The 143,739-nt window shown below is 44.6% G+C and overlaps 3 protein-coding genes across 7 annotated transcripts; all 3 read left to right on the forward strand.

The window, feature by feature from the left end:
* Positions 1-347: 347 nt before the first annotated feature.
* MYO5C (myosin VC) lies at positions 348-50,789 on the forward strand. Of its 4 annotated transcripts, none has more exons than XM_053366083.1 (41): positions 349-587; positions 3,804-3,914; positions 4,735-4,900; positions 4,992-5,136; positions 5,647-5,803; positions 8,662-8,805; positions 10,080-10,161; positions 10,377-10,484; positions 12,268-12,374; positions 15,113-15,378; positions 16,876-16,957; positions 17,573-17,713; positions 19,472-19,597; positions 20,468-20,551; positions 20,806-20,940; positions 21,721-21,818; positions 22,193-22,279; positions 22,364-22,475; positions 22,684-22,895; positions 25,859-26,024; positions 27,060-27,206; positions 27,895-28,059; positions 29,360-29,453; positions 30,208-30,271; positions 32,199-32,379; positions 32,762-32,855; positions 33,318-33,381; positions 33,503-33,583; positions 34,579-34,759; positions 35,951-36,044; positions 37,087-37,150; positions 38,557-38,725; positions 40,137-40,224; positions 40,851-40,949; positions 42,119-42,273; positions 44,737-44,826; positions 45,314-45,464; positions 47,002-47,284; positions 48,884-49,058; positions 49,946-50,026; positions 50,559-50,789. In XM_053366083.1, the coding sequence occupies exons 1-41, from the start codon at positions 561-563 to the stop codon at positions 50,709-50,711; spliced, it is 5,229 nt and encodes a 1,742-aa protein (XP_053222058.1). In that variant the 5' UTR covers positions 349-560; the 3' UTR covers positions 50,712-50,789. The 4 variants fall into 4 exon arrangements, with proteins under 4 accessions (XP_053222061.1, XP_053222058.1, XP_053222060.1 ...); XM_053366085.1 differs by lacking the exon at positions 349-587 and adding an exon at positions 880-939; XM_053366084.1 differs by lacking the exons at positions 349-587; positions 3,804-3,914; positions 4,992-5,136 and having other exon boundaries at positions 4,819-4,900.
* A 5,507-nt stretch (positions 50,790-56,296) lies between these two features.
* Positions 56,297-89,202, forward strand: GNB5 (G protein subunit beta 5). 2 transcript variants are annotated; one of them, XM_053366089.1, is made up of 12 exons: positions 56,297-56,437; positions 58,253-58,364; positions 65,845-65,981; positions 67,483-67,524; positions 68,443-68,519; positions 69,869-70,001; positions 76,909-77,052; positions 79,294-79,385; positions 81,941-81,989; positions 83,258-83,354; positions 87,973-88,139; positions 88,918-89,202. In XM_053366089.1, exons 1-12 carry the CDS (start codon positions 56,312-56,314, stop codon positions 88,927-88,929), a joined length of 1,188 nt encoding a protein of 395 aa, XP_053222064.1. In that variant the 5' UTR covers positions 56,297-56,311; the 3' UTR covers positions 88,930-89,202. The 2 variants fall into 2 exon arrangements, with proteins under 2 accessions (XP_053222064.1, XP_053222063.1); XM_053366088.1 differs by lacking the exon at positions 56,297-56,437 and having other exon boundaries at positions 58,169-58,364.
* Positions 89,203-99,875: 10,673 nt separating this feature from the next.
* Positions 99,876-112,231, forward strand: BCL2L10 (BCL2 like 10). The gene is made up of 2 exons (XM_053366090.1): positions 99,876-100,444; positions 111,040-112,231. Exons 1-2 carry the CDS (start codon positions 100,016-100,018, stop codon positions 111,169-111,171), a joined length of 561 nt encoding a protein of 186 aa, XP_053222065.1. The 5' UTR covers positions 99,876-100,015; the 3' UTR covers positions 111,172-112,231.
* The last annotated feature ends 31,508 nt before the right edge of the window (positions 112,232-143,739 follow it).

Raw genomic sequence — 143,739 nt, forward strand, 5'->3', positions numbered from 1 at the left:
TGATATTTTAGGGAGCGGGCTAGCAGGCTGGGCCATGACTTACATCATAGGAGTCTACACAACACGAAACACTGTTGCTGTATGTAGATTTTATTTTAGTTTCTTATCTTATATTTTGGCAATGTACATCGTTTTTTTTTTCTTTAAATTTTTTGGGGGGCTACCCCAAGAGAGTGGGGCCCTAAGCTATAGCTTGTTTAGCTTATATGTAAATCCGGCAATAATAATAATAATAATAATAATAATAATAATAATAATAATAATAATAATAATAGCAGCAGCTGAGGGGGAAGCTCAACTCTCAGCCCTCCCTTAAGCGGAAAAGGCCGCCCGGCGGCGGGCAAGCCAACAAACGTGGCGCTCCTGCCGTGGGAGGCAGCGGCGCTTCCTCGCCCTCGGGCTCCACCTCTGCCCGGAGCCGCCCGCCGCGCGAGAGGAGCTGGGCTGAGGCAGCTCCGCCGACCGCCTCCGGGCCTCCTTCCTTCGGCGGGTCGGGGAGCCCCTTCTCCTTCCTTCCCCTCAGCCTTCCGCCCACAAGCGGGGCCACAAGCGGCGGCCAAATGGCGCTCAGCGACCTCTACACCCAGGTAAACGGGGGCGAGAAAAGCGGGAGGAATCGCGGCCGAGGCAGGTGCCGCTCCAAGCCCGCCCTTCGCTGGGGGGCGCGAAGGGCAGCCGCGGGAGGCGATTTCTTTTAATGGCCGCAAAGCTTTGCGGGTTGGTTGGCTGCAGAGCCCCCCGAGCGCCCCTCAGAAAGTCTCCTCCTGGGAACTGTAGTTTGCCCCTTCGAGGGAGCTACGGTTCCCACGAGACCCTTAGCAAACGGTAGTTCTCTACCTCCCCCTCTTTCTCCGTCGCCATATGGAGGGGAGGGAAAGGCAGAAGAAGCCCAGCACCCGCCTCTGCCCGTATTGTGTGGGAAAGGAATGCGGGTCACGGGTCAGCCGGGGACGAGGGAATCCTGTTGTCTCGGTTTTCCCCGAGGAGGGGGAGGAATCTGGTGCGGGTGAAGGGAGGGAGGCGAGAAAGGTAAAAGTAATCGTTGGCGGAAGGAGGAAGGGTTTCTCTCTTGCTCTCCCTCACACACGCAAAGGCGCGCACCGCGATCCTAAAAGCCATCCAAAGATATTGGACTACGACGCGATGGCGCAGCATAAGCAAACCCCAAACGGAAGGACCCCTGACGTGGTTGGATGGTTGCAGTCCTGCGCGCGTTTTGCTTGGGACTCTGCGCGCAGTTGTGCTTGACAGCGCTGTATCTGCGCGGGTACTTGCGCGGATGCGGGGAAGGGCCACTGAACTCAAGGGGATTGACTGCTGAGTAGCATGGATGTAGCTAGGGGGGGGCAGGAGGCAGCTGCCCCCCCCAAATCAATACAAATCAATACAAATCTGAGGTCGACCCCCCAGAACAAAAATCCTAAGGATGGTGAATGACGAAGGCTGCAAACTCAACTCTACTGGCAAGGAGGAATGGATTATGGATGGGTTGGCTGGATTGGTTTTACTTTTATGCCGCTTTCCCGCAACTGACCTGAGCCCTAAGCGGCATATTGCAAGCTTCGAAAATGTTAAAACAGTGAACACCAGGAATACAAATATGCAAAATACAGAGCATGTCCAGTAAATTGAAAATGGGACTGTGAGTGGGAGAGCACTGGGAGTAATTAAGGTGTCTATAATATTTGCTTGACTTGTGCACTGAGTGACTGAAGACTTCCTTGGTTTAATGGTAAACCATAATTTTAATTATCCAAGCTTACAGACAGAAGCTTCTAATCTCTGTGCCTGTGGAGTGCATGAGCTCAAGGAGTCTTATGCTTGTAAAGTTAACCGTGGTGTCTAAAATGTAGCCAGTCCAAGATGTTTTGCTGCCTGACACAGAACGTCAAATGCTCCATTCATCAGATGCATGGTACCCAAAACTAGTCACTTTATTTTGGTGCCTGAGGCAGAAAATACCACACACACACACACACACACACACACACCTTCCTATGAGTAAAAATGCAAAAATAAAAGACTTAACAATGTTCTGCTCTTTCATGATGCTCATGAACTTCATGAAATCCCTAATAGTAGGGCGAGCCCTGGGAAGAGTAGGTGGAATAGAAGAAACCTAACCCTTTCTGCACCCATTTGATAAAACTAAGCAAATCGTGCCCTTCCCAGCCTGTTTTCTGTCAGCTGGGTGTTCCTTCAGTTTCAGAGACTTAACTGGTGGGAAAAACAAAAAAATGCTAGATGGCTGTCTCTTCTATTCCACATGGTTGCGGGTGGAGAGACACTTCTTATGGGCACTGGACCTGTTTGTTTACTTTCTCACAGGTATGTGCTGTTCTCCGGTTTCTCTTGCAACCATGCTTTTATTATGTGCCAGTGCAGGTCCAAATCTAGATTTTTTAAAATTCATTTGTTTTCATTATTTTTCCTGAGTGGCTCAAGAAAATTCTCCAGCATAGGAAGGAGGAGGTTGGGTGTAACTCAACAGGAAAGTAAACTCCATGTTTACTTGTAAGGCAGGGTTCACTGGTATGTAGATAGATGGCTCATTACATTTACCAATGGAGGTACCTGGAATAGACTTTTTAATGATTAGATCTAGTTAGAATCTTTAGATATAAGAATCATGTGACAAAATGTGTATGTGTACATATTTAACATGCAGGGGACACACGCACACACACTCTTAGTTTGATTGCCCCACTCCAGCAGAGGCTCCTTTGGGGGGGGAGAGATAATTCTTGCTTATTTCAGTGTTGGCCACAGGTAAGCAGCAACATTTTTGGCTGGCATAGCGCTGAGATGCTTAAGGAATTTGATCTTAGCAAATTCCTGTACAGAATGCCTTGCTCTGCACCTCTTAGACCTCTAATTAGGCCTGCCAGACCTCCGCTTTTGGCTTGTGAGACCATTTTGGCCAAGCCACACGCACCTGCCCTACACCTGATGGCTCAGCCAAAAGCGGGTCTAAACATACCCCAACTCCCTCAACTGTTTCTCATAAGACTTGGTTTCCAGACCTTTGATCATCTTGGTAGCCTTCCTCTGCACCTGTTCCAGTTTGTCAATATCCTTTTTAAATTGTGGCATCCAGAACTGGACACAATATTTTAGGTGTGGTCTGACCAAGGCAGAACAGAGCGGTACTATTACTTCTCTTGAATTCCCTGTATAAGAAGTCATGTTTCCCAAAACAATGAATCTGAGTCTGCACAATTATTTGGTTTTAGCAGCTGAATAAGTAGGGATATTTGAACTTAACAGGGCCATTTCTTGCGCTGGAAATTGCAGCAGCTGCATTCACAAATTTAGAAATAAACTGTTGTAAGTTTTTCTGCGCCTGGTCCAAGCAAGCTACATCTTCCAGTGACTTTAACAGAAGACCAGAAGATGGGTAACACTCTTCTGTCTAAATAAATTGGATTTGAAGTGCTCAACTTTGACTAGATCATGGCCATAGTTAGTAGTAGAAAAACAACATTCTCTGAACACCTTGCAAAAGGGCCATACAATTTTTGCACCTTTCTAACCTTTGCAGCTTTGGAAGATATTTCCCTTTAGAAGCAAGGTTACTGATGTATTGACGTTTGAGTTTGGCTTTTTATGGGGACGGGGATATGCTATATCTGAATTGTTTGCTTGCATATTTTATTATATGGTGATTTCAATATATTTAAAAAACTCAATAAAACTGTTGGTAGCCAAAAAAAAAGAAAAAGAAAGAAAGAAAGAAAGAAAGAAAGAAAGAAAGAAAGAAGTGCTGCTTATTAAAGTGAATTGTTTTTGTTTTATTATTATAGTATAACAGAGTTTGGATTCCTGATCCTGAAGAAGTCTGGCAATCTGCTGAGATCACAAGAAACTATAAAAATGGAGAAGACCTACTTCATCTGCAGCTAGAAGATGGCACGGTGAGCAAAATAGGTCGTGTTATTAGCAGTACTGTGGTGTACGATACTTGCATGCATGTTGACACATAAACATTGACCTGCTGGATTCTCCATCTGGTCTCGCTTTGTGTCTGATAGACTCACCTTGGTTTTTACTCACATGCTAAGCTGGTGACTGGGCTATATTACCATCTACAGGTGGGACTCGAAAACAGAAACGGGAGTGGGAATTGCTTATTTGTCCCATGTCCAGAACAGAAATCAAGCCAGCAAATGTAACTAGCATATTCCGCTGTTACTTTCAGCCTGTAAATAGACCAGGTTTCCCCACACCCCACTCCCATTGAAATGAATGGAATAGCTGAATGGCCACTCAACCCTTCCCAGGTGGGTAGCGATTGCAGGCCTTGCCTCTGTCCATCATCCCCAGCAGCGAAGGCCCATGTGTTCTGCTGGCTGTTAGGGAAATTCCCCAGCCGGCAGAATCAAGGCACAGGGATTCCCCATCCAGGCACTGGCTTCAATTGGACCAATCAGAGGCCAGCTGGCTGGGCATTGGCTGCAGTCCATGTCTGGTCAGCCGGCAGCACATAAAAGAGCAAATTATGTAATTAACTACATAAATTACATAAGTTCCAACATTTCACCACAGTTCAAGACACATTTCACCACAGTGCAAGACAAATAATATAGGTTTTGGCAGAAGATGAACTTCAGTGGACAAGAAGCATTGCTGCATGTGAGGAATACAGGGCAGAACAGAGAATGATGCTTGCTTACATCCTTAGGCTCATGTAACATGCTAGCTTTCTATGTCTTCACCTCTCCCATTTACCAACAGGAATTGAAATATCCAGTTGATCCCAGAGCTTTACCTCCTTTGCGAAATCCAGACATACTTGTCGGTGAAAATGACCTCACCGCACTTAGCTATCTTCATGAGCCTGCCGTCCTACACAATCTGAAAGTTCGCTTTGTCGAGTCCAAGCTGATTTATACCTACAGCGGTAAGTGAACGTTCACGCTCCACATTTCTCGTATACAAAGCGTGTGTGACGCAACTCTTATTTCTATGTTGTGTGTTTTCCCCCCTTGCAGGGATAATTTTGGTTGCAATGAACCCCTACAAGCAGCTGCCGATATATGGAGATGCCATTATCCATGCCTATAGTGGTCAGAATATGGGGGATATGGATCCACATATATTTGCTGTGGCAGAAGAAGCTTACAAGCAAATGGCAAGGTAGAGTCTGGGGAGTTAATAGTATCTTAAGCTGTGGCCCTCCAGATGTTGTTGGACTCCAGCTCTCATCTTCCTAACCATTGGGCATGCTAGCCAGGGCTGATGGAATCCAATAACATCTGGAGGACCACAGGCCAGCCAGCCCTGCTTTAAAACCTCTGATTAAAAACCTGTTGCTTCCGTTTGTAAAATGTTGCTACATGCCAGTCCCTTTCAAAAACTTTGGACCCATGTAGGTAAGTTTCTTAGAAATAAAACAATAATAATCAAACAAGGGGCTTCATTGATTCATGAGGGATCCCCTGAAAAACTGTTCAGAGATTGCTGTGAATACTCTCTAAGCACCTACAAAGTTCCTGGAGGAATCAGGTGCCAACAGCAGAAAATGACTTCGTTCACAAGATCACAGTGGTGGGATACCTAAATAAAGCAGATCTTATCATCATACATGATTTTTTGACATTAAAAAATAATAATTTTATTTGATAATGCATTTTCTTCTCGCTTTAGGAACAACAAGAATCAATCTGTTATAGTCAGTGGAGAATCAGGAGCTGGGAAAACAGTTTCGGCTAAATATGCTATGCGATACTTTGCTACTGTCAGTAGATCTAGCAGCAACACGCAAGTAGAGGATAAAGTCCTGGCATCGAATCCGATAACAGAGGTAAATTATGGATGGCTCTGTAAAGGGATGAAATCACATATTTATTGAATCATCTCATTCTAACATACTGAGCACCTGCAGCAGAAATTATCATGTTTGACCTTCTGATTTTGAAAACCTATGAAATATCTAAATTAGTTATAGCTAACAGTTCTTTGGCATCCCAGATCTGGTTTTGGTGACTGAACTGCACGTTTGCTGTTTAATCTGCGCAGGTTATTCTGTTGTCATACTTGATTTTCTTAAATGCCAAATGTTCACAATGTTTATTTCCTATCTTAGTTGTTGCAGTAAAGCTTCCTCTTTTAGGCGTGGATAAATAACAGTTAGGCAATTCCACGATCTACTGTGGAAAATGGGGAAAAAACACCAAACTGGGTGTAATGATCGCTGCACCAAAGCAGCAATCGTAAGAACACAAGAAGAGCCTGCTGATCAGGCCGACTAAATGAGTCAGTGTGGTGTAGTGGTTAGAGTGTTGGACTAGGGCCTGGGAGTTGTTGTTGCTGTTTAGTCGTTTAGTCGTGTCCGACTCTTCGTGACCCCATGGACCAGAGCACGCCAGGCACTCCTGTCTTCCACTGCCTCCTGCAGTTTGGTCAAACTCATGCTGGTAGCTTCAAGAACACTGTCCAACCATCTTGTCCTCTGCCGTCCCCTTCTCCTTGTGCCCTTAATCTTTCCCAACATCAGGGTCTTTTCCAGGGAGTCTTCTCTTCTCATGAGGTGGCCAAAGTATTGGAGTCTCAGCTTCAGGATCTGTCCTTCCAGTGAGCACTCAGGGCTGATTTCCTTCAGAATGGAGAGGTTTGATCTTCTTGCAGTCCATGGGACTCTCAAGAGTCTCCTCCAGCACCATAATTCAAAAGCATCAATTCTTCGGCAATCAGCCTTCTTTATGGTCCAGCTCTCACTTCCATACATCACTACTGGGAAAACCATAGCTTTAACTATACGGACCTTTGTTGGCAAGGTGATGTCTCTACTTTTTAAGATGCTGTCTAGGTTAGGGCCTGGGAGACCAGGGTTCAAATCTTCACTCAGCTATGAAGCTCACTGGATGGTCTTGGGCCAGTCATTTCCTCTTTGCGTAACCTACCTCACACGGTTGTTGTGGGGATTAAGCTTGATCTCCTTGGAGAAAAAGGCAGGAGAGGAATGTTGCTGTATTGGCATTGCAAGCTAGCAAAATGGTGCTGGTGGCTGTAGACTCTAACCCAGTAGGTGAGGCACTTACCTGGCGTATATGTGGCGTCCATAGGAAGTGGTTCTTCAGCTCATGCTCCATCAAAGGAAGACTTTTTCCATCAATGAAGAAAAAGCCACAGCTTGATTCTCCAAAGCTTTGTTTTGTTTTCCAGGTATTTTGCCTCATGCTTTTGTAGCTTGGCAAGAGTCTGAGGTGGAGTAGTCAAAGAAACCATGGTTAAGCATAGCTGTTGAGTTTGGACATTAACACCTAACTATAGTTAAAATAAGGGATAATTCTTAAGCCAACAGCAAACCATTGTTTGTTGCCAGAAAACAAGCAATGATTGGTCTGCAGGGTTGAGTTTAGACATTTAAACAAACCATGGTTTAGCACAGGGCACAAACTAGGCCAAATATGTACATGTTCTTTAAGGGAGATGATTTTAGAGTCAATCTGTAAGTCCTGAAATAGCATATGGCGCAATCTTCCTCTGACAAGCATCATTTCGGAGCACAGGTGAGTGCATTCTCGAATATTATCACATGCTTTCCTCCTATCTCCCACCTTTTACTGCTGGGAGAAGTGAACAAGAAGGTTTAACCTTGCAGGGACTGGAATGGATAGGCATCCTTCCATGTCTTATTCAAAACGGATTTTTAAAAATTAAATCACTTCTGCCAAACACCTGAAATTAATCCATTTGTAAATGGATCTCTTTTGACTCAGTGAGGCCTCTTGACCCTGGTGGGCTGCAGAAGAGGTCATGAGGAGCAGCTCAAAGCCTCACATGTGTTTTTGCACCTCCCTACCTGAACAAGACTCTCCCCCCCTCCCACTGCTCTGCTGCACATTATTACTTGGAAGGGGACAAGGTCCTATTCACAATCCATTGTGCAACGAGTTTCCACCAGCAGCGTTGTGTAACATTAAAAACCACCCTCCAACTAGCAGAAGAGACCTGTTGGATATAGTCCATTGAAATTAACGGGCTTAAGTTAGTCGTGTACGTTATTTTCAGCAGTCTGTTCTTCAGCAGGAATAGCATTGGGCACCATTATCACCAGGGATGCGGGTGGCGCTGTGGTCTAAACCACTGAGCCTCTTGGGCTTGCCGATCAGAAGGTCGGTGGTTCGAATCCCCACAATGGGGTGAGCTCCTGTTGCTCTGTCCCAGCTCCTGTCAACCTATCAGTTCGAAAGCAATTGTATGTTATTTTCAGCAGGACTGTTCTTCAGTAGGAATACCATTGGGCACCATTATACAGTGGTACCTTGGGTTAAATATGGTTCAGGTTACAGACTCCACTAACCCAGAAATAGTACCTCGGGTTAAGCACTTTGCTTCACGATGAGAACAGAAATCGTGCTCCAGCGGCACGGCAGCAGTGGGAGGTCCCATTAGCTAAAGTGGTGCTTCAGGTTAAGAACAGTTTCAGGTTAAGAACAGACCTCTGGAACGAATTAAGTACTTAACCCGAGGTACCACTGTACAGCACCCAGCTCACAGATAGATAAATTCTGACCAAGTCTGAAAACAATTCCCCAAATCATTGTGTTGTAAATATTTCATTTATTTATAAGAGCATTTATAAGCGGCCAACTTATAAAATCGGTAACGTGCTAACAAATAGATGTATGTGCATTGAAATGATTCTCCATTTCATAGGCTGTCGGTAATGCTAAAACCACACGCAACGACAACAGCAGCCGCTTTGGAAAATACACAGAAATCAGTTTTGATAGGAGGTACCAGATCATTGGTGCAAATATGAGAACATACCTGCTTGAGAAATCCAGAGTTGTCTTCCAGGTTAGTAAGATTCGCCAGTGGAATTGCATTATATCTTTGTTAATAGACTGCCGTCAAGGCAAGATGGATTCTGTTGTGGACCAAGAACCAGCTGCTCAGTCCCATTTTTTTTTTTTTATCTCTGAGGGTCTTGGTGGGAGCTGTTGCTTGGGATGACACCGGGGAATACAAGGCTGAGGGCTGGACATCTGTGTAAATAATCCTGATTCTATATGGACATAATGTGCAGTTCCTGTTCCTGCAATAGTTTTAAGTGTTTGGGGTTTTTTGTAAACCGCTTGGCAGCCACTCACAGTTATAAAGCAGGATATAAGTATTCTAAATAAATAATGAATAAAATACAGATAATGGGTTGTATCCAATGCTAGATATACTAAGAGAAAACTTGAAATTAATGAACCTAAAGATGGTCATGTTCATTAATGTTAATGGGTCTTCTCTGAACAGGACTGACGTTGAATGCAGGCCAGTGCTCCACATATTAATCTTCTCATTAGTATGTCCTGTCACTTAGATCTTTGGGCTGGTATCCCCAAACTGTCCCAAGTTCTGGAGCAGTGAATTCTTGTGCTCCTTAACTGCAGGGTTGTTTCAGGTACAGGGTAAAAGTAAAGCTAACTTTTCAGGTAACAAAATAAGCTATTTCTGCAAGCTGATTTCCTAAAAAGGAGGTTTAGAGGAAACTTCTTCTGGGTTTCTGTGAGCAATTTTTCAATTAGTGCTTCCTGGAGACATCATTATTATTACTTGCCAGCTCTTGTCAGTTTTTAACTTAAGGCAATTATGAGAGCAACAGTTTTGGCAAGCGGCGTTCAGCATTGTCTGATTTGGAGATGTGCACTCAGTAATAAGCCAAAACTGCTGCATTGAAATTTACAAGTTGCCACCATCTCTGGGATTTAATTTTCCTAGAGCTGTGATCGACATGCTACCCCCAGTGCCAATTCTGCAATCAGTCACGAGGGCTGGTGAGCTGTGAGGCTTTCTTGATTCCCAAAATGAGAGGAAAAACCTTTATCTGATATGACTCACAGAATCGTAGAATTGTAGAGTTGGACGGGACCACAAGAGTCATCTAGTCCAACCCCCTGCAATGTAGGAATCTTTGGCCCAACATGAAGTAATGAAACCGTGACCCTGACATTAAGAGTCACTATTGTTATGTTAGTCAAGTGGCCAGCAGGCCAGAAGCTATGGCAGGTACGTCTCCTTCTACAAAATGAATAATTTTTCTTCGTTTCTCATTTTATCATCTTGTTTACTTTCATTGACAGTCGGAGAATGAAAGAAATTACCATATATTTTATCAGTTATGTGCATCAGCTCGGAGACCAGAATTTGAGCACCTTAAACTGGGTATGTCTTATTTCATATTTTCATTGTTGTATTTTAACACAGTTAAACAACCAAGCAGTATATACATTTTATTAAATAAATAAATAAGTTAATCTTACTAAAGGACTTTTGTTGCATCATTGACTGATGCAATGATCACTGATGACCTATTCACAGAAGTCTCTCAACTTAATATCCAATATATAACGTCAGTATGTTTTGCTTTTCACCTGCAGCAAACCCCGAAGAATTTAATTATACGAACATGGGTGGAAACGCTGTGATTGAAGGAGTGAATGACTATGCCAACATGATGGAGACTCAGAAGACATTCACCCTGCTAGGTAGATAAACTTTGCCTTTGATAAAGTAGCAAAATTATAACGATGGAAAATTTATTGGGATTACCGTTCTGAGAATAACTACTGATTAGACGTTACAGTATAACCATGTTCCTAATTTACTTCTTGAAATATGGCAACCGTATCATAGGGCAGAATTACTTGTACAGTGGTACCTCGGGTTAAGAACTTAATTCGTTCCGGAGGTCCGTTCTTAACCTGAAACTGTTCTTAACCTGAAGCACCACTTTAGCTAATGGGGCCTCCCACTGCCGCCGCGCCACTGCTGTGCAATTTCTGTTCTCATCCTGAAACAAAGTTCTTAACCCGAGGTACTATTTCTCGGTTAGCAGAGTCTGTAACCTGAAGCGTCTGTAGCCTGAGATAGAGGGGGACATTTGCATGGGAAAATGGGTGGCTGGGAAAGGGGAGCATACCACGTCAATCAATTCACTCCTGAAAATCAAGACTGCTAGCTTTACTCCTGGCCCTCAAAACTAGGTAAACCTCCCCTCTCCTGCTTGCTAGCTTCTTCCTGGAAATGCTCTTCTATATCCCTGTGTTCACACTGAGAAACACGGTTGCAAAAGGATTCCAATTGATGCTGCCACTCCCTGCTTGACTTGGCAGTTGAGCTGACACTTGGCTGAGGAGTGGGAGCCAGAACTGGTGTTTTGAGAAGGATATTGAGAGTGTCCTTTGAGAGATCAAAAGGCAGCACCTGAGAGTGCTTTTTCTGGGCTCTGGTAGGCAGAGGAGGAGGGGTGTGGAGCCACAGCAGAGATATGCAGGCAATGAAATGAGTACTGTTTGGGAGCCGAGTGGAGAGATTTGGCAGAAAAGAAAGAGGAGGGAGAGGGAAACGAGGCAAGTTGCAATATGAATTTGGGCTGCCTCAGCAAGAGCAGTGAGGAGGAGGAACAGGAAGAGGAATCGGACAGAAGGGTCTGGAGTTGTTATCTCTAGTGATAAGCCAGAAAGAGAGAGAAGGATGCCAAAGAAAGGAGAGGAAACTGTACAAGGCAAGTCAGGCGGAGAACTGTGCAGGAGAGAAAACATTGTATATAAAACTAATTTTATATAAAATTAGGGACACGGGTGGCGCTGTGGGTTAAACCACAGAGCCTAGGACTTGCCGATCAGAAGGTCGGCGGTTGGAATCCCCATGTCAGGGGTGAGCTCCTGTTGTTCGGTCCCTGTTCCTGCCAACCTAGCAGTTCGAAAGCACGTCAAAGTGCAAGTAGATAAATAGGTACCACTCTGGCAGGAAGGTAAACGGCGTTTCTGTGTGCTGCTCTGGTTCACCAGAAGCGGCTTAGTCATGCTGGCCACATGACCCGGAAGCTGTATGCTGGCTCCCTCGGCCACTAAAGCGAGATGAGCGCCGCAACCTCAGAGTCGGCCACAACTGGACCTAATGGTCAGGGATCCCTTTACCTATATGAAATTAATTGTGGAGTCCCTCAATTAAAGGGGCAAAAGAACTGTGAGCAAGTTCAGCTCTCTGAGAACAAGAGACCACCAGGAGTTCTGAAGACTCCTGGGACCAGAGGCAGAGACAGAGCTAACTCTTAGTTTGGGTGGTATAATAAATGTATGGTTTCACCCTGATATAACTAGTTCTGAATTATACAGGACTTCAGCATGGCCCTATGCTAAAATGCAATGCAAGAAAACGAGAGTTACTTCTAATTTATGTACTGTCACTTGCAGCACCTAATGCCTCCATTTCTTCCTGTTGTTGGCTGTGTAATGTTGAATCGAGATTTATTTGTTTTCCTTTTAGGTTTGAAGGAAGATTTCCAGATGGACGTTTTTAAAATATTGGCAGCCATTCTGCACTTAGGCAATGTGCAAATAGCTCCTGTTGGTGATGAAAGATCTTCTGTTAGTGTAAGAATTGCCAGCAAAATATTTTGGGACTTATTTTCCCTTGGTGAACAATGGAAGAAGCCCTTGCCATGTTTTTCCATTTAGCTAGGGCACACGCGTAATCATGCTGCACTTTAGTCTTGCTGCACATTTCCTTCTTTGAGGATGCAACCCTCAAAGCCAATCAAGTTACCGTATTTTTCGCTCTATAGGATGCACCAGATGATAGGACGCACCTAGTTTAGGGAGGAGGAAATAAGGGGGGAAAAAATCTGAATCCCAGAAGCGAGAACAGCAAGAGGGATCTGGCTTCTGGGATAGCCTCTTGCTGTTCTGGGACAGCCCGCGAAGCCTCCAGAGGGCAGCGGGATGAAGGCACCCCGCTGCCCTGCAGAGGCTTTGCGCCACTAACCCCGAGGCTAGAACAGCGAGACGGAGCGCTGCACAGTGCCCCCTCTCCCTGTTCTGGCTTCTGGCTTAGCCGCGCAGCCTGCATTCGCTCCATAAGACGCACACACATTTTCCCTTACTTTTTAGAAGGGAAAAAGTGCGTCTTATAGAGCGAAAAATACGGTACTATTTACTAAATGCATCTGTATCTTGCCCTTTCTCCAAGAAGCACTTTAGTTTTGCCAACTCCGGGGCTGAGGTTTGGGCTGCGACGTTCACCCAGTTTGCTTCATAGCTCACTTAGGTTTTGGACCTGGGTTCTTCATAGCCAAAGTCGACACTTCAGTGTCCCTTGCACCACAATGCTTTGTGTTGTGTAGTGCATTGGCTTTCCTGGTTTGACATACAAGAAGGCACTGCAGTTTCAGTTCTGTGCTGCAAGCCTTGTATTAAAGTTCTTCTTGTTCATGCATCCTCTGTGTGCCCTCCTTTTCATGATCCTTTTCAGTTTCTCAGTGGGGAGCAAATTGCCCCCTTAAAGATGCTTTCAGGTCGAGCCTTGCATGCTAGGGGGATGAGTTCTGGCACCGGAAATAGTATACGGGACTGATTGATTTCCAGGTTTCAAATCTAGTAAACCCTGGGACCTCTTGACATTGCAGTGGATTGCAAAATGGGTCTCTTCTTGGGTTCTGCTCCTGCTTCTGTCAGGGACTGAAACAAATAATGTAGTTTTAAATCTGGTCTTTTAAAATATGCGTTGGAATGTCTTGATACAATTGCGTGGAAATTTGTGGCTATGTTGCTGGCAAATGTAAAATGTCATGTGACTGAGTAAACTTTAGGTTCCCCGCCTGCCTACATTGATGGCATTGTGTCACAGAGAATACAGAGATGATACATACTCTTGTTAAATTCCCGTACCGCCTTTGTAGTGTTTATTTTTTAATAAATCTTATTTTTGCATTTTCTATTTTACATAAATGAATGAATTAAAAACATAAACATATAATCCCTTCTGACTTCCCTCCACCCCCCCCATTGTGGATATTAATGTAATGATTTTCCCCTCTGCATCTCTATCATAACTCTATTTTTATAAATCCTTTGTCAATCCATAGTTCAAATTTTTACTACAAGTTTTCTGTCAATCCTACCAACGTATGTAGTTGTTTAAAATAGCTTTTCAAATACATTATAAACTTCCCCCATTCTTTATTAAAGACCTCCTCTTCCTGGTTTCTACTGGGACGCGGGTGGCGCTGTGGGTTAAAGCCTCAGCACCTAGGACTTGCTGATCGAAAGGTCGGCGGTTCAAATCCCCGCGGCGGGGTGCGCTCCTGTCGTTCGGTCCCAGCGCCTGCCAACCTAGCAGTTCGAAAGCACCCTAGGGTGCAAGTAGATAAATAGGGACCGCTTACTGGCGGGAAGGTAAACGGCGTTCCGTGTGCTGCACTGGCTCGCCAGATGCAGCTTGTCACGCTTGCCACGTGACCCGGAAGTGTCTCCGGACAGCGCTGGCTCCCGGCCTCTAGAGTGAGATGAGCGCACAACCCTAGAGTCTGGCAAGACTGGCCCTTACGGGCAGGGATACCTTTACCTTTTACTTCCTGGTTTCTAATCCTTCCTGTAAACCACCTTTGTAATGTTTAGTTTAATTTATTACATATGCTGATAACATTGCAATGTGCACTTCTCTAACCAATTCTATGGGTGTGTTATATTACTCCTCATTAAAATAACACTAGGTTCTGGACTTAATAAAATGTGAGGATTTAGGCCAGGCATAGGCAAGCTCTGGCCCTCCAGATGTTTGGGACTACAATTCCCATCATCCCTGACCACTGGTCCTGTTAGCTAGGGATGATGGGAATTGTAGTCCCAAACATCTGGAGGGCAGGAGCTTGCCTATGCCTGATTTAGGCAGTGGAGGCTGGTCCATTAGGGCAAACGGGGCACTGATCCACTAACCTCAGCCAATCCCCAGCTGCCTGTTTTCTTACCCAGGGTGTGGCACTGCTTGTCCACTTCTTCCGCCTTATTCTCAGTGTTGCCTTTATAGCATTTAGCAAGGGGGAGGATGGGGACTGTACTAGAATTAGACGACTCTTCCTGCTATTGGCTCTAGCTCCACCTAGTGTTGGCCTCCCTGTCTTCTGCCCTACCAAATCTCATTAGGCACCAGCAACCACTGGGTTTAGATATCTGATGTGGAAATTTCATTGCTAGCCTATCCTCATTCTCCCCACCACACCCAGCTTGGATGTTGTCCTATTACTGTTACTAAAGTACGCAGCAATTTGAAGCATGACTACCTTATTATTGAAACCCTGGTTATTGATTCTTTCTTTATTTCTTCTTTTTCAAAGCTGGATGACAAACATCTCCACATATTCTGTGACCTCCTGGATTTAGAAAGCGACAAAGTGGCACGGTGGCTGTGCCACAGAAAAATTGTCACCACCTCTGAAACTGTAGTGAAACCCATGACAAAACTCCAAGCCCTTAATGCCCGTGATGCTTTGGCAAAAAAGATTTATGCCCACCTTTTTGATTTCATCGTGGAACGAATTAACAAGGCACTGGAGTTTTCTGGCAAACAGCACACTTTTATTGGTGTTTTGGACATCTATGGGTAAGATGGTTATTTCTGAGAGAGAGAGAAAACTGCACGTTTATTTACTACTCTGTCTTATTTCAGCAAATGATTGGAAACAATCTCTTGTAGAATGGAGGAATGAGATGCTAGAATACTTTGCTGGGAGGACCTATTGATAACTGAAGTTCTTAAATAATTTTTATTAACAGGCCAATCAAATCACATTAATTCCAAATCACATTAATTCCAAACTACACAGCCAAATTTTAAATTTTTTGTTGGGGGTACCCATACTTCGAGCTCCGAAAGGGATCCAAACATCTCTCTTGCTGCTGCTTTAATATACACAGTTCTGTCCAAATAATATTCACAGTTCTATTCCATCTTCTCTTTGTTGTTTTCCTCATCTTCTTGTTTTCTTTATGATCTCTGATAGTCTCCACAAGCGGGTTGAAAACAAACGTTGTTATATCCTGTGTGGATTTTACACTCATCCAAGAGCCATATCAAAATAGACAGACATCATTTCAACACCTCCGTACAAAACGTTTCCCACAGTCTGTCCTGATTTCCACAGGCCTGCCACTCTCATAAATTTTCTCAGGGGGCCCTGCCAGGCCGATCTCTCATTCTGATATAGTAACGAGCCATAGTCCTCCTCCCCCTCAGTCCTCCTGCGGGCAGGCCTGCCATAACAGTCTCTTTTTATGACTGTGTCACAAAGAACTTTCTTTGCTTTCTCGATGTTCCCATGCGCCATATCTTTGATTAGTAATTAATTTCCACACAGTTCTGACTCCTCCTGCTTGTGATCAGTAATCGCGACGATTCTTTCTTAGGGGGGAGGGTTATTGGGTACTCACATAAGACAAAAAAAGAAAAGTCCCCCCCCCCTTTTCAGTCTCGCTCCGACATACCAATCCTTTGATGAGCCATCTTCTTGATTTATTGTTGAATCCAGCCCGTTGCTCCACATCCCAGAGATCCCTTTAGTTAGCAGTCTTTACTCCCGATCTTTACTCGAAGTATGTGCATTTGCTTCTTTTCTCATTGTTTATTTCGAGCTGATGCAGCCAGCATGCGATCAGAGACAGTGTCCGGGAGAGCCGGACCCACACAAGGGCTTTGTGCCTAGTGCCCTCACCCCCTTCTTTCGAATCCGGGGGTGATTTATGGCCACAGCAGTCAAGGCAGTGTTCCCCATTCCCTTGGGCAACAAGGGAGGCTGCATACTCCCATATCAGCCTCTTAATTACCTCGTGTGAGCCGGAGAGATGTTATTGTCGGCCATCTTCCAATGCGCCCCTAGCGCCCCCCCCCCCGATAACTGAAGTTCTTGAGGCAGTATATAATTAATTTAGGCAATGGTGCACAATTTGCTAGCAAAAGTTCAGAAAAGTTTCTCCCCTAGTTCTCCTATGCTCAAACTGCCACCTGAATCTGCTGGCATGGAAGCAGCAGATATTAGTCCCTCACAGGCCAAGGCTTCATCAAATAAAGATTAATAATGACCTTTCCAACCATTTATTTCAGATTTGAAACTTTTGATATCAACAGCTTTGAACAGTTTTGCATCAATTATGCCAACGAAAAGCTGCAGCAGCAATTTAACCTGGTATGATATATCTTATGGATGTTAGTAATTAGAATTCTTAAAAAACAACCTGTTTACTTTGTGAGTAACTTCTAGGAACTTTAAAATTTTAAATTCTATTTCAGTCATGTGTTATCTTCTTATATCTAATATGCAACACCTCAAATAAACATGTAGCATGTTTTCTGTTTCTGAACAGCTATCATTATAGCGCAAGGTGGCCCAGCATGGTGCTCTTGAACTAACAGGAAATTTCTACCTAAATAATTCTCAGTGCATCTTTTCTAAGGGTTATTGTCTACAAGAAAGAAACTTCCAACTAGTATGCCCGGGATTGGCTCATGCTGCCACGGCTATTGATTTCTTATTTGCATACTGTATTAACCTTATGAAGTATTTTTGTTCATTTGTTTTACTTCTAAAAAACCTCTATCTTTCTTGAAGATAACTTGGTAGCTCCTTCAACACAGGTATTATATGTTGTCAATAGCCAATGCCTGATAGCAACCTGTCTGCAGAGTTCTGCACCAGCTCCAGCTTCTGAACCAAACATGTTACATACTGTAGAGTCTATCCTCAAGTTTGCCTTTGCTGCCCTGATTTTGTTGTGACCGTATCTGACAATGTCATTATTAGCATGTCTTTAAACTTGAGCAAGAAGAATATATGAAAGAAAATATCCCATGGACGCTCATTGACTTTTATGACAACCAACCAGTCATTGATCTTATTGAAGCTAAAATGGGCATTTTGGAGCTTCTGGATGAAGAGTGCCTGGTAAGTTTTTATTCTGTTTTTATTTTGCTGTTCTCAGTATAGTTGCTGTAGACCTACATCTTTGCTTTATTTTCTTCTTTTCTCCTCTTTACGCAACATTTATGCAGCCATGTCGGCAAGACGTCTCATTAATGTAAGAAAGAGTTCAAATATTTCTTTTTAATAAGCCTCTTTATAGTTGTGCTGGCATACTCTCAAGTAAAAGGCATACCCTCCAACATTTCTCTGATGTAAATAGGGATGTTCTATTCCATCATCATCATCATCATCATCATCATCATCATAATTTTATTATATATACCCTGCCTGGGTGGCCCCAGCCACTCTGGGTGGCTTCCAACATATAGAAAAACATAATTAAACATTTAAAAAACTTCCCTATACAGCTGTACCTTTGGAGTTGAATGGAATCCGTTCTGGAAGTCCATTCAACTTCCAACTTCCAAAATGTTGAAAAATCGAAGTGTGGCTTCTGATTGGCTGCAGGAAGCTCCTGCAGCCAATCGGAAGCCACGGAAGCCCCGTCGGACATTTGGCTTCCAAAAATAGTTCACAAACCGGAAAAGTCACTTCTGGGTTTGCAACGTTCGGGAGCCAAAACATTCAGGAACTAAGCTGTTTGACTTCCAAGGTGCAGTGCTGCCTTCTGATGTCTATTAAAGGTTGTGTAGTTACTTATATCCTTCGCTCAGGGGTCGCATAACTCCATACCCTCCAACGTTTCTCTGATGAAAATATAGATGTCCTAAGGAAAAGCAAGGGGCATGGGTGGCGCTGTGGGTTAAACCACAGAGCCTAGGACTTGCCGATCAGAAGGTCGGCGGTTCGAATCCCTGTGACAGGGGTGAGCTCCCGTTGCTCGGTCTCTGCTCCTGCCAACCTAGCAGTCCGAAAGCACATCAAAGGGCATGTAGATAAATAGGTACCGCTCCGGCGGGAAGGTAAACGGCGTTTCCGTGCGCTGCTCTGGTTCGCCAGAAATGGCTTAGTCATGCTGGCCACATGACTCAGAAGTTGTACACCGGCTCCCTCAGCCAATAAAGCGAGATGAGCGCTGCAACCCCAGAGTCGGCCACGACTGGACCTAATGGTCAGGGGTCCCTTTACCTTTAAGGAAAAGCAGGACATTCTGGATCAAATTAGAAACCAGGATGGCTTCTGTAAATCCAGGACTGTCCTTGGGAATACGGACACTTGGAGAGTCTTGTATAAGGTACTATATGCAGGCTAGCCTATAGGCCATGTCAGGGCCAGAAGTTTGGAAGTGAATTGGGAAAATAGCAGGCAATTCAAGTTTTCAGGGGTGGGCAATCTCAGGGTTCAGTCTGTTCCTGAGGTTGCTTGCACCAGTGTTTCCCAACCTTGGGCCTCCAGCTGTTTTTGGACTACAACTCCCATCATCCCTAGCTAGCAAGACCAGTGGTCAGGTATGATGGGAATTGTAGTTCAAAAACAGCTGGAGGCCCAAGGTTGGGAAACACTGGCTTACACTGAGAAGCCAGGCCAACGGTCACAGGTTTTGTAGGACAATGTGAAATCCTGTGACCCCTGTTGACCTGATAAGCTGACCATCTGCAGCAGTGGAGCTTAGCTCCTTCCTCTGGGAAGCTACCACAGTAGTTCAGAAAGTAAGATGCTTGGGTGCTGCTACTGGGGCACCCAGCTTGAAACCACTTTTGCCTTGCAAAACAGCAGCCCCGTTAATTGAATAATTGGCTAAAGTTATTTCGCACATCGCGTTTCACTTTTTTTTTCTAGTTACCTCAAGGAACTGATGAAAACTGGCTCCTTAAGTTATATAACAATTTTGGAAACAAAAACCCACTCTTTGAAGAGCCAAGAATGTCAAACTCTTCTTTTATAATCCAGCACTTTGCTGATAAGGTAAGGCATTCCTCTTGCCAAGGTGTTGCAACCTTCCCATATCTGGATATAATGTTTAGAGTGTAAAATGCCTTCTATAATCTAATGAATGTGTTTGCCTGTATAGTATGAAGTATACAGCAAACATTCTGGAAAATGAAGCAGTTTGCTTCAGTTACCTCCTGATTTACAAAGACAAAACAATTGACAATATGAATTATAGATGTAAATGTGGATGCGGTGCTCCCCAGCCTGTAACCATGTTTAAGATAACAGGTATGGCTTATGGTGGGATTGTGTTCTGACTCCCTCCTCCCTTCACCTGGAAGCAGGCTTTAATGTTATTTCTGGAAATGCTAACCCTGGTTAATGCTAATCAGGGCCTGCTTCTAACCCAGGATTTTAAACCAGGGTTTGAAGCGACATTAACGAATATGTAAAAGATGATGATACAGATGAAAATATATCTTGCTATTTTGCTTTGTGTATTGCTGGCTCAAAAACAGTTTAGTATTGATTTCATCTATGTAATGTTATATTAAGTAGGTTTGAATTCACTTCCCTTTACTGTAAATTGGTGTGTGAACTTCAGATGAAGGAAAGTATAATAAAATAAAATAAAATAAAATAAAAAACAAAACAGTATTCATGGTGGGTGAATGCACTGCTATATTAGGAACTTGGAATTGCTGGATCTGGCAATATTGCAACTTTCGTGGATGAAAATGGTTGGCAGTCAGAGCTAAGGCCTTTGTGTTATAGCTTAGGCAACTTCCTAAGTCTTATTTTCTGTTAATGAAACTATGGATGTGGATGTGGCCTTTTATCAGCTTGGGTTTCTATAGCTTTACATGTTTCTTAGCAATTGTTGATTTCACCTTTCTCACGCAGGTGGAGTATAAAAGTGATGGATTTTTGGAAAAAAATAGAGACACGGTATATGAAGTATTAATTGAAATCTTACGAAGCAGCAAGGTTTGTAAATAACCTGTTCTATTCCTTCCTACTAATGAAACCGGTACATCTGCTGTCATATAGTATTTAAAAAGATGCTCTCATCTATTACAGTATTACATTCTTGAAATTGATAAAATGGTAGCCGAGATGCAAGTTCTTGTTTCTGTTTAGATATTCTTTCTAAACATGTTTTCTATTTATAGTCACCTTTCCTATTAGTAACAAATGAATATAAGTAATAACCATCGCATGCAACTGTTGTTTCTCTTTAGTTTCGACTATGTGCAAACTTTTTCCAAGACAATCCAGTACCTGTCTCCCCATTCAGCTCGGTGATCAAAGTTAAGTCTGCAAAAACAGTGATCAAGCCACCTAATAAGCAGTTCCGTACAACAGTTGGCAATAAGGTATTTTTAGATTCCTCTTAATGGATGATGAGCTATTAGTGCATTTATACAGGCGGGAACCCTTTTGCATGGGGGTTCTGTTCCTGGCCCCTGTATGCGTTGGCAGAGCACGCATGAGCCCACTCTGCCCTGTTATGCCCCTGTTTCCCCAGCCCCCCTATTCTGCTCTCTTCCAGGTCCAAAAGCTGGTTGCACATCCAGCGGCGGAGGAAGCTGCTCAGGCGCCTGGGGTGGCGTGGCCAGGGGCGGGGCGAGCCTCCCATAGGGGCGGGGCGCACTTCCGGAGTCTGCCTGCCTCCTCCCACTCAGCCACCTTACAGCTTGGGGGGGGGGAGGAGGCAGCAGGTGGACCATTTGGGCAGCCACCGCTTCACTCCCAGGAGAGATGTGTGGCTTGGGGGCGCTACAGGCCCGTGATGAGTGCCGCCTGGCATTTTGTCACCCCCCTCAGTGGTGACACGCGGGGCGCATTGCACCCACCGCACCCCCCTTCCTCCGCCCCTGTGCACATTAGTGGGACAGGCCTGTGTTCCATCTTTCTTTCAAGAAGCTGAAGGCAGTATACATGGCACTGGGAGAGGCTGAAGCAAGGGGACGATAGAGAGAATACAAAAATGCCCCCCCACCTTTTCAATCAAGTTTACCAACTCTTTCCTAGTTTGTAAATATTCAGTGGAGTTTTGTGATCTATATTTTTGTCTGAAAGCCCCTTCTCAAGTTAGTATTGCATTGTTGTTTCGTTCTGAAGGTTAAAGCAGTCAATGTTTTAATATTTTCTAGTTTCGTACTTCCTTATATTTACTAATGGAGACACTTAATGCAACCACACCTCACTATGTGCGATGCATCAAGCCAAATGATCAGAAGCTAGCGTTTGAGTGAGTATATTTATTCAATTGAAATATACTCTTTGCTTTAACGGAGATGTGTTTCAGTATTACACTGAAGATGGATAGTGTTCTGCATGCCAGTTGTTTATTAGGCAACCCCCCCCCTTTTAATTGTCGCTTTTAAAGTGGTATGGGTAGGAAATCTACTTTCCATAAAATTTCAGGTTTATTTTTCATAACTTACCCCTTGCTGGAATGGGGCTTTAAAAAATAATCATTACCAAAATAAAAATAAAAATTTTTACATAGAAACTTCACTTCGTCTGTTAAAATAACCCACCATGATATATAGGCTATAGAATTAAAGGTCTTAATCATTCATAAAAATGGCAGAAAATAACTGTTTTATATGACTCCCATAGGTTTGATTCTAAAAGAGTGGTTCAGCAATTGCGAGCTTGTGGTGTTTTAGAAACAATTCGGATCAGTGCTCAAAGTTACCCATCTAGGTATGTAACAATTACTGCAGGTTTCAGTGATTTTGATTTATAACAATGTAATTCACTAGTCCACCTGCTATTTTTATTTTATAGGTGGACTTACATTGAGTTTTACAGCCGTTACAGGATTCTCATGTCTCAGCATGAACTCTCTCTTACTGACAAGAAACAAATTTGCAAGATTGTTTTGCAGCGGCTCATTCAGGTCAGAGATTTTGTAACAATCAGTTATCCAAGGTGACAGGCTTCCATTCATATTTAATCACCCAGAATTCATTTGTCATCTGTAAATGAAAATACATTCTTGGTCTCAATATTGTACTGTTCCTTCATGACGACTAGAATTAAACATTTGTATCATGTTGCAATAGATTTGAAATAAGTTTAACAAAGCCTTTTTTTGTTTCTCCCAGGATCCAACCCAATACCAGTTTGGTAGAACAAAAATTTTCTTCAGAGCAGGGCAGGTTGCTTATCTGGAAAAATTACGGTCAGATAAGTTGAGGCAAGCATGTATTGTGATTCAGAAGAATGCCAGAGGTTGGCTGCAGCGGAAGAAATTCCTCCATATCAGACAAGCAGCAGTTATAATACAGCAGTACTTCCGAGGACAACGGACTGTACGGTAATTTCAGGGACTATCCTAGTCAGGGGTTTGTTTAAATTTTTTTCCTGAAGAACGTAAATATGTGGAAGGACTGGGATAATGCCTGGGATTCATGTCCATCTATTTATAGGAGAAGTTCTAATTTTCATATCTACAGATATGAAATCTAACAGAATGCTTCTAGAATATGTTTCAGATGCCTTCGGCTAGCTCCAAAAGGGTGCCTTAGCATCTTCTACATGGGAAGTGGGAACCGCTGTCCTGTTGGTGTGCTGAAGCAATAAGAATAATTTATTATTTATACCCCGCTACTCTGGGCTGCGCCCAACAGAATAATAATAATAATAATAATAATAATAATAATAATAATAATGTGATAAAACATCAAACATTAAAAATTTCTCTAAGTAGGGCTGCCTTCAGATGTCTTCTAAAAGTCAGATAGTTGCTTATTTCCTTGACATCTGATGGGAGGGTGTTCCACAGGGTGGGCACCACTACTGAGAAGGCCCTCTGCCTGGTTCCATGTTTCTTCATTTCTCACAGTGAGGAAACCACTAGAAGGCCCTCAGAGCTGGACCAGTGTGGTGTAGTGGTTAAGAGCGGTAGTCTCGTAATCTGGGGAACCGGGTTCGCGTCTCCGCTCCTCCACATGCAGCTGCTGGGTGACCTTGGGCTAGTCACACTTCTGTGAAGTCTCTCAGCCCCACTCACCTCACAGAGTGTTTGTTGTGGGGGAGGAAGGGAAAGGAGAATGTTAGCCGCTTTGAGACTCCTTAAAGGGAGTGAAAGGCGGGATATCAAATCCAAATCCAAACTCTCAGTGTCCGGGCTGGATGATAGGGGTGGAGACGCTCCTTCAGGTATACTGGGCTGAGGCTGTTTAGGGCTTTGAAGGTAAACACCAATACTTTGAATTGTGCTCAGAAATGTACTGGGGGCCAATGTAGGTCTTTCAGGCCCAGTGCAGCCACTCCTAGTCACCAGTATTGCTGCCGCATTCTGGATTAGTTGGATTAGTTGTAGTTTCCAGGTCACCTTCAAATGTAGGCCCACATAGAGGACATTGCAGTAGTCCAAGCGGGAGATAAGTAGAGCATGCACCACTCTGGTGAGACAGTCTGCGGGCAGGTAGGGTCTCAGCCGGCACACCAGATGGAGCTGGTAGACAGATTCCCTGGACGCAGAATTCACCTGCGCCTCCATGGACAGCTGTGTTTCCCAATCTTTGGGACAAGCAATGTTTCTCTAGGCCCACATGATCAACTGGTATAGTCATGGGGCCAGTCTGTTTTCCAGACAGTAATCTGGGAGCCAGCCATGTGTTTTATTGCAGAATCTGACCCTCATGGGTAGATCAGGCTCTGCAGTGAAGTTGCTGCCATCCAGTAGCACCTTCATAGTTGTGGAGCAGATTGAAGGAGTGCCCATCTTCAGGCGGGAGGGTTGGTCCTGAGGTTCTTTCAAGGGGGTGGAGCCTGGATGAAGCAGTCTGGAGACGGAGGAGTAAATGTCCTCATCTGCTCCCAACCTTGTTGTTCACGTGGAGCTATCCATGGCCTTGCCGCTTTCCCCATGGTTTCCATCATTGACCCTAATGGTCTGACTCCATATAAAACAGCTTCCTCTGTTCCTACGAAATCTGCCTGCAAAAGACTTTTCCTTTGCTACCAGGCTTGAGTTCAAGCCAGAGATAGGTAAAGGTAAAGGGACCCCTGACCATTAGGTCCAGTCGTGACCGACTCTGGGGTTGCGGCGCTCATCTCGCTTTAGTGGCCGCTTTAGTACAGCTTCCGGGTCATGTGGCCAGCATGACTAAGCCGCTTCTGGCGAACCAGAGCAGCGCACGGAAACGCCGTTTACCTTCCCACCGCAGCGGTACCTATTTATCTACTTGCACTTTGATGTGCTTTCGAACTGCTAGGTTGGCAGGAGCAGGGACCGAGCAACAGGAGCTCACCCTGTCACAGGGATTCGAACCGCCAAGCTTCGGATCGGCAAGTCCTAGGCTCTGTGGTTTAACCCACAGCGCCAACTGCGTCCCTAAGCCAGAGATACAACAGTACAATCTCCTTTTGCAGGTACAGATCAGGATACAAAAGAGGAATCGGGAACACACTATGTGTGCTTTACAGCCAAAAGTTGTCACCATAGGCTGCAAAGAAAAAGGCCCTCAACTTTTGGCTGCAAAGGAAGATTCAGTAGCACATTCCAGTGAGTTTCCAGTTCTTCTTCCTGTAAGCTGTGGCTTGAAGGTTTGCCCCAAATGGCCTGGCAAGCCTGATTAAGCCCCCAAGCTGGATATCCCTCATTTCTGGTCTAGAACCATGAAGGCCAATTGGTGGTAAGAGGGTTGGATTCTGTCCCTGAAGGAGTTTTATCTGGCCCCCGGTGACTCTACCATGCTATGGTAAAAGGTTTGTCAACAGTTTCAGTCCAAAAAATTATTTTAAAAGTGTTTTCAGGTAGTGAGAAATTGAGATATTCTACATTTTAAAGGAAGATCACCTTTGGGTTTTGCAGCTACATTTGCGCAATTCCATAGGCTCTCTCTTGGTGCACTGCTAAACTGGGGATGTGCATGGTGCTATTTCAGGCTCAGGGGAAGGTGGCTGTGAAGGTCCAAGATCCTAGGAGGTTCTGGGAGGTTCCTTTGGGAGTTCTTAGCCAACTGCCTCAGGCTTAATGGTCTTCCCATCTTCCACTGTCTTCTCTGAGCCCTAACGCAGCTCCAGCTCCTCATCTGGTGTCCCCGCAGCCTCAGTCTCTGTGTCCAGTTCACTGCTGAATACAGGGGTCATGACAACTGGTCCCTGAACTGTAGCTCGGTGTTGGCTACACTGATTGACGGTGGCTCTTCAAAATTTTAGAAAGGAGACATCAGGCATTGAACCTGCAACCTTCTGTGTGCTCTTACCACTGTGTAGCTCTTACCACCGGGCGATGACACAAATACTAAGGGTAATTTAATTTCTCTTCAGACAAGCTATAACTGCAAGAGCCTTGAAAGAAGCATGGGCAGCTATCATTATCCAGAAGTACTGCCGGGGATATCTAGTACGTAGGCTTTGCCATCTTATCCGTGTGGCTGTTTTGACAATCCAAGCTTTTACTCGAGGCTTTCTGGCAAGGAGGAAATACAGAAAGGTACAAATAATTCACCAAATAATCTATATATTAGTTTCCTGTTCAGTGAAGAAATAAATATCTACGTCTGATAGGGCTGCTTCTTTAAAACATGTATATTTCTTGAAATATTGGTGCAGAATTGCAATATGACGTCTGTCCTCAGCTTCACCGCCATGAATTCTCAGTACGTTTATGTGTTGGTCAGAGAAACTCCACCACTAGTACCCAAATGAGCATGCTATACCGTGATGGCTAAGAGCGTTAGCTGTGAACCAGGAAGTCCCCAGTTCAGATTGCACCTCCCACAGGAAACAATGGTCTCCCCAACTCAGCCTCCCAGTTAGCATATGGGAATTATAGTAAATAATAGTAATATTGACCTACATTCTAATTATAGAGCTTTTGTAAGAATTACTGAGATAATGTATGTCGAAGCACTTTGAACCATGTGGAACCCTGTATAGCAGTGCTATAATAATTATGCACAGCCTTCTTTATGGGGTATGTGTGTGTGAATGAACTAGTAAGCCAGAGTTCTTCTACAGTGACACATGGTCTGTGCTTTTACACCACCATGTGCCATGTGAGAAGCAGGTGAGGAAGTAGCAGTGAGGAATTATAAGCTGCGTTTGGCCAGTAGGGTTGTGGCATCTTCGTTGTTCACCGTACAGTGACTCCTTGAGGATTTCTGCCTGTGTACATTCTGGTTATACAGTGGTACCTTGGTAATTGAACACCTTAGTTGTTTAACAAATCGGCTCCCAAAAGTCACAAACCCAGAAGTGAGTGTTCCGGTTTGCGAACGTTTTTTGGAAGCCAAACGTCTGATGCAGCTTCTGAAGCTCCTGCAGCCAATCAGAAGCCGTGCCTTGGTTTCCGAACCGTTTTGGGAGTTGAACGGACTCCCGGAATGGATTAAATTCGAGAACCAAGGTACGACTGTATCTGCTTGACTATACTTTGCTGAAGTCTTCAGTGCATATTTGTCAAGTGATAAGAAATTCCCTGAGCTATTGTTCAACTACTAGCTGTTCCCTCTAATTTCTTATAAAGATGGTGGAAGAACAGAAGGCTTTGGTCCTCCAAAAATATGCTCGCGCCTGGCTTGCTCGACGCAGATTCCAGAGCATTCGCCGTTTTGTATTGAACATCCAACTTTCATACAGGGTACAGCGGCTGCAGAAAAAACTAGAAGACCAGGTAATTAAAAATGTTTATTAATTCTTTGTATCAATTTTATGTGCATTTTAGTCAAATAAAAAGTTTCATTACCTAAACTAATTGATGATTGATCCTGTGGGCAGGATATTTCATTCTTTTAATTTGGCCACCCCTATCCATTGTGGCCAACTTCTAATGCTCTGTTCTGGGAGCCCCCTGCCATCGGAGGTTAGGCAGGGGGCAATGGGGTGTGTGCAAGGCCTTTTAGGTGATAGTTCCCTGCCCTACAAAGATTCATATCTTCTGCCAATAATATTGCCATCTTAGTGTCTAATGAAAAGAGCTTTATTTGCCAGACCATTTGATTGCTGGTGTGTTGTTGTTGTTTTGTTTTGTTTTGCTGCTTCTTTCTGTGTTAAGGACATTCCTGTCATTTTTGGGGGGGGTAAATCTTTTGGATTTCAATTTTGAACGGGGCTTGTTTATTTTACCAGTGGTAAATCAAAGCAACTACTCTAGGGCTGTATTCAATGTTGTCTGCCCTCTAGCATAAGAGCTATCGTGCTCAAAGATTGCAGAGTTTAAAGGCTGAACAGCAAAGGAATCCCTTGTTTTCCATTGCACATCAATTTCTGCCAGCATAACAAGTATACCGCTAAGTGACTTTGACTTAGCTCTATGTTTCTTACAACCCTGTAATACTTTGCTGATTTTATATTTATTTTAGAATAAGGAGAATAATGTTCTGTTGGAACGATTGACCACTCTAGCCTCAAATCACTCCAATGGTATAGAAACAATTCAGAAGCTTCAGCTGGATCTTGAAAAATTAGCTGCGCAAAAGAAAATGTCGGAAGAAAAAGAGAAGAAGCGTAGAGAAGACTACGAACAGGTTACTCTTTATGGGGCTTACAGTGGTTCTGTTTGCATGTAATGCTAAATCAGAGCTGTGGAACCTCCTGCCTGTGGGCCAAATCTGGTCCACAAGCTTGTTTTCCCAAAGCACACCCACCTGCACCTAACACCTTAAGTTCGCTATGGGGAACTTGATTGTGTAGCCAATCCCTACAGAAAGCAGTTTTGCTGATGCTATGCTTGGTGCTTGGGAAGCACTGAGTGCAGGGTTTGCAAAGCACTTAGTGCAGCACTTCCTCAATGCCCAGCAGCAGCCAGCTGGTTGTCAGGTGTTTAGGAAGTCTTATGCAAAGTGCTTTGCATGCCCTGTGCTCAATGCTTCCCAAGCTCCAAGCATAGGGCTGACAAAGAGGATGAACCACAAACTGTGCCAGCTTCAAATGAGCCACCTTCAACCAATTAGTTAATGAATGTTAAACAGCTGGTTTAACTAGAGTTTGTGGTCAGTCACAAGCTTTGATTCATTCATAATACCATGCTGAGATTAAGGGAAAGTGGAACTAAATGCTGCTGAACTCCTTTCATCTGCGTGGGGAAAGGGGGTAGGCAGAGTTTGAAAGTCTTGATTTGCTCAGGGTTGCTCCAGCTTGAATCATCGATTCATAGAGTTGGAAGGGACCCTGAAGATCATCTGGTCCAACCCCTTGCAATGCTGGAGTACGCAGCTATCCCATATGGGGATCGAACCTGAAATCTTGGTGTTATCAGCACCATGCTCGTGCATGTAGTTTAGTGCTACACGTGAACTTCGCCAATAAAATAGGATCTCAAGAATTACTGTGACAACAAGCGGGGTTGGGGTTGGGAATGATGATGTGCTTTGGAGTAATCATGCATTAACTGAAATCCGTGAGCGCTCTAAAGGATATAAAAGGGGACCCCTGACCATTAGGTCCAGTCGTGACTGATTCTGGGGTTGTGGCGCTCATCTTGCTTTATTGGCCGAAGGAGCCAGCGTGCAGCTTCCGGGTCATGTGGCCAGCATGACTAAGCCGCTTCTGGCGAACCAGAGCAGCGCACGGAAACGCCGTTTACCTTCCTGCCGGAGCGGTACCTATTTATCTACTTGCACTTTGATGTGCTTTCGAACTGCTAGGTGGGCAGGAGCAGGGACCGAGCAACGGGAGCTCACCCCTTCATGGGGATTCGAACCATCAACCTTCTGATCGGCAAGTCCTAGGCTCTGTGGTTTAACCGACAGTGCCACCCGCGTCCCCTAAAGGATATAGTATGTGTTTTTTAACGCTTTTTCTCCCGCCATTACTTTTGCCTTGCAGAAGGTGTCAAAACTTGAAAACCGCAACTCAGAGCTGCAGGAGCAGAAGAAGCAACTAGAAAAGGAACTTAAAGAGAAGAATGAGGAAATGAAAGGTGAGGTGATTCAGATCACATACATTAGTTACACTAGCTTCATTGTGGCAAGCAGAAAAAGAACACTAAAATATTGCCCCTGAGGAAGGCATGCTATCACTTTTGTGTTTTCAGTTAAACTGGGTTCTGCTCCTTTTGGAACATTGCTTGTGCCTTAGATTTGTGGTGATTCTTCCTAGCAACGAACCAGATGCACAAAGAGTGACTTTCCAATGATGAACAGAATGTGGCAAGAGGGAAGTAGTATTTGCTGTGCCCCCAAATAAACAGTGGTACATTGACTCCTGCCCAACTAATTAATAATAATAGCCAGCCCTTTCAGACTTGGTCCATGGTCACAATCCACCACAGAGTTCTCTTGAGCAAGCCTATTGAAAGGAATGGGAGCTGTACAATATAATTTCCATATAGACTGTACCCCATGATATTATGCTACCATTTTAGGGCTTTGTGCCAAAGTTGCTGGCAGATACACCAGTCAAGATCCTCAGGATCTGGATGTTTATTTCACTTATCATTTGCAATATGGTGTCTAACCTGAAAATTAAGTTTACAGTAAGCAGCATTTTGGCTTCTCAAACCTTGCATGACACCTGTCCTATGTTATGTTGATTTCTGTGCAAAATTATCCATTTACAGTTAAAACTCTAAAAATTTGCTTATTAGTCTCTAACTTATGTGTGTGTTTGATGATTTCATGGTTTTATTTTGCATACATTTTTTAAAAAAGCAAACAAACATTGTCTCTCTGCAGAGAAAATGGATGACCTGACAACACAGCTCTTCGCCGACGTTCAAAAAGGAGAAAGGCAACGGATGTATGAAGTGTTAACTTGTGACTTTAAAGTGCCGTTTTATTATATTGTCTGATTTTGCTTGAACTGTAAAGGAATTAAGTATTTATTTATTTATATACCCATATAATAAACAGATGGTTGTATTCAGCTAAGTTCTAATCAGAGTTGGCCCACTGAAATTATCGGATCTAAGTTAGCCCATTAATTTCAGTGGATTTGCTCTTGAGCCTGACAAGGGATATAACCCAAAGAATCTAGATGACTTGGATCCTAATGGAAGCTTGTGCAAGGTGTTTTCCTATGCTCTAGGTCCCTGGAAAAGTATCTCCAAAAGAGCCAGGGGCTCCCCTAACTAGGGCAGAATGGGGTGTTGCTGGCAGAGGGTTGAATCACCAATAATAATAATAATAATTTTATTATTTATACCCTGCCCATCTGGCTGGGTTTCCCCAGCCACTCTGGGCAGCGCCCAACAGAATATTAAAAACATGATAAAATATCAAGCATTAAGAACTTCCTTAAACAGGGCTGCCTTCAGATGTCTTCCAAAAGTCAGATAGTTGTTTATTTCCTTGACATGGAAGGGCATTCCACAGGGTGGGCACCACCACCGAGAAGGCCCTCTGCCTGGTTTCCTGTAACCTCACTTCTTGCAGTGAGGGAAGCACCAGAAGGCCCTCGGAGCTGGACCTCAGTGTCTGGGCTGGACGATGGGTTGGAGACGCTCCTTCACATATATTGGGTGGAGGCTGTTTAGGGCTTTAAAAGGTCAGCACCAACACTTTGAATTGTGCTCGGAAACGTACTGAGAGCCATTGTAGGTCTTTCAGGACTGGTGTTACATGGTCTCGGTGGGCACTCCTAGTCACCAGTCTTGCTGCCGCATTCTGGATCAGTTGTAGTTTCCGGGTCACCTTCAAAGGTAGCCCCACGTAGAGTGCATTGCAGTAGTCCAAGCGGGAGATAACCAGAGCATGCACCACTCTGGCAAGACAGTCTGCGGGCAGGTAGGGTCTCAGCCTGCATACCAGATGGAGCTGATAAACAGCTGCCCTGGACACAGAATTGACCTGTGCCTTCATGGACAGCCGTGAGTCCAAAATGACTCCCACGCTGTGCACCTGGTCCTTCAGGGGCATGGTTACCCCATTCAGGACCAGGGAGTCCTCCACACCAGCCGCCTGCCCCCCCCAAAATAGTACCAAAAACAGTTCCATAATCGGGAAGTGGCTTCTTAATTGAGCTCTGTTCATAGAGGATAAAGGTAAAGGGACCCCTGACCATTAGGGCCAGTCGCGGATGACTCTGGGGTTGTGGTGCTCATCTCGCTCTATAGGCCGAGGGACCCGGCGTTTGTCCGCAGACAGCTTCTGGGTCATGTGGCCAGCATGACTAAGCCGCTTCTGGCGAACCAGAGCAGTGCACGGAAACACCGTTTACCTTCCCACCACGGCGGTACCTATTTATCTACTTGCACTGGTGTGCTTTTGAACTGCTAGGTTGGCAGGAGCAGGGACAGAGCAATGGGAGCTCACCCCGACGCGAGGATTTGAACCGCCGACCTTCTGATCGGCAAGTCCTAGGCTCTGTGGTTTAACCAACAGTGCCACCTGCGTCCCTTCATAGAGGGTACACCTACCTAATTTTGGAAGCTTCCATTCACTAGCTGCATTGCATCCCATGGTGTTCAGGAAGGGTTCCCGTGTTATTCAATAGGCTATTTGGGAGGCAGGGGAGTTGGGAAAGTTTATGGCTAGGCTGTGTATATGTGTATGCACCTCTCTCTGTATGCCATGTCTCTGTATATTTGATTGATATACTGTAATAACTCCTCTTTATAAATATGCTGTTGTTTATAATAAATATCATAGCAATTTGTTTGTACTTAGAGATATGCGGAGAAAAACAAAGTTGTGGCCTTTTCTGTTGTTGTTGTTAATCTTTGCAGGATGCTTGAGAAGAACTTCCAGAACCAGAAACAAGACTATGAAGAAAAGATGGACTCACTCAAGGCAGAAATAAAGTTTCTCAAAGATGAAAATGATCAGCTGCAAAAGAAAGTCAGGGAAAAACAGCAGATTGAAGATGGCTTAAAAATGGAAGTAGAAGAACTTTCAAACCAAGCAAAGGTATAGTAACAGACCAGAATTAATTGACCACATGTGTTTGGGGAGGGGGGGGGTTCTTTCCTACATAAGAATGACATTTTTGCTGAGCTAAGCTATGGTTTGGCTTATGGTTGTATCCGAATATGGGCTCTTGGTTTGTTTTGCTCCAGACAAACCACAAGCTGTAGTCAATATCGTTCTTGGCTTATCTATCATTTTTCTTGTGAATGCATGCTGGTTTATCACTTAGCTGTGATTTGACTGTGCAAACATAGATGTCAATTAGATGTCATAGATGTCAATTAGGCATGCTTTAGACTGCAGCCTTGTCTTCATCTCGTTTCTGTCATTTGCTTTGCCCCATTGAATTGTGCTTCATGTTTTAAATGTTTAATGAACTTAGACAATCCCTGAACTGCATAAAGAAATTGAACTGATTCAGTCTCAAAAACTGGATGTGGAGAAGCAACTACAGTGCCAAAAGCGTGAAATGAGAGGTAATTCTGAAAATATTTCTCATTCAAGTGGGTAAAATATATGGGAGATCCATGGGCCTGATTGATGCATTCTTCCATTCATTCAAGTTAAGACACTGGCTGTTCCATAATATGAAGCAGGCTTAGAGACTCTCCCCTCTCCTTTGTTACCTTTAAAGGGAGATCTAGCTTTAAATCCTTATTTTCTTTGGTGAAAACTGATACTTTTCAATGCTGTTTTCGGCGTCTCTTTGAGAGTGGGAAACAAGCTGAGTCCTTTTGTGGTACCTGTTATATTTTTGACACAGATCATGTCTTGAGTGGCTGCCAGGCCATCAGAACAGAGTTGGTTTGGCTCTGCATCAGTTTAAACTTACTGATGCTGCATAATGAGTTCTTGCAGTGAAACAGTAAATAAAGTCCATACAACCTTTCTGCTAAAGTGGAATTTCAGTGTTCACTTTACATTTTATTTTTTCCTAGACAAGTTGTCAGACATTACAATGCAACTCCGTGAGAGCTATGACTTTGCAGATGTAAGGAGCAGGTACGGATATAGTCTACATAGACCCTTTTTAAAGTGCAGCTTTGAAATTTATTTTCCTAAATTACATGTTTGCCCGAGATTAGTCCTCCCATTTTTGTTTCCTCTTCTTGTTTTGTAACAGATTGTCTACTGAAGATTTGGAACATCTAAATGAAGATGGGGAACTTTGGTTTGCTTATGAAGGCCTGAAAAAGGCCACAAGGTTAGCTTTATTACCTGTTGTTTGCAAATGGTTTTGATTTGAAGGTGCCCCCAGTCCAAAAAAACGTGCTCAGTCTGTATTCTTGCACTATTAAATCATCTGGTACCCAGGTGAGGACAGCTTTCCGGGTCATGTGGCCAGCATGACTAAACTGCTTCTGGCTCAATGGGACACCGTGATGGAAACTAGAGCGCACAGAAACACCGTTTACCTTCCCACCACGGCGGTACCTATTTATCTACTTGCACTGGTGTGCTTTTGAACTGCTAGGTTGGCAGGAGCTGGGACAGAGAAATGGGAGCTCACCCCGTCACGGGGATTTGAACTGCTGACTTTCTGATTGGCAAGCCCAAGAGGTTCAGTGCCACAGTGCCACCCATGTCCCTGCTGTTCATGCATTGGTGTTCTGATAGGAGAAAAGGCTACTGCCTTGGCTGGAAAAAAATTACAGAATTTTTTGTAGTCTTGTTTTGTGGTACATGTTCAAAAATGACTTTTATTTATCACCGAAAGGACTTAGTTTGAAACATTTCATTTCAACAGTTCACATGTAAAAAGACTGGATTCACTGTTTTATCTCACCTTCCCACTTTTTAAAATAGTATATATTCAGCCTGCGTACATTAGGGGTTTGGTGCAATGGTCTTGTCTTAAACCCTTTCCAACACACTGACCATTGAGGAAAATTTTAAAAAGGGGGAAAAAGAAAAGGGGTCATTTCATATGGATTGAGAAACCACCAGAATCATACGTAATGCAGCTTTAGAGAATGTAATTTAAATTTCAGCATTTTAAGCCAGATCAACTTTTTTCTAGTAGTATAGAATTCTAAACTTTTTTGGTAGTATGGTTGCTGGTGTTCCTTCTGTCTACGTGAATTGCAGTGAAAGTGCTTTGTTTTTTTACGTTACATGGTTCTTGGTCTTAAAAGGATCTTGTGTCAAGGATCTTGTACTGTTTATTTTACTGTTTATGTGTTTCCCTTCTCTCAACAGAGTATTGGAAAGCCATTTCCAGTCACAGAAAGAGAACTATGAAAGGGAGATAGATGGCCTCAATTCTAAAACTGAACATCTTAGTCAAGAAATAAACCATTTGCAGAAACTGTTCAGGGAGGAAAATGACCTCAATGACAGTATCCGGCTCCAAGTTACCCGACTAACCTCAGAAAATATGGTGAGGACTGAGTATTATTGAACTGAAAAACATATTGTGGTAGCAAGCTTCTGAATATAAACAGGGATCCTGTTTAGCAAAAGCAGCTACTGCGGAACATAATTATGAAGAATTCATCCTCAATGGAGTTACAAATTGCACATATGATGAGAATTGTAGAGTTGGAAGGGACCCTGAAGATCATCTAGTCCAACCCCCTGCAATGCAGGAATATTCAGCTGTCCCATATGGTGATTGAACCTGCAACCTTGGCATTATCAACACCACACTCTAACCAGCTGAGCTATCCAGGCATTTGCAGCCTGGGAACAGAGAAGAAAATAAATACTCAAAAAACTCTTCAAAAAAATTCAGCCAAATGTGACTCTCTATTTGATTTTAGTCTTATCACCTTTTATTTCCTTTTGGGTCCAAGTAATTCAAACAATCCTGTTTATTTGTCCAACAGGGAAGTTCCTGGACACACAATGAGCAACTAATAAGCTATAGTCCTGTCTCAGAAGTTTTATTTGAACTGACACACACATATTACAAAGGAGATAAGCAATATAAGTCATGCTGTCTTATGTCTGGATGAGGGCATAGGTAGGTGCTTGTATGTGTAGCCTCATAGGAGACTGATCAACAACAGACGAGGAGGAAAACAAAAGACCCACAGAGCCATTGGCCCAAGATGGGAGGGAAAGGATTGTTCGAGCTTCATAGGATCCCTTTGATAGTCCAGTCAGTGTGAGTCTCTTAATCTCAGGGTTGTTCATTTGTTTGGCAAGAGATTCCTGCATTGCAGCCAGTTGAACTAGATAACCCTTGTAGTCCCTTCCAGCTCTTAGAATTCTGTGATTCTATGAAAAGAACATAACAGGTATTTGAATCTAGAAGAGATCAAAATCTAGGTTTGTGCAGGCCTTGCAGTAAAAGCAGCAGTTTCTAAGGACATCTGTTGATTGCTCAGAAAATTTGTCAATGACTAAAGAAGTATTCTTAGTCTTCGAAGTTGCAGTCAGCCAATTAAAACACAGGCATGAGGATCTTTTTCGGATAGGAGGCTGCAGTTCTCCCGGTCAGATGAGCTCTGGAGTAAATGGGAAGGAATATTCCTTGCTAATGCTTATAGAATTCTACAGTTCTGACATACAACATTGATGCAAGATGTGAGTAGCTTCACTTTAATATTTCCCCCTTTCTCTGAAGATGATCCCAGATCTTAAGCAGCAGATTGCTGAGCTTCAGAAGCAGAAGACGGATCTTGAAAACCGTCTTCAAGAAGAAACTGCAAAGAATAAAGGTAATTTTTCAACTAGGAGTCATTCCATTTTCAATTTGATAAAGATAGCAACAGGATATTTTTTTCCCTTTATGGTATATAGTGCAGCTCACTATAATTACTTATCTCTATAGTGAATTCATTAAGTACGTAGATCATATGTTCAGGTAGGTAGCCGTGTTGGTCTGACGCAGTAGAAATATATTAAAAAATTAAAAAATTGTCCAGTAGCACCTTAGAGACCAACTAAGTTTGTTCTTGGTATGAGCTTACGTAATCCATTCCGGAGGTCCATCCATAAGTTGATCCGGGTTGCTGGTAGAAGCGCCATTGTGTGCATGCACATTCGGTGGCAGCGTGCTTCTGCACATGTGCAGGCGACGGCCACTTCTGCACATGCGCAAATGGCAGAAGCCGCTTGTGCATGTGCGCAAATTGTGACAAACCTGGTATTTACTTCCGGGTTTGCCATGCTCGCAACTTGGATCGGGCCCAAGTAGAGGCGGTCGTAAGTAGAGGTTCTACTGTATCAGAATTGTATGCTGAAATATTCCAGAACTCTTAAATGCATTATTGCTTTTTTTGTGGCTGCTGTTGAAATGGCCAAAGAATCATAAGACATAGGTATTCATTATGGTTTTTTTTAATTCTGTAAGTTTTTAAAGTTTAATTATTTTATCATTAATTATATTTCCTTTTTCTGAGGTGTTTTGTATTGTTTATTATAACTCTTGCAGTGCCGTTCATACTATTTATTTCATATATTTAATGGAAATTTGTGGAAATGGTTGTGGCTTCCGGCTAATTTTAAGAATGTTTTACAATCTAGCTTTCACTTTTAGTATTGCTTCACCAGCTGATTTCTGTCTGATATGTTTTGTTGGGATCATGTTCTCTCTGTCCCTAAATAGGGGAAACTCTATTATAAAACTGGACTTTTAGATGGATTGTGTATTTTATAGTGCAACTTTGTATATGAGAACATGGATAATCTTGCTGTAGATTACACTAAATCCCAGTGTAGGTTGGTTTAGTAAAATTATGTTTATTGTTATTATTAAAGAGAAAATGGAAGAAAGGGCAGATCTGCTGCGTCATAACCAGGAAAAAGAAGGAACACAAATAAGGTAATCATAAAAAGCCTCTGAAAAATGTTGGGCATAGTTTATTTGAGTATTTAATTTCACGGAAAAGGAGGTAACGCTCCAAAATCAATATATTGGTTTTTAATAAGAAACTGAAAATGCTACATTTGCGAAAAGATTGCCAGCCTTTGAAACAGCCCATATAGTTGCCCCCTTAACTGCCCTTTGATTTGCAGCAGTTAGAAAAGTGATCACAAGCATGTTTAGTTCCATGCCATGAAAACCTTCACTTGCCAATTTCTACGGAGGAGTCCCCTTTTAAAGGGAGACGGGCAGGCCAAGCGGGTTTAATTTCTGACCTGTCGGCAGTTCTAGCTTCCAGGTAGGCTGAAGACAAAGTGCAGATGAGCTTCAAATGAACGGAAAGTCGGACTTGTGAGCCATTCTCAGGTTAGCACATGAGAACATCCACTTTGTGGGTTGTGCCACCTGGTTGCCTGCACCCACATTCAATATAAAAAGCCTCAGTGGAAAACTCACTTGGCAGAAGAGTCCGACAGCACATGCTTTCATCCTAGGTGATCACCTGCTCAACTCACCCACTCTGACTTAGCTTAGTATGGATGACTGAGATGCAAACCCGAGAAAGGAACATGGATTCATTTACTCTGCCTTCTAGGTTATCATCCTGAGCCACAAATGACCTTGCCCTTCCTACAATACAGAGCTGTCTATGATCATTGAGGCTAGCGTCTCCACCCCCATCGTTCTACCCGGACACTGAGGTCCAGCACCGAGGGCCTTCTGGCGGTTCCCTCACTGCAAGAAGCCAAATTACAGGGAACCAGGCAGAGGGCCTTCTCGGTAGTGGTGCCTTCCCTGTGGAAATCCCTCCCACCAGATGTCAAAGAGAACAACAACTACCAGACTTTTAGAAGACATCTGAAGGCAGCCCTGTTTAGGGAAGCTTTTAATGTTTGATGTATCACAGTATTTTAATATTCTTTTGGAAGCCGCCCAGAGTAGCTGGGGAAACCCAGCCAGATGGGCGGGGTATAAATAATATATTATTATTATTATTATTATTATTATTATTATTATTATTATTATTAAGTAACCTCACACAACTGCTCCCTTCCTCCTCTCACGGGACTGAGATGTGTGGCCTCTGGTCTGCCATTCACTCCTAGGTTTTTGTAGCTGTTGTCTTCATGCAAACTCTGTTTCCGATTGTGCATGGTCATGAATGGAAAACTGAGGTGGAAAGCAGAGGAGGGAAGGAAAGTTAAGTCGCACACAAGTTAAGTCCAAGAGCAGAGCTCACAACGTGGTTGGCTCAGCCTTCTAACCTGAAGCCTATTCATGATAAGTGAACCAGTGTTCCATTTCGTAGCAGCTCTTTGTTTTATGCACAGGGAAAGAATTAATACATTTTAATCCCTTTTTAGAGTATTGCACATTCAAAATGAAATACGCACGAAGGAAAAAGAAAGGCTGATAGCCACATCTGACGAGCTTCAGGACATAAATGATCATATGGAGAAGCGACACGAAGGAGAGGATGAAACCAAGTACAAAATGTGGCAAGATATGGCATATCTTACTACAGAAAATACGGTGAGGAAGGAAAATGCTCCTGGTAATGGATTATTTTAAGCCTATGCATGCTTACTTTGAAGTAAGTCCCACTCAATTCAATAGAACTTACTCTCAAGTAAGTGTGATTGGGATCATAGCCTTATTGCCTTAAAATCACAAAGAGTTTCAACCCTTTGTGATATGTTGTACAAAGGGGGGGGGGAACCAATTTGAGATTCTATATTAAAATGATTTTTAAAAGTGGGATGAGAACATGCGTCACTTGGCTCTTTTCCATAGTTTTTCACGAATGTGTCTAGTTGGGATGCCAGCTATATGTTGAGCTCATTCCAAAGCTCTCTTTCTTCTGCAACTCTTATTATACAAAGACACCTTGCATAGGAAAAGAGTTGAGTGAGCCCACAGATTGGGAACTGCAGTTTAGTGTTGATTTTCCCCCTAACAAATTTAAATGTTAAAACATTTTTTAAAATAATTTTATAAGTTACACGAGGCTAAGACATTCAGGTTCTGCAAAGGCAAGCAAGGCAACAATAGCCTGGTCATGATGGCTGCGTATATCTCTAATATTTTTGGCTTGCCGATTGAAAGGTCGGCGGTTCAAATCCCCGCGACGGGGTGAGCTCCCGTTGCTCTGTCCCAGCTCCTGCCAACTTAGCAGTTCGAAAGTACGTCAGTGCAAGTAGATAAATAGGTACCGCTGCGGCGGGAAGGTAAACAGCATTTCCGTACTCTCTGGTTTCCGTCATGGTGTCCCGTTGCACCAGAAGCAGTTTAGTCCTGCTGGCCACATGACCCAGAAAGCTGTCTGTGGACAAACACTGGCTCCCTTGGCCTGAAAGCGAGATGAGCGCCGCAACCCCATAGTCGCCTTTGACTGGACTTAACCGTCCAGGGGTCCTTTACCTTTTTTTTTTAACCTGCTGGGGATGATGAGCTGGAGAGTGCTATTGTGCTCATGTTCTCATGGGCTTGTCATGAGCATCTGGTTAGTCACTGTGAACAAAGAATCCTAGACCAGACAGGCCTTTGATGTGATCCTGTTGGGCTTTTCTTATGTTCTTCTCGTGTTTTTAACAAACAAGGCAAGGTCCACGTTCCATGTAAAGCAGAGATAAGGCAAATCAAGCACTGTGGAGACATCTGGGGTCAGTCCTGATGTTCCTTCTGAATAGGACTTAGGTGATTGGGAGCCAATGATTTATAGCATTGCTCAGAATCTAATTTTTTTGTGTAAGTAACAATGCCGTTTTCCTATCATGCGTATTATCGGCCAGTAATACACCTGAATTTTGTCCTGCATAGAGTCATAGAATTGTAGATTTGGAAGGACCCTAAGTAAAACCCCTTGCAATGCAGGGATATGCAGCTGTCCCAAATGCATTTTTTAAAGCAGATCATTCTTTCTCAACTTTATTGGACACTGTAGGATCTAGAAGAGGAGATGGATAAGAAGGACAGAATAATAAAGAAACTTGAGGATCAGATCAAGACCCTTAGAAAGTCTATAGAAACAGGTGAGGGCATTAAATATATTCTTTAAAACTGTTTGAATGTGTGCTTCTTCGGAAACTACATGGAAGATGAGACCGACATTATGGTAAAAATTATGAGAGTTCATAGGATCAAATTCATCATGCAGTGCTGCCTGTTCACTGAAATCCTGCTACAAAAGACTGCCATAGAATACTAGAAGCATGGGACTAAGACATTGGTGGCTAACTTTTGCAGGGGTATGTTTATATTTGGTGAATGGGGGTGGGGACACAGCTTTTGTGGGTGTGGCCAAAAGTGGGTACCTTTCTCTCCCTCCCTCCCTCCCTCCCTCCTTACCTCTCTCTCCCTTCCCCCCCACATACACCCCCCTCCCAAGTCATCAAATGATTGATCTGAAAACTGATGCACTGACCCAAACCAACATGTTTATGTGCGATCCTAGTTGGTAGTGGTGGTTGATTTTTATTTTGTATTTTTTAATAACTCTGTTCCAAAGCTTAACAGGCCATGACTGCTGCAGAAAGCCTGACCATTTGTATTAAATAATTTGTCTCACACTGTGATTTGTGACATGGATCGTTCTTTCCAACCTTCTAATGCCAATGTAGTATTTTTCTGAAAGTAAATATATATTAATGTTTAACAGCCCATGAAGAACCCATGTTGTCCATGCCAAAAGAATACATTGGAATGTTGCAGTACAGAAAGGAAGATGAAGGAAAAATTGTTCAGAACCTGATCCTTGGTACTTCCATAACACTTTCAATTTCACCTAAGTATACTCATAAGCAATGCCAAATAGTTGTTGCTGGAAGTTTTGGAGTCGTGGCCAGTATTCATGTTTTTTCTCCTTCCTATCTTATCTGTTTTACTAAAAGCTCTATGATGCTTCTGTTTTAAAACAGCTGTGGGGGGAAATGTGTGTGACATATTTGTGCTTTCTGTAACTTTCCTAAACTCTTCACTCTTGAGGCTAAATACTTGGAAGACTCCAGGGTCATGAGTTTGTTTTTTTCTTCTCAGATCTACCATTACTGTAAGTCACTATCTCTGAAATACATCTTGAAGTTAAAACTGATGTCACCTCTGCTGAAATCTTTCCCTCTCACTGTGTTTTCACCATTTCTTCCTCAAATGGCCATCACAAACCAGGCCCAAATATACCAGGTCTGTGTTTAATATATTTTTCTCTGCCTTTCTAGGAACTCTGTAACTACTGTGTCCCATCCACAATTTCCTCCTCATCTCTCTATTCTATTGTTTTCCCAGACATTCATAAGGTCACAGAATGTCCTCTGCATGTTTCCCTCCTATTTTTTCTTGGGAAGTTTGGGTTTCATTTATACCTGAGCAAACAACTGCAATGTTTTGCTTCTTTGCAGTTCACTTCCCATTCATTTTCAATCTGTAAATCTCCTCAGTAATCCACGTTAATATTTTGGGTTTTTGTGAGCTTTCGCTAACACAATTACTCACTTTGAAGAGTCTATTATTTTCACTACAGCTTTTTTGTGATATGTTTTCAGGCAAGCTAAATACATAGCTTCTTTAAGACAACTTTGCTATGTCTTGAAAGTCTTGTGTATTGCTAATATCTGTGGCTACTCATTCAGCCCTAGCCAGTTTCTCTGTGGTTTTTATAGTGTGGTTATCCAAAGTAAGTTCTTATCAAGAGACATAAATTGCAAAATGAAAGCAAGTAGCTTGTGCTAATTTTCTTATTTCTCAGTCCTTTGTGCATATTTTTTAATTGTAGAGATCCAAAATAATACGATTCAGGAACAGGATGAGATTTTGGGGGGAAGAAATGCATTTGGTTACAATTTCATTTCTTTTAAAAAGAATGGCTAACCTATAGAACTTATTTAGTGCTCACTAAATAATCAACACCGTTTGTTTCTTGGTTTCATGCAGAACTGAAGCCCCGTGGAGTGGTGGTAAATATGATACCAGGACTTCCAGCTCACATCCTCTTCATGTGTGTGAGATATGCAGATTATCTGAACGATGATGGCATGCTGAAATCCTTCATGAATATGTCAATCAATAGTATCAAACAAGTAATTAAGGTAGGAACATTTTGCATGCAGTCTGCTTTCTTTCTGTACAGTTGACATAGCCCAACAGAATGTTTTGCAGCTATAGGTTGACTAACGGAACAATTCCCATGCCATGACTGCTTACCAGAGAAATTGTGCTATTCAGATTGGTCATTCACTCTTCTTTCTTGCTTGCAGATAATTCCATTAAGTAGAACTCGATAAATCTCTACCTGCAAATTACATAGTGCCGTATCGTGTCACAAATATAAAGTATATGATTGAAAGGAGTCGTTTCATGGCTGCAAAACATTATGTCATAGCTGTCTTTATTGCCGCCTCGTGTGGATTTTAAGCCTAGATTTACAGGACTATGCATTCAGAGCTTTGATTATGGTTATCATGAAGGTCACATGAAACAAAAATAGCTGAGCACGTTTCATAGCTGAATCTATTCATGGTCAGCTACTTATGCAGGTTACGTATGCATAGTCAGCTGAGTTCCTGTTATTTTCTGATTTGGTTCTTTCATGCTTATTACGTCAGTTTGTGCCATAAGTCCTTTCACCTTAAGTCTTGCATCTCTCCTATAAAGTTGCAGACATTGCGACTTCCCTGCTGGAATAAACTTTACTTTCATTTGCAGTCGCAGTGCCTGCTCTGGTTTTGCCAGAAGCGGCTTGGTCATGCTGGCCACATGACCTGGAAAAACTGTCTGCGGATAAACGTTGGCTCCCTTGGCCAGTAAAGCGAGATGAGCGCTGCAACCCCAGAGTCTTTCATGACTGGACTTAACTGCCAGGGGTCCTTTACCTTTTTTTTAAGGCACAAGCTGTTTATATAATAATAATAAACTCTGGGCCACTCTGGGCGGCTTCCAGTCAAGTGTTAAAAACAATACAGCATTAAATATTAAAAACTTCCCTAAACAGGGCTGCCTTCAGATGTCTTTTAAAAAGACGATAGCTGCTTATTTTCTTCACATCTGAAGGGAGGGCGTTCCACAGGGCGGGTGCCACTACTGAGAAGGCCCTCTGTCTGGTTCCCTGTAACCTCACTTCTCGCAATGAGGGAACCGCCAGAAGGCCCTCGGAGCTGGATCTCAGTGTCCAGGCTGAACGATGGGGGTGGAGACGCTCCTTCAGGTATACAGGACCTGAATTTTATATTGAGTTTATATTGGCACAAGCTGTTTTACCTTTTTTTTAAGGCACAAGCTGTTTAAATTGTAACTGGATTTGAGGTGTTTAATTAGCATTTAGTAGTAGACCTACTGCTGAGTATCAGTAATTGCATGTGTAAAAGTTAATTAAGTTATGCAGAATTCTGAAGTTGTGTATTAGGATGGTAATCCCAGGCAAATCAATGGAAAAGGCTGATTTCCTTGTGAAGTGGCCATCTGGGGTTGGGATAAGCCATTAGGAGTTCAAAGGGGGGCTAGGTGTGAAGACTAAACTTTCAAGGAATTTCCTTGAGGTAATGAGTCATTTCACACATCAAAGGAGGGATCTTCCTCTGGGTACAAAAGACCAGAGCTTCGGTTAGGGGGGAATATTTTAGATTGTGATGTAGGGTTACCAGACGCCCCTGGTTCCCGGGGACAGTCCCCGGATTTGCAAATCTGTCCCCGGACAAATTCCATCCCCAGAATGTCCCTAGATTTGCAAATCTGTCCCCAGGAAACATGGCAGCTGCAGCCTTAGCAGCCCAGAGCCAGCCTGTTAGTGCAGTTGGCTCTGGCTAGCTTCAGGGGCTGCTCACTGCTGTGACGCCTGGCATTTTTCCTGCACCACGGCAGCGAGCAGCTCCTGAAGCCAGCCAGAGCCAACTGCACTACCAGGCTGGCCCCTCCTGGGCAACGGCCGCCCGCCCGTGACTCCCAAGCCTCCCTTCATCTGTCAAAACGAAGGGGGAAGGGGGAAGGAGATTGGGGAAGGCTCGGGAGTCATGGGTGTGCGGTGCACCGTTGCCCAGTTTTAAAAAAACCTCTGTGCATTTATGTTTCACAGGGTGCAAAAGAAGGGCTGTGCATCTTTATACAATATGCATGTGTGCTTGGGCCCAGGGTCTTTTGCCTCACCATCCCCACTACTGACTCCCTGGTGCTACTCAGCTTCAAAAAAATTCCCTGGATTCATTGAAAAAAATCTGGTAACCATAATGTAACCAGGAAGCTTTGGGGTTAGGGTAAGCTGAATGGGCCCTGCAGAGCCAGAGATACCTTGCAGAGAAAGGGATGCTGCAGAGACAGAGCAGCATATGATGCTCTTAATATGAAATAGGCTGGTGCCTTTTGGGGTGCTGCTGCTATGAGCCCCTCCATAAGTAGACTCAGGCTGTCTATGTTTGTGAATAAACCAGATATGTAATAAAGAGACTAACCTCCATTGTGCACAATTTTCTGAATTCTCATGCAACCGCTTGCGAAGATTGAGGTGGTGTGGGTAAATATATGAAATATAAATTAAGCAAACACATTGTCTTAATGTTTAGGAACATGTTGAAGACTTTGAGATGTTGTCCTTCTGGCTTTCAAACACATGCCATTTTCTTAACTGTCTGAAACAGTACAGTGGAGAAGAGGTAAGAATAATTTCACACTCCCTATAAAATAGTTGAACATCGCAATACAGTTCATGATTTAAATTTTTTTTGGCAAGTATCACCTGTTGGAACCAACTTTCACCTGAAGACCTAGACACCACATCCTTGTAGTCCATAGCCTTGTGAATCCGTACCTAAAAGGTTTGGGCCTGGCCTGAGATAGCTCTTGTGTCCTGCAGATTGTGAACATGCCCTTTCTCTTGTCAAGATCCATCATGGGTTGGACAACAGGTCTTGAAAGTAAGAGTTATTCTTTGCAAAACAAAGCTGCTGTCTTCCATTAAAATTACTTCTAGCATTAGGTAAAAATGTTTGCATGTTTACTTATTAACAGAGTGCATGAATAGCCTTTTGCTCTTCTGAATATATGTTTGTTTTTGTACTACTCTACTTAATATGCAGAAGTATAAAACCTGTATTATACTTATGGTCTTAAATGGCACATGTTTATACATCTGATTTTCAGGAATTTATGAAGCACAATACTCCACAACAAAATAAGAACAATCTGAAGCACTTTGACCTCTTGGAATACAGACAGGTCCTTAGTGATCTAGCCATTCGCATTTATCATCAGTTTATCATTGTAATGGAGAACAATATTCAACCAATGATAGGTAAGAAATAAATGCTGATAGCAGCACACATTCTAAGCTATTTCTAAACCTAATGGCTAAAAAGATATAGGAATGAATTATTAGTATTTTCTTGTTTCTTTATGCATGTCTGAAAAGTCTATTTACATGTATTCGTGGCTGAAATCTTATGTACATTTCCCTGGGAGTAAGAACCACTGAACAGAGTGAGACTTCTGAATAGAGGTGCATAGGATTCATCAAGGCTAAAAACTAGCTGATTCCTCCAGTCCTATCAGTTGAACCACTGTGATATTGAATTTTCAGGCACTCTCTAGCTGGGCTGCTGGGGAAAATATTCAGCAATCAAATGATGCAAAAACTGCAACTTGTTTTAAAGAGAAACCATGAACTCTGTTGTCAGGATTCAAGAAACCATCAAAGGCTTGGAACATACTCATGCTAATATCTGTTTAAGTGATAATCAGATTCTGTGCACGGATTTGTTTTTTCTTTCTATTTTAATTGCTTAAATACGAATAAAAGTGTGGTGCAAAGGGTCAGTGCATCCAACTGTTATAACCAGAAGGTTGGTAGTGTGAGCCCACCCAGTGATGGCTATGGGCAGGATTCCTGCATTGCCTGGGGTTGGACTAGATGACCCTCATGGTCTCAACTCTACAGTTCTATGATTCTATGAATATATATTACACAGATGTTTAAGAATATGGACTTTGAATACATATATATAGAGAGAGAGAGCAATATTTTTGTTTTGTAAAATAAAGTATATAAATAAAGTATTGCTACAAATACAGTGGTACCTCAGGTTACATACGCTTCAGGTTACATATGCTTCAAGTTACAGACTCTGCTAACCCAGAAATAGTGCTTCAGGTTAAGAACTTTGCTTCAGGATGAGAACAGAAATCATGCGGTGGCGGCGCAGCAGCAGCAGGAGGCCCCATTAGCTAAAGTGGTGCTTCAGGTTAAGAACAGTTTCAGGTTAAGAACAGACCTCCAGAACGAATTAAGTACGTAACCAGAGGTACCACTGTATATGCATTTAGCAGATTAAACAGCATAAATGCAAAGAAAATTATTCCTAAACTTATTCAGTTTATTTCTCCCGCAGTAGCATATATGGGTTTATATCATCCAGTGTCATTCCAGTGTACATGAGAGTCTGGTCTCTCTCACACACATATACTGTATGTGTGTGTGTGTAATATATACACCAGTCAAAAGATTACATTATCTGTTTGTATGAATGGAGGTGCAGTTCTGTGAATAATGCAGTTTGAGAAGAGACATTCTGAATCTGCTTCAAGGACTGCCTTGCTGAATTTCTTAGCATTTGTATTTCCGTTATAACCTCAGTGTTCACTGAATAATGGAAATCTCAAAATGTAGCCCACCCAAATGCCCTTCTTTATTGCATTACTGCAATAATAAGTAAGCTGGTATTTAAAACCTTTAAACAGCAGGACTGATTTCCAGAGCCAAATAGCAGCGATAAAGGAACTTGGTTTATTTTTATTTTTTATTTTCTCCTTTCTTGCTGTGTTATCTTTTCTAGTGCCTGGAATGCTGGAATATGAAAGCCTCCAGGGGATTTCTGGCTTAAAACCGACTGGATTCCGCAAGCGCTCCTCCAGCATAGACGACACAGATGCCTACACCATGACCTCCATCCTGCAACAGCTCAGCTATTTTTATACCACAATGTGTCAGAATGGCTTGGACTCAGAGCTCCTAAAGCAGGCCGTGAAGCAGCTTTTCTTTCTGATTGGAGCAGTTACCCTTAACAGTCTATTCCTTCGCAAGGATATGTGCTCTTGTCGAAAGGGGATGCAGATAAGGTTAAGAATAAGAATAAGAATAGAACATGTCAGTTAAGAAAAGAAAAATCTCCAGGGTAATGTTATAGGAACCAAAATACCGTATTTTTCGCTCCATAAGACACACTTTTTTCCTCCTAAAAGGTAAGGGGAAATGTCTGTGTGTCTTATGGAGCGAATGCCTACGGATGGCAGGGGGATCCTGCTGCAGTCGCGAGCAGAGGATCCATGGCTCCCCTTCCTTCCCTCCTCTGTGGCTCACTTTGAAGCAGCAAAGCGGGAGAGGAGCCGCTTACAGCCGTGTAAGCAGCTCCTCTTCTCTCCCGCTTTGCTCCTTTAAAGCGAGTGTGCTCTCTTTCCCTCCCTCCTCCCCACTCAGCTCGCTGAAAAGCAGCAAAGCTTTTCAGCGACCTGAGCCAGGGAGGAGTGAGAGAAGAGAGCCGGCTCACTTTAAAGGAGCAAAGCGGGAGAGAAGAGGAGCTGCTTACACGGCTGTAAGCGGCTCCTGTCTGGTTGGCTCCTTTAAAGCAACAGTGCTCTTCCCCTCCCTCCTCCCTGCTCAGCTCGCTGAAAAGCTCCTTCTCCACACACCCCATGCGTGCTCCTTGTCCCTTCAGTGTTTTTCCTTCCCTCCCCACTTAAAACGTGGTTACAAAGCACGAATCCACATGGATTCTCAGTATTTTTGCATCGGGCTACCCCAAACTCACCCTCAAATCGCATGTCTGTGGCCACAGCATGAACCACAAAAATCATACATCCACTGTTTCATTCAGAATATTTTTTTTCTTGTTTTCCTCCTCTAAAAACTAGGTGTGTCTTAGGGTCAGGTGTGTCTTATGGAGCGAAAAATACAGTACAATTAAAAATCAAATGGCATAAAGCATATCTGCAGATCGGAAAAAGCAGCAGAAATCCACAGGATAAACAAAATTTAGGCTGCAATCCTATAGCGACTAATTCTGGGAGTGAATTCCTTGAACTGAATGGGGCTTACTCCTGCATAGATACATAGAGCATTGCACTTTTAAAATAATAGCATTTCAGTACAGATTTAGAAGAGCCAGGGCACTCAAAAAAATAATTTTACGGTGGCTAAAAGTCAGCAGGGAGACCACAGTATGCATTCTATTGTCCATCACTGATTCCTTTTTTTGAATATTATTGCATTAAAAGACTTACATCTTGATAAAGTCTTGCACAGTGCATAGGTCAAGTGTTCCTATGCTAAGGTCTCCAGATTTTTTTCAATGAATCTGGGGACACTTTTCAACTTCAATGGATTTTGTATGGGGACTGATTTGTAAATCCAGGGACTGTCCCCAGGAAATGGGGACATCTGGTAACTTTATCCTATGCTGACGTAGGAGCATGATCATAAAGAAACATTTTGAAAACAACTTTCCAAATTTTATGAAATGGGGGGGGGGGAAGCAATCTAAAATGGGAAAAATAATGTTGTTTTATAAATGGAATATTATTACATTCCCGCATTTGCATGGCATACATAGTATGCCAGACATTTTACTCTGTCATAGCACATTGCTCTGGGGCAGCAGCTTGTGTTACCAGCTTCTGAACAAAAGGGAGTTTAAACAAAATTATCTTTTCCTTTCCTAGGTGTAATATCAGCTATCTCGAAGAGTGGCTTAAGCAGAAGAATCTGCAGAGCAGCTCTGCCAAGGAGACGTTGGAACCTCTTTCCCAAGCAGCTTGGCTCCTTCAGGTTAAAAAGACCACAGATGAGGATGCCAAGGAGATTTATGAACGCTGCACATCCCTCACTGCTGTGCAGGTATTATACCTAGGGTCTTCCTCCCTTGCTTGGTAGATTCCTAAAGTATCAGTTTATGAAACTTCCCTGGCTGTACAGACTGTCTTATTTGAAACCTGGTAAGCATTGTGCAAGGGACATGGGTGGCGCTGTGGGTTAAACCACAGAGCCAAGGACTTGCCGATCAGAAGGTCGGCGGTTCGAATCCCCGCCACGGAGTGAGCTCCCGTTGCTCGGTCCCTGCTCCTGCCAACCTAGCAGTTCGAAAGCACGTCAAAGTGCAAGTAGATAAATAGGCAAGTAGATAAACCGCTCTGGTGGGAAGGTAAACGGCGTTTCCGTGTGCTGCTCTGGTTGGCCAGAAGCGGCTTAGTCATGCTGGCCACATGACCCGGAAGCTGTACGCTGCCTCCCTCAGCCAATAAAGCGAGATGAGCACCGCCACCCCAGAGTCGGCCACGACTGGACCTAATGGTCAGGGGTCCCTTTACCTTTACCTTAAGCATTGTGCAAGTGAGCACAGTTGTGGTGAGATGCCATGCACCGCTTTTAAAGTGCAAGTCATTTCATTAAAATTGCTATTTTAGCAGTTCCTTTTCTCTGTCTTTCCTCCACCCTCTTTTTTCTGGATTTTTTTTTCATAATTGAAATTTTCCTATGCTGTCGTCGTCTCCATCCTATGAGTCCCCATATTATTCCTTGGATTATAACAGGGTTTCTCTTTTTTGCTCAATTTCCAATTCGCTATGTCAGCCCCTCCTGACACCTCCCTTTCCCCTTGATGTTTTTCCATTCTGCTGCCCTGGGGGGGGGTAACCTCAATACATATTTCAGTTATGACTGTAGAATCATTACAGTTTTTACTTGTATCGGAAGTATTCATGAATTTCTTTAAATCGTCCCTACAGATAGTAAAAATCCTCAACTCCTACACACCCATAGATGATTTTGAGAAAAGGGTGACTCCATCATTCGTTCGTAAAGTGCAGGTATGATTATTAAATCACAATCTCATTCAGAAGACATGTACCATATTTTTCGCTCTATTGGATGCAGTTTTCCCCCTCCAAAAATTGAGGGGAAATGTGTGTGCGTCCTATGGAGCGAATGCAAGCTTGTGCCATAGCCCCGCACAACCCCTCCGGCAGGGAGAGGCTGCACAGGGCTGTGGCTTCTTTAGCCCTGCGCAGCGTCTCCCGGCAAGGAGAGGCTGCACGGGGCTAAAGGGGAAGCCAAAACAGCGAGTGGGATCCATCCCGCTTGCTGCCTTGCCTTCTTCCATAGCTGCGCGCAACCCCTCTGGCAGGGAGAGGTTGTGTGCAGCCTGTATGCTGCTCTTTGGGGCTGGGGGCGGGAAATATTTTTTTTCTTGATTTCCCCCCCTAAAAACTGGGTGCGCCCTATGGTCCGGTGCGCCCTATGGTGCGAAAAATACGGTACTTTCTTTTTTAAAAAACCTGTTCCTTTTGGCAGCTTTAGCTCTTGTTACTTTAATCTTTTCTCTCTTTATTCTAATTCCAGGCTATGCTGAACAACAGAGAGAATTCTCCGCTGTTGATGCTAGATACGAAATATCTCTTTCAAGTGACATTTCCTTTCACCCCTTCACCGCATGCTCTGGAAACGATACAGATCCCCAGCAGTTTCAAGCTTGGCTTTCTCACTAGAATATAACATATACAGTGGTGCCTCGGAAGTCGATCGGAATCCATTCTGGAAATCCATTTGACTTCCAAAACGTTCGGAAACCAAGGCACGTCGGATGTTCAGGTTCCAAAGAATATTTGCAAACCGGAACACTCACTTCTGGGTTTGCGGCGTTTGGGAGCCAAAGCGTTCAACTCGCAAGGCGTTTGGGATCCAAGATACGACTGTAAACTAAAAAAGAATCAATCTCTTGAAGGATAAATGAACATCACTCATCTATGCGCTTCCTCAATCACTGTGAAGTAGTGTTTCTTAGCAGATAAATTTTTGAAAAACATTTGGAAATCAGGGTGTAAGAAATGGATTGCTGCATGTCCTATGGCCCATCCAAATGCTTTTAATCTTATTCCCTTTTGTAGATTGGACCTCATTGTAGCTTACAGGTGCTCAGCCCCGGGTTCCAGTCATGCAGAAGGCACTGGGGCCATGGTGGTTCTCTGTATTACTAAATAACTTTCTATAAAGAAGGACTAACAAGATAATTCTTTGTAATATTTTACTGTGATACAGTATATGTAACACTGTAAATTTACATGTCTGTATATGTATGTTTTATGGGAGCATTCATTTTGGTTATTTAATAAGTATGCATATAAATGATAAGACGAAATAGATGACGGTTATACCATGATTTTTATTGTGTCAGAATATTGTCACATATCTGGGTTCACACTCAAAAAACTCAGGTAAGGGAGGGAAGCTTGCTAAGATGCATTCATCTGTTGCAAAAACAAATCCAAAATAGGCATCATATTCCCAGATGAATGTCAAGTGTGTTTCCACACTAATAATTTTTTAGTGACACAGCTCACCAACACATTTATTCTGAAGAATCCAGATGTCATTTCTACCACGCTGTTGCATTCTGACTTTTCCAGTGTTAAGGTTGTCATTGTCGTTTTATAAAAAAAATATTTTTATTATTTAAGTGCTGTGTTGTGGCAATTTTCGGAGCTTCTAGCATATACTCCTTTCAGATGTGAGCTCTAGCAACACAATAGTCTCATGGATGGTGCTTCATCTCACATTGGTCCTTACCTGACCATCCCTTTGGCTCACTTCTTCTTAGATCTGTTCCCTCTGTAGTGGACGTCCTGAAGATAAAACTGCAGTGAAATCTGCTGGAGTTTCTAGATATTATTTTTCTTTAGAAGATGTACAAGCCCATTTAAAATGCATTATATAGCTTGCTTACAGCCTGTCACCCCAAGATCACATGGAGTTCTTTCCCTCATCCTCGCTGCTAACTGACTCCAAGGACCTCCCCTCAACCTACTGTCATTCAAAGTTGAAACTCTAAACCTGCTCACTAGGTAAAGGTAAAGGTACCCCTGCCCGTACGGGCCAGTCTTGCCAGACTCTAGGGTTGTGCGCTCATCTCACTCTATAGGCCGGGAGCCAGCACTGTCCGCAGACACTTCCGGGTCACGTGGCCAGCGTGACAAGCTGCATCTGGCGAGCCAGCGCAGCACACGGAATGCCGTTTACCTTCCCGCTGGTAAGCGGCCCCTATTTATCTACTTGCACCCGGGGGCGCTTTCGAACTGCTAGGTTGGCAGGCGCTGGGACCGAACGACGGGAGCGCACCCCGCCGTGGGGATTCGAACCGCCGACCATGCGATCGGCAAGTCCTAGGCGCTGAGGTTTTACCCACAGCGCCACCCGTGTCCCAGCATCCCCAAAGAAGAAGCCCCTTTCCCCCTTGCCTGGCAGCCTTGCCCTCTGATGGTTTCCTTGATTGTCCATCACCGGCCTTTGTCCTCTGCTAATGGCCCATCCAGCTGGCTCTGAGCTGGCTTGGCTTGTTAGCATAACAAATCCAAGGCGTTTCCATGTTTGGCAAAGTTTAATCAAACTTTGATTTAAGTCTAACTTTTACCAAATCTAGGAATTTTGGGGAGGATCTGGCACCCAGGAATTTAGGGGAATCTGGCCCCCCACAAACCCATCACAGTATGTAAGGGGTGAGACAATCTTTCAGCTATCCTGGTCCCAAGCTACAGTGGGTTTATCACCCAAACCAGCACCTTAATCTTAGGCTGCAAGCTAATTGGCAGCCAGTGTTTGTAGAAGAGAGAGGCTGTCCTTGATGCTGCCCTACGATGAGCTGGAGTTCTTAGAGCCAGAAGCAGCTCCAGGTCCTCTTTGCTGTAAGAGTGAAATGAAAACATTCAAAGCATTGGGGGTTTGCTGAGAGTTCCTCTTCTTCTCTGGCGAACACTCGTAGCCAAATAAGATTGTCTTCCATGAACACGGTTTTAACAGTGAGTCCATAAATGACTGTGGAGGCCAATTCTGGATCCACACGTCCTTCCACAGTCGGGACATAGGTTTCCGGGCAGGAGTTGATCACGGTGAGGGTTTGACAAGAGTGCCTTCCTCTTAGCATGTTTCTCCCTTTCATCCTGAGTTCAGCTGGAGCCCTCGGGTCCCCACTCTCCTATGGGGGTTTTTTGGGGGTGCGCTGAGTTCTAGCGCTGCCCTCCACGCCTTTCTGCCCACTCTATGTCACGGATGACACTTAGCACACTGCCATTGTCCTCCGCAGCAGACCGGAAGTCCTAAAGCTTTGCCTTGAGAGAGACTTTAAATCTCTTTTGTTGACCAGTATTACGCTTTCCATTTTAAGTTTGGAATAGAGTACCCGAGTAACCTCGGGTTACAGACACTTCAGGTTACAGACACTTTTAGGTTACAGACTCCGCTAACCCAGAAATAGTACCTTGGGTTAAGAACTTTGCTTCAGGATGAGAACAAAAATTGTGTGACAGTGGCACGGCAGCGGCGGGAGGCCCCATTAGCTAAAGTGGTACCTCAGGTTAAGAACAGTTTCAGGTTAAGAACGGGCCTCCAGAACGAATAAAGTTCTTAACCCAAGGTACCACTGTGGTTACTTTGGAAGACGATAATCAGGCATCCGCACAACATGACCAGTCCAACAAAGTTGATGTTGAAGAATCATTGCTTTGACACACCTGATTAAAGAAGCATGAGGTTGATTCTTCCAATGTGCTTCTTGACTGTTTCATGAATCCAGTGATGTCAGTTGCTTAAGAGAGCCCTCAATTTACGAGTTTGTTTCTATGTGATTTCAAGAGCTGTGATTGTGCAGCACAATCTTTTTTTTATTGCTATCAAAAACTTCTACAGAGATACAGTACACCATCCTGTTCATCAGATGACCAACCAAAGCAAGTGAAAGTTTACTGAATCACTCTACGCTGTTACAAACCAAACTATTACTGGGTCAGCTTTGTATCTGTACATTGGTTTCTGGGATGGCCTTATCCAGATACTTTGGGGGGGGGGTGTCCACAGAGTTCTTGAAAATGCAGAATACTCCTCTGACTTACTTCAGAACAACGTTTATAGTACTTTACTATCACTAAAAACCTTTTAAACTTTTGGTGGTCGTCTGAGGGTGGATTTCATTGGGGGAACGGATGCTAAAAGACTTAGCTCACAAGTAATGTGCACAATAACTCCCATTTTCTAAGCCCTGGCCTATAAAATAGATAGCATTGTAGAACAGATTAAAAGACACAGGCTAGATAAGTATGACTGCTGGGCTCATTTTAAGGAATAATTTCCCCCCTGCTTTGAAGCCTTTTGATCGGTTAATGGCTGACAGGAAACTGAATGCCATACAGATGGATTCAAAATGGCTCCCACTTTGATGCAAAAGCCTCGCTCGGGGGCGTTTTTGATTGATATCTGTAAGCATGTTTCATACAGAATAAAAGCATGTAAAGCCTGGAACCATGACTTTAAAAAGGGCACAATTTGACTGATGTGTAAAATTGGTATCCTGGAATTTTCTCTTGCACCCATGAGAGTTTTCCACTGAGAACAATTGTTAGTCTCTGGCACGTAAACCAGCGATGTGGAAGGTGCTACAATCCAAAAGTGCAGGCTTGTGTCTTAATACCCTCTAAGGAGATTACCTCAGCATTAAGCATGTCCTTGTGCAATTCTACTTGCACAGAAGATTATTCCTTTGAAGTGTCTGGAAGGCAAAAGGTTCTTGCTCCAGGGAAAAGAAGGTAAGCAGTATGATATTTTGACTTGGAAGTCTCAAACCCCAAGCAATATAGCTAATTTTTACAGCAGATCAAAATACAGGGCTCTTTGGTTTGTTTTATTATTTTCTACCCTGCCTTTTAGGGTGAGCGCTTGCTAGGTGGCTTTTAATAGAAATGTAAAAAGTAAAGCAACTTTGAAATGGTTACAATAACAGTAAATGGATTGAGGAACGACCTCTTGCTTTTCTGTATTTGTATATTCCGTATATTCCGAGATTCTTTGTGCCTACCCTTGTTTTGTCGTCGTCCCGGCATACTTTTTTCCTTGTCCCTGAAGGGCTGCATTCATTTAATGTACAACCCCCCCCCCCAAAAAAAATAAGATTTCTAGGAACCATAGTTTACTACAAAGAACTACAAATCCCAGCACCCTTAACAAATTACAGTTCCCAGGACTGTTTGTTTGGGGAGGTTTTACAGCCAGCGCTTCACAATCTAGCGTACTGGAGCCTTTACTGATCGAATCCAAGGAAGAAAGGAACAAATGAAGAGGAAAAAAGGAGGAGATATATTCCAAAAAACCAAAGAAGTTGGCAGTAGTGGAGAAAAAATACCTCAGCTGCACCATCACAATGTATTCTAATTAACATCCTTTTTCCACTTCTCAGCACTGTACATTTAGCACAATATCCTACCAATTTAAACAGCCACTGCTTCCCCAAAGGAATCCTGGGAACTGCAGTTTGTTGAGGATGCTGAAAGTCAGAATTTTTAAATTAATTTTCTAATTTACATTTTAAAGTATTAATTTAAACAACATTAAATCAATGACTCTTCTTCTTCTTCTTCTTCTCCCGTAGTTCAGTCTGCATACCATAAATCACTGCATATTTTACTATTGAATATTCCATTGTTACATCCATCAAAACTTATTTACACTGTCAAATTTATCTTAATGCTACCAGCTTTTTAAAATGTATACAATTTTCACCCATATATTCAATAAACATTTCCCAATCTTCTTTAAACAGATGTTCTCCGTGTTCTCCTATTCTATATGTTAAATCTGCAAGCTGTGCATATTCCATCGGTTTAAGTTGCCATTCTTCTTTTGTTTTCCATTCTTGGGCTAACAAAACACGGGCCGAAATAGTGGCATACATAAATAACCTTTTTTGACACCTGGGAATTTCCGTCTGATTTATCCCCCCCCCCCCAAATAAGCACCTTTTGGTCAGGTGGACCAAAAGGAGAGCCATTCCAGGATCCAGTCAGAAGCTGAGATGGCTTCTGTAATTCTCTGATGTCCCACTTAAATCAGGGTTGTTGAGCAGTATGGAAGGGTGCTGGGAATTGTAGTTCTGTGAGGAGTAAACTGAAGTTTCCAGGCGTCTTTGGGGTGGAGGGAAGCCCTGTGCTTTAAATGTGTGTGGTGTACAAATGAGGGCTGGGCCAGCCCTGGCAAAATGCTTCCTGCCTCATTCTCAAGTACCTACCTGTTCCACCCCATTCTCGTGTCTCTTTCAGTTCCAACTCCCAGCAAAGATGTGTGACCAGACCTTTTTGGCCAATGTGTTTGGCCCATGCGACAATTGTTCCAAAGACAGAGCCCTCCGGGAGATATACCGCAAATCAGAAAAAGTCAGCTACTGCTCACTATGTGTGGAAATGGTATGTGGTTGGTTTCTATTTCACTGGGTTTTTTAAATGGTCTTCAACGAACTTATGCTGCATACTGATTTTGGGGGTGGAATGTGTGGGTGCGGAAGAGGAAGTGGTACAACATTGGGTTGAAAAAAAAATGGAAGGGAGGGAATTATATAAGATACAGTGGATGCTCGGGTTGCGAACGTGATCTGTGCGGGAGGCACGTTCGCAACCTGCAGTGCCGCGTCTGTGCATGCACAGGTCATGATTCGTCACTTATGCACAAACCGTGATTTACTGCTTCTTCACATGCGCGAGCGCTGGAACCCGGAAGTAACCCGTTCCGGTACTTCTGGGTTTGGCGAGATGTGCAACCCGAAAATGCATAACCTGAAGCGTCTGTAACCTGAGGTATGAGTGTAAACTGTAAATTTATTGGATAGAGCATATGTTTCCTTGGGACTCAGTCCCACTGGAAGTTTCCAAGTAGACATATGCCGTTATGAATTTATGAATTGCTTCCTGCAACAGAATGTCCCAAAGTGCTTTACAAAAATAAAATGCAACGAGAAAGAGGGGGAAAAACCACATACTGTAAACCTAATAAAAACAAATCAGAGTATCACTTCAATAAGTATGGTTGTAAAAAAAATTCTTGATTTTATTGTTTTATCTTTTTGTAAACTGATTTTATTTTTTTAAACCATCATTCATAAATTACATGAAATAACGAAAATAGGAAATAACTATTAGACCCTCAGATCCTGAATCACAGGATTTAAATTGAAGACATTTTTCTTCCGGCAGGCTTTACCAGCTGCAAAGGTGTGTCTTTGCCACCAGTGTTATTTTTAAAATGGATCATTTCTTGGTGTTATTAACTTTTGCTATTTTTCTTGTACATCACCTTGTGTATCACTTCAAGAGGAATATCCCAGAGTTGGAAAAGTTTCAGGAAAGAGCAATCAAAACAATTAAGGGGATGGAGCTACTCTATGAGGAAATGTTTAACTGAGGAAATTCTTGAATTGCCCCCCTTAAAAACCAAATTGCCCCCAAGTGGGGCATGTGTTCCACATTGGGAACCATGGGACTAGATGATCCCTTCCAAATTTATGATTCTACAATTCCATGTATAGGAGCCAGCTCCTAGGCACCGAGGGGCCTTGGGCCCCCGGTTAAATATCTGAGGGTGCTGGGCCCCCCAAAGTTAATGGGCAGTGCCATTCAAATAGTGTGTGTTATGTACTGAAGTTCTCACCCTGGGCCAGCAGGGGGATACTGTAGATAGTTTTCACTCAGGTCCACATATGCAAATAAGGGATTGAAAGTGACGTTCAGTGATTGGATAGTTACGGAAAATGGTTACTGTTGCGTTGTAGTAGAGCTCTATATAAGCAGGCTGGCTGAACCCTTCAGTTCAGTTCTGTTCTGGCCTGTGAATAAACAAGAGCTGTTTGAAGAATTGCTGTGTTGCCTAATATGTTCACCCACAACTTAACAGTGTGCATGTGCTACATCAAATGAGCAATTATGGGGGGGGGGCATGTATGTCCCAGCCTGCATAACTGCTCATATGATGCTCAAACGAACCAAGTTCCCACGCTGCCCAGTCCTTTCCCGCTTACAGTGCAGGGCGAAGATGCCTCCGCCCGCCCGGCCCTGACTAGCCCGAGTGGGACAAGCGTCCGCCTTGCCTCCGGCGCGCCAATCAGCGTCGAGGAGGGCGGGGCCTCCCTCTTCCCAGCTCGCTGGGCGGATCCGGAGCTGTTGCTGCTGCTGCTCCTCCTCCTCCTCCTCCCGCCTCACTGTCTCTTTCCCCCTCTCCTCCTTGCAAAGATGGCAACCGAGGGGCTGAAGGAGAACGAGACCCTGGCGTCGCTGAAGACCGAGGCCGAGAGCCTCAAGGGCAAGCTGGAGGAGGAGAGGGCCAAGCTGCACGACGTGGAGCGTGAGTCGGGGGCCGGGAAGGGGGTGGCGGGGGTGTCTGCCTTGGAGAGGCTGTCCTCCATCCGAAGCAGAGATGGCAGGAGAGGGAGAGAGACGGGAGCAGGGAGCTGCGCATCATAGGAGCAATTCTGGGGGGTGGCCCAAGGATCCTGGGGGGTGGGTGGGGTGCTGGGCTTGTTCGATGGGAGATCGGGGGTGGGGATCCGGGGATCCTGCCTCCCCCTCCCTCCGCATCCATCTCTTCCACCTGCCCCTCCCCGTGTTGTGCTTCTTCCGAGTGTGGCTGCAAGGAAATCGCCCTTCGCATCATCATCATCCAGTAGCATCGCTAGCTAACTGCTGCGTTTGAATCCGAAAGCCTGAAAATAAAGTGGGGCGGGGGCTATAAATAAAAGCTATTTATTTATCGAGGCAGGAGGAATAGAATATCCCCAGTCGTCGCTGGATGCCTGATCCTCAGAAGCAGATATGTGTTTATTCGTGGGGGGGTGGGGGTGCTTGGTGAGATGTAAACATGCCAGGGAATGCAAGAGGCAGATGTGCACGCAAGGCTGAGCTTTATGCTCGGTTCCTGTAATAATGGTAGCCAGATCCAGGCCGGGGGGGGGGGGGAGAGCATTTAAGGCGACCCAATGAAAAACAGGGGCAGGGGCAAGCCGCAGGTCACCTGTCTTTTATTTAACCCTTGCATTAAAAAAGGAAGAAAATCCCCTCATTTTCCCCCTCTGCTGTCTTAAAAGCCCTGCCTGATTAAATCCATCTGCTGCTGTCTGCAAACATTGCAAACAGGATCGTAGATTGACTTCCTGAGAAGGAGAGGATTCCACAGCCTTGCTTGTTTTCAGAGCTCTTTAGAGCAGCCCTTCGCCAAACCGTTAGCTGTGGTGCCTTGGGGCTGATGAGATTTACAGGCCAAAACATCTGGAGGGCGCCATGTTGGCAAAGGCTGCTTCTCAGGGCTAGAAGATGGAGGGGGAGTTGCTGTTTGGGAAGGCAGGGAAACTTTTAAGTTGGCTGAGAGGAGTAACAGCATTCAGAGTTGTGCTGTGGGAAACTGCGGCCCTCCAGATGTTGCTAAATCACAACTCCCGTAATCCATGGTTCTATGGGGGCCATTCTGGCTGGGGCTGATGGGAGTTGTGGTCCAGCATCTGTAGGGTCACAGGATCACCAGCCCTGCCATCTGTTTTTTAGATTTGTGTGGGGATGCCAGCGCAACATTCACAGGTGTGCTTGCACCTGCAAGAGCCTGCTGGGTCCCATTCCCCTCACCCCACCTGCTGAAATTAGGCTTGAAAACAGCTTCTCCCTTACCCAGCGGTAATCCATCTGCCCCCAGATCCTACCAACACCACAATTCATTTAATAATAAACCTTGTATTGTAGACAATATAATACTTTTTTTCAAACCTAATTGCATGTTGTCATACACTAAACGAAACCAAAAGACTTTATAATCTCAACAACAAAAAAGAGACATTGCACTTTCCTTTGTATTTCTTGAAAATCTTTAATACGTTTTTTTAAAAAAGACCCCATTGCTACTGTCTCTGTCCCTCTCATGTTGCAATTAGACTTGAAAAAGCCTTCTATTAGAGCCAGTGAAAGACTTTTTTCCAAGCCTGACTGATTGTTATGGGGTGAGGTGGGGTTTGATCTTCCTAGAAATCGCAGCTGGAGGAAAAAGGCTATTTCCCCCTCCCCCCTCTCATTCCCACTCTTCTGTAAGATTAGCCCCTGCCCGCTGCACATACCCAAAGAGGCTTGCAGGGTGGGGACACCTAAATTACATTTTTAAGTGTCATTGGTGGGGATGGACAAGAGGGAGGCTGTATGTGTGCATGGGATCCAGAACAGTCCCCCCCCCCCGTTTGCAAATGGGCCCCCAAAGTTGGGGTGTACATGGTGACCAACTCATTCCTGTTTTCAGACTTTCTGGGGGCATCCTTTTCAGCCTTTGTGGAAACAGGACACTGTTCTTACGTCCTTAAAGTGTCAACATAAATATTCAGTCCTATTAAGTCAAATGGGCTTTACTCCCAAGTAAGATGCAGGTGGTGCTGTGGGTTAAACCACAGAGCCTAGGGCTTGCTGATCAGAAGGTTGGTGGTTCAAATCCTGTGACGGGGTGAGCTCCTGTTGCTCGGTCCCTGCTCCTGCCAACCTAGCAGTTTGAAAGCATGTCAAAGTGCAAGTAGATAAATAGGTACCGCTCCGGCGGGAAGGTAAGCAGCGTTTCCGTGCGCTGCTCTCGTTCACCAGAAGCGGCTTAGTCATGCTGGCCACATGACCTGGAAGCTGTACGCTGGCTCCCTCGGCCAATAAAGCGAGATGAGCGCCGCAACCCCAGAGTCGTCCGTGACTGGACCTAATGGTCAGGGGTCCCTTTACCTTTACCTTTAAGTGTGTATAGGGCTGCAGCCTCAAGTATTTTATTACTATGTTGTTCAGATGAAATGAAGGCTTTATTTTTTCCCTTTTTAATTACTGTTTTTTATTTTGACAAAGTAATAATTGTACATAAATAAGAATAAAAATGTGCACCCCACCCCGAGACCATTCCATTGTAACTATCCAACCTTCCAAAATTTCAACACCTCTTGCGATGATTTGACCCCTTTCCATTTTAACAGTACAAATTCTACAAACACCCTCCATATCTCCTCAAAATAATTTCTCCTGCATATTCCCCATCTTACCTTAATGACACATGTTAATTTATCATTAATAGCTATCTCCCACACCTCTTTATACCATTCTACCATTTTATATTCTTCTTGCCCCTTCCACTTCCTAGGTATCATAATTTGTGCAGCTGTCAATAAATTTGTGAGCATGTGAGCTTTAAACATACTTTCCTGTTAACCATTATTTCTTTATTTAATCAATTTAGAGGTTGATTAATGTACCAAAAAATCCCCCCAAAACAAACAACCCCTCTAAAGTGGTTTACCAAGCAAACAACAACAACTCATTAAAATCAAGGCTAGAATCCAATAAAGCAAAAGAACTGTCAATAAAAACAATCAATCAAAATGCTAAGGAATGTGTCATGATGCATCAGAGGGAAGGCAACAAGTCAAGATCAGGAGATGCAGGACCATGGAGAGCGACAAGTGAGCAACTCTTAGGGATTATTCCCACTTACCTTTTGCCCTGATCTTTCCAGGCACAAGTCTGAGTGCTTTGGGGTTTAATGCCCCCAAAGCTTTCCCTGCAAAAAAAACTGCTCTTTAGCGCTCAATTGGAGCAAACGTCCATTCGGATTGCAGTTTGCTCCGATTGAGCTTTAAAGAGCAGTTTTTCGTAGGAAAAGCTCTGGGGCAAAAAGAAAAAGGCTCAGTGTCCGAGCTTTAAAGTGTGGACCTTGCCTGGAAAGGTAAGTGTGGATAAGCCTTTGGGCACCTGTGCTCAGACTCCCGTTTCCAGGCTCTGCTCTCTTGTGGATAACTAGAGCCTTACAGCTTCACCTTCTTACTTGAAGCATGGCCAGTGGTCAGGGATGATGGGAGTTGTAGTCCCATAACATCTAGGAAGCCACAAGCTCCCCACTCTGCTCTACCAGAAAATCTGCTTGCAAGGAAAATAGTTGCCCGGGTTTCTCATAAACGTCAGAGATTTAGAACATATCTGTACTGGTTAACAATTTGCTACCGGGCCAGGTTCAAAGTGTGACTATTAACAACTTGGGACCAGTTTGTCTATCCCCACATGTGCCCACTCGACTGCTTCAAACGACAGAATTGGCACTGCTGCAGGTGCACGTAATGCCTGTTCCATTCTTGCAAGAGCCCCATTGTATAATGAGGCAGCACCTACACTTCGGAACTCCTTGCCTATTGAGATCAAGCAGGTGCCTTCACTGTACTCTTTTAAAGGTAAAGGGACCCCTGACCATTAGGTCCAGTCGTGACCGACTCTGGGGTTGCAGCACTCATCTCGCTTTACTGGCCGAGGGAGCCAGCATACAGCTTCTGGGTCATGTAGCCAGCATGACTAAGCCGCTTCTGGTGAACCAGAGCAGCGCACGGAAATGCTGTTTACCTTCCCACCGGAGCGGTACCTATTTATCTACTTGCACTTTGACGTGCTTTCGAACTGCTAGGTTGGCAGGAGCAGGGACCGAGCAATGGGAGCTCACCCCGTCGCGGGGATTTGAACTGCCGACCTTCTGATCAGCAAGTCCTAGGCTCTGTGGCTTAACCCACAGCGCCACGCACGTCCCTTGTACTCTTTTAGGCTCCCGCTAATAACATCCTTCTTCAGGCAAGCCTACCCAGAAGCTCAGAAAGTTGAGGCAGTTTGTTTTAGTATTTAAACTTTTGCTTGTTTTTAAGTATGGTTGTAAAAATAAATAAATCACGATTTTATTGTTTTATCTTTTTGTAAACTGTTTTGATTTTTTTAAACTTTCATTTATAAATTTAGTGAAATAAAGTAAATAGGAAATAACTATTAGACCCTCAGATCCTGAATCCCAGGGTTTAAATTGAAGACATTTTTCTTCTGGCAGGCCTTACCAGTTGCAACGGTGGGTCTTTGCCACCAGTGTCTATTTTGTATTGTTCTATTTTTTTAAATGGATCACTTCTTTGTGTTTTTAACTGCTTTTTTTCTTGTACATCACCTTGAGATGATTGTGTAGAAGTATGTTAATAAAAAAAACAGGTATAGGAGGCGCTAGATATGGGAGCCACTAAATGCTACTTGGGAGTCGCTGAATATAGGCTTCTAATAGGTTCTAAGGCTTTATAGTTAGAAAATGGTTCAACGGTGGTCGTTGGCTGTGGCTTTTGCTATGCGGGGATGTTCGTCTCAGTTTTTCAGCTGAAAAGAGAATCTTTCCTTCTTTCAGGGAGATGCAACTGAGTGCTTTCCTTTTAGGATGATGACTGAAAGGCTAATAAATCAATGAGTAACTTTAAAAAGAGGGAGGAAAGGGTTGTTTGAGATGCAGCCAAATAAGTCATATATAAAGCATTGCCCATCATTAGTGAGTCCAGGAGTCCTGTCCAAAAATAAAATAAAATGACAGCCCTGCCAGTTCAGGAAATAACAGTTGGTGCCCAAACAGTATTTGGGACCATTGTGTTCCACCAGTAGAAAGCAGAGGCCTGCCTTGAACTTTAGGCATGCACACTTTGCTAAAGTTGTAAGCCGGAGGTTTGTGCTGCAACTTTAAATTCTGTAGTAAAAGGGGGAGATGAAGCAGCCACAGCTGTCTCCCCCATGGAAGCCCCTCTTCCCCAAGTCTTTTTACCTGCCCCATCACACTCCAGATCCAATGGAGAACAAGTGGGTCACAGTTTCAGTCAGTCAGTCAGTTTTATTGCACATAGCCAAAGGCTGCTGCAATGTACACAGAATCATTCAACAAATAAAAGAAAATATACTGGGTTGATACAGAAAACTTAAAACATTATCAAGACGTTACCTACTCTAAACAGAGCTATAAAAGTACCTTAATATACAAATTAAGACATTAAACAATAAAATTTATAAGCTAAAATTATCACATGGTCACTAATTTTTTAAAAAATAATGTTAATTAATACAGTGTGCAATTATATTCGGAGTTTGGTGATAAAGATTGAATATAGCTTGATATAAGGTAAAGGTAAAAGGACCCCTGACCATTAGGTCCTGTTGTGGCTGACTCTGGGGTTGCAGTGCTCATCTCGCTTTATTCGCTTAGGGAGCCAGCGTACCGCTTTCGGGTCATGTGGCCAGCATGACTAAGCTGCTTCTGGTGAACCAGAGCAGCGCACGGAAACGCCGTTTACCTTTCCGCCAGAGTGGTACCTATTTATCTACTTGCACTTTGACGTGCTTTCGAACTGCTAGGTTGGCAGGAATAGCTTGATGTAGATAGGGTCAAATAAATTCATCTCCTTTACAGTTGGTGGCTACCTTGGCTATATAATTTGCTCTAATTTTCCTAGCGGCATTTGCAAAGAGTGCTACATACTTATCTGTGTCTGTGAGGAGATATAAAATCAGGTCAGAGGGGTTCTGGCCAGGGGACCTTGTCATTATAGGTGCTAAAAATCTTTCTCTTGCCTCATTATTTAAGGGCCAGCGCAAGATACACAGTTGTTTCATTGCCCGCCATGAAAATCTCTGGGTTGCAACCCAGCAAGCCCGAAGCCTGCAGTGGAAGAAGTCAGGGACCTGGCCTCTTCACGGCTAATTCCAGACGCTTCCCTGAATCTTCAGCTTTCACACAAAAACAAAACAAAAATGCCCGCTGGGAAAAGAAGCTCATGGGGTGACCTCTCTCAGCCCAGCCTACCACACAGGGCTGTTGTGAGAAGGAAATGTGTGGATGGGAGAGGGAATAAAAATGTATACCACTTGAGGATTCTTGGAGGAAGGACAAGACAAACCTTTAGATAAATAAAAGCGTCTGTTTACTTCTGAAGATAAAAGAAAAAGTGGGTGAACTATTAATTAGAAATCAACCTATGTCTTCCACTGGGATAATTTGATTTCAGGGAGTCATCTTGGAGTAGGACTTAGTTGAGTACAACCACAGGCCTTTATTTCTCAATTTTATGAAATTACCTTTTTTTAAACAAAGGTTATTTTATTTGTATGGATGGAGGAAACCATCAATTTTAGCTTCTCTAAATTTCTCATTTTCCCCAGTCTTCAAATCAGCTCTACACATTTCTGTCTGCAATTTGTGGCGTTTATAATTTTTTTTAATCCTTATGAAAACTCAACAGCATTTTAGGGTGAATTTCTCTTGGCGTCTACATTTTTGAAAGCCATTTCCCCTAATGCACTTGTGTATACATTGCATTGGAAAATTAGGAGAAATGTGAATTTCAAAGGGTGCGTTTCATTTCACATATTGGTTTGAGAAATGCAAATTGGATAGTTTGTTCTTAAAATGCAAGCAAAAATGGATTTCTCCCCCAGCCCTTTATTAAAAGGTGAAGGGACCCTGACCATTAGGTCCAGTCGTGACTGACTCTGGGGTTGCGACGCTCATCTCGCTTTATTGGCCAAGGGACTCGGCGTACAGCTTCCGGGTCATGTGGCCAGCATGACTAAGCTGCTTCTGGTGAACCAGAGCAGTGCACGGAAACACGGTTTACATTCCCGCTGGAGCGGTACCTATTTATCTACTTGCACTTTGATGTGCTTTCAAACTGCTAGGTTGGCAGGAGCAGGGACCGAGCAATGGGAGCTCACCCCGTCATGGGGATTCAAACCGCCAACCTTCTGATCGGCAAGCCCTAGGCTCAGTGGTTTAACCCACAGCGCCACCCGCGTCCCCACCCCTTTATTAGTATGCCATAAAATCATTTCTATTTCATTCTCTGCAACAATTCCACACCCCTGAGGCCCCTTGACCACAACAGTTGAGGCTTTAGGCCTGTTGACAACCTTTCCCTTAACATGCGAGCATCATCTTGGATCTTTGCATGCGTTGCCAAAGCACACAGTGACTCTCTGTCTTGAATTCCCTGCAGTTCATCAGGTGGCAGAGCGTGTGGAGGCCTTGGGTCAGTTTGTGATGAAGACAAGAAGGACACTGAAAGGCCATGGCAATAAAGTCCTCTGCATGGACTGGTGCAAAGATAAAAGAAGAATTGTCAGCTCTTCCCAGGTAAAGAGAGATGATGTCATTGTCTTGAGGGTTTGTTACTATACTGAGGAACAATCTAACTGGAAAGAAAATGTCTTACTTAGTCTTTAACATTTGACGAGATTGTGTGTTTATTTAGAAATGTAGGGCATTGCCTTCTTCCAGATACTTATTCTACAGTGTTGTTTGCACTAACCAGTAATAGCTTGCCATCCTCTGAGGCAATGTTTAACTCTTTCATAACTTCCACTAGTTTTCATGACATTTAGAGTGCTTTGGACTATATAAATAGTGCCTCAAACCAGCAAGTTAAGATTTGATTATCTGGGTCCTTATTTGTTGGACATAAAAACATCTCACCCTGTTCCCCATCGTCTCTCGTTTAACTTCTCTCTTGGCATAATCTTCCTACTTGTTTCCCTGAAGACAGAGACAGGGTTTTCTGTCATTCTGCAGAGGCCAAAGGCTTTAATAATGGCAGGTAAAAAGCCTCTTTTGTACCCTAATTTATTTATCAAAATACGTATATACTGCTTTTGCATATGTAATAATCAACAGTGTGTAGTTAAAAATAGCCAAATGGTAAGGACGGCCAGCAAAGACCTCAACAAAATCATCATGTTTTCAGCAAATGCAGAAATGGCATGAATGCAAGCGTTTGCCTCAATTCAGAGGGCATAATGCACTTACTTTTCAAAACTCTTCTTTTTCTCCTAATTTGAGTTACAACAATTCTGTTTCATTTTGCTGATAAAAAATCGATGGTACCCAGCTTTCTTTCATGCCAGCTCACAAACCTTCTTGACTAACTGCTCTGAGGCAATTTTGTAAACACTGGCCGCATCTTCCTGTTTGTTCCTGGAACTGTTGGGCTTGTATTTTGAATGTGGTGTCATGGTGTTGCAGCATCACACAGGGTACATGAAGGTATCGTGAAGACAGAATTCAGAGCGGGGACAAAGTTTCCTGCTCTCTTCCTGAATTGGTTAACACTTTTGCATCTGTTTCCTCTGCTAAAAATAAACAAAAGGGAAAAGTTTTTTCTCAGGCCAAAGGTTTTCATGAAAAGGACCCCACCCAACAGAAGTGGTGGAGAGATGTGTGATTGATAGCATCTCCAGGCTGAAGTCTAGTGCCATCTTCCCAGGCTGACTTCAGTTGTGAGTCTAGTTTAGCATAGGGCCTTGGTGGTAGCCAGCCAAGGGCTTGGTTTAGAATAGACTGAGGGTAACCAGTGCTGTGTCCTTCAGTTGTTTTGGATTCATCTGACCATCGACCTTGCTGGCTGGGGCTGATGGGAGTTGGAAGTCCCACAAAATCTGGAGGGCAAAATGTGGGCTATGCATACTTTAGGCCTAGAAGACCTGATGTTGCATTTGAAGGGATTGTTACCACCATTTCATCCCTCCCGCACAAACCTTTCGATTTTAGGCAGGAACACGAACAGAGAGAACTGCAGTAAGACTTCAAAATATACATCTCCTTGTTTGAGAAATTTATAATCCCTCTTTGCTTTTCATAGGATGGGAAGGTGATTGTTTGGGATGCCTTCACTACCAATAAGGTAAGTTCCTTGCGTTTCTGATTTCCCTCAAGGCCTAAAGAATGGATGCGTTCGATGAATGTGGGAGGGCAATAGAAGGGTCTTTGTCCCTTTGTCTTCCATTCCATGTTGAAGACCTGCAAATTCTGGTTGGCCTTGGTGGTAGCCAGCCAGTTTGGGGGTATTTTTTTAAAAAATAAGTTGGTTCATTTCAATGTGAAGCTGAGCCAAGTGTGGGACAAACATTCCCACATTCCCATTCTGCTAGAGCAGGCATGTCCAACAGGTTGATTGTGATCTACCGGTAGATCACCAAACATCTTTGGTAGATCGCGGTAGATCACGAGATGCTTAGTGACCACCCCAAAGAAAGCTTTGCCTACCCTGAAAAAGCTCAACAACTTTGCCTGTCCATAACAATGGGTAGATCACAGCCAGTATTTTTATAATGTGAGTAGATCACAATCTCTTTGGAGTTGGACGTGCCTGTGCTAGAGGGTCCAAAACTCTGATGGAACAAGGCCTGTTGTTGATAAGTTCCTCTCGTGTTACAAACATCACACACTTCTAGTCACTTCCCATCTTTTAAAATCAGTACAGTGGTACCTCAGGATGTGAACGGGATCTGTTCCGGAGCCCCGTTCGCATCCTGAGTAGAACGTAAGATGCGCCTGCACACGTGTGGGTCGCATTTCGCCGCTTCCGCGCATGCGCGTGACGTCATTTTGACCATCTGCACATGCGCGAGCGGCGAAACCCAGAAGTAACGTGCTCCGTTACTTCCAGGTCGCCGTGGAACGCAACCCAAAAATACTGATCCTGAAGCATATTTATCCCGAAGGATGACTGTATAAGAGAATCCTGGTTTACTGTCATTTAGTGATATAGAAAGGATTTGCAAATTGACCCTTAAGATTCAAGAGATGATTTGTGTTTCAGGAACATGCGGTGACGATGCCTTGCACCTGGGTGATGGCATGCGCTTACGCCCCTTCAGGGTGTGCCATTGCTTGTGGGTAAGTGGGAGCCTCTTCATTAAAGCCATTTTTTCATTGTCGCACTGAGCCAAGGGAGCTGTTTCCTTCCCTCCAGTATTCCTTAAAGCACCTGATGACGGCATGGGCTTCATTAGGAAAGCTTTCGGCCAACTCAATAACTTTGATGCTGACTTAGGTTGTGTATATTTTGATGACTGCTGAGTTGTTTTATTGTGTTTGGTGTGTGTGTTGTTAGCTGCTTTGAGATTCTTTGGAAGATAAGGCAGGAGAGAATTGTTTTCATAAATAAATAATAGATTGCCTTAATAGGTAAATAAAATAACTGAATTGCTGCCTTAGACCAGGAAAAAGCAAACCTGCTACGGAAGTGCAGGGAGATCTTCACAATATAACTGACCGACTTTTATGTGCTTGTTAATGGTTTGTACCCAGAGCTCCTTGGAAATTCTAAGAGGCCAAAAAAAATCACTACAGTTTCAAAAGGTTCAGTCCAGCATCTTGATTCAAAATGGCTTCCGGTCATATCCAAAGATAGATGAAAATCTGCTCCTTGATCTTGGGAAACACGATGAAAAATTAGTTTACGATATCTTCAGAGGTGCCCAAATGCAAGCAAACAGACAAAAACACACACAACCAAACCTTTCCCATGTGTGTCCAAAAAAGCAGCTTTTGATAAAAAAAATATAAAATCAATCTCAGTAGAAAGCCACAGTTAGAAAATGTTTTAGAAATTACAAAAAAAGAAAAAGCAAGAATTCGAAAGTAGCATTTTGGTAGTGAGAGAAATCCACAGATTACAGTAAATCTGGGGAGATCATGGTTTTACTGACTCCCTAAGTTCTCCTAAAGGAGTGGAACTGGCAGATTTGTCTAGGTAGGAAGGGACCCCACAGGGACCCGTGCCACTGCAGAGCGAGAGCTCTGCTTCTTGCAGACTCACTTCAGTTAGAAGTATCACCTGAAGATATATGTCTGTGGGGAGGGGGATGAAGTCACTCCCAAAGGCAAGGGTGGGGAATTTGTGACCTTCCAGATGGTGTATTGGACAAATAGGGTAAAAAATGCTCTTAGTCATCTCGTAGGGAGTGGATTTTTCTTCACTTCAGACTTCCCTTCCACCTCCTCAAGTCTTGCTTTAGGCCACATGTCCTCATTATTCCTTTTTTCCAGCTCCACTGCCTCCTTAGGCAGTGGCCAGTGAATGGGAACAAGGCCTTTCCCTGTGGGTCTGAGTTCCCCAGGCAAACCCACAGCAAAATGGAAACTGGACAGCTGGAAGCAAAACTTGCCAACAGTCAGTGCTCATGCAACCCATGCTTAAGTGATATCTTTTTCTCTTACCATTTTTTTTATATATACTCTAGGGGTTTGGACAACAAGTGCTCTGTGTACCCACTGACATTTGAAAAAAATGAGAATATGGCGGCCAAGAAGAAATCAGTTGCCATGCACACCAATTACCTGTCGGCTTGCAGCTTCACAAATTCGGATATGCAGGCAAGTACACTCCAGTGTTGGAATGATAGTTGTCGAGTTAAAAGGGACCCCAAGGGCCATCTAGTCTAACCCCGTGCAATGCAGGAAACTCAACATGCAGTCCCTCATCCAATTGGAAACCATACTGGACCCTGCTTAGCTTTGCAAAAGCTGGTTGTTGACAGCTGAGTGCAGATTTATAGTGCCGTACCTGTGCATGTGGGATGCGGGTGGTGCTGTGGGTTAAACCACAGAGCCTAGGGCTTGCCGATCAGAAGGTCGCAGGTTCGAATCCCCGGCGACGGAGTGAGCTCCCGTTGCTCGGTCCCTGCTCCTGCCAACCTAGCAGTTCGAAAGCACGTAAAAGTGCAAGTAGATAAATAGGTACCACTCTGGCGGGAAGGTAAATGGCGTTTCCGTGCGCTGCTCTGGTTCGCCAGAAGCAGCTTAGTCATGCTGGCCACATGACCCGGAAGCTGTACGCCGGCTCCCTCGGCCAATAAAGCGAGATGAGTGCCACAACCCCAGAGTCGGTCATAACTGGACCTAATGGTCAGTGGTCCCTTTACCTTTACCTGTGCATGAGAAATGGTGCAAGGTTTTATTTTGCTCCCGGGGAGCTGTGTTGCATCCTCCTTGCCTTCACTCTTGTAAACACAATGTATTGAATTCCTTTCCCTCCACACCGTGTGATTTCCAAATAAAGGAACTGGTTAGTTGACAGAACCAGGATCTGAACCTGCAGAGTTAGAATAAATTCCAGTTTGCTGAGCTTAGGCTTAACAGGAAACCGCGGTTTATTAAAAAAACCCAAAGTGGAAGCTTTCGATGTTATCTATTTCCCTTGCATATGAAGAAAGAGGAAGAAGGGGGTCCGTGAGAGTCTGAAATAGTTCATGTTGAAGAAGACAGACCAGCAGCATGACCAGCGGTCACAGGCGATGGGAATTATAGTCTCCCACATCGGCAGAGCACGATATTGACTGTCTCCTCTATTGGCCTTGGATCTTGCAAACATTACATTATTTATTCATTTGTAGGAATTTTGAGACAGCTCAGCATACAAAATACCAGGGTGGAGTAGACTTGTAAGATTTCAAAATAAAATACAAAAGCACAGTAAAGCATCCTCAGGAGTAAGCACAATGCAGCTGAATCGCACTACAGGGAAAGGCTTCATGACTAAGGAAGTTTTAAGCAAGCGACTAAAGATTGCAGGGTAGAGCAGTGGTTCCCAAACGCCCCCTGCCCCACATACCACTTGAAAATTGCTGGTGGACTACTTAATTGTTTTTCTTCCTGTTGTATGAATTGTAATGCACTGTGCTGGGTGCGATGCGCTTTTTAATTGCATTTTGATTCTTTCTTTCATTGATATAATGTATTACAATTTGAATTTGCACAAAATTCAGATTGCAGTACAATAAAATACGATATAAGAAATAAACATATAAATAAAAATGCAATTGAAAATCAAAGTTAATAGTTAAGGCGACAGATGTGCCTCTTGTGTTAAACTTCACGCCTGTTTCTCTCTGCCCCTTTCAAGGCTTAATAACGCATTAAAATAACAACATGAAAGTAAGAGGCATTTGTTCTTTCTGGGCCTCGTTGCCATCATTAAAAGCAATATTACCAAGATTAAATTTATTAATTCTGTCATCCCATTAACTTTATGAGACATAATAATACACAGATCACATCAGGGCCGGCCCATCCATGAGACAAGGTGACTGCCTCAGCTGGCAGTATCCATGGGGGCAGCAGATCCCAATGTCAGTCTTTCTCCACCTCCCATGTTTGTTCCTAATGTAGATCTCCCCTTACCCTTTCTTCCCTGATGGGGTGTGTGTGTGTGCTATTTTGGGGTCTGCCTCAGGTGCCAAGATGTTCTGGGATCACCTGAATGACATCTGCAGACTGCTGGAGGTCCATGGACCACAGTTTGGGAACCCCTTCTGTAGAAGCTTGGGGGTATCCAAAAGGAGGGAATTCCACAAAAGCCCTGCTCCAGGTTCCTCAATGTGGACTGGAACCACAGGGCAAGAAGTGGGGATTTAATCCTTTCCTTCCGAACCAAGACCACTGCCCTCCCATGCTGCCTTTAGCAATTGAATGGTTAAAAAAGAGATCCTCAGATGCGTGTGTGGCTTGAAGGCAGGTCCTGGCTTTGGGAAGGTTGAAGCCTACTGTCCTAAATGGTTGATAATGTCCTAGGAAGCTGCATGCTATTCTCTCTCGCCTCCTTAAACTAACTAATCTCAAAGAGAAAATCCAGATTTTAAAACAGGAAAAAATAGATTTCTAAAAAGAAAAAAGGAGCTTCATCGTCATGGCCACAGAAAGGTAGAGCTTGTGGTGGCAGAACCTTCTCAAGGATTTATTTTAAAAATAAAAAAATACAGTGGTACCTCGGGTTACAGATGCTTCAGGTTACAGACGCTTCAGGTTACAGACTCCGCTAACCCAGAAATAGTACCTCGGGTTAAGAACTTTGCTTCAGGATGAGAACAGAAATCGTGCTCTGGCGGCATGGCGGCAGCGGGAGGCCCCATTAGCTAAAGTGGTGCTTCAGGTTAAGAACAGTTTCAGGTTAAGAATGGGCCTTCAGAATGAATTAAGTTCTTAACCCGAGGTACCACTGTAATCCAGAGTTTTTCAACCTTTTTGAGCCTAAGGCTCCCTTGACCAACTCCATTCTTTCTGAGGCACCCCTGTGGAGCTCAAGAGCCCAATGATGTCACCCCTTGCCTGCAGAGCCGACAGCCCCTCACGCTTTTTCGAACACCCTCCCTGGTGGAGTGTTCCCTCAGCCTCCTCTCCTTGAGAGTCCTTCGGGCTGCCGTCCTTGGTCTCTGAGCTGCCACTCCTTGCCCCAAAGAGGGCTGCCTTCAAGAGGCACCATTCATTCACCTGCGGAGCTTATAGCCGGGGCTGCTGCAATAAACAGCTGCATAAGCCTGTGGGAGGCAGAAACACGAGAGGGCATCAGAGGAGGGAAGGAAGGAAAGAGGGACAGAGGCCAGTGTTGCCCGCGGCACCCCTGACCATCATTCAAGGCACCCCAGGGTGCCATGGCACACAGGTTGAAAACCACTGCCTTAATTCAAAGCTCCCATCAGAGCAATGGCCATTCTAGGGACATTCTGAGAGAGACAGTGAAACATAGTGGCCACTTATGTGAGTCAGTGTTGCCCTTCTGAACCAATTTCACTCTTCCTGATGGGGGGTCCACTTCCTTTTACCCCTGGCTCCCCTCTCGCAAATTGCAAGGCACACTTTCCCATTTGGAAGCTTTAATCGCAGCTCTGTGTTTTGTTTCGTTTCTGCTAGTTTTCCACTACAACGTTTCCTGACCCTTTGCATATGCCCTTAGGTTTCGCATTGCCGTAAAAATTTCAAGTTGCAGGCTTTACAGTGGTACCTCAGGTCAGGTTAAGTACTTAATTCGTTCCGGAGGTCTGTTCTTAACCTGAAGCACCACTTTAGCTAATGGGGCCTCCTGCTGCTGCTGCACCGCCGGAGCACGATTTCTGTTCTCACCCTGAAGAAAAGTTCTTAACCTGAAGCACTATTTCTGGGTTAACAGAGTCTGTAACCTGAAGTGTATGTAACCTGAAGCGTATGTAACCCAAGGTACCACTGTATTTTATTTTATTTATGATTTTCAATTTTATACATTTCAATAATTTTATAATCATTTTAACATTTCAAAACTTGACTTCCTTCCCCCTTTTTCTGCGGTTCCTTAAATTTACATTTAAATATTTTCTGCATATCCAAATTAACTTAATTTGCTCATTTATTCATCTGCTTTAAATATATATTCTTATAAAACTGCAGGTTATTACAATAATCCTGCCAATGCTCTTATCTGTTTACAGCTTATTTATAAATATTCCATAAACCATTTCCATTCTTTCATAAAAAGTTTGTTATCTGGATTTCTTGCTTTTCCGGTAAGTTTGGCCATTTCTGCATATTCCGTAAGTTTTTGTATCCACTCTTCTTTTGCTGAGACTTCTTTCCATTTTTGGGCAAGTAACATTCCTGCTGTAGTAGGAATAAATAAATCTGTATACATGAATAAATTTCTATACAGTTTGGGGAGTTCTGTCCCCATAATACCCAAAAGTTGCAGGCTTTAGCGTCACACAGGTATAAGCAGGGAAGACAGCACCCCAAGTCTACATCTCTGTCTAATTTGGGCTCTGCGTTTGCTGTGATTACACCAGACACCTGCCTTTTAAGGCTACAATTTAAGCACCACAGGTGGAACTTTGACTCCAGTTTCTGTGGCAACAGACACTCCTCATCATCTCAGGTTATTACTGGAAAGCCTCAGAATGGGAAATAATAGCTTACCCTGAGCTTCTCGCATCCCAGAATAGCAGCAGCTGGAGCTTAAACAGCTGTTGAAGAGAGACATAAGCCTGTTCTTGATTTTGCAGCTAAAAAATCTAAAATAGCACCTCACATATTCTTATATGTTGCTCGCTGGCGGAGTAGGAATCCATATTTAGGCAGACACCCGTTTTAAAATGGAACAGATATTTATTTACTTTATTTAATAAATCTGTATCCTTTACCCTCACAGGGTGGCAACCAATTAATAACTGCCAGTATATATAACGGTGGCAGTTTCTTATGTAAACACTTCAGTTTCTTATGTATTGCACTGTGTTGCAATTTAAACTCGGTGGAAATCAAAATAAAATAGAATAGATAAGAAAGGAAAGCTGCCATCAAAATGCAATTAAAAAACATATAGTATCTAGCAGTGTGTATTACGATTTGTACAACCGGCAGAAGATCATTGTCTGTCAAGGGGTCTATGGAGGGGGTAGTTTAGGAGAAACTGGTTTAGGGCATGCTGTAGAACATGATTTATTGCCTATGCTGTGGCTTATAGAACAGAGCATTTATTGCAACTGAAATCAAGAGGAATCAAACCATCTTTCCCAGGTATTCCTGACTGACTTGTTTGCTACGCAGTGTCTCTTTCAGTACCCTGCCAATACAGTGGTACCTCGGGTTACAGATGCGTCAGGTTACAGATTCCGCTAACCCAGAAATAGTACCTCGGGTTAAGAGCTTTGCTTCAGGATGAGAACAGAAATTGCATGGCAGTGGTGCGGTGGCAGCAGGAGGCCCCATTAGCTAAAGTGGTACTTCAGGTTAAGAACAGTTTCAGGTTAAAAATGGACCTCCAGAACGAATTAAGTTCTTAACCCGAGGTACTACTGTATGTTGATTGCCAGGCAGAGGGAAAGTATTTTCATTTCAGCCCCAAAACCATCCCAGTGTTTTAGGGCTGCCTCAAGGAGGCTGTTCAAGGAGCAGAGACATGACATCAGGCCCTTTTTTAATGAGAGAAACGGTTTTAAAATGCAACCACAAGGGGGCAATTACTGACCCAGTCTAACGATCTTGAGTTTTGCTGAGCTGCTGACAATGCAGGGATTATAAAACTGAAAGGCAAAATAGATGTTCACTAAATCTGTAGCCCTCATCGTTTCTCTCCCCCCAACCCTTTGCTGGTTAAAAGGGGGAGATAGTAGTCAGCCAAATAAATATTTTTATCTGAGTGCCATACAGGACATTTCCATAGTAATGAGTTATTTGGAAGCAAACGTTTTGAAAACAAAAAAGAGTAAATATTCAGCTGATAACCTCAGCCTCGCCTTTTAAAGCCACAAAATATTTTATTATTAAAAGTGTGAATACCAGAAATTCCTCTTTCGCCTTGAAATAATACCAGGCGTTCCAGAATCACACAGACGTTTCCCATGTGTGAAATTAGAGCAATCCCATATTCTTTCCTTCTCATACCACTTTTCTCCGCATCTCCCATGTTCTTAGATTGTAAATTATTTGGAGCAGGTTTGCTTTCTGTGAAGCAGAGTTGGAGGAATTGATCTGGGTTCCCCAACACCATGCCCACTTGTCAAGGGCCTGATATCAGGTGACAATTCCCCTAACCCCCTTGGTCGCATGGCAAGCTCCGCTAACAAGAAAAAATTCAATCAAAGTTAGGTTTGAAGTTACCATCTATCAGTTATTAGGAGGTGAGCCTAGGCCTGTTTCCTAAAGGAATAGCTGTGCAACCAATCCAGTGTTTTGCAAAGCTGTGGCATGCTACAGCTGTTAAATACTCTTCATATAATTTTTCCATGCTATTAAAAAAAGAAAAAAAGCAAAGACCATTAAAAAACAACTACCTTTTTAACTAAAGTACCTTTTTAACTAAGGTAGTTTAAAAAACTAAGGGATGCGGGTGGCACTGTGGTCTAAACCACTGAGCCTAGGGCTTGCTGATCGGAAGGTTGGGGTGAGTTCCCGTTGCTCGGTCCCTGCTCCTGCCAACCTAGCAGTTCGAAAGCACTTCCAAGTGCAAGTAGATAAATAGGTACCGCTCCGGCAGGAAGGTAAACGACGTTTCCGTGTACTGCTCTGGTTTCGCCAGAAGCGGCTTAGTCATGCTGGCCACATGACTCGGAAAAACTGTCTGCGGACAAACATCGGCTCCCGCGGCCAGTAAAGTGAGATGAGCGCCGCAAAGCCAGAGTCAGTCGCGACTGGATTTAACTATCAGGAGTCCTTTACCTTTACCTTTTTAAAAACGAAGAGAGGAAAATTCTAGTGGTATCAGTGGTGCCAACTGCCTTAGTCATGGCGCCCCCTACTGGTGGCTCCCACCCCACCAGCTGAAGACCAGACTTTTAACACAAACTGCTGCTTTAGCGTGAAACTGTGAGTCAAATGGATGAGAATAGAAAGGGAAATGACTCAGATGCACCCGTGAAAACGTGAAACAAAGAATCCAACTTTAACATGAATCAGTGGAGACAAATCTTTGACAAATCGTGTCTTTCTTTCTTTTTAATAACAGTTGTTTTTTTGTTTGTTTCCCCCTTCTCTCCTAAAGATCTTGACTGCTAGTGGAGATGGCACCTGCGCTCTCTGGGACGTTGAAAGCGGGCAGCTTCTCCAAAGTTTTCACGGCCACGGAGCAGATGTCTTGTGCCTGGACCTTGCTCCTTCAGAGACAGGGAACACGTTTGTGTCAGGGGTAAAAGCAGATTAATCTTTATGCAGGATGGAGGGAGGGAATTGCAGGGGGAGACACGAAGCAAATGAAAATCTCTCCAAGTGGAAGGGAGTATTTTGTAATATTTTGCTATGTGCCCTTTCTCCCGATTAAAGCAGGCATTGCTGTTGTCTCCCCAGCTGCACTAATGCAGAATGAGATTCAGGAGAATATAGCCCTTCTCATGGCTTACTGAAAGCAGGGCTGTGTTGGCAGTTAATCCTAGGAGCTGTGTCTGCTTCTTCTCGCAATCAAATGTTACTTCTTTTATAGAAACTTTTATTTTCAGCCCCCATAAAGGCACACAAGGAAAACACAATCCTGATACAATACAAATTTAAGAACAGTAAAACCACTCTTAACAGCACACAGAATTAGAACCTCAAAACTGACACTGTCAGCAACGTCAACATAGAGCAAAAACCCAGGAAAAGGCTGGTGAAATGGAGAACCTTTTGACTGCCCACCAGAAACCCGTCAATGGAAGGAGCCAGTCAAACCCCAAATTTCAACCACTGGGGTGTGTCATGTGACCCCCCAGCTGCAGGTCCTTTGGCAGCCCAGCAGGGCTTCCAAGGATAGCTGTGATTTGAGGGGTGTTTCTTCAGACATCCTAGTCCCAAGCCATTGAGGACTCTTCAAGACCCAATTCGTCTTGAATTGTGCCCCAGAGCAAATGGGAAGCTAGTGCAGATGGGACAGGCTTGGCATAATATGATCCAAAAAGAAGATAGACCAAAGCGTTATGTCTGCTGCATTTTGTACCAACTTCAGTTTCGGAGTGCTCTCCAATAGCAGCCCCACACGGAATGCATTGCAGTAGACTAATCTGCAGCTGAACAGGGTCCATATAACTTGTGACTAGTTCCACCCTTCTTCAGGATGGCACAACTCGAGCCCCAGACAAAGCTGGGCAAATGCAGAAATTCAGAGCAGGTTATATGTCCTCCCTCAATCGGTTTGTCTGGATTAAGCCTTTGGTTAGCACATACCCAGATAATCTCTGCACCTCCTTTGTAGTAACTGAAAAGGAAAGATGCCAGCATATTAATGGCACTCAGTTAAAAAACTGAGGTTAGTGGATTGGGCGGGGGCAGAGGCAGTGATGGTGGCATCTTCTCATCCCAGCTTCTTCTAGAAGAAAATTACCCTCTGCATGATTCTCGCAGAGGAAACCTCCAGTGTTTCTTCTCTTGCCAAAGATCAACGGCAGGTGTGTATACTTATGTACCCAAAACAGTACCACCCAGGCACAACATGGAAATATCATCAGGCTCGAATGAATCCTAAGGTTTGCAGAAGTACAAACAGTCCTCAGCGGGGTAAGGAGAGGAGGGAATAAAACTTCAAGAACTGCCCAGTGTGTTCTGAGCATGCTCCATTGTTGTGGAAGGCTTGCTGATTGTTGGCAAGTCAAACTCTGAGGCCCGTGGGACGGGTTCTCCATCAGTGATTTAGAAAAATAGCAGAGATCATCTGGGGTGGTAAAAAAGACCTGTGGTTAATCTCACCCCTCTTGGCAAGGGGTGTCGCATAGCAGTTCTTCTTGTTGAAATAATTTGATATTTGGCATAAAACAGGTCTGAAAGCAGCTCAGCACTTTCTGGAATGCCCTTGGAATGTGGAAGGAAGCCAGCACCATATTGATCTTCATATTCTAGTGGCAAAAATTGCAGAAGTAGGAAAACTCTTCACAGAACCATCCCCACTGTTAAAAAATATATTTATTGATTTGGTTTTTTAAAAAAATGCAAGCAAAACAAAATGAGAGAAAACAAAGAATAAAAAATGCAAATTATAAAGGGACAAAGGACAAAAGGACAAAGATACAGTGCAGCTTCCAAGGGACAATAAAGTATTGACTCGTACAAAGTTTCCTTTTACAAATAATAAAGATACATGAAAATAAAAGTATTCTCCACCTGTGAGTTCAGTCATTTTTTAAAAAATTAAATCCCTGTGCAGAGAACCATTGATATTTCCGCAGTTTGCCTTAGGCTCGGTATATGAGGGGGGTATTTCATTTTTCACCTTTCTGTGATGAAATTGAGACTGAAGACAACTGGCAAATAAAACTATAAATCGCAACAGACCTTCAAAATAAACCTGATGATTAAACAGTAAACAGCATCATAAAAACCACCATTGGTTCCATAAGCCACTCGATCTGTGTTGATTCTTATTGAGGATATAACTGAATCTTTATTGGCTTTTGTTTTTTAGGGGTGTGATAAAAAAGCCATGGTTTGGGACATGAGGACTGGCCAATGCATTCAGTCATTTGAAACCCACGAATCGGATATCAATAGCGTCAGGTCAGTAGGTCCTGTTACCACACATTCATGTGATTGCATCGAAAAATGGTTCGTTAGTGCTGACTAGCAAAATACCTGTAAGGATAATGTACAAGGGGGAAAGTGGGAGGGTCAGCTTTCCTCTCCGCCTATCAAAGCTACCAGCGTCTCTAGCCAATGAAGGAACAGCACTGGCCCTGCGGAACAAACCTTTGCTTGCCAATAGCAGGGGTAGCCTGGTGGGTGGAAGGCCCCCGCTACAGTGACCTCAAGGGCGGAGCCATTCCTATCCCTTTGTCACAATCCTGCACGACCAAGAGAAAATCCAAAGAGAACTGGTTTTTGATTACAGGATTGTTGCATTTTGCAGGCTTTGGCAATTAATTAATTACATGGCAGATTAAAACTCTTTCTCAGCACTCCCTAGTTTGCACCTCTGTACTTTTGAAGTAGAGACATCACCTTGCCAACCAAGTGAAAGCCATGGTTTCCCCATTAGTGATTTATGGAAGTGAGAGCTGGACCATAAAGAAGGCTGATCGCCGAAGAATTGATGCTTTTGAATGATGGTGTTGGAGGAGACTCTTGAGAGTCCCATGGACTGCAAGAAGATCAAACCTATCCATTCTGAAGGAAATCAGTCCTGAGTGCTCATTGGAAGGACAGATCCTGAAGCTGAGGCTCCAATACTTTGGCCACCTCATGAGAAGAGAAGACTCCCTGGAAAAGACCCTGATGTTGGGAAAGATGGAGGGCACAAGGAGAAGGGGACGGCAGAGGACGAGGTGGTTGGACAGTGTTCTCGAAGCTACCAGCATGAGTTTGACCAAACTGCAGGAGGCAGTGGAAGACAGGAGTGCCTGGCATGCTCTGGTCCAGGGGGTCACGAAGAGGCGGACACAACTAAACAACTAAACAACAACTTTAGAAGTCATAGACTTTGCTTTAAATGTACAGTGGTGCCTCGCAAGACGAAAAGAATCCGTTCTGCGAGTCTCTTCGTCTAGCGGTTTTTTCGTCTTGCGAAGCAAGCCCATTGACGGATTAGCGCTATTAGCGGCTTTTAGCGGTTTAGCGGATAAGCGGCTTAGCGGTTTAGAAAAAGGGGGGGGGGAGGAAAAAAAAACCCGCAGGAACTCGCAAGACATTTTCGTCTTGCGAAGCAAGCCCATAGGAAATTTGTTTTGCGAAGCACCTCCAAAACGGAAAACTCTTTCGTCTAGCGAGTTTTCCGTCTTGCGAGGCATTCGTCTTGCGGGGCACCACTGTACTTGTTTTCCAGTCCGGCTGTCTGCTCAAAATGTTTTCTTATGAGCCACACAGAGTTGCTTTATTTATGTAGCAGGAATTAATGTAAAGTGGAACATGGGGAGCTGTCTTACGCAGAGTCAGCACCAGACAGGCAGTCGCTCTCCAGGGGTTCAGGCAGGAAATACAGAATTAGTGCATCATCACATTGCATCATGACATTGACGATATTTTTATAGCAAGCTTGTCATAATTATGGTTTATAGCAGTACTAATCACTTATAAAATTATCATGGCTTACCAGATCCACTATCATATGAGCAGAGGATTTTCTGTAAAGAAAACCCTGTCTTAATATTAGCAATTTCCCTTTTTATAGTCTTTTATAAAAGTAAGGTACGGTGCATTTTTCTATTGCCTCTCTTTTCATTTTCATTTTCTATTGCCTCTCTTTTTCATTTACAAGCTTGATTACAATTAATGCAATGATTTGCAATCATTTTGATTGAACTTGCACTGTATCATCCAAGTGAAATAATTTTGCAACAGATAATGTAAATAGATAAATACTAACAATTGCTATTTTTAAAAAAAAACTGGAGAGGTGTTACATAGACATGTTATCAATACTAAATTACTAGTTAATGTATGCTTTCTGGTATGTGTCTTTGGGGGAGAAAAGGAGATGTTACATTTTTCTTTGCTTGAAAAGACTGTGGGTTCTGGCTCAAAAATTCTGGTTTTGCATATGTGAAGAGCCAGAGCTTGCTGTCAACATTGGCTGTTTCTCTTTACCAAAATTAGAAGAAACAGTTTGAAACTTTATTCATTATGCAAAAATGAAAGCTGTTTGCATTGGGGTGGGTGGGTGTTCCAGGTGTCTGAGCTGACCTGGCACCTGCTTTGAGACCCTCTACAATTGCATGTGCCAGGTGGGCAGTGAAATCTGTCAGAGCTGCATTTCATAAATTTTGGGGCCATGATCAACTTTTACTTGTAAGATAACTGCAGAAAGTGATAATTCAGTGTTCTAATTCTCAAGTCTTGATCAATTTAACTGTGGCAGTTCCACCACAACTCCAACCTATCCAGGTGAACTCTAGGGGAGGGGGTGAGTGGGCAAATTTTGGTGTGACTAATTTCTGCTTTTAGATATTGGATTACCACTGCTGCCTCATTTACCTCTATGTGTTCCTTGTTTTACTTACCTGCTACTGGATATCTGTAATGTTCCTGTATGCAGCATATAGAAAACAAATAAGAGTTGGGAAAACATTATATTTAATTCCTATATTTCTAACGCAACACACTTTCTGTTCTCTGCATAGGTACTACCCAAGTGGAGATGCCTTTGCCTCTGGCTCAGATGACGCCACAGTACGTTGCCCTATTTCATCTTCGAAAGCCTGGCCGTTTCCCAAATGAGGGCTGAGAGCATGATCCTCAAATCACCCTGGCCATTCAGTATTTTATTATGGCTTGTTGATTTTGTACATTCTTTACTCACCTAATACTTGGTGGTCTCCAGAGGAGTTGCAGCCCTTTAAAAATGTACAAATGCGCTCTCTGCACCCTGCAAAGAGGATGTGGTATCTAGGAAGTGTAAGATGGAACCATAAGGTGCCCATCTGTAGGTGTGGCAACCTGAACTAGCTGCAGGGGGCAAGGCTGATACATAATTGAGCCCATTGGCTTTTTCCCTTAGGGATAAGTGACCATTGTGATTTCAGGCATAAAGAGGTTAAACCGGGTCACCTGAATATATATTGTTGGACACCAAGGGCCTCTTCCACAGTGAACTATTTTAAAGGCACTTAGAATATTTTGGTTTGGCAAGGTTCAAAACAACCGCAAAACCTTTAACCTGGAGGCTTTCCCCAGAGTGTTTATTGCGTCATATGGATGCATAGCTAATCACAGGTCTACATAATATGTATAATGCAGGTCTATGCAAGACAGTTTTCTTATGCCACGTGAAGGTATGAATGCATGTTCTATAGCATAGCTATATGTCGTATAGTATAGCACAGCACGGCTCATCAGAGGCATAATGCATTCGCTCAGCAGACTGGCAAGTGTGAAAGGGTCTGCACTGTGGCAGAAAAGTGGTTCTTAATGCTCAGAAGAGCGCATGGGAGGGTTAGAAGAATGGAGAGGGTGGCGGGAGGGGGGAACTTGGCATTGCTCTGCAGCCAATTTAGATTTCCGCCAAGGCCTATTCTAAAGGCGCAGTAGGGGACTACAAATACATCCGCATCTCATTTGAACCTCACTGCAGCCCTGCGATGTAGCTGAGCAGAGAGAAATCTGCCCAAGACCACCCAGTGCGTTTTCTGGCTGAGCAGAGAGCTCAACTTTTGTCTTCCCCAGCATCCCAAAGCAACAGTGACTTGTCTTGACATTGTGGCAGGCCAGATATTGTGTCTTCCCCCAATGCCCACAGGCTTAAACAAGGTTGGACATCTGCTGTAATGATGTCAGGTGATTGACAGGTGGGCTGGACCAGCTACTGGTCCAAGTTTGCCTTCGTGGGTGGGACGGGAGAGAGAGTTTTGTCCTGTTGGTATCTATCAATCTTATCAAAAATCAGCTTGTGCGTATTGGCCTTTGCCTGAGCACAGATACTGTTTCTCCTTTCTTTCCAGTGTCGTTTATATGACCTGCGGGCAGACAGAGAAGTGGCCATTTATTCCAAAGAGAGCATCATCTTCGGGGCATCCAGTGTGGACTTTTCCCTTAGTGGTGAGACATGAATTCTGACACACTTTTCTTTTGGGGGGCAGGCGGGAAGAGCTGTTCTATAATCTCTTTTCAATGTGGCTTTGATTGTTGTCACAGCTACAGAACCGAGGGCACTTGCAGACTGTGGCTACTCTGCCTGTGGGATTAATTCACATACTGGCAAATTCAGGTTGCTCAATTATAGTTAGTTGGGAGCTTTTGTGCAGCAAACCCACTTCCCCAAAAGATCAAATTTATTGCAATAAGGAAAGTAGAAAGTCTGACAAAACGCTTGCTTTGGTGCATCTGCAGACAAATCAGGATGGGTGCTCATTGAATAGCCAGCGTTATCTAATCTCCCTGCAAATATATCAGGAAGGATGCTCAATGAACAGGTTGTCTGGAAGTCCCCTTAGCTGATGAAAGAAACTTGTAAAACTGCTGAATCGTTGCAGGCCTTCAATCTTCAAGTGGCTGCTCTTGAGCTTTGGTTTTGAGGCTAAGGCTGGTAGCTCATCTTTCATGAAAACAGTTCTTTGACTCCACTTCATTCGTTTGGGAAGGTGTTGCTTTAGCTGCTGTATCCCTCTTGGCTGAGGAAAATTGGTTATAGCTTGAGCCGCAACATTTCACTGATTTGAATCAGTTGGATTGGTTGATTTAGAAAGGTTCAATCTAAAAACAGTAGCAACACATTGGGTGTCTCCAATTAGTTGGGTATCATTTTATTAAAATATATTGTTGCGATGAGGACACTTTCTGGAATTAGCGTGGCTTTTCTAAATATGTTGACATTAGCTCAAACCTTGAGGAACTATGTACAATGTTGTGCAGCAGGCAACTTGTTACTTGTTTTCTAACAGCACAACAAGTGTAGTTGCGCAACATGCACTTTGAGTGATGAAGGGCAGTTGCACATGCCAGCAAATTTTCACACCATCTGCTGCTGGTGGCTGTATGAGCAAGGCATACTCTCTTTTTCCACAGAACATCCTGGGCGCCCATTGCTATTTGCGTTCCACTTCCTTGGTCTGTTATGCAAAAGCTCATTCCCTTTCTTGGAAGAGGCAGAAATGTTTTGCACGCTTGTCGTGTGGACAACATCTTGGGTCTTGCTAGTGAAGGAGGAGACTCCCATCTGCTGTGCAGCAGGTCCCAGCCCAGGGTGTTAACCCAAGGCAGGACGGAACAAGTTTCAGGGTGGATGGGTGCAAGGCAAAGCAGGGTTCAGGCTGGGTTGGAAGTTGCTGCAGCAAGGAACAAGCTGAAATGGAGACCTCAGAGTAGCAGAAGTGCAGCCTAATAGTAATAATAACTATAACAATAACAACAACAACAATAATAACAACAAAATAACTATAACAATAACAACAATTTATTATTTATTACCATATTTTGTATAAGACTAGGTTTCTCCCCTAAAAAATAATGTCAAAAATTAGGGGGCCTCTTATACTCTGGGCCATCTCCCCCCATTTTCTTAAATCTGAGTCCCCGGAAATAAGGGGCGTCTTATACATGGGGTGACTTATAGACGGAAAAATAGGGTACAGCGGTACCTCGGGTTAAGAACTTAATTCGTTCCGGAGGTCCGTTCTTAACCTGAAACTGTTCTTAACCTGAGGTACCACTTTAGCTAATGGGGCCTCCCTCTGCCGCTGCGCAATTTCTGTTCTCATCCTGAAGCAAAGTTCTTAACCTGAGGTACTATTTCTGGGTTAGCGGAGTCTGTAACCTGAAGCATCTGTAACTTGAGGTACCACTGTATTTATACCCCGCCCATCTGGCTGGGTTTCCCCAGCCACTCTGGACGGCTCCCAACAGAACACTAAACATCCATAAAACATCAAACATTAAAAATTTCCCTAAACAGGGCTGCCTTCAGATGTCTTCTAAAAGTCAGACAACTGTCTGACTTTTAGAAGACATCTGAAGGGCCATTTGATGGGAGGGTGTTCCACAGGGCGGGCGCCACTACCGAGAAGGCCCTCTGCCTGGTTTTCTGTAACCTCACTTCTCGTAGGGAGGCAACCGTCAGAAGGCCCTCGGGGCTGGACCTCAGTGTCCGGGCTAAACGATGGAGGTGGAGACACTCCTTCAGGTATACTGGACCGAGGCCGTTTAGGGCTTTCAAGGTCAGCACCATCTGTGCTACAAGATGCTGCTCTGCTTTAAAGTGCCAGTAGTTGTCTTCTGCAGTGGAGCAGAGGAGCCTCAGGTCTTCCTAAGTCATCTGCAGCCGAGTCCTCCCAGGTCAGAGGATGGCAGTGCTGCCTTCTCAAACTCAGGCCCTGCACGCCTTCCCTTCTGCTTCACAGCCCTTGCCCTCATCCCCTGAAATTGAGGAGTCTGGCTGCAGCATTGTGAGACTGTCATTTCCTTGATGTTCCTTTGCCTAGTCCGCATCAGTGATTGTTTGAAAGGAAGGCTGATGCGTCGGAGGCCAGCGGCTGAGCCCTTTCCTTCCTCAGAAATGGGTGGGGAAGGAAGACTCCGTAACACTTGAAATCATGACTTGGCAACGCTGTTCAATTCTTAATTTTAGTTACTGCTTTTTTTTTAAACACACACAAAATGTTATTATTACAATTTCTAATACAAAGCTCAGCAGCCTGAATTCATCAGTCAATATACAAATGCTATATATATATATATTTAAAAAAACAACTACAAAAACTGCCCACGTTATTCAGTGTAAACTCACCTGACCAGTACTCTTACTTTATAAAAATAAACACAGTTCAAAAAAAAGGGGGGTGGGTCATTAAAACCAAGTCTATTTCACATACAACTGGACCTCAAATATTTCTAAATCTACACCCCTCCTCACCCAGTATGATACCCATTTTTAGTCCCAGTTTTATGTGAGAACAGTAGTTTCTGTCCCCAGTGGGTTGCATATGGAAGTCTGGTTTTGTTTTGCCTCTTTTTCTTTTTTAAATTTTTTTTTATATATAGCAAATTATCAACAACAACAAAAAAACAAAAGAAAGAAAGAAAGAAAGAAAGAAAGAAAGAAAGAAAGAAAGAAATGGGGGAGAGGAAAAAGGAAACAGCAGCTCACATTAATAGTACATTATCCATCAAACATCCATCTCATTTTAAATATCTAAGTTGATACACCATTCAAATGTCCTGAACAGATATCTTGATGAAGCTTGCATTTTTAAGAAATACCTTCATTTGTAGCAGGGACGGTTAAAAGTCCTCAGACCATTGCATAGTAGATGGTTAGTGTGTTTTGTGGCTGCCTTTGAATCTGTTTTTGTGTTATTGTTATAATTTTTTTAACCACCCGTATCCTTGCTTGCACACAACATTAAGCCATAAACTAGATTCACTAGCCATAATAACAAGTAATTTGTGCCCACTTTGTTCCTCCCCAGAAAACAACCCATGATACACGGTTTTGCATTGTATCTAAACCAGGGCTTGTAGTTCATTTTGTTCCAACAAACCGCTTTTTGTAGCCACGTTTTGATCTGGGCTTATCAATTGCTGGAGCAAAACAAAACCATGATCCCGGTTCAGCTGGGGGTCATGGTTTGTTTCCTAGCAGTGAGATCTAAGAGGAGTAGAACATCATTCAGCTGGTCTGCAGGATGTCTGTGGATTTGTGGATGGAGGCAGAAGATGGCGCATCCTTTACGTTAAATGTTCATATTGACTTTCAGTTGTATGTTAATTGCTTATTTTTTTTTGCATACGCTGTATTTTATTGTATTACGATTTGAATTCTATGGCTTGCAATAAAATACAATATATAAGAAACAAAAGAAGCCATAAGACAGAGCTATTCCGCCTGGCTTTCAATTTGAACTTAGCCTGATCTTTTATTCTCCTTCCTTCCCTCCCCTCCCCCTTTTATGAAGATTACCCACTCTGGGATCCCACAGCTAATTCTCCCCTGGTCTCCTCGCTGGCCCAAATAGGACTAATTTAGCCAGCTAGCCCTGGTGATCATCTAATGTTTATTGGATGGATTTCCCCCCAAATTGATTTTTGAATTCTGAATTTATTGTTATTCACGTTTTATATTGTATTTTATGCTGTTTTGTTGTTGCATCAATTAAGTGTTTTAAATTTGTTGTTAGCCGCCCTGAGCCCGGTTTTCTGAACCAGGAAGGGCAGGGTATAAAAAATAATTGTTGTTGTTGTTATTAAAAAAATACATGCAGGTGCACAGTGAATTTCAGTTGCTGCGCAACAAGCAGAAAAATCATTAAGTGGTCCAGAAAAGAAAGAAAAAGTTGGGGAACCACTGGCTGACCAAGATGTGAAGATTCGGCCATTGTCTGTGCCCTTCCTTTGAAAATTATTTGCTAAAAATCAGGGAACAGTGGTACCTCGGTTTTCTAACATAATCCGGATGTCCGTTCGAGTTCTGAAATGTTCGAAAACTGAAAGTGGAAGCCTCAAAATGGAAGCCTCAATTTGGAAAACTCAAAATGGAAGCTGCGTTTCCTTTTTGACTTCTGAGATGCATTCAAAAACCGAGGCTTTTACTTCCAGGTTTTTGGCTTTCGAGTTCTGAAACGTTTGACTATGGAGGTGTTTGAAAACCAAGGTACCATTGTATAAGCCCTGGAAATGTTGTTGTTCATGTAATGCCATCATTCTTTATGAATTCCTCCTGCAGGCCGCTTACTGTTTGCTGGCTACAATGACTACACCATAAATGTGTGGGATGTTCTGAAAGGGGCTCGTGTTTCTATCCTGTTTGGCCATGAGAATCGAGTTAGCACTTTGAGGGTTTCGCCTGATGGGACGGCCTTCTGCTCAGGATCCTGGGATCACACTCTAAGAGTAAGGGCTCTTCGTTCTTCCGCTTTCCTTCCTCTTTCCCCAGAATCAGCATTTCCTATGATTAATGCAGAAATAGTATGATTAAATAAAATGCATTTTATAGCCAGCTTTGTAGTGTAAAGTCATTGGATCAGAGAACAAGAGAAATACAGGTTTTGAAAATCTGTTTTAAAAAATTTATTCAGTTATATACTTGTTCCATAAATAACTTGGTCACATCTCAAGGAAATCCTTCTTAAACAAAAATGTCTTTGGTAAGCACCTAAACACTTTAACATTAGTCACCTGCCTCAATTGTTGCTGGTAATCAGTTGCAGAGAGCTGGAGCTTGCAGCGCTAGACGCCCAGTTTCTAAGAAGCTTCTATATGCAGACGCTGCAGAAAGTTTTCTAATAGATCCAGAAATACACTATTTAAATTAATAGTAATAAAAACCAGACTCCCACGAGAGATGGTAGACTCTCCTCTGTTGGAGGCTGCTGTGAACCCTTGGCCTGCGGGTGATGCTAAACTACAACTCCCATCATCGCTGGCCATTGGCCATGCTTGCTGGGGCTGATGGGAATTATATTTCAGCCATATCTGGAAGGCCAAAGTTTTCCCAACAACAGCATCCTTAAGTGGCTATATGAATGAACCTAAGAGAAGCATTGCCGTTCCTGTTGTAACATAAGCCGGTTGTTTTAGAAAACCGCAACTAACCTTTTTTTGATGCTCATCATCATTTGACTTCTCTCTCTCTCTCTCTCTCTCTCTCTCTCTCTCTCTCTCTCTCTAGATCTGGGCTTAACCCCCAGTGCTGTTGGCAGATACGTGTTAAAATTGTAATGGGATGCGGGGGGAAATGAACACCTCAGATCGGAAAAAAGAAAAAGCTACAATAACAAAAGGAAATGCAACAGGGTGATAATTGAAAGATTGAATGCAACGTTGTCAGTGTTTTATCACGTTGTTGGCCAGAAACACTCACTATTGGTTAGAAAAGGTAATATACTTTTATCATACAGTGGGGGTGGGGTGGGGAAATCTATGTGTGGTATAATAATAATAATAATAATAATAATAATAATAATAATAATAAGCTGTTTTTACTTCTGTTTTTGAAACTACCATTTTTTAAAAAAGAAATGGTTTAATAATTCTCCGAGCCAGACCTCTGTCAAAATAACTGTTGGAACAGAATTTAGTATTTCATTGCACATTATGTATCTAGCACTTGGGTGTAATTGCATTTCTTCCTGAAGTCAACTTGGAAAGGAAACCAGAGTATCTGAGAGTTCATTCTCTTGTTCCATAGAAGCCACTAAGAGGAAAATATGAAGGATTGGCCCTTCCTCTCCCTGTCCTTCTGGGTTTTCCATAATAAGAAGATCTCACACCAGGGTGTATGTCAAACTAGGCCCAAATCCCCCCCCCCCTTTAGCCGGGAATTTCTGGGTGAGCTGTGGCCATACATTATCTTTCAATCTACCCTACCTGACAGAGTTGTTGTGAAAATAAAATGGGAGAGTGTTATTGTGATGTGAGAAGAGTGCGTGGGCAGGTCATGATATGACACAACCTGCCCTCTTTCATATAAGACTTCACACCAGGGATGAGGAACCTGTGGCCCACCAGGTGTGGCTGGACAACAACCCCCTTCATCCTGATCATTGCCTATGCTGGCTGGGGCTGATGGGATTTGGAATCCAGCAGTGTCTAGAGCAGGGTTTACCAAAGTTGGGTCTCCAGTTGTTTTCGGACTACAGTTCCCATCATCCCTGACCACTGGTCCTGCTAGCTAGGGACGATGGGACTTGTTGTCCAACAGCACTGGAGACTCAAGTTTGGGAAACACCAGTCTAGAGTCTCACAGGAGACCCATCCCTGCTCCAAACAATTGTGAAGAAGAAGCACATTTTGTCACCCTTCCAGACTGTCAGTTTATACGGAGCAACTAAATGAGCCCTGACTCTTGAAACATTCCTTGGTTGCGTATTGATTGTGAAGCTTTTTTAAAAAGAAAAACACTACTGCAATTCAGACTAATTTAAAAATCAATGGGTTTTCTTAGGCCGTTTGTTTCTGTTGGGTGTGGATTGCACTCAGTATCACAGCTGTCAACGTTTCCCTTTTTTAAAGGGAAATTCCCTTATTCTGAATAGGATTCCTCGCAAGAAAAGGGAAAAGTTGACAGCTATGCTCAGTATCAGCTGGTTGTTACTAAAAGGGTACGAAAATTGGGGCAGATCCTTCAGAAACTTACACCAAATGCAGACGTGCCATTTCCCCAATCTCTTTCACCATGGTTGAGAAATTCGAAAGCGATACTTTGGCACTACACTTTACTGCTTTGCTCAACTCAGTCACTTTAAAAATAAAGTAAGTTTGCATTTAAGTTAGCTATTTCCAGGATCCGATCCTACCAAGCCACAAAATTTCCTGTTGAAGATAATGGGTGTTATATAAAAGTGTATTTTTTTGTAAGAAGAATCCTTTCCGTCTCTTTTTTAACTGTTTATAGATGCAGCAATATAATATTTGTGTTCTGAACTGCAACAACTTTTAAGCGTGCAGCAAAATTGAAATGAAAAGTAGTTTTCGTGTATATGCTTGTGAAATGCTAGTCATGTGTTTCCTTGGAAAGTTTGCATTCTGTAATTGGAGGGATTTTATGTTCATTATAAAGATGCTAAATGCTAGGTACTTACTAAACCCATTTATGAGTCGACGGCACTAGAGTCATCGGCAAATAGTTATTGGAGATATGTAAGCTTTTACACAACACGTGGATATGAATGATTGGTTGGCGAACAAGATTCCCTAAAGGGTATGCACACCAACCTAGTTAGAATTTGAGCGCCCTACCTGGTCATTAGAGTGGCTGTATTTGGACATTGTGGCCTTCCAGGTGTTGGACTACAACTCCTAACATCCCTGACTGGGCTTGATGGGAGTTGCAGCCCAAAAACATTTTCGAGGGCCACAACCTTCTCATCCCTACACACCATGAACAAGTCTGACCTCTTGAGTTCTGCTACACCTCCTTTCCCTCTTCTCTTTCAAAACTTTGATGAACACTTAACTATAGTTAATTTTAGCATGTGTGCTTCAGAAACTATGGTTTGACATTGAGCTTATCTGAAACTAGGTATGAAGTTTAGTATGAACCACATTTTGCTGCTCAAAAAAACATACAAATCACAATTAGCTACAGCTAACTTGATACAACTAACTAGATGCAGCTAACTAGGACGCAGGTGGTGCTGTGGGTTAAAATACAGAGCCTAGGACTTGCTGATCAGAAGGTTGCCGGTTCGAATCCCCGCGACGGAGTGAGCTCCCGTTGCTCGGTCCCTGCTCCTGCCAACCTAGCAGCTCGAAAGCACGTCAAAGTGCAAGTAGATAAATAGGTACTGCTCCGGCGGGAAGGTAAAGGGCATTTCCGTGCGCTGCTCTGGTTCGCCAGAAGCGGCTTAGCCATGCTGGCCACATGACCCAGAAGCTGTACGCTGGCTCCCTCAGCCAATAAAGCGAGATGAGCGCTGCAACCTCAGAGTCAGGCACGACTGGACCTAATGGCCAGGGATCCGTTTAACTTTACCTTAACTAGATACAATAGCTCCTAAACTCCCATCTTTTAGCCATGCACACAGGCTCCTAAGGAGGCTAGACTTATCCACATCATGCTAAACTACAGTTCATTGTGAATGTGGCCTTTTGTAAAAGGGACTGGTGAATTAAGGTTCCTATCTTATTTATGAACAGAAGCTTTGTTCATAAGACACAGAGAACGAGGCACAGATTATTTGCAAAGTACAGGCTTTCTATGCAGACTAGCATCTCCAAGAAGGATTGGGAAAGATGGCTGTCTAAAATCCTGGAAAGCCAGACAGTTTACGCCCCTCTAAGCTAGGTGGAGGGATGGGGGTGGCGCTGTGGGTTAAACCACAGAGCCTAGGACTTGCCAGTCAGAAGGTTGGTGGTTCAAATTCCCGTGACGGGGTGAGCTCCTGTTGCTCGGTCCCTGCTCCTGCCAACCTAGCAGTTTGAAAGCACATCAAAGTGCAAGTAGATAAATAGGTACCGCTCTGGCGAGAAGGTAAAGGGCATTTCCGTGCGCTGCTCTGGCTTGCCAGAAGCGGCTTAGTCATGCTGGCCACATGACCTGGAAGCTGTACGCCGGCTCCCTCGGCCAATAAAGTAAGATGAGCGCCACAACCCCAGAGTCGGTCACGACTGGACCTAATGGTCAGGGGTCCCTTTACCTTTAAGCTAGGTGGACCAATGCTCAGACTCAGTCCTAGATGGGGAAAATCAACAAATGAGTATTTCTCAGTCCTGCATCTTTCCATGCTGAAAAAGCAACATCAGTTGTGAGCAGGGAAAAAGCAGGTTGCATGCCATTACTTTCCTGCTGGAGGCAGGGAGAAAGAAGAAGACTCCACTTTCACTCCTTCCAATTCAGCTGATAAAGCAGCATAGGAACCTGGTGCCTCTCATGAGCTGAAAATACAAGCAGAGAAGTACAGTAGTCAAATGCCTCTGCAGTTAGTAATGCCACAGATGCTAGCCAATTGGTGCCCTCCACAACTGGCTTTCTCCTAGTTCAAGATTAACCAGGCTGCAGATTTTCAAAAAAACTGATTTTATTTTTTTCAGAACTTACCCTGGAAGTGGAAAAATGTTATGTTTGCACTGAATGCAGTGAGGGCAGCTCTAAGACAGCACCAAAGCTCTCCAAATAATAGCTGTTTGTAAGGGATACTGTGTAATAATATAGAAAGTGTAAGTTATATTGCTTCAATCCAGATTTAAATTATTGAGCTTTTGGTAGCTGGTAGTTCAGCCCACAATCTGAAATTCACTAATGGGGCATAGTTGTTGGTTTTTTAAAAAAACAATATTTAAATAAGAAAAAAAGGAGATGTAAATATACTAGATATGAAGGTTTCTAGCTGCATAAGCAAATATGTAGTGTAGCTGGTATTTTGTTGTTACATGGGAACATATTGAGTCTTCTGCAGACCTTGACAAATCACTTCCCACGGTTTTGGTTTGGAAAATGGATTTCTGTGCTTATGCCTGTAACAAATCAAAATGCACTATAAAAAAACCTGTAAACGTTAAGAGTTCATTGTGCAATAACTAAGTCGACACACTGCACCCTCTGATTAGGCAGTATTTATTGATGATATATTTTGAGTTTTGAATGGAATATATTGTGTTGATAGTTACGAATGGCCTCAGTATAATAAATTGTATTTTACATATTGAGAATCTTTGGCTCTTTGATTGTTTCTGAATGCTTTTTGATGAGGCAACGTTTTGTTTATTTTGCCATGTGTTCTCAATATGAAGACGGGTTTCTTTGGATCTTGTGCAACACAAGCCTATGCACGCCTTACAGAAGGAAGTCCAAGTTCAGCAGGGCTTACTGCCAGATACCTTCGTATAGGATTGCATCATTGCCTTAGTCTAGACTAAGACTGTGTACATCTTATATTTTTAAAGCACGTCCCTCTCCAAATAATTCTGGGCACTGTAGTTCATGAAGGGTTTCTGGGAATTCTGTGAGGGCTAAACTACAATGCCCAGAATTCTTTGAGGGAAAGAAAGCGTTTCAAGTGTGTTTTGAAGATACACAGAGAAAGTGAAATGCAACGTTTTTAGGCTACAGTCGTATATACACTTACATGGGAGTAAATGTCATTGACCTCATTGAAACTTTGCTCTGAGGAATGCACTCTCAGCCAGTTAAACAGTTTGATTAAAAGTTTGTTCCTAATGAATCAGTCACCGTATAATTCATCTTCAAATCATGCTCATACAAGTATAATATATGCTCATATAAGTATAAAAGCTGCAGACAGCAAGCACCGTGTTCAACGAGTCATTCCTTGCTTTGTGAAACAGTTGCTTGATGTGACTTGTACATGTATTATCTGGGGAAAAAGAGTTTTTGCCACTACAGTGGTGTCTTGGTTCTCAAACGGCTTGTTGAGAACAAATCAGCTCCAAAATGCCAAAAACCTGGAAGTTATTGTTCCAGTTTTCGAACACTTTTCGGAAGCTGAACATCTGATGCGACTTCCACTTGAGTGCAGGAAGCTCCTGCAGCCAACAAGAAGCCGTGCATTGGTTTTTGAACAGTTTCAGGAGTCGAACTGACTTCCAGAATGGATTAAGTTCAAGAACCAAGGTATCACTGTACTGGATTGGATCCACATGAAGCTAGGTGCACGTAAGTGTCCCTGAAATCAAAAGCCTAGGGTTCAGTCCCCAGGAACTCCAGGCCCTTGGGAGTCCTTGTTCTTCAGCTAGGCATTGTTGGAAGCACAACAGGGGCCATTCAGTTAGTAACGATGGGTTAATTGGCATGATCCTTGCTGAGGTAACACAAGTTCTTATTGTCTGTGTAGTTCTGAGGAGCTTTTCCACTGCATGTTAGTCGTATGTGTCTCTGCTATGGACTAGGCCTGAACTACTAAGAAAGACAAAACTTCCCTGTTTATTTCTCATATTACATACTGGTTTTGGTCAGTAAAGCATTGGTTCCTTTTCTTTCTGGACACTGTTTAAATCAGGCTTCCTCAACCTCGGCCCTCCAGATGTTTTGAGACTACAATTCCCATCATTCCTGACCACTGGTCCTGCTAGCTAGGGATCATGGGAGTTGTAGGCCAAAAACATATGGAGGGCCAAGGTTGAGGAAGCCTGGTTTAAATGATTCTGCTTACAGGCACTCCTGGCATCTAGCAGCTGGGTGAACCTGCACCTGTAGGGCTTGGTGGCTGCTTGGTATCCATCTCCAATTTCAGTCTATTGTCTTGATGGAGAGGTTGGGTTGCCAGGACTCCATGTCTGCCTCATAGTCCCTTGACACAGACTTCTCCTCAGGGATGTTTGCCCTGGGGAGCTCCTCGTCTTCCACTAAAGATGGACCCAGTCCCAGATTTACAGAAGCCATCCTGGGTTCTGATTTGATCCCAGAATGTCCCGCTTTTCCTTAGGATGTTCCTATTTTAATCTGAGAAATATTGAAGGGTGTGGTAGGATGTCCCTATTATCATTGGATAAATGTTGGAGGGTATGGAGTTATGCGACTCCCCAAACCAAGGAGATAAGTACAAGGAGATACAACCTTTAGATGACATCTCAAGGTAGCCCTGTATAGGGAAGTTTTTAAATTTTTAATGTTCTATTATGTTTTTATAAATTTGGAAGCCGCCCAGAGTAGCTGGGGCAACCCTGTCAGATGGGTGGGGAATAAAAATAAAAATAAAAATAGGACATCCCTGTTTTCACTGGAGAAATGTTGGAAGGTATGCTAAAGAGCAGGCATAGGCAAACTCGGTCCTCCAGATGTTTTGGGACCACAACTTCCATCACCCCTAGCTAACAGGACCAGTGGTCAGGGATGATGGGAATTGTAGTCCCAAAACATCTGGAGGGCCAAGTTTTCCTATGCCTGCTAAAGAGGATTCCTCCATGGCAAAAGAGGGTTGAACAACAATAAATCTTCTCTTGATCACAAAGAGGTCTACAACTTAGGTCATGAATAACTTTCTCAAGAATAGAGGAAAGCGTGATGAAGAAACACAACCATTTCAGCTGATATCAAGGTTAAGTAATTTCTTGGGAAACGAAAACTAACTCTCTGTTGATTGGAAACCTGGAAACTCCCAATCCTGAAGTGAAGGCAGTGTTTCTTTTCATTTCAGTGCCAAGGCCTGTCGGTAACAACATTAAGCAAGGGGAAGTCCATCCACACGGAGGTGAAACCAGCTGTGAGCACTGCCAAGGTGCCCCTAATGCAGTGGGAAAAGCATTAGATCTCTGGATGTTGCTGAACTGCAACTCCCATCAACCATTGCAAGCATGGCCAATGGCCAGGGATGATGGGAGTAGCAGTTCAGCAACACCCAGAGGACCATATTCACTTCTGGGCAACCTTCAAGGGGCTTGGGGCACATGCAAGTGGGTTGCAGGGTCAGAGGAAAAATTGGGTGGAGCAATGAATGCAAATTATACATTTGTACAGTGTCAGAAGCTAAGCGTCAGGTATAAGTCAGCAATAAAACAATAAAGCACCCAACTCTTCATTCAAAGGAAGAAAACAGCTCAGTCTTTGTTGTGAACCACCCTATAGATCAGGCATAGGCAACCTTTGGCCCTCCAGATGTTTTGGACTACAATTCCCATCATCCCTGACCATTGGTCCTGTTAGCTAGGGATCATGGGAGTTGTAGGCCAAAGCATCTGGAGGACCGAAGGTTGCCTATGCCTGCTATAGATGCATAAATCATGACATGGTGTAATAGACTGTGTGTTGTCATTCATCTGAAGTTGTACTTACCTAATTTTGAGACCTTTTAAGGAACAGATTATTGTCATTATGTCCTCATATGCAAAACCACAGAATTCAAAGAGGGTGTATTATTACTACTCCTACTACTACTACTACTACTACTATTATTATTTTACTTATACCCTGCCCATGTGGCCAGGTCTTCCCAGCCACTCTGGGTTGCTCCCAAACAGAATATTAAAAACACGATAAAACATCAAACATTAAAAACTTCCCTAAATAGGGCTGCCTTCAGATGTCTTCTAAAAGTCAGGTTGTTGCTTATTTCCTTGACATCTGATGGGAGGGCATTCCACAGAGCGGGTGCCACCACCGAGAAGGCCCTCTGCCTGGTTCCCTGTAGCTTTGCTTCTCGCAGTGAGGGAACCATCAAAAGTGCTGGACCTCAGTGCTGGACCTCAGTGTCTGGGCTGAACGATGGGGGTGGAGATGCTCCTTCAGGTATACTGGACCAAGGCCATTGAGGGCTTTAAAGGTCAGCACCCACACTTTGAATTGTGCTCGGAAACGTACTAGGAGCCAATGTAGGTCTTTCAGGACTGGTGTTATATGGTCTTGGCAGCCACTCCCAGTCACTTTCTTTTTCCCACGACTGTATGTGTAAACAAACCATATGCCATAAAGACACCACACCTCCGCTGCACCTCATTCCCAAAGGAAACACAAGCCCTGGGTAAGCACCTGGAACCCCCTGGAATGTCGTTCCACTTGGAGATTGTAGTATTGTGTGTCTGTGTGTGAGCGCAGCCTCAACAGTGTAATAAAGGCTTTCCTATGTATCCGACATAACACATTGGTGATTCCAGGACTACATTTCTGCAACGCCCTGTGAGTGGGACTTCCCTTCTTTAAGTGCAGAATGCTGCAGCACAGATATTGACAGGGGTGAGATCCTGTCTGCATAGAACACCTATGCTCAGAGCATAGGTGCTGGCACCCTGGGTGCCCAAGCACCCACAAAATTCCCCCTGAAGGGGTTGGGCACCCACAACTTTCGGCGCCAGGGCCATGCACTCTTGGTCGTGGGACCAAGCTGGCACTCCTGGCTCGGAGATCTGTGGCATCTGTCTATATGCTCTTGGGTCAGATTCAAGGTGTTGTTTGTTAGTATAAAAAGCCTCAACAGCTTGGGAACAGCCGAAAGATCACCTCATTCCATATGTGCATATTTTACTACTTAGATCTGGAGAACTGGCATTTAAAAAGTGCCAGACAATGTGCTTCCTGCACTTGAAATAAATCAATCCTTAAGTGCAGCAGCAGCCACTCTTCGGAACTCTCTGCCCATTGATATTAGACAGGCAAAATTACTGTCTTGTTTTGGTGCCTGCTAAAAACTTTTTTTGTTCCAGCAAGCCTACCTAAGCATATATCACTTAATCTTGTTATGTTCTTTTAACGAGGATTTTTTAATTACTGATATATATATATATATATATATATATATATATATATATATATAGTGTTCATTTTTATTTGCATATACAATGTAGAGGTCCAATAGAATGCAAAATAATTATCAAAACCATGTACAAAATAAAGTCAAAATATTAAACAAAATATCAAAACAATATATAAAATAAAAATACAGTATAAAGCAATCTCAAAATTTAACCAAGTTAAATACAACAGGAAAGAAAACAATATGCCTAGCAGAGCTCAAAAGTACAAAATATTAATGTTACTATTATATTAGCAACATTTAAAAATTGTAACCAATCACTTTATGAAACCATGATTATCTTGTTCTTATGTTACATTTAAATGCAGCAGTAGCAGCTGGAGCAGTTCAGACAAAGGAGGAGAGTAACGAGTTAAGAAGGCAGGTTATTTAGGTCAAGACAATATATTGTTGGCCATCACCTGATTACAGCACTCTTAAAACCCATCTGCACTGTAAATTTAAAGCAGTCTTACACCACTTTAAACAGTCATAGCTCTTGCTAAAGAATCTTGGGGACTGTAATGGTTGCTGAGAATTGTCAGGAGACACCCCCCTTCCTCCTGCCCACAGCTACCTTTCCCAAAGTGGTTTAACCACCCACCCCTCTTCCCAGGGAACTCTGGAAATTGTAGGTCCGTGGAGGGAATAGGGGTCTCCCAGCAACTCTCAACACTCTAAACGAACTACAGTCCCCAGGATTCTTTGGGGGGAAAGCTTCAAATGCATAGTGCGGGTGAGGCCTTTAATCTGCTCATTGTAGGCGCTGCAGTAATTTAATGTATTAGTTTAGAATATGCATACATTCCCTGTTATGAGAAAAATGACAGCCCTAAAGAGGAGGAAAAAACATGATTTTTGTTTTTGGATGTGGCCCAAATGTCACTGGAAATACAGTATACTAAGAGAGACTGTCCACTCCCTTCTCTCACTGGTGGTGCATGCCACCTGCAGCTTTTATAAACATCTGTAAAAGTGGTTTTTTTAAAAAAACGCCAGTGAAATGATTAACTGGGAACATCTTTTTACTGGATCAAAGCTTTCTTAATTGACTGATCTACCTTCCCTAATCACTGCAACGTGACCTTGGGCCAGCCACCATCTCTTAGCCTAACCACTCACGGCACTTTAAACTCCTTGGAAGATGAAAGTGGTCTATAAATTTAATAAATGCAAGAAATAAGAGCCAGTATGGTGTAATGGTTTGAGCGTTGGGCTGGGACCTGGAAGACCAGGGTTCGAATCCTCACTGGGCCATGAAGCTCACTGGGTGACCTTTGGCCAGTTACCGCCTTTAGCCTGACCTACCTCACAGGGTTGCTGTGAAGATGAAATGGGCAGGAGAACCATGGACACCTCCTTGAGATCATGAGAAGCTAAAGGTGGCATATAATTTAGCTTATGAACAACCCCCCCCCCCAGTAGTCAAGGTGCCAAATATCAGACGCACCCATCCTGGCCCTGAGGCATGGGTGTAGTCAAAGGGGGGGGCAATTGCCCCCCACCAAGTAAAACAATAGAAATACTTTACAGACCAATCACGTCGGTTCTGAGCCCCCTAACCAAGTCCTGCCCCCCAGCAAAAATCCAGGCTACGCCCAGGCCCTGAGGATGTGGCGTTTGAAGGACAGCTCCTCGGCATCCCTTGTTCTTGGCGGAATCGGGTCCGACCGCACTGCAAGTAAGACCGGCAGGTCTACTCAGAAGTAAACCTCCCCCCAGCTGAAGAGAATTAGGCACACTCCCAGGTACTTGCGCGCCCCTCCCCAAGACCCCCAGCTGACTGGATGGGGCTTGTAAGCGCCCCCTCGCCCGCTCCAGGCGCCGCGGAGGGGACCCTTGCAGGCGTTTTCCGGCTGCTGCCGCCGCCCCCTCCTCCTCCTCCCCATCGCCGCGGAGCCGAGAGGGAGGCGCTCCGCCCCTCGCGCCAGCCCTGCTGGGGAAACGAGAGACGGGGCGGAGCCGGCGCGCCGTGAAGCCGGCCGGGGACGCGTGGGCGGCTTCTTAGTCCGCCGAGGCGCCGGCACTGGGCCCCGTCGTCGCTCTTGCGCGCTCGCCTCAGCCGCGCCAGCCGAGGGGGCCGCCATGCCGGGCGCGCTGCGCGAGGAGACGGTGCAGCTGATGGCCGACTACTTGCAGCACCGGCTCGGCGGCGGCGGCGGAGGGGGCGCCGCCGCGGTGCTGCCGCCCAGCCGCACGGCCGAGACGCTGCGGCGGGTGGCCGACGAGCTGGAGAGCCGCGAGCGGCCCTCCTTCCGCAGCGCCTGCACGGCGGCCGCCTTGCCGCAGGAGCCGGGCGAGGCGGCCGCGCTGCTGGGCCGGGTGGCGGCGCAGATGGAAGCCGAGGGCGGCCTCAACTGGGGCCGGGTGGTGGCGCTGGTCGTGTTCGCCGGCAACTTGGCGGCGGCGCTGGCCGAGCGCGGCGCTCGCGACCAGACGGCCGCTCTGGCGGAGGCGCTGGCCGCCTACTTGGCCGGGGAGAAGCGAGAGTGGCTGGAGGCGCACGGCGGCTGGGTAAGCGCACGGTAAAGGGGGCGGCCAGCCGGGCGGGAGGGAGGGCAGGCGCGACCCCCTTCCCGTCCCCACCCGCCCCCCGAGCGGCCTGCGCCCCCTCCCGCTCCTCCTGCGACATCCATGGCGCCCCCTCCCCATCATTCTTTGAGGCAACCTCCCGCTTCGCCGCCGGCTGCGGAACGGACCGAGCCTTTTCTCGGCTCGCGCAGTAATGGCTGCGCTTCCGTCCCCGATCTGGCCTTGGCCGCTTTCCCTTTGCCCACCCTCCCTCCGTCCCCCTCCTCGCTCCCAGTGCCTGCAGCGCTGTGGGGTGGGAGGGTGAGGAAGATGAATCGGGTTCCCTCCCCCCCATTGTTGCGCGCTACCGGGCGCAAAGGAGCGCGCAACCGTAGAAAGCCGTGGCGTTCCTTTGGGTACCCCTTTCTCTTCCGGAGGTTTGGGGGGGCGGCTGTGCACGCCTTATGGTGCTTTTGCAATCTCACCCGCTGCGCCCCGCTTCCTGTAGCAGAGCCGGCCCGATGCCCACCTCCCATTCTGCAGGGCCCACCGCCTGCCCGCCCGCCCCTTCCCAGTCCCGGACGCGGACTCCTCGCTGGGAATGACCTTGGCACGCGCGCTTCGCCAGCTGACTTCTCGCTCCGGCGCTTTAATACGCGCATTACCTTCCCTCCTCCCGCCCCACCATCCTCTCCAAAAATTCTCAGGCATTTCTTTCCTATGGGGTGGCGAGCAGCGCCTCCTTTTGCTTCCCTCTCCCCATAACCCCAGTACAGACCACAAGGGGAGCAGCGACGTACAGGAGAAGGAGAGGAGGGGGGCAGAGAGAAAGAGGAATGACTGCTAGGGAGGCCTGGATAATTTTTTTCCCATATAAGGGAAGCAGAAGGCTGTGACAAACCGTGAGAAAGAGCTTTGATGGGGCGTCTGTTCTCATTTCTCTCTTCCCGTCCCCCTTTTCCATTCCATATTGTGGTCTTTGTCCCTCTTAAATTAGCCTGCTTTGGTGTATCTTGGTCTTGCAGCAACCAAATGGGTGCCCTTGCTCAGAAACGATGCTCCATTTTGAGTTTTTGCTTCTGGGGCAACTGCACGGCATATGCCCAGCTGGCTGGCACAGAGAGAGCTCAGGTTCTGCCCTTGAAATCAGTTGTACAACCAAATGTATCTGTTTGACCTTAACACTTGGTTGGGCGTCTTCAGAACTTGGGATACTTTCAGAAGGACCTGGGTGGCAGGAAGACTTGAACTGAGGGGGAAGGTGTGAAATTGAGGTGCCCTGCAATAGCTTGGCCTATGTCACCTCTTTCATTTTTGCTTTGCTTTGCTTTACGTTCTGCAAACCGTGAGCATTTGAAACTTGCTTTAAAAAACAACAACACAACAGCTCAAAGCTGCTTTCCCAAAGAAGCAAGCAGAATCTGCATAGATGCATGGGATTCGGGCAGCTCCATAGATAACAGAAGGTATTGGGAGTCTAGGCTGCTTGGCTACTAGCAATCTAATGATGGAAGGCAGTAAAAACTTTGCTCTGAGGGTCTTCCACTGGCACAGTTTCTGCACTGTGTTTGTACTCTGACCTGTCAATCTGAAAACAGCAGTGCAAAGCCCCATGCTCTGTTCTTCTCTATCTGGACATGGTCTGGAGCAAGAAGGTAGCCGCGTCCTTCAGCGGAGGCTGCTCCTGCAAATGTGCGTTGGTGCACCAGACATGGTGACCTCACCTGTCTGCACTGCAGATAGGGCCCCTGGGGTGGATTTACTGGCTTCTACATACATGTGGGGCATCCACCGTTCTGCATATCTTCTTGCTGGGTGTCCTGAAGAGGTGGATGCCTAGTCTTAAAAAACAACAGCACCCACCCAGTGGTAACTTCAAAGGTGGCTCTGGACGAGAGCTATGGCTTGCCTACACATTTTTTAGCTCAGCAGCAGGTGGAGTGCAGCTGGCTTGCATTAATTTCCTTCCCGCTGTTAATTTAGCCATGTTGTTCAAAGCAAGAGCTGTGCCCCACAGGAAGTGTGGGTGCCCTGGGGTCAAATGGTGGGTGGATCTTAGCCCTTCTTCCTTAGCAAAGGAGCGTTATTCTTATCTCTTGCTCAGTGCGTTCAATTATATAATCATTACGACCAGCTTCAAGGAAGCTCCCCTTGGCTGGCCGAAGTGGTTTTCCAAAAGAAGGCAGTATAGGAACGTGGGGAGCTGCTGTATTCTGAGTCAGGCCATTGTTCCATCTACCTCAATATTGTCTACACTGACTGGCAACAGCTCTCCGGGGATTTGGGCAGGAGTCCCATTTCCCTTCCCAACCTGGGTGTTGAACTTGAAACCTTCTCCATGCAAACCCAGTGCTCTACCACTGAGGTATAGTCCTTCACCAAATAAAGGTGTAGCTTGATTTCTTAGCATGGATAGGTGTGCTCTCCTAGAACAGAGTGGGGAACCTCAGGCCTGGGAGATCAGACGCAGCCCTCCAGGCCCCTCTGTTTGGTCCTTGGGACTTTCCTCCAGGCCGCATCACTCACAAGCCCTGCTTCAAACCTTCCTTGACTGTGTTTGCCTGCCTTGTCCTTGAACGCTGATCATGTTGCTTATGTGTCTGGAAGGTCAGATAAGAGAGCTGTTATGTCCTGAAACTAGCCTGTTGTGCAAAGGAATTTGCCTCCATTGCTCTGCCCACTTTTGACACTGACCTGCAGCCCCAGGAAGGTTGCAGAGAAGAGTGCATATATGATCCTCAGGCTGAAAAGGCTTCCCCATCCCTGCCCTGCAGACTTTGGGAATGTATCTTTGCAAGGGAAGACTGGGAAATGTCTGAGCCACCTCTTCTTCATCCCAACACAGCTCAAATGAAGACTGCCCCCTTGAAGAGTGGGCTAGAAAGAGTGTGGCTTGTTTGATTTATTTCATAAAATTTATACACAGCTTGATTGTAAAAAGAACAACAACCCTCAAAACAGTTTACAAAAGATAAAACAACCCTGTTTTAAAGCATACAAAAGTTAAAATACTAAAACCGATTAAAATTGTTCAACTTTCTAAGCATCTGGGTAGGCTTATCTAAACAGAAATGTTTTTAGCAGGCGCTGAAAACAGTGCACTGAAAGCACCACCTTGATCTCTAGTCAGGGAGTTCCAAAGTTGTAGGTGCTGCTAAACGATTGAGTTATTACAAATGTGAAACGGGTTATTTCATGGCACCTGTACACCAGGAAATACCTTGCATGTTGCCATTGTACTTGACATCATAGAAAACTGAACTGGCATCTCTGAGTTCTACGAAATGTGTTCTTGTAATACAGATGGGAGCTGTCACTTGTTTTGCCCAAACCTTGATTGCAGTGTTAGAAACTCAGATATATAAGCTAGGTGCCAAATGGCTCCTTAAACCAGGGTTACAGTTGCCAAAACGGACTGCCTGGTTGCCAATTTGAGGCCTGGTGGCTTGAAAGTTGTATTTTTCAAGACAACTTTTTGGTTCCTGAAATTCATTCTGATAAAATAAAATATAACGGATATAATTCTACAGGATGTGTTGCTAGTGTGTGAAAGTAGTAAAGATCCAAGGATCCCCAGGCATGCACCTCCTGATGGTGGAGACGTCAGTCACCATCGTGGCACCCAGACATCTTCACTTGGTCATAAGCAGCTGATAGCCAGCTGCAAAATGTGCCTGGCAAATTTCAAATGCTGCTTGACTGATGAAAGTTCTATGTAGCTGATCTCGTGTGCATACATATAAGATGCTAAGATATTCAGGAGTCTGGCCATTTGGGGTTTAAAATACAAGTACATTGGAAGCTTTATCTGGAACCAAGTGTGTCACCCGTGGCTAATGTCTTGCAATCAACTTGGCTCCCTCTTGCTGCTGTTGCGCTTCAACAACTCCCATCAGCCCCAGCCATCTTGGCCAGTGGTAAGGGATGACTGGAGCCTAGTAGCAACAGCTGGAGGGCACCGTGTTGGCTGCCCTGATGCACGGAATAGGTGTTACAAGCTCAACAACCAGTCGTGTATGAACTGTATTCTGGCAGTGATGCGCTCAAGGGCCAAACCAATGGCAAGTCACCTACGTGCGGCTTGCAAGAGCCTAACTGTTGCACAGTTGGTCAAGGAAGCTTTGTTTTGTGCAAAGTGCTTTGTTGTTGTTGCCAAGTGTAGAATGCTTTGTATAAATACACTAGCCGGCAACAACCGACTAGGGCTGGGTGATAACAGCTTTTCAGAATCGCGGTGTATCACCAACCAAACATCATGGTTTGACGTTATACCGCGATGCTGAAAAAACAAAGGTGCGTTGGCCTCTGCCTGCGAGACACCAGCTGAAACTACCCCAGCTCTCAACTCAAGAGCTGAGGTGGTTTCACCCAGGCACTTGTGGGCTGGGTTTACACCACTCAGCCGGGGGGAGGGAAGGTTCCCCCTCCCCAGCTGAGACAGCCCTGGTGTTCTTGCCACTTGCAAGCGGAGCATCAGGGCTCCTTTAACTGCTTGCTGTAGGGGGTCCCCACTCTGCCGCCGGCTTGTGGGAGCCAGCACTGTGCTGGGGGATCCTTTAACTACTGGACTGAGGCAAGGGTAGCTGCACAGTCCTAAGTTGAGCAATTTAAAGATGAAGAGGGAGGAACAAGCTGTATCGGCACCTCACAGCTTGTTTCTCCCTCTGCGCCATATGAGGGCAGAGTGGGATGGCGGTTTCACTCAGCAATGAAACCGCCGTCGCTCCTAAGTCCCTCTGCTCTTGGCGCCCGCTGGAGGAAGTAATTCTTGACTCCCTTCAGTGGACACTGCTAGCAGAGGGACTCGGGAGCTGTGGCAGTTTCACCAGCAATATACTGCTGAGTGAAGCCGACATTGCAGTCTGCTCCTCATACCAGTCCTGGGCGGATATATTGCCCAGGCTTACAACCGACTTAGCATGACTACTGGGTCTAGTCTCTGTGGAGCTACGAGTGTTGGGCATGGAGGCGGAATGGATCTGTGGCCAATATTAGAAACTCAGATATGTAAGCTAGTCACCAAATGGCACCTTAAACCCATGTTGCAGTCGCCACAACAGTATGTCTAGGCACCATTGTCTCCCCACCCCCAGTGGAGTTTATTATTATTAAATTCACTTCTATACTGCTTTATATTTTAAAGAAAAAACCTCAAAGTGGTTTATAACATATTAAAACAATCCAGAATAAAACAAATCTAAGCTTCAAGGGAAATACTGCAGACCCGTCTCTAAGTGACATTTTCCTTTCCCCATATTTATACACCTACTTAATTTATATAGCTGCCCCACAGCAGAAGAACTCTAGGAAGGCAGTGTGGTGTAGTGGTTAGAGTGTTGGACTAGGAGCTGGGAGATAGGGGTTCAAATCCCCAGTCAGTCATGAAGCTAAGGGGGTGACCTTGAGCCAGACACAGCCTCTTAACCTACCTCACACAGTTGTTGTAGGGATTAACCGAGGAGGAGTGGTGAGCCATGTACTGCTTGTAGGAAAAGGGCGGGATATAAATGCAGTAAATAAGCTTATCTGCTTAGCTGTTTAAGAAAGCTGGAGATGCCAGCCAGAGGGAGATCTCCCGAGATCACACGGTCGCAATTGGCGCCTGGCACCTGGCTAATTTCTAACAGTGCCTGTGGCTCTGGGCTTATGAGATGTAAGCAAGTGTCTAACTCTCCAAAGACAACCTTCCAACTTGTGCTCTTTGGCAGCTTGGGGTTCTGGAGGTCCTGCGTGCTGTGCAATTCCTGGTCTTGATCCCGCGAGGAAAGGGTGAAGCTCGATGGCAGGGCATCATTCTTGCACCCATCATCCATAGCCAGCAGGGGCAGCAGTCGGAGATGATAGGAGTGGTAGTCGAGCAACATCTGGGAACCCAAGGTTGAGAGGGGCTGGTGTAGGCAATACTGACCAAGGGGATGACTCCATCATGTTTCCAAGAGTTAAGAGGGTACCTGCATGGAACAGGGTAGAGGGATGGGACTTCAGGATGGAATTCCATTCTGTCTGAGAGTGCTAGGTGGGGCACCATAGGCAGCATGGTGGGGAGCAGTGAGATCATGGAGCCGCTGCTGTCCTTGGGGGTTGTGTTGGTGTGTCGGTTCTCCCATGCTGACTCCTGCCTGCTTTATTGAGGCAGGGGAGTCTTGCGCTTCGAGCGAACGTCTTAACATCTGGCTCTGGAGCTCCCAAAGTAGGCCTGTGGTGATGTGGCCTTGCTCCCTGCCTTGCTGCCTAGCCCTGTAGTTTTCCTGCTGACACGTACGAAAGCCGCGAAACTGAAAGACCACAATTGGAATACATTATTCCAAGTAAGCTGATGAAGGCAGAAGCAGCTGGCAATTCTTTTTGGAAGTTCCCCAGTTGAAGAAGCGCAGATTTTATTTTTCTTCTTCATCGTCAGCTTCTGGGGCTCGTGTGGGAGAGAGGTGCAGCAGGACCGGCTGGTCGTGCTGCCCCAGCTCTCATAAAAACCATGGGCCAAGCCTACGGCTGTTAAACTGGCTTATGGGAAGCTGCTTTGGATGCGAGTTTCTGTTGAGGCAGAGGAATGGCATTCCCCTGGGGCCCTGTTCAAAAGTTGTGTTTGTGCATCAGACCAGCGCATAAGCAGGGTTGCTCCGTGTGGCCGCGCCCCTGAGGTTGCGTGCGCCAGCCAGCCTTCCCCTGCAGCATGCATGTCTGCAGGGACACAGGAAGCCTCTGTGTTCCATGACACGCCCTTGGCCCATCTAGCTTAGTACTGGCTACACTGACTGCCAGCAGCTCTCCAGGGTTTCAAGGTGCCACGGATTGAAGCTTCTGTGTGCAGCACAAATGCTCTCACTTAGCTATGGTCCTTCCACATAGGAGGAGGCCCTTGAGCATCCCTGCATGTGGGCATGCAGGATGTGTGGCCGCCAGGGGATGGCACTGTTTGGCACATGCCGCTCAGTACCACCTGCTCACATGTTGTCCTTGCTTGCGTGTTTACTGGCTCAAAGGGACTTGAGTGTTGGGTGATGCAGGTTAAAGTGGGTCATGGTGCAACAGCCAGCACAAGTATAAGCTTCTCCCAGTGGCCAACTCCATGCCTAGTGGAAACCCCTGAGTGCAACTCTCCCCAGTTGTGATTCCCATGTCTCCAGCGGTGGAGGTCGGACAAAGCCAACACAGTTGTCTGTCACAGGCCTCTAGCAGCTTTGCTCTCCCTCCTTTCCCAGGGATCTACCTGAAACGGGAGAGAACACTGCCAACAAAAGCCTTTGTTTGGTCTTGGATATAATCGGAATGAGAGGGAGAGGGAGAATATTTTAGATTCTTAAGTGCTTGGCGTCCTTCCAAGCCTTGTTATAACTAAAGAACTCCAGCTTCCCACCCCCCTTGACAGAGAGGCTTGTTGTGAGCATGTTCAGGAATTCCTGAGTTAACATAACTTTTTATATAGCCTTGAGCAAAACTCCTCTCTCTTGAATGTAACCGAGGTCATCATGAATGGGTACAAAAATAAAGGAAGGAGAAACATCCCTTGCTAATCTGATGGGTCAGCAATTATAAAGGAATGGCTTTCCTTATTGTTTTTTCCCCTGCCCCAAGCAGAAATGCCTCTTTCCTTATGTTAACTGTAAGGGGTTTCGGCTCTTTCTCCCGCCCCCACTCCTTTCAGTGTAGAGTTTCTTGCCTCTCCGAAGAATCTGGTGCTAACCATTGTTGAGTGGGTGAGGGTTTAAACCTCTGCCAGGAATGTTGAATAATCAACTTCAAAGCAACTATTTCCCACAGTACTGTGGGTAAAGAATACAGAGAAACCTGCATTCAGTTCTCGGTTTTCAAGCAGGCCAAGTAAAAAGTCCATTCAAAGCAGCTTCTTTGGCTGGAAGAGGAATCTGCCCCACTTCACTCCCCACCAAAGCACCTTTGTAATCCTATTCTGCAGAGGACCAGTGCCCCAAGGCACCTACTTCACAAAGGAAGGCATAAAAGAATGTCGTGGACAAAAGCTTCTTTTTCTGTCCCCTGTGAAAGGTGTAACCAGATCCCATTTCCCGGCTATGCGCGAGGATCTGCTTTGAAGCTTGCAGATCCAGTCTGCGGCAGATGAGCTATAGGAGGGACATGTGTTCCTAGTCACATGGTCAGACCACATGACGGTCTCACATGTGTTTGGAAACCACTGTGCCCAGCACTTTCCAGCACACACACACACATGCACGCACACGGCTGTGGTGCTCATGTGGCTTTTGCACATGATGCTCTCTCATCTCTGCGCTATACCTATAAAGGAAATAGTGTCAGTATTCAGAGTCTTACGTGCCCTGCCCTATTTTGTGTCCCGCTGATGCCATTTATTGCAGCAGTTCTGTAGCTTTGATTCCCAACAACGCTGGCCTTGTTCCAGTAGATGGCAGGTGGGATGGGGTTGCCATTGCTTGTGGCGGAAAGGCAAGGCTTTGTGTGGCTCCTTTGTGCACTGGGCTGCCAGCGGCAGCCCAGTGTGCTTGCTTGGTTGTGACTCTTACACAGAAGCAAGGCTTTGAGGTCAGTGCTCTTCACCCTCAGAGGCTGCAGGGGAAAGTTGAAGAAAAAAGTACCTACTAACTGCTGGGTCCAGCTCCTAGAAATTCATGCTAAAGGTTAGAAATCATAGAATTGTAGGGTTGGAAGGGACTCTGAGGATTATCTTGTCCAATGCAGGAATATGCAGTTGTCCCCATACAGGGATCGAACCTGCAACCTTGGCATTATCAGCACTATGCTCTAAGCAACTGAGCTAGAGAGGAGAACAAATACAGAAGCCTAGACCGGACACTGCTCTCATGTGGTTTTCAAATAAAATTGTTGGCTGTCGATCTCTTCTTGCCCTTAATGTCTTTTGGAACCTGCAGTTTCTCTTTTTAATCATAAAGCTCTTTTAAAAACAACAAAACAGCAACACCCAAGGCCCAACTAATTGCCCTGCTGGTGATTCTTAAGCAGTTTGTGGCTGATTGTTATGGCAATAAAATGTGGAAGGGGGATCTTGTTCCCAAAACTCCTGTCTTAAGGATCTGGATTTTGATTCTGCTTTGGAAAACCCATTGTACGTCCAAGCAAGTAGCTGCAAAAGGTGACTGGCTTAATTGTGCCTTCTCCACAGAGGAGCTGAGGGCTTGACTCCCCTGCTGTAGGCAGCCCACCTGAATGCTAATGACCCCACAGCAGCTGCTGGCCAGGAGTGTAAACTGACATTCAGTGGAAAATGCCCCCATTGTTTGCACAAATTAAAGTGTAAAGAACAAAGTTCCGGAAGAAATTAAGAGCATAACTTGTTTACATAGACATCTGCCAAATAGGAGTTCAAACATGACCATCTGGAGTCGTATTACTGCTGCTCTTGATTATTCAGAAGAAAGATCTGGCCGTGCAGCTGCCAGTTCCTTTCTGTCATAGGGCAGCACTGAACTGAGTGGCTCATGGGCCTAAGCAGGGCTGGATTAACTATTTCGGCTGTCAGAGCGGAAGGGTCTTAGCTCAGTGGTAGATCATCTGGCTTGCGTACAGAAGGCCCCAGGGAGGGCTGGGAGACACCTCCCCCTCTGAAATCCTGGAGAGACACTACTGGTTAGAGTTGATGATACTAAGGTAGAAGGACCAATGGTTTTGATTTGGTGTAAGGCAGGTTACTGTGTTCCTTAGAAATTTTCATGCTCTCAGTTTACCAGCTGAGAGACAGGAGAAGAAGAAAAGCACTTGAAGGAAACGAGTGCAGATTATCTCTCTAATTTCAGTACACTTGCTAACTTTCAGATAAGTTCTTCTTGTTGCTGTATTTAGCCTCATGATCTTAATCTAGGCCTGAGTCCAGGGCACATGAAATGGTGGTGTTTGAGAGCAGTGTTCGAAGTTCACCAGGCACATTTTGCACCTGACCATCAACCACTTGCAACCAAATGGAGATGCCCAGGTACCAGGATGGCACCTGACTTCCCCACCATCTGGAGGTGCATGCCTAGGGGATAACTGAAACATTGACTGTTTTCACACATAGCAGCACATCCTGTAGAATTCTGTCCTTTACATTTTATCTGCACAATCAGAATGAATTTCGGGAACCAGAATGCATTTTCTGTGCAGCCTGAGCAGGAGCAGTCAAGTAACGTTACTGTAAATTGTTGTGGCTTGTCTTCGCTTACCCCACTGCCCTGCTCACAGCTGTGATGAAGATTCTTACGTTATGAATGGTCTGTGTAACCATTAAGCAAAAGAGGAAGGGATAGGCCAATATATATGTGGACTGTCCCTGGTTAAAGTGATTTTTCTTCTGTAAGTTCTCAACCCCTCAAGGTTATCATCTGAACTAGCCGCATATTTAACTGATGATCACAGTCAATCCATCATTTGAAAAATAACACTTTAGAGCAATCTTCCCCCAAAATGGTAACTAGACATTCCATTTTGGCGAATATAACCTTGGCTTAAGGAGCCGTTTGGCACCTAGCTTCTGTATGTTGAGTTTCTAGTACTCGTTTAGATACTGTTGATTGGCTCGTTGCTTGTGCGTTTGCCGCTTTGGACACCTTTTGGGAGGAAAAGCGGGCTATAAAGTTAATAAATAAATAAGATTTTGTTCTCTTCTTTCCTAGGATGGCTTCTATCACTTCTTCAACAAACATGGCTCGGATGCAGCTGACCAGAACAGTACCATAAGCAATGCTATAATGGCGGCAGCTGGCTTTGGCTTGGCTGGGCTGGCCTTCCTCCTGGCGGTGCGATAAAAGACTACATCAGTGGACTTGACTTACAGGAAGGAGGGCGAGGTGGAGAAAACTCTCTTCTAACACTGCCAACATGCTGGTGAAGAGTCCATTCTATATTTCTATAATGGTTGGAAGACAGAAGCATATATATATATATTTTTAACTATAAAGTCGGAGCAGAACATTGACAAGCACATAACATTCTAGCAGTACAAGTGAGAAACGAATGCCGCTTAGATTTTTGAGTCCTGAGGTTGGGCATCTACTTGGATCTTGGTGCGTGTGAGAGCTGCAGTTGCCCCAGTTCATCCCGGCAACTGCTAAGCGCTGGATGTTATGCTAAATGTTAATGATGGGCTTGCAATGGAACCCAAGTGAAGATGTGTTTGGATTTCTTCTTTGTGTGTTTGCGTGTATGTTGTGGGGTGCGGGGCGGGACGGGGTGGGGAGATGTTGCCTTGTGAAATGTGAGCCAGTATTAACAAGAATGGGGAGCTTAACTCCACCTGTGCTGCAATGCAAACATTCTGAGGCCACTCGTCAATATATAGCTGCCAGATCCGTATTGCACAGAGCATTATAGCTTACGTGTTTTTGTTATAATGACGTTAGTATAAGTTACACTACAAGTAGGCGACAAGAATGTTGATACCAAAACAGTAAAGTCTGCAGAACCAGTTCTTAACTATTGGAATGCTTGTTTGTTTGTTTTTAATTGGTCTATTTGGAAGTCCATGAGAAGGCTGGGATTTCTGTGGATTTCCTGTCAAATCCATAAACTCCATATAACTTAATATATTTTTTGAAATATTTATCATTGTATAATACTGGTAGCTGATTAACATCTATTTTTGTTAAATGCCTTTTTTTTTTAAAGAAAACAAACAAAACGGAACAAGCTCTCCAAATTGCTTTCTTGGCTGTCCCTGTCGTCTACCTTGTTTAACAGTTCTAGTTTGGATATCTGTTATATTGCATATTGTAAAGAAATAGTCTTCGGAAGTGTTCGATGTCCTTTTCCTTTAGCTTGTACAGTTTTAATATGTGAATAAATATAACTGAATATTTTTATTTTAAATGAGCACCTGTTCTTGGCTTGACCTGCATTTCCATACATTGAAATTGTTTACATGGGCACAAAGCACTTGTAAAACGATGCCTAGGAACCTGTCCTATATCGAATCGGACCAGTTGGTCTACCTAGCCTATTATTGCCTACACTGATTGGCAGCGGCTCTTTGGGGTTTCAGGCCAGGAGTTTTTCCCCAGCCATACCGGGAGATGGCAGGGATTGAACCTGGGAACTTTTGTGTGCAAAGCAGTGCCTTTGTGGGGGAAAGAAAAACGGTTCCTTGAGAAGTGAAAAGAAAAAAGGAAATGGTTCCTTGATATTTTTTTTGATGGTTTTTGCTACAAATGGAGATAAAAATGGTGGCAACTCACTAGTCACATTTTCTGTAAGCTGGGGTAAGGTTTGACAACTACCCTTCTGGATGCATGGCAGATTCTTTGCAGCTAACTTGTCTGCTTATGGAATGCCGGTTGCTGCCCTAGTACATCTTTGTCCAGAGATGACTCTAGCTCTGGGGGTACATTTATTTATTAGCTTTCTGCCCCTCCAAGGAGCTCTGGGTGGCAGCACATGGTTTTTACTCCTCCCTTAAACCACAGAGCCTAGGACTTGCCGATCAGAAGGTCACGGGGTGAGCTCCCGTTGCTCGGTCCCTGCTCCTGCCAACCTAGCAGTTTGAAAGCACGTCAAAAGTGCAAGTAGATAAATTGGTACCGCTCCGGCGGGAAGGTGAACAGCGTTTTCATGTGCTTCTCTGGTTCACCAGAAGCGGCTTAGTCATGCTGGCCACATGACCTGGAAGCTGTACGCTGGCTCCCTCGGCCAATAAAGGGAGATGAGCGCCGCAACCCCAGAGTCGGTCACGACTGAACCAAATGGTCAGGGGTCCCTTTACCTTTACATAACAACAACCCAGTGAAGTAGTTTAGGCTAAGACAGGCTTCCTCAACCTCGGCTCTCCAGATGTTTTTGGCCTACAACTCCCATGATCTCTAGCTAGAAGGACCATTGGTCAGGGATGCTGGGAATTGTAGTCTCAAAACATCTGGAGGGCCGAGGTTGAGGAAGCCTGGGCTAAGAGATGGTGACTGGCCCATGGCCACCCAGAGGAACTTCATGACCGAGTGGGGCTGTTGAACCCTGGCCCCCCAGGTCCTAGTCCAGTGTTTCCCAAACTTGGGTCTCCAGCTGGTTTTGGATCACTGTTTCCATAATTCCTGACCACTGATCCTGCTAGTTAGGGATGCTGGGAATTGTAGTCTGAAACACTCTTAACGGCTGCAGCACATGGCGTCATGCACCTTCTTTATTTTCTTTGTGAAGAGCCACATTGGTAGATCAGGTACAGGTTGAGGTACATTAGCTTTGCCATTCTACAAGAGCAAGGTATGCATAGCAGGCTACAGTTGCCAAGTTGTGTAACCTAGAGCAGTGGTAGCCAATGGAACACCTTCTAGAGATCATGCTATGCTCTGGTTCCCAACAGCACCAACCAGCATGGTGAATAATCGGGGATGGTGGGAGCTGGAGTCCATCAGCATCTGGAAGTCAACACATTGCTTACCCCAACATGGAGTTGGGGTGCTCCTTTTCTCTGTTTGCTGTGTACCAGTTAGAAAGGGAGGCCAGGTCAATGGTACTAGGAAAAGCTGACTTGCTTCTGCAAACATGGCGTGACCTATGGATTGTGAAAATTCATACTGTGCATTGAGGGAGGAATGCGATGGTATCCAAGGGATATGTTGTTGTTTAGTCATTTAGTTGTGTCCGACTCTTCGTGACCCCATGGACCAGAGCACGCCAGGCACTCCTGTCTTCCACTGCCTCCTGCAGCTTGGTCAAACTCATGCTGGTAGCTTCGAGAACACTGTCCAACCATCTCATCCTCTGTCGTCCCCTTTTCCTTGTGCCCTCCCATCTTTCCCAACATCAGGGTTTTTTCCAGGGAGTCTCCTCTTTTCATGAGGTGGCCAAAGTACTGGAGTCTCAGCTTCAGGAGCTGTCCTTCCAGTGAGCACTCAGGGCTGATATCCTTCAGAATCGGTAGGTTTGATCTTCTTGCAGTCCATGGGACTCTCAAGAGTCTCCTCCAGCACCATAATTCAAAAGCATCAATTCTTCGGCGATCAGCCTTCTTCATGGTCCAGCTCTCACTTCCATACATCACTACTGGGAAAACCATAGCTTTAACTATACAGACCTTTGTTGGCAAGGTGAGCCAAGGGATATACCTGGAGATTATTGCAGCTGCCCAAAGGCCACGCAGATCTCCAGCCACATTTATACAGTGCTTCTGAATGTTCAAAGCACTTTGCCTACATTATGTTGGTGTAATCCTTCCCAACAACCCTGTAAGATCGATCAGTATCCCACATGGTGCAATGCTAAGCCACTGTGTCTCACTTGGAGCCTTAAGGCTGCCTACTGCATTCATGGTAGAGGTGAAATTTGAACCAAGGACTTGTGGAGTTGTAGCTTTCCCTCTACACCAACTGTTTTCACTGCACCTGTCGCCTTCTATGAGTTTGTGTGCGCAGCATTGGAGAGCTTGCAGCTTAGGAGCATCCTGTGTCTGAGTAAAGTTCAGAATTTAGACCGCTGGACTTTCAGCAGTTGTGTAAAGTGAAACTGCCCAGGCTACTTTGGTTCAAATTGCACAGCTTGAAAGAAGAATGCATTTTTTGAAAGAAGGTTTGAAACCAGCTCATGCATCAATTTACCACTGCCGATTTATTAAAAAGTCCTTAACTAGGGCGTTGTGACGCTTCTGTTTATCCAACACCTGTGTTAAACTTTAAATGCAAAACAAGTTCGATGGGGACAGAAGTCCAGGTTAACCATATACTGGCCCATTAGTTGTGTATAGTTGTGACAGTACCGAGAAAGAGAACTGCAAATGGCAAGATCCCTGCAGTAGTAATGTTTAAGAGGCTGGGCAAAGAATAATGCAGAAGGCAAGGCACATGCAACCTCGGGTTTATTTTAATTAGCCAAGGGTGCATGAAACGGAACAAGGAAGTGATTAAAAAGTCCACAAGAGTACTTCAGTCACTTTTATTTTCTGGTTTTGAATCATTACGTAGCCTTCACACTTTTTAATTTTCACTTTCCGGTTTGCTAACAAGAAACTAGGAAGTCATAGCAAGTTCCTATAGTTCCAGGTACTCTGGTTTTGCCTGGAAGAGCAGGGGAAGGTGTGTTTTTTTATTGCAACCTCTCACATTACTACTAAGAAAAAGTGTCTTGTTTTGTAAGGGATATTGACATAACAACATTTCTGCTGCTGGTGAGCTCTATTGAGATTAATGGAGTCTGTGCAGCAGCAGCGATGATGGGTTGGATCCAGTCGCTTGCTGTGTGCAAATCCACAACACATGATACTTTAAAAAGTAGAGCCCTAGATAAGAACCCCCCAGTAAGTGTTTCAGAATGTTTCCATTCTGCTCTGGATCTCGTCTTCTAGATCATTTAGACTCATCGCGTCAACTCACACACTCAGGGCAGTTCCTGTGTTTAATTTAGCACGTCCTTGTATTTATTTTTGAACAGAGGAGCGTCCTCCCATTGTAAACCTAGATTTGCAAGGAATAATGAAAGGAACTCCACACCCTTTTTCTTTTTAAAGTAAGAAAGTATTGTCTGTTTCACAGTGATGCTAAGATAGCTAGCTCTCGCGGGTGGTGCAGACAGAAGAGGGCTTGGGACATTCCTAACACAAGAGCAGGCAAGGTGTGGCGATGCTGAACATCCCTCACACGTGGTCCACTCTAGCTCAGAGGTAAGGTTTGATCCCTGTTGCCTCCAAGTAGGATGGGAGAGCCACTGCCAGAATAGACAATACTTAGCTAGATGGACACATTGTCCGATTCCATATAAGGCAGCTTCCTATGTGCCATTAATTTTATGCGTTGGCTATGTGCATTAGTACCGCAGCTTTAGCTGATTACTTTGATCCATTATTTGGGTTGGATCAAATAAAAAGGTGTCTCCGACCAGGAAGTTCACCTTAGATTGTGTTTTTTATATGAGTACATAGCCAATTGACAGAGAGAAGCTGCTAGCACCACCCTGAAAGAGGTGTTCAGTTTATGCACACATTCAATTTGTGCATAGGCACATTGCACTGGAACCTGGAAGTGACCCAGAAACGTCACAAATGGGGTGGGGTGAGGGGGCGGAGGAACAGGGTGTTTACAGGCTTTTTCAATGGTATTTCAAATCTATGCGATTTCACGTAAGCGCACGGTGCCCTGGAACATAAGGCAAAGGGTAAAGGGACCCCGACCGTTAGGTCCAGTCGTGACCGACTCTGGCGTTGCAGCGCTGAACTCGCTTTACTGGCCGAGGGAGCCGGTGTACAGCTTCTGGGTCATGTGGCCAGCATGACTAAGCCGCTTCTGGTGAACCAGAACAGTGCACAGAAACGCCGTTTACCTTCCTGCCAGAGCAGTACCTATTTATCTACTTGCACTTTGACGTGCTTTCGAACTGCTAGGTTGGCAGGAGCAGGGACCGAGCAACGGGAGCTCACCCCGTCGCGGCCAACCGACCTTCTGATCTGCAAGCCCTCAGTGGTTTAGACCACCCAGATCCCTTTTGCCCTGAAACGTAAGCCCTGCATACACTGGGAATTGCCTGTACTGGGAAGAAGGCCTCTTTGATTTCAGGTTTTGCTTTATATTCTCCAGACATTTCAGTGCTTTGGAAGCAGGGACCCCGGGGGGGGGGGTAATCCCCTTTGTTTTAGCAGCGTCAGCTCTGGGACTTTACCTTGTGCCTGATACCAGTTGATTGACAGGTGCCTGGCCCTGTCCACCTGCCAGATTTGACCTCTGAAGTCTATCCTGATAAGCAATGCTTTTTTTCTAAAAAGAATGTTTAGGGGTACTCTCATTTTGACTCAAGAAAATCACCATTTTATAGTTCAAATCGGGGGAAATAAATCCAGTAAATGGACAAAAGTACAAAAGTACAAAGGTTCACAAAATCTGTGTCCCACCCCAGAATAAAGCACTGCTGAAAAGGATCTGACCATGGAGTCAGAAAAGCTTCCCACCCCTGCTTTAGAAGGCTCGTGAATCAAATAGAAACTCTTGAACAAATTCATAGGATTAATCAGTTTAAGATTTCTTTAACTGGGTAGCAGCATTAATATTTATAGTTTTTCAGTCATAACAGTTCCCAAGGTGGATTACAGTAAAAACAGCTTTGGGTTCGCAGGACTAACCAGAAAGATGTCCTCCAAATGTGGTTGGACTACAACTCCCATGAGCCCCAGCCAGCATGGCCAGTGGTCAGGCGTGATGGAAGGGGTTTCCATGTTATCCCTTCTGCTGCTGCTGCTGCTGCTGCTGCTGCTGCTGCTGAAAACCAGCAAGAGCTTTTTTCTGGCTTTTCCAGATGCAGCCTGTGCCCATTCTGTGCTTTTTAAAAATATTTTTTAAGCCAAATACATATACATGAATGTGAAGTGAGGCATTTGATCAATGCATATGCAGGTAATTATGTATTTATTTGAGAACTTCAACAAATGTTTACAACTTTCCCTTTCTGCGGCAGAAGCTGCAAGTAATCGCAGTTCAATTTGAACCACATCTGTAGGAGTGACTTGTAACATCTGGCCCTTGTTAGCGGTGCCAGCTAGTTCCCTTTTTGTGGAATGCAAGATGATTTCCCCATCTTGCCATTTCGGAATAGCATTGGGCTTAACCCCTTCGGCTGAAGCCTCGGAGCCCAATATCCTTAGACAATGTTTGGAGAAGAACTGTGGCTCAGGGGAAAGAGCATCTGCTTTGCATACAGAGGGTCCCGGGTCCAGTTTCCAGGTTGGGCTGGAAGAAACACCCACCTGAAACCTTGGGAAATTGCTGCCAGCTAGGGCAACGCAGTATTGAGTTAGCTGGAATGTGTGTGTGCAAAGCAGCTTCCTAACTGTCGGGGCCTGGTGCAATCTGAACTTCCTGCTAGCTCTTGAAACTGTGTTCCTACAAATGGCACAACCTCACCAATATTTAACAGACATAATTAAAACAGGCCCAGATCCCAAAGCCCTGAGATGATTTGAGGGTGGTTGCTCTATGCGCTTTTATGTCACAAGAAAAAAGCCTCCCTGCAGTTCTTATTTGCATGCAGCTGTGTGTGGACGTTAGAGCCTTTTGTTTTCTTTGTAAGCCCAGGAACGTGACAGCGAGGTCCCTGGGAAACATCTTCTCCAGGGCAGAATAGGCCTGGGTGAAATATCAATATATCGCCCAGGATTGGTATGAGGAGCAGACCAACATGGAGGTTTCACTCAGCAGTATATCGCTGGTGAAACCGCCACCGCTCCTCAGTCCCTCTGCTAGCGGCTTCCTCCAGCGAGCGTTGCTAGCAGAGGGACTCAGGAGTGGTGGCAGTTTCACCAGCGATACATCACAGAGTGAAACCACTATCCCACTCTGCCTTCACACTGCGCAGAGGAAGAAAATAGCTGTATTGGGGAGGCGCCGATACAGCTTGTTCCTCCCTCTGCATCTTTAAACTGCTGGGCTGAGGACTGGGGGGGGGGTGGCTGCTCCCCTCAGCTGAGCAGTTTAAGGATCCCCCAGCCTGGCGCTGGCTCCCACACGGAGCACCAGGGCTGGCTCTGCCAGAAACGAGGAGCGCTCCCGCACCCCAGCTGAGCCGTACAAACACTTTATTGAACCAAGCCCGCTAGGCACTGGGGTGAAACCGCCTTAGCTCCTGCGGTGAGAGCTGTGGCAATTTCACCCGGCGCCTCGCTGGCTGAGGTCAGTGCAGCTTATTTTTTCAACACCACATTATATCGCCAGGTCGCGATGTTTAGCTGGTGATATACTGCGATGTTGAAAAGCCGCTATCGCCCAGCCCTAAGGCAGAAGCTAAGAAAGCTTACATGCTTTTTAACATACCTGTGTCGTCGTTTTCAAATAGCAGGGAGTTCCAACATTTGCATTTTTTAAAAAGGGCAAATTCTTAACATGAAAATGTGCTCTGTCATGAAAGATGGAAGAATTTCCTTAACTGGAAATCTTTCGGGGTTTAAAAATAACCACGATTCCTTAACTCTCACGTGTGACCTCGAAACAGTTGCTATTTAAACAGCTTTCCTATTCTTTGCCACAAAACAGCTCGCCACGCCCATTTTCAAACTTGATTTAAGGAATGCGACTGTTCCCCTCAATTATCATGCACACTGGACTGAAAACCTCACTTCAGCCGTGTACACATGATCCACACTGGACTGAAAACCTCACTTCAGCCGTGTACACATGATCCTTAGGAGTATGCATATTTGGTACCTATTAACCAGCATCTGTTTTCTTGACGGACCGGTTATCAAAGCTCTCGGAATGTGTATCTTTTTGCCTGGGTGCATTTTTGTGGGGGAACTTGGTGAACTGTGTGGTTTGGGTAGGTCAAAAGACTATGTGAAAGGAGAAACCTGAGCTGAAGCACTCTACCATCTGGTGAAAATTTGATCCACTGTTATATGTGGGCTTCCCGTAATCGCCGATGCCCCATTGTTGCTTATGTGCATTGTTGGGACGCTTTGAACTCGCACAAATTGCCACTGGAGAACTGCCCTGGATTTGCATTACCTCTCAGTAACAGAAACTGCCCTTCAGAAGCTCTTAACATAGCCCAGACTTAGCAGCTGAGGGGGTGTCTCTCTGCGTCTTTCCGTTTCTCAGCTGTCAGTCAGTGAAATGTAATAGTAGCTGCAAACCATATGAGCTTTGGAAAAATGGTAGAGACTTGATCATTATTACAGTTTCTAATGAATACAGCAGCTGCTGAGGACTGATCTAACTGATGCCAGCTGGTGTCACAAACCCAACGGCAGGCTGCTGACCCGGGACTGCTGGAGGACTTTGCACTGGGGGTGAGGGGGGAGCCTTTTTGTTCAGAGACAATGCGAGAGAAGGGTACAAAATTAGGCGTAGAGCAGAGAAAGGGGATGGAGGAAAGGGGTTTTCTCCTCTCATAACACTAGAATTTGTGAACATCCAACGAACTGGCAGTTGGGAGTAATCAGGACAGTCAAAAGGAAGGACATCTTGCAATAGAATTTGAACTATAGAATTTGCTCCCCCATAGGCGACAATAATGATGGCTGCCAACTAGGGTGGCTTTAAAAGAGGATTAGACATTGGAGGTAGATTATTAAGGTAAAGGACGTGGGTGGTGCTGTGGTCTAAACCACAGAGCCTAGGGCTTGCCAATCAGAAGGCCGGCGGTTTGAATCCCCGCGATGGGGTGAGCTCCCATTGCTCGGTCCCTGCTCCTGCCAACCTAGCAGTTCGAAAGCACGTCAAAGTGCAAGTAGATAAATAGGTACTGCTCCGGCTCCGGCGGGAAGGTAAACGGCATTTCCGTGTGCTGCTCTGCTTTGCCAGAAGCAGCTTAGTCATGCTGGCCACAGGACCCGGAAGCTGTCTGTGGACAAACGCCAGCTCCCTCGGCCAGTAAAGCGAGATGAGCGCCACAACCCCAGAGTTACCTTTGACTGGACTTAACGGTCAGGGGTTCCTTTACCTTTAAAAGACCCTTGAGCAGTTAAGTCCAGTCAAAGGTAACTATGGGGCTGCGGTGCTCATCTCGCTTTCAGGCCGAGGGAGCCGGGTTTTGTCCACAAACAGCTTTCCAGGTCGTGTGGCCAGCAGGACTAAACCGCTTCTGGCACAACAGGACACCGTGACGGAAACCAGAGCGCACGGAAACACCATTTACCTTCCTGCCGCAGCAGTACCTATTTATCTATTTGTACTGGTTTGCTTTCAAACTGCTAGGTCGGCAGGGGCTGGGACAGAGCAACACAAGCTCACTCCATCGTGAGGATTCGAACCGCCAACCTTCTGATTGGCAAGCCCAAGAGGCTCAGTGGTTTAAACCACAGTTCCACCTGCATAGACTATTAATGGCTACTAGCCAGGATGGCTATGCACTGCCTCCATGGTGGGAAGTAGGCTGTTTCTGAGCAACAACAGCAATAATAATAAAAATAGCATTTGCTAGAAACCACAGAAGGGGAGAGTGCTGCTGTGTTCAAGTCCTGCTTGTGGGTTTGCCAGAGGCATCTGGTTGGCCACTGTGGGAACAGCGTGCAAGACAAGGTGGGCCTTGGGCTTGAAGAAACCAGCTTCTTTCTCATGGCGTTATGACTTCATACTTCAGCTATGCTCAAGACGGCAGTGGTTGCTGCCCATTGGGACTGGTTGGGTGGAAGGCCGGGAGGCCAACAGTAGGGGGCGCCCAAGCCAATGATAGGCAGAATCAACTAATTTCAGTTTTGTCCCCATCCTCCTCCCCACTGCTGAGTTTGGCCAGAGATTTCTGTCAATTTCTTCTTTCTTTTCAACAATGTTTGATGGCCCTGGAAACAGTTGTGGATTGGAGGGCTAACAATTCAGGAACTATGGACCTGCCATCCACACATGGCCTCTATTTTCTTCACATTCTGCAAATATACTCCTTATTTGGTACCAGAAGGTGAAACTAATAATGTTTTAAAATACAGTGGTACCTCTGGTTACACACTTAATTCGTTCCGGAGATCTGTTCTTAACCTGAAGCACCACTTTAGCCAATGGGGCCTCCCGCTGCCGCTGCACCGCTGGAGCACGATTTCTGTTCTCATCCTGAAGCAAAGTTCTTAATCCAGTGTGAGAGGTGAGAGCCAGTGTGGTGTAGTGGTTAAGAGCGGTGGACTCATAATCTGGTGAACCGGGTTTGCTTCCCCACTCCTCCACTTGCAGCTGCTGGGTGACCTTGAGCTAATCACACTTCTCTGAAGTCTCTCAGCCTCACTCACCTCACAGAGTGTTTATTGTGGGGGAGGAAGGGAAAGGAGAATGTTAGCCACTTTGAGACTCCTTTGGGTAGTGATAAAGTGGGATATCAAATCCAAATCCAAATCCAAAACCGAGGTACTATTTCTGGGTTAGCGGAGTCTGTAACCTGAAGCGTATGTAACCTGAGGTACCACTGTAGGCCATTTTTGCAGGGAAGAGCATTTATGAGAATATAAGAAGAGCCTGACTGCTGAATCAGGCCAATGGCTCACCTCAGTCAAGTATCCTGTTATCTCAGTGGCCAAGCAGATGCCCGTGGGAAGCCAGCAAGCTGGACACAAAGGCAACAGCACCCTTCTCTCCTGCATTTTCCAGCACCCAGTATTCAGAAGCATATCCTCCAACAGCAGGCATAGGACATATACCCATCAGGGTAAGTAGCCACAGGTAGCCATACCTTCCATGAATTGACCAATTCCTCTTTTAAACCATTCAAATGGGTAACCCCTGCCTGCAGCCTGAAGTCCATGCAAAGTGTTCAGTCAGAAAAACCAGCAATGAGAACTTCAGGCCACCCAAAAGCAAATCTTCCTTTGGCTGCTCAGGCTGGGTTGGACCATCTGGAGTGTTGCAGATGGGAAGCCCATGACTGAATAATATCCGTCTGGAGGTTTACCCAGGAGGGCTTCCTAATTATATTTTGTGAACTTTTTTCGGTTAGCCCTGTTTACAGCACAGCAACCTTCCATTGTCTGCTGCTTCTAGCAGAGCTTCCATAGAGGATATGCGGTTTTATTTACTGTCATTGGCAAAGGGAAGCAGTTCAAATTCCTAAAATCCTTCCAGCGCCAAATTTACAGCAAACATTGAAAGGGGGAGGGGGGAGGGAAGAGGAGCCAGGATGGATAAAGAAAGTACAAACATAAACACACAGACAACACACCATGTGATTCGCTGGCCTGTTTTGCATGGCACTCTGAGCCATACCTTAGAACCAAGGCTGTTCAAAGTGGTAAGACCTCCATTAAAGGTGCCGTTCCAACAGGGAAGTGGAGCCATGAAGGATACACATTTAATCCACATGCTGTTTGTGCCTGCTGCCCTTAAACACCCAACCTGCTATTATTCCTGCTGGGGGAGCAAACAGGTACCTGTAATCCACTGGCCATTCTCTCCCCCCACCCAATAGGGGATTTAGACTGGGAACGTAACCATGTCTACTCAAGAGATAAGCCCCATTCCATGGGACTTAAAGGTAAAGGGACCCCTGACCATTAGGTCCAGTCGTGACCGACTCTGGGGTTGCGGCGCTCATCTCGCTTTACTGGCTGAGGGAGCCGGCATACAGCTTCCGGGTTATGTGGCCAGCATGACTAAGCCACTTCTGGCGAACCAGAGCAGCGCACGGAAACGCCATTTACCTTCCCGCCAGAGCGGTACCTATTTATCTACTTGCACTTTGACGTGCTTTCGAACTGCTAGGTTGGCAGGAGCAGGGACCGAGCAACGGGAGCTCACCCTGTTGTGGGGATTCGAACCACCGACCTTCTGATCGGCAAGTCCTAGGCTCTGTGGTTTAACCCACAGCGCCACCCGTGTCCCTCCATGGGACTTACACCCAGGAAAATGGGGTTGTGTCTGCAGTCTTCAGTCAGGAAAGTTCAGGGAAGAAAATGTAAGTACCCCCCTTGCCCAGTGCCACAGCCACAACCATTAGTGGCGCTGGAGATTTTAGAAAATGGAAGATGGGGGTTTGATCATTAAATTCCTGCGCTGCATTTCTTTTGATCCTCATTCTCCACGCCTTCCGCTTTTCTCCCATAAGTCAGTCAGCGAGGGCCTGCTGTTTCCTGCCCTCTGGTAAGCAGCTTGCCTGTACGCTCTTGGTTCCGGACCTATAATCGACCAGCAAATTCATCCACGGTTGCTGAGCATCACAGTTCCACCGCAGACTTCACTGCTGGCCACAGTGGAAGGAAGTCAGAAGCCACCAAATACTGCACATTCCATTGGTGAATTCCTGGTCTGAGCACAAACGCGGCTTTTTCTCTCCCACCAACTCTCCCCTCCCCAATAGTTGATTTCTGTCTTCAATTATATGCTCCGCGTCTGCTCTCACTCAACCACCAGTGTTGCAAAACGGCTCCGGAATGTGCTCTTGTCCTCTAGGTTATGTGCAGGCAAAACATTGCTGCTACGAGCCTGCAGGTTTTCCATTAGTTTAATCATCAAAAGAAATGCATTTTTTCTTTTTAACGAAACCGTCTGTGTGTGAGCTGCACGTTACTGCAGGAGGCCAGGAAAAGGCAGCTTTGGAAAGGTAGACTCCACAAAGAGAGTGCTGAAGCTGATTTGGATGATGAGATTATCTGGTTTGGTTTGGGGTCATATGTGGTTTGAGTGTTGGGCTCAGGCAGGGGGGCCAGCTTGAAGAAAATATTGGGGGAGGGGCAGGTAAGGCCCACCCTGCACAACTGATCTCAAGACATGGCGCATGCACAGCATTTGAATGGCAATGCTCATCAACTTTGGGGGAGGGCAGCACCCTCAAATATTTTACGAAGGGACCTCAGCTCCTATGAGTTGGCTCCTATGGACTCAGACCTGGGAGACCAGGCTTAAAATCCCCACTCAGCCATGGAGCTCTCTGGGTGACCTTGGAGCAGTTCAGAATTTTTGCTCTCTTTGCCAAATTTAGTGATGTGTCCACTTTTCAGAGGACCTGTGGACCAGGTGTGAGTGGACTAGTATTGCAGAGAGAACTTGGGAGGTTTCAAGTATATATATATATTTATTAAATTTCCAACATTTCTCAAATTAGCTTCAAATTAGATAATTACATAACAACTTTGTTTCGTAGATTGACTTGCCACCCACACCTCCAGAGGGTTTATTATTCAAACCCCTTTCTACTGCATTATATAATAAACTCTTATCTATTACAAAAAAACCCCTCTGTAATACAATTATTTTATCTTTTTTCTTCCGCTGCTCATATCTTGAATCTGCCTGTGATTTCATTTTGCTATAATGCTTTTTCAAATAGTCCAAAAAAGGCCTCTACTCTTCTAAGGACTTGGGGGGGGGTAAGTTCAATTCACCTGGAAATCACAATTCTAGCCACTAACAGGAGAAAGAGGATTATTAGATTTTTCTGTAGGACTCCAAGATTGACCAAGCAGCAAACAAGAAGTGGAATAATTGCATATTATGAATGGACTGCTTTAAAATAAATATTGGGGGGGGGGAGATCAGAACATATGACCAATACTGGGGAGGGTGAAATTTGCTATGAAGTTATGGACAAGTCCAGGGGTCGCAAACTTTTTCAGCAGGGGGCCGGTCCACTGTCCCTCAGACCTTGTGGGGGGCCAGACAATATTTCGAAAATAAAAATAAAAATGAACGAATTTCTATGCCCCACAAATAACCCAGAGATGCATTTTAAATAAAAGCACACATAAATACGTAAAAACACCAAGCAGGCCCCACAAATAACCCAGAGATGCTTTTTAAATAAAAGGATACATTCTACTCATGTAAAAACACACTGATTCCCGGACCGCCCGCAGGCCGGATTTAGAAGGCGATTGGGCCGGATCTGGCCCCCAGGACTTAGCGTGCCTACCCATGGACAAGTCCCAAACCTCTGGAAAAGGCTAGTTCCTTCAAGACATTTGCATTTGCAGCCTGACCTTGTTATGGATCCAGATGTCATTATTGTTTTCCCTCTCTCAAAGCTTTATCCTGCTATCACCCATGTTAACTGTGTGGCTTTTCCTTTCCAGTTATGCAAAAGGACTGTCTCCTGTGAACACTATCAGCCAAGTACCGTATTTTTCGCTCTATAAGATGCACCCGACCATAAGACGCACCTAGTTTTAGAGGAGGAAAACAAGAAGAAAAAAAATCTGAATCTGTGCAGCGCCTTTCTAGCAAAGCAGGAGGAGAAACGGAAGGGGCTCCGTTTCTCCTCCCGCTTCACTGAAGGGGCGCTGCACAGCTCTCCCTCTCTGCGCATCGCCTCTCCGGTGAAACGAAGTCAGAGCAGCAAGAGGGATCGCTGCGCAGCGAAAGCAGCGGTCCCTCTTGCTGTTCTGGCTTCTGGGATAGCCCACCAAGCCTGCATTTGCTCCATAAGATGCACACACATTTCCCCTTACTTTTTAGGAGGTGAAAAGTGTGTCTTATAGAGCGAAAAATACGGTATTTCTTGCTTGTAAGTTCCTTGCTTACATGCCTTTTCTTTCTTTTTTTAAATACCTGGAGCATATTTCAAAACTAGCGCAAGACTTCATTTTTTTTGTAGAGGTGGACAAATCTGTCCTTGATGACGTAAGATAACACAGGAAGCTGCCTGAGTCAGACCATTGGTCCAAGCAGCTCAGTATTGTCTAGTGACCAGCAGCGACTCAACAGCATTTCAGGCAAGGGGCCTTTGCAACCCAACCTGGAGATGCCAAGGATCAAACCCAGGGCCTTCTGCATACAAAGCAAACACTCAGCCACTGGAATGTGGCCGCCAAGACCGTATCACACCAGTCCTGAAAGATCTACATTGGCTCCCAGTACGTTTTCAAGCACAAGTCAAAGTGTTGGTGCTGACCTTGAAAGCCCTAAATGGCCTTGGCCCAATATACCCGAAGGAGCGTCTCCACCCCAATCGTTCAGCCCAGCCACTGAGGTCCAGCTCCGATGGCCTTCTGGCAGTTCCTTCACTGCGAGAAGTGAAGTTACAGGGAACCAGGCAGAGGGCCTTCTCGGTGGTGGTGCCTGCCCTGTGGAATGCCCTCCCATCAGATGTCAAGGAAATAAAGAACTATCTGACTTTTAGAAGACATCTGAAGGCAGCCCTGTTTAGGGAAGTTTTTAATGTCTGAAGTTTTACTGTGCTTTTAATATTCTGTTGGGAGAATTATTATTTACACATCCGTTTGCAAATTTTTTTCCAAAATTCCTCATGAAAAGCAGCATTTTAGTGCAAATTTCTCATAAAACACAATTTTTTTAGTATGCAATTTTGCCTACTATGCACATTTTCTTTCAAAGCAATTTCCTCATAATATCTATTTGTTTTTGTATGCTATTTTCACTAATGCATTTTTATGTACATTTTACCCTAGACAGAGAACTGCCAGAGAACTGCATTTCAAAACTTGGACAAGTGCACATTTCAGCCAGATGGGCGGCATATTAGTATTATTCGTATTGTTTCTATTTGAATTTTGTTTAGGAAAATGTGAATCAGGTAGGTTTGTCTTCAAATGTCTTCAATGCAAGCTGAATTAAATCCCCCTGCCAAATCCCTACAGGTTCAGATATATGCAAATGAAAAAGTTAAACAAATTTAGGTACTGTTTTATTTATTTTAAGAAAACATGCTTATTTTCAAAATAAAATACAGGCCGTATAAAGAACACACAGGAGAATTGCTTCAAAGCCCTTCTCAGAATATCTCCTCCATCCAATTAGTCCAAGTTGCAGAGATAATATAGCTCATCCCCGGCCTAACAAATCCTTCTAGAGAGTGCCACGCTTGGAGGTAATCTATTTTATTTTTAATAGCATGTGATGCACCCTGAATGTTCAGACTAGATAGAAGCTGATGCACATGAATAAAGCAATTGATGGACATTTACCCATTGACCAAATGGCTGTATAAAGATTAGAAAGGCAGCCTTTTGATCTGAGCTCTTGCCCGAGGGAAGTGGTGATCAATCGCCCCCTTTTCATTCCAAAAAGCCCTTTTATATATGTGTGAAAATGGTCAATATGTTTCTTTCCAAGTCTCTTCCCTCCAGGCTGAACATTTTCAGTATGTCTATAGGTCAATACACATTATTGAACGAATCTTAGTGTAAATGTACATACGAATGAAAGCAAAAGTACTTTCATGTGTGCATCTTTGTCCCAACAGAACACATTTTTTTTAAAAAGCATCCCTTTCTCTGGATGGGCATATGAGTGAAAGGGGATTGGTTTTCTAAGATGGAATCTGTTGTAATAATAAAATATTCCTAAAAAGCAATGACAAACCTAGACAGCATCTTAAAAAGCAGAGACATCACCTTGCCAACAAAGGTCTGTATAGTTAAAGCTAAGGTTTTCCCAGTAGTGATGTATGGAAGTGAGAGCTGGACCATAAAGAAGGCTGATCGCCGAAGAATTGATACTTTTGAATTATGGTGCTGGAGGAGACTCTTGAGAGTCCCATGGCCTGCAAGAAGATCAAACCTATCCATTCTTAAGGAAATCAGCCCTGAGTGCTCACTGGAAGGACAGATCGTGAAGCTGAGGCTCCAATACTTTGGCCACCTCATGAGAAGAGAAGACTCCCTGGAAAAGACCCTGATGTTGGGAAAGATGGAGGGCACAAAGAGAAGGGGACGACAGAGGACGAGATGGTTGGATAGTGTTCTCGAAGCTACCAGCATGAGTTTGACCAAACTGCGGGAGGCAGTGGAAGACAGGAGTGCCTGGTGTGCTCTGGTCCATGGGGTCACAAAGATTCGGACACGACTAAACGACTAAACAACAACAACAACAACAAAAGTCACCCAATGCACACAAAGAATAATTCAATGGCCCTCGCATTATATCTATGTGCAAAAGTCCTTGCATTTGGACATCCACCATACTTGATGAAAATGCTATTAAATTGGTTGAATTAACTGGTTATTTGGGTGGAATCCTGTACATGTCTACACAAAAGTATGGCCTGTTGAGTCCAGCAGGGTTTAGTGTACAGTGGTACCTCGGGTTACAGACGCTTCAGGTTACAGACTCTGCTAACCCAGAAATAGTACCTTGGGTTAAGAACTTTGCTTCAGGATGAGAACAGAAATTGTGTGGCGGCGGTGGGTTAAGAACAGTTTCAGGTTAAGAACGGACCTCCAGAACGAATTAAGTTCTTAACCCGAGGTACCACTGTAAAGGAAATGAGCTTGGGATTGGTGGTTTAAATGCAAGAAGCTTAGATTAAATATGAGTGGAATAAAGAACCAATATAAAGAACGGTAAGTAGTAAAAAGCTGGTTCCATCACCTGCCTCTCCAGAGTCACAGGGCTTGTACAGGTAACCTGTTAATTGAGCATGCACCTTGATTTGCTTGTGCAGAGCTCACACGGTAGTTAGACTATATCTGGCCTTTATTGAACTTTTGTTCTGATTTGTTTGTGGAGAGGTTATATGACAATGATTTGTTTGCTGGTGCTTATGCCTCATTCCACACTTTCTAGCGCACCTCTCTGTCACTTTTCTAAGTGGATTTGTTGCACCAGAGTGAGAGAACACAAATACTTCCATTTCCTGGTATATGCTTGAATCCCTTCTGTAAAATAATAACAATCTGAAAGTGCCCTGAGAAAGAAAAGGCTTTTTAAAAACAAGCAAGCAAGGAAACAAGCAAACAAACACCAGTAGGTTTGGCTGCAGCCATGACATTCCACAGCTGGTTGGAAACACCAGGTGAACCAGCCCAGGTGAGATCGTGGATGTAACAACATCAAGAATGGAGATTAAATGGAAGAAATGTGTAGAAATGTGTGCTGACTTATGGCCCCCAATCTTGCTGGGCTTCTCTTGTCCCCTTTTTATTATAAAGCTTGCCAGGTTTTCTTTTCTCGTATTATATACAATGCCAGTTTCTACTTGTGGTCTGGTAGCTCAAGGAGACAGGACGAGTTCTGCTTTAGCTGTGTGTTTTTCCACCAGAATGAAAAAGAACAAATTTGAGCCTATGAAAAAGGATAATCTCCCATTATGATTAAATGAAGATTCAAAAGCCTAAGTAAATAGGAATGTTTTTGCCTTATGCCTAAAGGTAGACAGTGTTGGAGCCATGCAGGTTTCCCTGGGGAGAGCATTCCATAATCAGGGAGCCACCATGGAAAAGACCCTTCCTCTTATTGCCACCCTTCACATCCCTTTTGGAGGAGGTCCACAGAGTCTCCATGAAAGTCTAGACCAACTTGTTGAGCCTGATGGTGACCCTGTCTTTGACCTCCTTGGGCAAATATATCTGTGCCTATAGAGGGATGCAGTGAGCCGGTAGGCCGTGCATTTCCACACATTCCCTTATATGCTATTTGTACTGGTTTATATTCTTCTGGTTTATATCCTTCTTGATGCTTTTGAATTATGGTGCTGGAGGAGACTCTTGAGAGTCCCATGGACTGCAAGAAGATCAAACCTCTCCATTCTTAAGGAAATCAGCCCTGAGTGCTCACTGGAAGGACAGATCGTGAAGCTGAGACTCCAATACTTTGGCCACCTCATGAGAAGAGAAGACTCCCTGGAAAAGACCCTGATGTTGGGAAAGATGGAGGGCGCAAGGAGAAGGGGACGACAGAGGACAAGATGGTTGGATAGTGTTCTCGAAGCTACCAGCATGAGTTTGACCAAACTGCGGGAGGCAGTGGAAGACAGGAGTGCCTGGTGTGCTCTGGTCCCTGGGGTCACAAAGAGTTGGACACGACTAAACGACTAAACAACAAATATTCTTCTCATTTATCATACTTCATACCAGTTGTTTCCTTCCTGGAGGAGAGGCTCCCCCTCCTCACAAAGAAAAAAACCCCATTGTAGTTGACATTTCAAGTTGACATTTAGGTGAAAGTTAAGAAGTCTTAACAGCAGTAACATCATGCCATTCAACAAAGCCAGGAACTTCTAATGGGAGGCAGGCTGACATGGAAGGGCCTTAAAAAAACACACCAAAACTTTATTTAACGCCAGAGTGATAGATCTTTAATTTCCTGGCTTGCTTGTTTTGCATCCCACAGCATGAGACTCCCCATAGAAAGCTGACACTGTTCCCTTTTAAGCTTCAATTACTTTGCAAAGTCAGGTCCAGCCCCACGCTGAAACACCTCCCTGCGAAAAGGCCTGGCGAATGTAATTAAGAGAAGATGCACAGCTGTTGGCAGCTGGAGGCATTTGGAGTATTAGCTCATTACTGAAATCCAAACTTTGAAGAGGCGGCAAGCTCCCTCACGGAGCGATCTGAAATATAGCAGAGAGCTCCGGCTTGTTTTGAAAAGGCCCTCAGCAGCTGTGGTAGGTAGCGAATCACAGCGACATTTGTAGGGGTAATTCCCAATCTAAGAACAATTTCTTAACCTCAAATGCTGGCTTTGTTTCCCAGGCAGAGGGTGGCTATTAGATGTCATGGACCGGTTGGACGCAGAGGAATGGTGGAAGGAACCATCTGGGGAACCACCAAGGGAAGAAGGCTCAGAGCCCAAAGAGTGGTGGTGACACAATGATGAGAGGGAGAAGCCTGGGAAGAAGAGGTACCAGAAGCTGAAGGGGTGACAGGGCTTAGTGAGCAGGGAGAATCTGTGTCAAGAGGAAAGTCCAGAATCAGAGGCAGGAGCTGAAGCAGGAACATGGGAGGAGGGTGGCCAAGAGACAGAGATGAGTCATGGTAGGTATCTTCCACTCCTGCTGGGAGAAGCTCCCATCTCCCTTTGTCTCCCAGAACCAGAAGAGGCATGAAAAGGGCGGAGGAGAGGTTGGCTGCACACAAACGCAGTCTCTGCTTGCTTGGAAAAAGCCCTAGAGAGGAGAGGAATTAGATGGCTGCAAGGAGGTGGGGACTCTCTGTCTTGGCAACTGATTTTCATGGAGTTAGACTTACAGGGAATGAGCTGCCTAACACTCAGCCAAGACTGTGGAGACCACGTTTTTGCTAATAAAGAGTTAACTCCAACTTAGATTCACTGCCGGCTTGCTCTTTGACCTTAGAGAAGACAGGGACATTCTGTCCAAGACAGTTTCTTTTTTTCCTTTTTTTTTTTGAATAATATTTATTAAGGTTTCAAAGAAATTACAAAAATAGAAAAAAGAAAAGAAAAAATAAAAAAGAACAAAAAATACAAAATACAGAAAAATAAAAAACAATTAAAAACAAATCAGTCTTTCCATGTCTTATCTTTCATTTGCTTGTTTCCCTGACCTCCTCACACCTCCCTTTTTTGTATTCTAGTTCAGTAGTTGTTTCAGCAAGTCCTTACCCTTTTTGCTTTTATCTTAATATTTTATCTTAATATATTGTAACTTTACATTTTCACCTGTTAACAATTCATCTCTGCTTAATCCTTTATATCTTTTCTGCTAAAACCGCATGGTTTAATTCCAACATCTTTCTAACATTTGTCCAAGACAGTTTCTTGAGATACCCTTGGGGCACCATCCTATTGAACCACCTACCCAGTGGAGACTGGTCCTTTACGGCAAGTGGGGCACTGGCCCCAATAGCCTCACCTGCCTGCCTTCTTACAGCCAGTCCAGGTATGGCACTGCCTGAATGCTTCTTCCTCTCAGTGTTCCTGTGAAAAACTCAACAGGGAGGAGAATGGGGTCAAAACTAGAACAAATGGTCTCTGCCAGCCATTGGCTCTGGCTCCCCCTACTCTTCAGCTTCCCTGCCTTCTGTCTTACCAATCCCAGCAAGCAGCAGCCACCTTTGTAGCGCTCACTGCCAACAAGCCCCTGCCGGGTATTGCTGGACATAAAGGGGAATGAGGCATTAGGTCCTTTTTTCTCCCAAGTTCCAGCTTGGCGGGTTGCAAGAAGCGTGGGGTGTTGGCGGCAGCCAATAAGAGGCCATTCTAAGATGGATCTCCCTTCCCCACAGAAGTGCTTCATTTTACAGCTTTCGGTGAGTGCTGAAGATGCACCTCTTTAGTCTGTCTTGTGACACTTGAGATACAGTGGTACCTCGGGTTACATACGCTTCAGGTTACATACGGTACACTTCAGGTTACAGACTCCGCTAACCCAGAAATAGTGCTTCAGGTTAAGAACTTTGCTTCAGGATGAGAACAGAAATCGTGCTCCAGCGGTGCGGCAGCAGCAGGATGCCCCATTAGCTAAAGTGGTGCTTCAGGTTAAGAACAGTTTCAGGTTAAGTACGGACCTCTGGAACGAATTAAGTACTTAACCCGAGGTACCACTGTATATATTTTTAGGATCTACCTTCTTTCTGTGATTATGAGTTGTTTAAAACTATTTTTAACATTGTGTTGTAACCTGTACTGAGACCTTAGGCAGCTAAATATTACTACTAATAACCAGTGCTTCCCCCCCCTAAAAAATGTTTAGGGGTACTCTCATTTTGACTGAAGAAAATCAACATTTTATAGTTCAAATTGGGGGAAAAAATACAGTAAATGGACAAAAGTACAAAGATTCACAAAAGGTTTAGGGGTATGCGTACCCCTGCATCCCCCCAGAGCACTGCTAATAATGATGATGATAATAATAATAATAATAATAATAATAATAATAATAATAATAATAATATACAGTGGTACCTCCGGTTAAGTACTTAATTCGTTCCGGAGGTCCATTCTTAACCTGAAACTGTTCTTAACCTGAAGCACCACTTTAGCTAATGGGGCCTCCCGCTGCTGCTGCGCTGCTGGAGCACGATTTCTGCTCATCCTGAAGCAAAGTTCTTAACCCGAGGTACTATTTCTGGGTGAGCGGAGTCTGTAACCTGAAGCATATGTAACCTGAGGTACCACTGTACATTGATAGGCAGTGGCTCTCCATGGCCTCAGACAGTGGCTGTTCCTAGTCCTATCTGGAGACGAGATGAACAAATTTGCCAATTTTGGTTCCTCTCAGTTTTCCACTCTTAAGGTCAGTTCTTGACATTTCCACTTCAGTTTGTGCTTTTTTTTTTTAAGTCCTCATGAAAATTCAGCAGCATTTTAGAGCAAATTACATACATCTTTGTATGCAATGTTGCCTGAAATACTAATTTTTACAAAGCAATTTCCCCTTACATAACACATTTTTATATGGTGTTTGCACTAATTGTATGCATAACACACTTTAGACATAGAATCATAGATGCACATTACTTGGCTGGAGAACTGTGTTGCAAAATTCAGATATTTGCAAATTTTGAATCATGGCTGTGTTTCAGTCTGCATGTTGTTTCAGAAAATGTGAATTAGAGTCACCTATGGATGCAAATATAGGGACGCGGGTGGCGCTGTGGGTAAAACCCCAGTGCCTAGGACTTGCCGATCGCATGGTCAGCGGTTCGAATCCCTGTGGCGGGGTGAGCTCCCGTCGTTCGGTCCCAGCTCCTGCCCACCTAGCAGTTCGAAAGGACCCCTAAGTGCAAGTAGATAAATAGGTACCGCTTTATAGCGGGAAGGTAAACTGCGTTTCCGTGTGCTGCGCTAGTGCTAGCTCACCAGAGCAGCTTCGTAATGCTGGCCACGTGACCCGGAAGTGTCTCCGGACAGCGCTGGCCCCTGGCCTCTTAAGTGAGATGGGCGCACAACCCTAGAGTCGCACACGACTGGCCCGTACCGGCAGGGGTACCTTTACCTTTACCTTTATGGATGCAAATGGATTGATTCTCTTTCTGCGAATGGCAGATTCTCTTTCACTAAGCGACAGCTTTTCTCCCTCCTCGTATGTCCTTCCTAGAATTGCAGCTGAAGCCCCACTGAAGTCAGTGGAAATTATTTCCAAGTAATAGGATGGTGCTGCAAAGTGCATAACTTTGGCTGGGTCACACCAAACAGTTCCATTCATTTCTGAGTACAACTCCGGAGCCTTCACCCTGTTGTATGAAAGTTGTCTTGTTAGCTTGCTAGCACGTTTATTTTTATCTGTCCCAAACACAAACATAATTCAGCTCCTTGGAGGTTGTTAACTAGCCACTAATCCATTGTGGAGGGACGCTTTTTGTAGACTTCCTGTCCACCTTCCAATTAACGTCAGCACTGCAAAGAGGCATGCTATTTTAATCTCAGGAATTTGTTTAGGATTTCACTTTTTATTTTGACTGTGCTAATCTTTTCCATCACAATGAACTTTACGGACAAGGCACAGCTCTTTATGGAAATCTATTCAACGAGAGCCCACATGGAAAAATGGAAAGAGTTTAAAAATACCAAACACAATGGTTAAGGGTGCCTGGCTAGAGGGAGAGTTAAAAGCTGTCCCTTGAATATTGTGCTCCTATATAAATGCAAAACAGAGAAGATTGTTCTTCCACCAAGGAAATGCTTGTGATAAACAAGACATGTACAGTCAAACTTCTGTTCCCGAATGCCTCCATTGTCATACATTTTGGTTCCTGAACACCAAAAACCTGGAAGTAAATGCTTCGGTTTTCAAACGTTTTTTGGAAGCCAAATGTCCGACTCAGCTTCCACTTGAGTGCAAGAAACTCTTGCAACCAATCAGAAGCTGCGCTTTGGTTACTGAACATTTCGGAAGCTGAACAGGCTTCTGGAACGGATTACATTTGACAGCCAAGGTTTGACGGTATTGAAATTCCACTGCTTTTTTCCCCCCACTTCTGTTTGTGGGTATAGCTTCATCATTCATACTTAACAGATGAACACCTGGCTCATTAGATCTGCATTGTGTTTTTACATCAGAGCGGGGATGACACACAATCAATCTATGTTGAAGATAACACAGAGTGATGTCATCTTAATCTAAAAAACATGCTCACTAGCAACAACCTACTTATTGAGCATTCAACTTGATTGGCTTGCACAAAGCTCACAAAATGGTTAGACTAAGGCCTCATTCACACCCTACATTTGAAACATGATGATACCACTATGAACAGTCATGGCTTCCCTCAAAGAATTCTGGGAGCTGTCATTTGTTAAGAGCTACAGTTCCCAGAATTCCCTGGGAAGAGGGATTGATTGTTAAACCACTTTGGGTATTGTAGCTCTGTGTTGCCTAGAATGGGGTGGCCCCACCCTGATTTCCAGTTTCACTAGAAAGTTCAGTCATGCACATAAACAAATGTGCTAACCCAACAGCTTTTATTTTAGAGGAAATGCTGCTGTAGGCCCCAAGTCAGGATCTGTTCCCATTCTGGATTGGGTCCCTGTACTGGTTTTGTGATGGAAGTGAGAGCTGGACCATAAAGAAGGCTGATCGCCGAAGAATTGATGCTTTTGAATTATGGTGCTGGAGGAGACTCTTCAGAGTCCCATGGACTGCAAGAAGATCAAACCTCTCCATTCTGAAGGAAATCAGCCCTGAGTGCTCACTGGAAGGACAGATCCTGAAGCTGAGGCTCCAATACTTTGGCCACCTCATGAGAAGAGAAGACTCCCTGGGAAAGACCCTGATGTTGGGAAAGATGGAGGGCACAAGGAGAAGGGGACGACAGAGGACGAGATGGTTGGACAGTGTTCTCGAAGCTACCAGCATGAGTTTGACCAAACTGCGGGAGGCAGTGGAAGACAGGAGTGCCTGGCGTGCTCTGGTCCATGGGGTCACGAAGAGTCGGACACGACTAAACAACAACAACAACAACAACTGGTTTTGTGATTAACACCATACATTTAAAGCACAAGTTTCCCTCAAAGAATCCTAGGAACTGTAGTTTGTTAAGTGTGCAGGGAATTATAGCTCTGTGTAGGGAAAACTAAGTTCTCAAATTTGGGGCGGCAACGTACTGTAAATGTGTGACTAAGGAAAAAACCCACCCAATTTAACAACCAACAGCACCTGATGGAAACTAGGTACGCCACACTTGCCATTAACAGCAAAAAACAGCCACCACACACCAAACGCAGCCAGACGTGATGCAAATTCATAGACGACAAGGCTATCAAGGGCTGCTGACTAGGAATGGCTTTGCTCTGCCACTGCAGTCAGAGGCAGTAATGCTTCGGATTATCAGTTCTTGGAAACTGTAGCAGGGGAGAGAACTCCTAGCTCAGGCCCTGCTGGCAGGTTTAACACAGACACCTGGTTAGCCATTGTGAGAACAGGACACTGGACTAGATGGACCATCGCCTTATCCTGCAGGTGCTTCTTATGTTCTTATGACTCAGTGTGAGGCGGCCTCCAGAGATACATCCTTAAGTTCATTTAGCATCATGCCTAGTTTGGAGTTTCAGAAAACTGGCTTGAAAAACAGAGCATGAACATTTGATTTCAACCCTGTGCATACTCGCCAACATTTCTCTGATGAAAGTAGGGATGTCCTTTTTAATAATAATAATACAGTGGTACCTCAGGTTAAGTACTTAATTCATTCCGGAGGTCCGTTCTTAACCTGAAACTGTTCTTAACCTGAAGCACCACTTTAGCTATTGGGGCCTCCTGCTGCCGCCATGCTGCCGGAGCACGATTTCTGTTCTTATCCTGAAGCAAAGTTCTTAACCTGAAGCACTATTTCTGGGTTAGCGGAGTCTGTAACCTGAGTCTGTAACCTGAAGCGTATGTAACCCGAGGTACCACTGTAATAGGTTAATGTAAAACGGTAAAGGACCCCTTGACTGTTAAGTCCAGTCAAAGGCAACTATGGGGTTGCGGCGCTCATTTCGCTTCAGGTCTAAGGACCAGGCGTTTGTCCACAGACAGCTTTCCGGCTCATGTGGCCAGCAGGACTAAAGTACTTCTTGCGCAATGGAACACCGTGACAGAAACCAGAGCGCACGGAAACACCGTTTACCTTCCCACCACAGTGGTACCTATTTATCTACTTGCACTGGTGTGCTTTAGAACTGCTAGGTTGGAAGGAGCTGGGACAGAGCAACAGGAGCTCATCCCATCATGGGGATTTGAACCGCCGACCTTCTGATCTGCAAGCCCAAGAGGTTCAGTGATTTAGACCACAGCACCACCCACTCCCTAACAACAACAGCAACAGCAGCAGCAACAACAACATTTATACCCCACCCATCTGACTGGGTTGCCCCAGCCACTCTGGGCAGCTTCCAATATATATAAAAACATAATAAAACATTAAACATTAAAAAACTCCTCTATACAGGGCTGCCTTCAGATGTCTTCTAAAGGTTGTATAGTTACTTATCTCCTCGGTTCAGGGGTCACACAACTCCATGCCCTCCAACATTTCTCCAGTGAAAATAGGGACATTCTACCACGCCCTTCAACATTTCTTTGTTGAAAATAGGGACGTCCAAAGGAAAAGTGGGACATTCAGGGATCAAATCAGAGACTGGGATGGCTTCTGTAAATCTGGGACTGTCACTGGAAAATAGGGACACTTGGACCATCTGTGCAAGGATCACAGTGACTCTTCTAAGCCTCTGAAAACTGTTCCAGGAAAGGTTTAAGTATATATGCATGCAAGTCTACAAAGAAAAAGATAGCAGAAAAGGGGAGAGGACACCAGAGCAGTGGAATTTCCCATCTTCCCCAGCACAATTGTTCTTTGTCAGCTTACAATGGGATTTCTAAAAGAGATCTGCAGGTTTTGCAAGCTGCCCCATTTCCATCCCTGGTGGTTCTAAGCAAATGTGAGGAGGAGTTGCTCTCCTTCTTGATGCCCATCCATATCCTTGGTTGACTTGGGCAGACACTGTGGCCAAAAGGTGCAGCGTGCAGGAAACTGAATAATGCTGCGGTTGTACCTTGTGCAAAAAGTAGTTTTTATAAAAATAGGGACCAGCTAAAAATATCTCCCTTATTTCATCTGGAAAAATACAGGTTTCACCAGAAGCATAAACAACACTGGCACGTAACAGAGAAGCTGGTTGCAAAACAGAGTTTTGGGTGCCTTTTTATGGAGCTGTAGTGCGTCTCAGCCTAGTGAATATGCAGTTTGATCCTATGTCTGCTTCCTCAAAAATAATTCCCAATGAGTGCAATAGTATTACTGTTTACTCACATACAATAGTACTACAACCTTACATTATCTGAATAGCTTTAAATCATCTCATGTTGTCTCCTTTTACACAGACCATTCCTTTCCCACAGCAGCCAACCAGAAGCCTACAGAAAGCCAACATGGTACTTGTCTTGGTCATGTGCTTGGTCTGCTCTGATGTCACAGTCTGGGTTTTATTTAGGTCAGTGAAGCAACTAAGCCAACATGTTGTCCAAACCCAGAATTGCAGCTGAGGTCTCTCCACCTTAACCACATTTTATTTATTATTTTATTTTATTTTGAGCATGATTCGTACCTTGCTTTTCGGCCAAAAAAGTCTCCCAGAGTGGCTTACATACAAGTAGAACAAGGCAGTCCCTGTTCACATGTTTACAACCCAAAAAACCCCAAACACATAAGGGGACAGGGAGAAATGACGAAAATAAAAACCGAGGCACCAATTTCTAAACAGTTGCTCCTATGTTGACCAGCTGGCACAGTTCAGTGGCAGGAGGTGCATGATGGAGCTGAGCTTCCATAGAACCATAGAATTTAGAGTTGGAAGGGACCCAGGGGATCACCTAGTCCAACCGCCTGCAATGCAGGAATATGCTGCGGTCCCATATGGGGATCAAACCTGCAGCCTTGGTGAAGTGTAGGTGGGTTCCCACGAGGCAAGACACAGTGATAACAGCAATAACTTTTATTGAACTAACAGAACTGGACAACAGGGGCAAAGCAACTGCTTATATACATTTCTGAAGGCCTGGGCCACTCCCACTCCCAACATGATTGGCTGTCTAAACTTCCAAGCTGCGAATTATGACTCAGAGTTCAAGGGCCAATGGCAGAGACCCAAATCCTGAAATGTTCTGTGATTGGATATCATGTATCGAATCAAAACACAGGGGCAAAGAATCTTTAGTTCATACTCTAGCTCAGGCAAACACAGACCACTGAATACATAACACTTGGCATCATCAGCCCCACGTTCTAACTAACTGAGCTACCATGCTTCCTATCTTTCCCACTGAGACAGTCTGATGGACAGGGGCAGCCCATCCTAGTTCACCGCCTGAGGTGATACAGGAAGGTGACCCCCTGCCTCCCCCCCCAAGCCTCATTTACTGAGGTTGTGCAGTGGTTGCTTCCGGCGAGATCTTGTGAAACGCCGCAAGAGTTCTGCAAGATTTTGCATGCTCTTGCCAGAAGCTGCTACCACACAACTCCTGGCCCTGGCAGCAGGAGTGGGCAGGGCACCTGAGGAAATGCCACCCCATGCAATTCTGCTGCCCAAGGTGCTTGCTTCAGTCTGCTCCTGGGAGGGCCAGCCCTGCTGATGGAACAGCTGCCCCCAGATGACCCCTAAGGGGAGAGGAGGCCTGAGGGAGCTGGCCTGGCACAGCAGAGCCAATGGACTTCTAGCCAAAGTTTGTCCTTCGTTTATATCATGGGGTTAAGGAGGAGATACCTTAACTACAATTCAATATTTGGAAGGCACACTATCCAAAACTTTGGTCTAGGTGCCATCCTGCACTGCCATCGAAAGCTAAGCGAAGAGCAAGCTCTGGCACATGGTGAAGTGCAGAGGTCAGTGTATATTCCCCAGAACACTTTGAGTTCCTTGCATACCGGTTACAGGTAGGTGGGAATGTCCTGTGTGAACACAGCCCCCAGTTTCCTTTGCAAATGTCCACTCTTCTCCATTTGAGACCCTCTCGTGCTTCAATGCCCCCACAGATTTCCTGTGGCTGAGGCAATATAGCCCTAAAATAACTCAACCTCTCAACAATGTGCCTGCAGGATTGAAAAGGAGCGTAAATTTCATGCAACGCTGAAATATATCTGTCTTCTGCTAAGAGCTGCCAACAGCTGCATAATGCCGTCAGTATACAACAGTGGGAAGTGGAGATGGAAATGGCAGCCAATGAAATTATGGGGGAACTGGAGCTATGCAGAATGCAATGAAGTGGGGCCGAGGTTGGCTTCTTAACGCCAAGCTCAGCTTCCTTTTTCCGAGACAAATGATCTGGGATAGCCAGGGCACAAATGGCTAGGGGGATGTTTTGAGAAGTGTGGCATCCTCTATGACGCCAAGGCAGATGAGAGAATTGGCAGGGCTAATTCCCATCTCAGATATGCAGATGTCACAACCTTGATGGCAGAAAGTGAGGAGGAATTAAAGAACCTTTTATTGAGGGTGAAAGAGGAGAGCGCAAAATATGGTCTGAAGCTCAACATCAAAAAAACGAAGATCATGGCCACTGGTCCCATCACCTCCTGGCAAATAGAAGGGGAAGAAACGGAGGCAGTGAGAGATTTTACTTTCTTGGGCTCCATGATCACTGCAGATGGTGACAGCAGCCATGAAATTAAAAGATGCCTGCTTCTTGGGAGAAAAGCAATGACAAACCTAGACAGCATCTTAAAAAGTAGAGACATCACCTTGCCAACAAAGGTCGAAATAGTAAAAACTATGGTTTTCCCAGTAGTGATGTATGGAAGTGAGAGCTGGACCATAAAGAAGGCTGATCGCCGAAGAATGGATGCTTTTGAATTATGGTGCTGGAGGAGACTCTTGAGAGTCCCATGGACTGCAAGAAGATCAAACCTCTCCATTCTTAAGGAAATCAGCCCTGAGTGCTCACTGGAAGGACAGTTCCTGAAGCTGAGGCTCCAAGACTTTGGCCACCTCATGAGAAGAGAAGACTCCCTGGAAAAGAACCTGATGTTGGGAAAGATGGAGGGCACAAGGAGAAGGGGACGACAGAGGACGAGATGGTTGGATAGTGTTCTCGAAGCTACCAGCATGAGTTTGACCAAACTGCGGGAGGCAGTGGAAGGCAGAAGTGCCTGGTGTGCTCTGGTCCATGGGATCATGAAGAGTCGGACATGACTAAATGACTTAAGAACAACAACAATTCCCATCTATTGCCCCATTCCCTACAAAAATCACTTGCCATTTGTTTCGTTCATTAATGAACACTGAACCAACTGGGCTTCCTTTGTTACAAAACGAATGCACATTGTTAGCTACATTCATTGGGGAAGGGGAGCCTGTGGCCCCCTGGATGTTGGTGGACATACAACCAGGGTCAGCCCAAGACATTTTGGCGTCTGAGGCAAACCACAAAATGCCACCTCCCTCCCCGCAAAGGAAAAGGGGTGAGTGAAGATTTACATCAGGAACTAGCAGGGGAATAAAATCTGCATCAGGATCTGCTGTCCCTGTGGATCCTGCTGCCTGAGGTGCTCACCTCACCTTGCCCCATGGGTGGGCCGGCCTTGCATACAACTCCTATCATCCCTGGTCATAGCTATGCTGGCTGGGGCTGATGGGAGTGGGAGTCCAACAATATCTGGAAGGCAACTAGTTGCTCAGCCACATCATACATGCTTATTTTGTAGGAATGTAATCATAGGCTGGTAGGTGCTCACCGTAGGAAACTAACAGAAGTCAAGTTGCATTCTTCTTCAAGGAGACGTTTTTGCATCTGCCATAACTGCAAATCACCTGCAAAACAGGAAATTCACGTATACAATTTGAGCTTGCAACCAGACGCAGAGGAGACTTTGATCCCACTGAGTTTGAGACAGGTGCTGCAAAGCCCATGCAATTAAGAAATAAAAATAAATTTAAGCACAGTGCCACTGTCTAGGCTGCAGACTGAAAGAAACATTCAGTGCTAGATGGACTTAAAATAAACATGGCTTTCTTTTCCTTAGAAAAAGTAGAAGGATATGAGTAATAAAATGTCACACAACACACCCTATTATCCCTCAGTGTAAACATCCTCTTTCTGGGCTCAGAGGCTGTGGCAATTTGCTACGCAGCAGGATCAATAAAGAGAGGCCCATTTTTTTTTTTTTATTTTAGTACTGTGTCAGGAAAACATGCAATTTCCTTCCCCAGCTGCATAATGCAGGGAAGTGTCATCAGTCAGAAGCTCTCTGCATTCTGGGTTGCATCCGACTTTCCTTCGAAGCAGACCTATTGAAATGAATGGGCATGTCCAAATGAATGGACCGAGGTAAAGCAAAGCTCAGTTTTACTTATTTATTTATGCACATATTGATTTATTGTCTCTCAACCACACATCTCAAGGCAATGTACAAAGTATAATAAAACCAGCTTTTAAAACAGTTAAAAACAACACAGATAAATTTAAACGCTTGTAGCCAAGTAAGTTCTACAGCCAAATGATGGTCTACTCTGAGCAGGAATAACCTCAAAGCAATACAAAGTAGACACGCAGGGTGGAGATATATTCATCCTGCTGGGAAAGTTTTTGAAGCCAAAACTGTCTTCAACTGTTTCTGAAAAATGCTGATGGTGGGCACCTGTCATATCTCAAAAGAAATCCCTGCAAGGGGTCCTTCCTTCAAGAACACATTCCAAGGGTGTCATCCCCCTGCCAGGAAGCAGGCGTGTGGTCTGGGGAGAAGGCATTGCCTGAGAAGGGTCCTGAGGACCACATAGGGAGGACTGGAGGGCCGCATTCAGGCCCTGAGGTTCCCCATGCCTGCACTATGCCATGCTGGATAGCATAGAGCAATAATTTAAAAGATTCTGGCTCAGAAAATGATTTGTCGCTGCCTGCCTTATCTTTGCTGCAAAGCTAATGAGTGAGAAGAACTGGAAAAAGAAAACATCTCCTTCCGAATCTGAAAAGTTTGAGAAGATCTGGTCTATAATGACAATGATCTAACTAACCTCCTATAAGAGACGTTACAATCAGCCCAATAGGTTTATAAGATGGGGATTTTGTGTGTGTAACGCATACCCCCCAACATTTCTCCGATGAAAATTGGGACGTCTCATTCCACAAGGATAATTTTACTATTTATACCCCACACATCTTACTGGGTTGCCCCAGTCACTCTGGGCTTCTTCCAACATATATAAAAACATTAAACATTAAAAAAACCCTTCCCTGTACAGAATTACCTTCAGATGGCTTAGGGGTTGGGTAACTCCATACCCTCCAACATTTCTCCAATGAAAATAGGGACATCCTAAGGAAAAGTGGGATGGGACACGGGTGGCACTGTGGTCTAAACCACGGAGCCTCTTGGGTTTGCCGATCAGAAGGTC

The sequence above is a fragment of the Podarcis raffonei genome, chromosome 14 (assembly GCF_027172205.1).
Source record: "Podarcis raffonei isolate rPodRaf1 chromosome 14, rPodRaf1.pri, whole genome shotgun sequence".
Classification (NCBI taxonomy): domain Eukaryota; kingdom Metazoa; phylum Chordata; class Lepidosauria; order Squamata; family Lacertidae; genus Podarcis; species Podarcis raffonei.

Coding starts and splice junctions, on each gene's coding strand:
- MYO5C (XM_053366083.1), top strand. CDS start 561: ATGGCGCTCAGCGACCTCTACACCCAG. Junction 3,915..4,734: donor TGCAGCTAGAAGATGGCACG/GTGAGCAAAATA, acceptor ATTTACCAACAG/GAATTGAAATATCCAGTTGA. Junction 21,819..22,192: donor GATCAGAAGCTAGCGTTTGA/GTGAGTATATTT, acceptor TGACTCCCATAG/GTTTGATTCTAAAAGAGTGG.
- GNB5 (XM_053366089.1), top strand. CDS start 56,312: ATGTGTGACCAGACCTTTTTGGCCAATGTGTTTGGCCCATGCGACAAT. Junction 56,438..58,252: donor GCTCACTATGTGTGGAAATG/GTATGTGGTTGG, acceptor CTCCTTGCAAAG/ATGGCAACCGAGGGGCTGAA. Junction 67,525..68,442: donor ATGCCTTCACTACCAATAAG/GTAAGTTCCTTG, acceptor TTTGTGTTTCAG/GAACATGCGGTGACGATGCC.
- BCL2L10 (XM_053366090.1), top strand. CDS start 100,016: ATGCCGGGCGCGCTGCGCGAGGAGACGGTGCAGCTGATGGCCGACTAC. Junction 100,445..111,039: donor TGGAGGCGCACGGCGGCTGG/GTAAGCGCACGG, acceptor CTTCTTTCCTAG/GATGGCTTCTATCACTTCTT.